Here is a 122,088-nt window from a genome sequence, read left to right as displayed (position 1 = left end):
CTGCGTTTCTTTTTCTTGTATTTTTGAACTAGTGGTGTTGGATGTCTCAGCCAAAAGGCCTGTAGCTGTGCCAAAGCAGGACCAGTCTTGTTAGGTGGAGACCGCTCCTGGAATTTGATCAGATGGACGGCTACTGGCTCTCAGTATCACTGCAGTCAGTTAGAAGACATGTCAGATTTATTATAGCTGTATTGGAGTCTTACAAAACGTGTTAAAGGACAATTCCGGCGCAAAATGAACCTAGGTACCGAGTCGACCGTTCTCTGGGATTTGTTTTCATGCTAATCGATTGTGACCAGTTTTAGCGCAAACTGCTAATTAGCTTGTAACGCTAGTCGTCGAGGCATGCGAAAGTAAAAACAAAAATCGCTATTTCTATACCACTCGTCGAGCGCCGTGTAACCAGTAACGTAGCTCAAGCATTTTAGTCTTTCTAATCTATGTTTTTAATAAACTGTCTGTACACTTACAAAGTTCTCAATGATTCGAAGTGTGGTGCTATTTTGAGCCTTGTTAGTGTATTGAAATGGCAATTTCGTTTTACTTTTGCATGCCCCGACGATTAGCGTTACAAGCTAATTAGCCGTTTGCGCTAAAACTGGTCACATTCAATTAGCATGAAAACAAATCCCAGAGAACGGTCGACTCGGTACCTAGGTTCATTTTGCGCCGGAATTGTCCTTTTTAAGTTTTTATTTATTGACAGTAACCTGGCAGTTTATCCTGCATGTGGCCTCCAATGCTTTTTGTGGTTGCCCTTCGAAAAAACAAAAGCACCAAAAAATAGATTTGAAAAACTCTACAGCAATGTCTCTTTCCAGAAACCTCGAAAGTTAAAGAAACACAGGACTTTCACCCAGGACATCAGGGTTTGTGTCCCGTTTAAAAATAATAATAATAAATATTATTATACAATATATGTATACAAATACAGCCAACCAAATGGGGATGAAACGGGGGTGAATTTTAATGAATGACTAATAAGTCAATAGTCATTCATTAAAATTCACAAGTTCCTGGAAAGGAAACCACCCGTCATTCATTTCCAGTAACTTACCAGCAGCCACAATAATTATTTGTTGGTTGGTTGACTTTCACCTGAGAGGTCTCCAAAGACGTTCACGGTATCCACCAGTTTCCCCCCCAGGTGTGTGTGTCCACTCACCACCTTTTATTTGGGTTGTATTCATATCAGTGTCCGTGTCATCATAAGGGCAGACATATCATCAAGTTCATGAATGATTCCTTTGTGTCCGTGCTCAGTACAGTCCTTCCAGAAAAATACGTTGAGTTTTTTTTTTTTTTAATAATAACTAACTGACTAACCTCTACGAAGTCCGAGTCATGAAGAAGGCCCAGTCAAATCGCATTGACCTTAGTCAGCATTTGTTCAGTGAGTTCAGGTTGCTTCCACCCGGTCGCAGATAATCTGCCAAGATGCAGCACCAATAGAGTTAAGGGTTCATTGGCTTTATCTGTCCCTGTTGCTATTGGTCTGTTGACTGACACTGTCATTTGTGAAAGAACTTACCTCACAACTACATCAGTGTGTTATAAATTGGTTGTTAATAATGCTAAATAAGAGGGTTTTCTTTTGTAACATTTTACAATATATAGTGTTTTGCGTATATATACATACATGTGTACATCTGTTTTTTTGTATTTGCATGGACAATTTGCAAAATGCAAGGTTGAAATCTGAACTGAACTTTGACTAGATCAGGCACGTGCTGATGCTTACACATCCAGTATCCAGCAGAGATGCTCACAAGTCTCTGAGCTAGAGTCCAAGTCACGTCTCAAGTCTCTGAACTAGAGTCCACATATTTTTGTGGACTCTTTGCATTCAGATCTACTTTTGTTCGGGCCCAATTGTCTGAAGTTTTAAAGCTAAAGCTTCTGATGACTGGCACAGCAGCTGCCGGTGCGGTCAACATGTTTGTTGTCCTCTCTCAGGTGTGGCCAAGTGCAGGAGATACGTTACGTAGGTAGGTTATAGGTTACGCAGAGAGGGGATTCGGCTCATCAGACTTTTCCTAAAAGTAAAGATTGTTCATGAGTCCCGCATCTCGAGTACGAAGTGTTTTGAGGACGAGTCTCAAGTCCAGTCTGAAGTCACTGTGTGCACGACTTAAGTGACTCAAGTCTGAGTCTCAAACTCGAGTCCCCATCTCTGGTATCCAGCGTACGTAACTCTACCCAGTGCCTGAAAGAGGAAGTTTTCTTTTCTTACACACATGAGTTTGTTTAATGCTTTGTGTGCACTGAGGAAGTGAATAGTACTTCGAAAATCTATTAAGGGGAATTATGTTTCCATCCTGAACTCTCTGAAATGCAATGGAATGCCTCTAAGGGAACTTTTGAACTGATTGAGCTTTAATTCAAGGAAATGCCGTAATGCGTAAACTCCGTTGGTGTAACCTTACAATTCTGCTTACGGTTTGAAGAAAGTATGTAGACAGGTTGGTTGTGGTCATTCACTTGTGGGCTGGTAGTGAGAAATGAGTACCGACATCCTGCCATCATCACTTTCATGTAATACTCTGCCCTCACTGTTACTTCCACCAAATCACTTATGACGAGAAAGAAAAGCCTCTGTGACGCTTCAGAGCAGTTATTCCCCCTCCTTTGATTTCAAACCATTGTTGGTTGGCATTTTGTGGTTGTGTTATTCTTGTCTCTCTCAGTCTCAGTTGTGGTCATTGTATCTGCTGGGGTGATAAGTGGTTCCTTGGTTCCATACTCGGGTTTAATTTGTATTCAGACAAAATGTGCATATTTTGTGGACGCGCCGACAGTGTTGTCATTACTTAGAATTCCTCATGGGGGCGACAGAAACTACGCGCTATAGCTTTAAGTACAGTACTTGAGTAAATGTACTTAGTTAAATTCCACCACTGCATATACAGTAGGTACACAGCACAAACACCACAAACAAATTGCTGGCTAATAGTTTTTTTTACAGCAGCGCTCCATCTCTCAGCACGCCTCCATATCTAATCTCTCACATGATCTTTCACCCCTCTCTGTGACCTGGCAGCTGTGGCTCCCTCAAGTCCCTCTGTTAGGGGGGTATTATTGTCTGCAGATGCCCCCCCCCCCCCCTCCCAACCAGTCACATGCTAGTCAAGTGACAGAGCTCAAATCACTTTATGCTGTTGATGTTGGATTCTCAGACACTGGTGTTAACCAACACACACACACACACACACACACAGTGCGTTTCACTATCTTTGTGGGGATCAGTCATTGACATAATGCATTCCCTAGCCCATTACCTTAACCATCACAACCAACCTTAACCCTTACCCTCACCCTAACCATAACCTAATTCTATCCCTAATCCTAAAACCAAGTCTTAACCCTCAAACAGCCCTTTAAACTTGTGGGGTCCAGCATTTTGGCCCCACAAAGCTGTCGCGACCCCACAAGTATACTGTATTCCTGGTTTTTGGACCCCACACACACACACACACACACACACACGGAGTTAATGGTTAATGTAATTATCAACAATTATAATTTATCCTGTAATTATCTATAACTGGTGAACAGTTAATGAATAGTTGCTAACACTGTATAACAATGTAATTATATTTAAAAAAAATACATGATTACAGAAATAAACAAACTTAGTGTTTTATAGAACTAAATGTGTTACAAATTCATCAAGGTATGTTAAGGTTCAAAAATGTGTCCTCATACTGACAAGACCTGTAAAACCTGTTAATCATTCATTATCTGTTTTACAGATTCATTATCACTTATGGATATTTATATACGGCTCATACAGTGCATGCTAAATAGGGGGGTTAAAATGAAGTGTATTTTTTTTTTTTTATATATATATAAAGCTGAGCGATGCAAATATGCAACCAGCATAATGTGTTTTTCACTCTTCTCCTCCAGTCCTCAGCAACAAAATATGAAGTATAAACCACATCAGACTAAGAATAGCAGAAACCTCACAACACAAAACTACTTCCTCCTCTTACATTTCTCACATAGGGCTATATAAATAGAAAGGCAAATTGGGTGAATAAATCGCCAAGCTTCCATAAACTACTACTTCGCTACAGTCAGGTAGATACACGTAGATACAAGGAAGTACTGCCAACACTGGACAATGACAGTAATCAAAGTATGGTAAGCCATAAGCAGAGAACTTTAAAAAGACATGTCTCAACAGCAGGCTAGGCTGACTGTTTTTTAGGCTATATTAGCCCTCCTACACAATCTGGACTCTTGTCATAACATATGCGTCTTATAACTTATTCCCTGTTATATATTGTTCTTAACATATATTATTTCTTTTCTGTCAAGCAATTCTAATTCGAATAAAGTATATATCTACCAACCAACCAACCAACCAACCAGAGTTCATTGCTTTGTACAATATTCTTCACGTGTAGGTTGAGGCAATAATTACATTTAACCAGTGTTGGGGTAGTTACTCGTAATGGATTACACAATGGATTACCCACTGCTGAAAGTAATTAGTTACACTACTAGTTACAGTGCTAGAATGTTACTAAATACATTTACTCAAGTACTGTACTTAAGTACTTTACTTCTTTTCATGTCACTTTCTACTTCTACTCCGCTACATTTCAGAGAGAAAAATTTTACTTTTTACTCCACTGCAATAAGAAACTACAATTGCTTCTGTCTATTGAAAGGATATGACAAAGAATGGAAGGAGTATTTGTAGCTTATATGTGTTGGTTTGCAGCAGCCACGTGTCCACAGTAACACAAAGAGAGTCTGCAGGCTATCCGTCAATAGAGAGATTTGGCTCATTGCTGACAGCAGCGTGCGGACACATCTTTACAGCAGTCTGTAAAGATGTGTCTGCACGTTGTTCATGAAAGGCCATGATGGATGAGGTATGGAAGAGCAAATACCTCCACCCACTGTTTGACATTTCAAACGTCTCACTTCCTCTCTAAATTTTAACCGTATTTTCATTTTTATTACAGTCAGATCAAGAGTGATTGATTGCTCGTTACTGTTTAACACCTAAAGGGGATTATGATACCATAATACCACCAATAAATAATACTAATTCAACTGGAGTGTAAAACTTCCCAAATGTGTGGTTGACGGCTAGCTATCTTACCTGAAAACACAAACACACACTGTGTGTCCAGTATTGCATACTGTGATATTTTACCAGAAATAGTATGCAATTCACATACTATTGGTTTCATAAGAAGGTTCCGGACATGTACTAAAAAATTGTACATACTGTTTTAGCCTACTAAATAGCATGTTAGTATGGAATTTGGGACACAGCCTTTTCATCTAGCTACCTAGCTAGCTTTAGCCAAGTTAGCTCATAAATTAGGCAAGTTAACATTAGCCTGCTGTTTAAAATGTTTCAGCTACAGTTGCAAGTGTTTTTGTTTTATTATGATAAACTCCAAAGTTAGGTGTAGCTAGCTTGTGCTCAGTGTGTGACATAGAAGAAGTGTGGAAAAAAGAGAGGCGGAAAACGGCAGAAAGAAAACGTAGCGGGGTGTGCACCGCAAGATGCACCTGCCTATTTGTGACAAGAAAGTGGGACACAGCAGCAACACAAGTAATGTTAACCTCTTCAAACATTTCAAAACAACAATTTGAAAGTCATAGGGAGGCTGAACAAAAACAGGAAGAATGTTAAAAGCTTACTTGCTTCAAGAGCAATCCAAATAAAGGAAATAAAAATGCAAAGATCTTTCTGTTTGAATTTCTGAAGAATGTCATATTGTTCTGTATTACTGATGTCATTTGTTTTTATGAACATTGCTGTCACTGCTATTTGTTTATTTTATTATTTAAAGGAGTGATAGAATGCAAAACCGACTTTACCATCATAGCTGAATAACAACAGTTTGGTGGGTAAATAGGACATACATAGAACCTCAAAATCCCAGTGACACCTCTTTCCTCTGCAAATCTCATAATTTGAAACTGCCTCTGAAAACGGGCAAATCTCAATGAACCACCGAGTTCCTCCTTATTTGGCTCTGGTCTCCACCGTCATGCCCCAACATTTACATAGGCTACACCACTGATCTGAGACCAGGTAGTCTTTTGAATAGGTCGTGCAGATCTCAGAAATTGTATACACTGTTCGTCTGCTATTTCATCACTAAATTCACTTCTGAGACTTTTTATGTGAGAAATCAACTATGTAGAGGTCAAATATGGGCCATTTTATGAAAATGTATGGCTAATTGCAAATTTTGTCCAACTATGTGTCGGAGTTCAGCGGCCGGTGCTGCCTGGGTTTCTGCTTCGCCGCCCGGCCTGTCCTCCTTCACAGACCCTAGCCCGCTGTGAGCTAGATGGAGCTCTGTCACGGCCGGAAGCCGCAGCAAAGTCACCGTTTCTGGGTTACTGGACTACCAAACGCTGCTGCCCTAACAGAGCTCTAGGGCCTGCAGCTCGCTGCTCTCCCTCCCCACTTCCTGCTAAATGGCCGGTGTGTGTGAGTGAGAGCGCAGTCAGCGAGCTTGTTAGGCCCGCAATCTCTTACCACAGGTTCCAGTTAATCTTATAATGGATATGTGCGTTGAGTTATTTAAACAAACAATCGGGGAAATAAACGCCTCTTGTCCGAGAGTCTCATTGATAGAGCCCGCGGTGAGCTGGATGGAGCTCTATCAATGAGCGCTAGCTAGCCTCCTCCTAGACCTCTGAAATTCACAAAAATGCATTAAATTTAAATCGGACAAAAGTGTTAGCTTTGTAAGACCTTAGGGTAGCTGTGGTATACGTGCCGTGACGAAATTCAAACTGTAAATATACTATAGCTATGCCGAAAGTGTACCCAGGGTCTGTGAAAGGACAGGCCGGGTGGCGAGGCAGCAACCCAGGCAGCACCGGCCGCTGTCACGGAGCTCATGAACTCCGACACACAGTCGGACAAAATTTGCAATTAGCCATCAATTTTCGTAAAACGGCCCATATTTGACCTTTACATAGTTGATTTCTCGCATAAAAAAGGCTCAGAAGTGAATTTAGTAATTTAGTAGTAACGAACAATGTATAACATTGCAGTGTCTGAAATATGAGACCTGCTGTCTCGTCTCCACTGTATGTGTATGTGGTTCGCTCAACCAATCAGCGTGCAGCTCATCTAAATATTCATGAGCATACCATATTTGCTTCTCCGGGAACCATCACCTTATCGTGGTAGAGAGGTTTGTGCGTCCCTATGAACCTGAGGGCTGTGTTGTCTGGAGCTTTGTGCTCCTGGTAGGGTCTCCCAAGGCAAAGTGGTCTCAGGTGAGGGGCCAGACAAAGAATGGTTCAAAAATCCTATGAAAAATCGAGGAAGGGATGAAGTGACCCTGCCCGGAGGAAGCCCGGGGCCCCCGTCTGGAGCCAGGCCCAGATGGAGGGCTCGTCAGCGAGCGTCTGGTGGCTGGGTTTGCCACGGAGCCCGGCCGGGCACAGCCCGAAAAAGCTACGTGGCGGACATCTCTCGCCCAGGGTGTGAGGCGCCGGGCAGGTGTGGGGATACTCACAAGCCCCCGGCTGAGCGCCGCTACTTTGGAGTTTAACCCCTGCGGGTTGTGGGGGGGGAAAACTCTGACTGTTGTTTGTGCATATGCACCAAACAAGAGTTTGGAGTATTCGGCCTTCTTGGAGACCTTGAGTGGAGTCCTGCATGGGGCTCCAGTCGGGGACTCCATAGTTCTGCTGGGGGACTTCAACGCGCACATGGGCAATGATGGAGACACATGGAGAGGCGTGATTGGGAGGAACGGCCTCCCTGATCTAAACCAGAGTGGTTGTTTGTTGTTGGACTTCTGTGCTAGTCATGGATTGTCTATAACGAACACCATGTTCGAACATAGGGATGCTCATAAGTGTACTTGGTACCAGAGCACCCTAGGCCAAAGGTCAATGATCGATTTTATAATCGTTTCATCTGATCTGAGGCCGTATGTTTTGGACACTCGGGTGAAGAGAGGGGCGGAGCTGTCAACCGATCACCATCTGGTGGTGAGTTGGTCAGGGGGTGGGGGAAGACTCTGGACAGACCTGGTAAGCCCAAACGGGTAGTGCGGGTAAATTGGGAACGTCTGGAGGAGGCCCCTGTCCGACAGACTTTCAACTCACACCTCCGGCGGAGCTTTTCGTGCATCCCTGTGGAGGCTGGGGGCATTGAACCCGAGTGGACAATGTTAAAAGTTTCCATTGCTGAAGCTGCGGTGAGGAGCTGTGGTCAAGGGGCAGTAACCCACGAACACCGTGGTGGACACCGGTGGTCAGGGAAGCCGTCCGACTAAAGAAGGAGTCTTTCCGGGATATGTTATCCCAGACGACTCCGGAGGCAGTTGCAAGGTACCGAAGGGCCCGAAGGGCTGCAGCCTCTGCCGTGAAAGAGGCAAAGCAGCGGGTGTGGGAGAAGTTCGGAGAAGACATGGAGAAGGACTTTCGGTCGGCACCAAGGTGCTTCTGGAAAACCGTATGAGGCGTATGACCGGGTGCCCCGGGAGATACTGTGGGAGGTGCTGCGGGAGTACGGGGTGAGGGGGTCCCTTCTCAGGGCCATCCAATCTCTGTACGACCAAAGCGAGAGCTGTGTCCGGGTTCTCGGCAGTAAGTCGGACTCGTTTCAGGTGAGAGTTGGCCTCCGCCAGGGCTGCGCTTTGTCACCAATCCTGTTTGTAGTATTTATGGACAGGATATCGAGGCATAGTCGGGGTGGATAGGGATTGCAATTCGGTGGGCTGGGGATCTCATCTGCTTTTTGCAGATGATGTGGTCCTGATGGCATCATCGGCCTGTGACCTTCAGCACTCACTGGATCAGTTTGCAGCCGAGTGTGAAGCGGCTGGGATGAGGATCAGCACCTCTAAATCGGAGGCCATGGTTCTCAGCAGGAAACCGATGGAGTGCCTTCTCCAAGTAGGGAATGAGTCCTTACCCCAAGTGAAGGAGTTCAAGTACCTTGGGGTGTTGTTCGCGAGTGAGGGGACAATGGGGCGGGAGATTGGTCGGAGAATCGGCACAGCAGGTGTGGTATTACATTAAATTTATCACACCGTTGTGACGAAAAGAGAGCTGAGCCAGAAGGCAAAGCTCTCAATCTACCAGTCAGTTTTTGTTCCTACCCTCACCTATGGTCATGAAGGCTGGGTCATGACCGAAAGAACAAGATCCAGGGTACAAGCGGCCGAAATGGGTTTCCTCAGGAGGGTAGCTGGCGTCTCCCTTAGAGATAGGGTGAGAAGCTCAGTTATCCATGAGGAGCTCGGAGTAGAGCCGCTGCTCCTTTGCGTCGAAAGGAGCCAGTTGAGGTGGTTCGCGCATCTGGTAAGGATGCCCCCTGGGCGCCTCCCTAGGGAGGTGTTCCAGGCACGTCCAGCTGGGAGGAGGCCTCGGGGGAGACCCAGGACTAGGTGGAGGGATTATATCTCTAACCTGGCCTGGGAACGCCTCGGGATCCCCCAGTCGGAGCTGGTTAATGTGGCCCGGGAAAGGGAAGTTTGTGGTCCCCTGCTGGAGCTGCTACCCCCGCGACCCGACCCCGGATAAGCGGATGAAGATGGATGGATGGATGGATACCGTATTTGGAAGAAAAGCTCTCATTCCAAATAGGGCCAAAACACAGGGATGCATTAGGACCCATAGAATAGCACCCGGGCCATTTTCAGCCCAACCAATGTTACATACCCTATTAGGAGACCTTAGGGAACAGTGTGAAATACCCTATATAATCATTCTATCACCCCTTTTAATCACAGTATTTCTCTAAAATACTGTAGCCTACTATTGTTTACACTTATAAGCACAACCATTTTTATTTAAAGGAAGACGCCACCGTTTTTTGAAATTCATCCTCTTCGTCTCTCACAAAATCCGCCATGTTCATCACCATTCACTATGACTATTGTAGGAAAAATAGCCAGCCTTTATTCACGCCAGTATGTTGACGGAAGTTGGGGGGATTTCAGATGCTGCGTGTGTCAGGGTTTTGGTATTTTGGTCTTATTGTGGTAGTCTTGTTTTTCTGTTATGTTCTGTTTCCTGTTTTATTTTGTAGTCTGTCTTGTCTCCCTTGTCTTGTCTAGCTTTCTTCCTGTCTTTGTTTGTTTCCCGCCTTTTTGATTGTTCTGCCCGACCCTGATTTGTTTCACCTGTTGTGTCACCTGTCCAGTGTTAGTCCTTGTTACCTGGTGTATTTAGTTCCTGTTCTGTCCTTGTCTCTTGTCGGATCATCGTATTTTGTTGCGTGCTGTTTCTGTATGTCGGATTCCGTGTTTCGTTTGTTTCCTGCCTGGCTACCTTCCGGAGGTCATTTTGTGTAAGACTGTTTTTGTTTTAATAAATTACTTCTAAACTACATTTGGGTCCAAGCCTCGCCACACACTTGACAGATCGTGACAGCGTGATATCTCTGCGCCCGAGTAGCAGTGCTTTAGCTGTGCTTCACCCCAATATAGTCCCAAGTCAATATCTGCCTAGGAAATCGTCTAGTCTTAATCTGCATTGCTATTTGTACTTACATTACACAATAAGTAATTAGGTTGTTTTTGTTGTTGTTGTTGGCTCACTTTTACTCATGACATGCTAACAATATAGAATTCCATTCACTACGCTAAGCTAGCGGCGGCGCTGACGGACTAAGACGATGCATGCACTGAGACAAAAATGCGTTTGCCCACCAATAAAATATAGAGGAGACGGTGAATAACCCTATTTCAACGGTGGCGTGTTCCTTTAATTGTACTCATATTTGCTTTTATAATTAATTAGTTTTTAATTGCCAGTATGTGTCATGTGATTTGCCGTTCAGTGTAATTATCTTTTTTTTCTAAAAGACCATTGTTTTTGAAAAATCACATACCCATTTAAGAAATTATAAGTATCGGTATCGAATTGAAAAAGTTTGGTATTGCCCAATCCTTAATTCCATCCTTACTGTAGGCCTACTTATTTAGCTGAGGTAGGCTATGGGAGAGGTGTGTGGACAGGAAGGTGTTGTCACATGTCTGGGGTTGTGGGTAATGGTTTCCTGTAATCAACAAACAAATGTCAAGCTATGTTGGTGAGATTAAACAACAACAACAACAACCAAAAAAGCAGCTTTTGTTTATATTTAAAGAACAATAGTTATTATTTTAAGACTTCCCATATTTCGGTTATAGTTTGGATCCACTGATTTTGATTGACAGCTAGGCAAATCGGCCACACCATAGTAATTGTGGGTGTGGTATAATTGATAAAGTGAAGTTGGAAACAAGGGTGGAGGGTTTTTTGGTCCTAGCTTTAGTTGAGACCAGTGTTTTAACCACATCTAGTCATCCTGTTTCATCTTATTTGATATCATTTAAGATTTCCCTGATTCACACACATGCAACGTTAGCCTACAACGTTTTGGTAGGATCATACAGATTTATTTCTATAGGTAGGATATTTGTGTTTAATTATTATTTTCAAACAAAGAAGGAAATCCTTCTAAATGACTGGGATGTTAACTCATTAGCTAGTACTGTAGTTGGAACTGCTAGGTGAAGATACTGTAATTGTACTAATCTTCCAGCCAACATAAATAGAGAGTTCTTTTTGCGCTGAGGCTAATGCACTGTCATGGGGTGTGTTGCTTGCAAAACCAGGAAGCATTATCCTTCCTCAGTGAAACTACTTTTAAGAAGAGCTGCATTTTAGCTGGTGTTAGACAACAATCACTGGCTGTATCTTCCACTTATAAAGCAATGACTTTGTATATCTTTAATATATATAAGGTATATAAACATATACCTATGCCATCACCTCCCGTTAGCATTCCATTCTGCTAATTCATTTTGGCGCCACTTTGACAGTGAATAACTTTACATCTGAAGCGTTTAAAGACTCTATTTGTCCATTGTTTAGTTCTAAAGAAACACGACAATGTATAAAAGGCTCCATTACCTTGTACCTCACGTTATGGCTCCGTTATAGACGTTTTTGTAAAAATAGGCTAACGATTGTGTCATAACCACGCGACTTACTGTCGCATAGTAGAGGAATTACCGTACAGTACAGGAGACGTTCGCAGGCAGTTTTGACTTACATTTGCTGTTTAAGTTTAATTACTAATGTTAACTAGCATTTTAGCAAGCAATAATTAGCCTGTGCCTATGTTATCTCCTTACATATACCTACGCTCTCCATCTCTGTAAGATTGGGAATGATTGAGATTTCATTTGGCACAGCTACCAGAAGACTTACAACTTTCAGACTGAGGCTGCGCAGTAACGGTCAGCCATCACCGGAAAAGTGCTTCTAATATCCTTCACTGGTCTCCGTCCAGAGCAACGGGATCTGTTGGTCAAGTTTATATACTGTCTATGATTTATACTCGCGCGTGGTGGTCGCAACACTAGATGCAGTCTTCTCCTGAACAGAGGTGGCGCTAATAAGGAAAGGCTACCGACTTTGCTATTTCTACGGACTTGAAGAAGAAGAAGGTAAACAACGGCAGAACTGGCAGCAGCATTGACGTCAATGCTTCGATTCGATGTCCTACGTTGTCGGATCCAGCCTTTCATTCACCATAAAAGAACTCATCTTAACCCAGTAAGTTTACAAGAGAGACTTGCAGTCACTCTGAGAGTCCTGGCATCCGGTTGACCTCAAACTCGTCCATGCTTCCTGTTTCTGCTTTGTCGTGTGCTGCTGAAAAAAATAGTGTCAAAGAGAGTCAAAATCATGGCGTGCCAGCGAGATCCACGTCATTTTGATGTCACATTGTCACGCGACAGGTCGGGAACAGCGACTGTAAAGAGGCCTTTACAAGGCGCAACATCAGGGCAGGATAGTCGATCCCAAAAAAAGGTGGGAAAAAGCACAAGGCAGAAAGTGAAGTATCTGAAACAAGACAAGAGGTGAGAATACAAAACATATCGGAAGTTATGGCTGCACTTGCACTCACATTAATCATTAGCACATCAGAGACGGGGGACTTTTCTCTCAAAAGCCCCTCATGAGGTGAACTGAGTGACTGGGGGTGAAAGTAGATACTCCACTCATCCATTAACAGGGCCAGAGTGTTTCACGCCTCGCCATTTGAGGTTGTTGACAGCTGAGCTTGATCCAAGGCTACAAAAACCACTGTTGTGGTTACATAACCCCACAGTCCGACAGCAGAACTCCAAGTCAACCTCAGTGAGTAACTCAATTTCTTCATTTCTCCCTGGGCTGATAGTGTTTGCTTTTAGTCTGGCTCAAATTGTATTACACCTGCATTAATCAAGAAAGCAAATAGTATTACAAGATTAGTGAACAGGAGTAGAGAACCTAAGTTCCCTAATGTATTTCAGTCTTTTTTTATTTATTGTATTTTATTTTTTTATTTAAAAAACAAAACAAAACAGGATCAAACAAAAGCTATAAAGCCTCTGTGTGACTGTAAGTGAATCGATTTGCCAAGCACAATACTGTATGCAGGATCTTCCACGACAGCTACAGTACAAGGTAGACAGAAATGAGAAATCTGGTAGAATGTATTAAAACAGATCATGTGCGATGCTGAATGGCTGGTGGCAGGGACCATAACCTGACGTTAGGCTAATCACTTGTCTTGTATCTGCAGTGTACGTGCAGTATTTGTGACAACCTGCCAGCTGCTTTCCGCGTCGTCCTGCTTGAAAGCCCCCTTGCACACATAAGCTTTGCTGTGTGTGTGTGTGTGTGTGTGTGTGTGTGTGTGCTGAGTGACAGAGCCAGAAAGTCTAGATGTGTGAAAGCATGAGTAGACTGGGTGACGACTAGTTTTGTGCCGTTTCCCATTTTGTCTCATGAGCCCTTTTTTGACTTTGCTGTTCATGGCATTGTATTTCATGTACTGTATATTCTGTTGTGTTACTTATTCTTCTGGCTTTATTATAGCACTTTTTTTTTATTTTATTTTATTTTTTTTATATCGTTCCTACATTTCTCACTGCTTATGATGCTGATCTCAAAGCTAATGAAGGAATGAACATATGTATCATGTTGGAAAAAACTTTATTTAATTCCATACAAACTATATGTATGTATGTATGTATGTATGTATGTACTGTGCTGCTATTGAGATCATGTTCGGCACTATTCCTGTTTCATCATGGGACTTCCTGTTGTTGCCAGCTGCATACGGCAGCAATCTAAGCCTATAGGTTTCTCCCCAGGCCCTACTTTATCACATGATGGATCGAGCCCATAATCGTCTGAGATATCTTGTGTCTGCAAGCATGCAATCTTTCCCTGCTAGAAATATCTCGTGTGATACTGTTGCTACCACAAATAAAATGCCAAAGTGGCCACATTTGTAAGGTGATGGGGCTTTGAGAAAGAGAGGCTGTTACAAGAGTTTTCATTCAGATAATAAACTGATGTTGAAACCTACTCTGGTTGACGTGTGTGCTGCATGTCCCAGATATTTGACCTGATGTTGCTGTTGTGCTTTGTGTGTTGTGGAGTTATGGCTGGGTGGTAAAATGGTTTCCATTTTGCAAATGTCATAATCAGGATTTTTGCTTGAACAAACACACTACTCTTATGCCTCACGCTCAATGTAGTGAAAGCATGAGTAATATGACTGGGTGTGTGTATTTTACATTTTCAACAGTTTGACTTTTGATACGGACTCTTTAAACATTTCTATATTCAGTAGCCAGTTAAATGCATGTTCACCTTTCCGTGCATCAAAAGTTCAATACACTGCATGCAAAATACTATAATTGGTCAAGTTTATATACTGTTTACTGAATAATACTAGTAAATACCATACAAAATAAAGTATGTATATGCATGTATTTACACACCCATTTAAAAGACTACTATGTGACGTTAAGCACACAATCTAGTTGTTGCCAGTAATTGTACAAAGGTTTAAAATCTCACAAAATATCTGTCACAATATAAGCTGATTTAAAGGTCCAATGTTGTGCTCATTTTCAGGTTCATACTTGTATTTTGGGTTTCTACGAGAACAGATTTACGTGCTTTAATGTTCAAAAAACTCTGTATTGATCCTCTGCAGGGGCGTAGCACAAAATTCTGGGCCCTGTAGAAAGGCATTTTCTATGGGCCCCTCCCCGCATCCACAGCTATTCATTCTAGCATCTTTTTGGGCCCTCCTCACATGAGGGCCCTGGGTACTCAGTCCCCTTTTTCCCCCCAGTCCAACACCCCTGACCCTCTGTCTGAAACACTCAGTTTTAGCGCCTGTCTCTTTAAGCCCCCCTCCTGAAAAAGAGAGAGAGAGAGAGAGAGAGAGAGAGAGAGAGAGACTGTGTGGAGAGAGCGTTTTGATACTTTTATATTGCACCTCGACCTGCTTTATAATCAAAAAAGACAAAGACCATGGAAACATCACTTTTTACAATATTGGACCTTTTTTAAACGAGCAGTATGCTTGCTGACCTCTGGTACAGAGGTGATAGCAAGTTTCTCTTTTATCTCTTGGTTTTCGGTTACATCCGATCCCCAGACATGTTATGGATAGTCAGACAGCAAGTATTTCTTCATGTGACATGTTTACCATACCTTTTTAAAGAGTAACAGACCAAATTGATTTTCCTAACTGTCTTGTCATCGATTAACAAATGTTTGCTATCGTCCTTGCTGCTTGTGTTTACATGGGGACATCTGTGATGGCATCATTTCTGTTATTTAAATCCTCCCTGTTAATGATTAGCTATTGTTTGCCAGAGATTGCTAAAAGGACAGTGGCCACATCAAATTGTGTCCTCTGCTTTCCTCTCTCTGAAGAGACTGCTCTGTGTGAGTGTTGATTATTTATTCATCCATTCAGACTAATACTCTCGATTAAGGACTTGACAGCCACAGAAAAGGTAATGTGTGTTTCTATCTTTGGGGATTTAAGGTCATAAACTACAGAGACATATTTCATTAATTCAAATTGTTTTGGAATGTATAAAAATAATTAAAGGTGTCACACAAATTCATATATAAAAGCAGGGCAATATCTGTGTTAAAGGAAGACATCTGAAAGGCACATTCTCACCCCAGAGGCACTGCTCAGCTGGTCATATGCCAATAGTCTTACACAGTCTTATCAGACATAAGAAGGGTGAAAACATTTTAAAGGCCCTTTCAAGTATTTGTCACATTATAGCATCCTAAAACATATTTCCAGCATATAGACAGAATGTTTGTGTTTTCTGTTTGCGTGGGAATGTTTGCTCCATGTAATCTTTCTCCTAAGATACAGTATCGGTACAAGATAAGTTTGAAACAAAAACAGGAATTATTCGCGGGCCAAGAATGAATCCATGACCTTGGCCAAATGGGACTTAAAATAAGCTCTGTGGTGACTCTGTAAACAGTACAGTCCATAAGAAAGCCATGGAAAGTCTATTTCATATGTCCAGCAACTTTTACAATTTGCAAATATTTCAGTTTGTTGATAACAGCCATAGACTTGTACTTAACACGACTTAACATACACACTTGTTTGCAGGAGTTTAAGCAAGCGGGTGAAATTGTGTTATTTATTGTGAGCTTCAGAGGAGCTGATAGTTCTCTCGGGTGTACCTTCATAATCAACATATGTACATGAGTGGTACTGATCGCCAATTGTCATCCAGCTTCTCGGCAAGAAAGCGAGAAAGTTGATTCCCAAAAATGTCAAACTGTTGCTTATAAATTTATAACTTTCCCATGAAGGATACATTATCTATAAACTAATCTATTAAATAAAAAAAAGTCTGGTACGGCTGGCTCTGACTTTATCTGTTGATTCATTACTGAATAACCAAGACCTTTGCTTCCTTGTGTTTACTTTAATTGGACACTTGAATAGACATTACTGGTGTTTAATGAAGTCATGCATGGGAGAGAGAGAGAGAGAGTGGGTGTAATTGTTTGAATGGAAAAGAACAGAAACCATGAGGAAGATAAACAGAGGGAGTAAAGAATGTGAATGAGAATATCTGCTAGGGTTGGCATTTGTAAGTGTCGGAACTTGAAAGGTGACTACTGCTTTGCACAGTACCTCACAAGCTCGTCACGTTGACTGCCATTTAAAGGTGCCTTTGGTTAATTTTGTTTTCTATCATTAGACACAATGGGCAACTTCTAATTGTGCTTTATTGTCATATTGCCCTTTCATTTCATTGGGTAATATTTATTACTCTCATGTCTGTGTGCCAAATATGAAGCTAGAGTTAGCTTATCATCAAGACTGGAAACAGTAGGAAAGGGCTAGGTCTGGTAACAAAATCTGCCCACCGGCACTAATGGTATGTTATTTAAGGTGACCAGATTTTTGAGACAAAATCCGGGGACATTTTCAGCTCAGAAGTGCAAATACCTCCAAAACAGGTAATGGTTTTTATCTTTGTAAAACTTAAAACGGGGACACCCCCAGGGGCATCACAAGACCTAGAGCTGCACTAGGGCACAAGCGCCCCTAGGGGGGGGTCCATCGGCATGCTCCCCTGTAAGAAACTTTTGTCTATTTCAACGTTTAAATGCATCAATCTGGTGCACTTTGAAAAGAAATTCAGAGGTAAGACTTGATTATTCTTATCTATGGATGGAAATACTGTATTTGTGCTGTAGCCTGAACTATTTTGCACTTCAGAATTTTAACCATGCACACACAGGTTGAATAGTTTTTTCTTCATATTTTTGCATTGAGAGCTCTGAGCAGCACTTGCTTAAACTGACCTTTGTCGATCTGAAATGAAGACAGATTCAGCAACTGCATGGCCTATTTCTCGCTTAAAATGTTTTCAGAAACATGTTTCGGAGAACTATTTTAGTATAATAAGAGATAGTATTCTGAATGAGTCGCCAGTTAATGGCCGTTCGAAAAATCCAAAATCCGGAAGCAGCAGCCAGATCCACGTGACGCGTTCGTCCAATCAGCTGCCGGTTTTCATTTTTTGGCCGACAGTACAGATTAGCGCCGCCTGCTGTTATGGAGACGTATTACGTCTCGTCGCTTTGCGTTCCTTTTTTGACGAACTCGAGGAGACTGATCAGTCCAACTGCCTTTTCTGCCAACGGTTGGCCGTCTGGTTGGTGTGCAACTGCCTTAATGTTATATCTGGTTTGTTTAAGCTTTACAAAACCAAAATGTATAAACGTCAAGTTGTGGGTATACTGCACTATACTACGCAACCAAAACTTGACATTTTTACATTTTACAGAACCAGGCTAGCTGTTTTCTCCTGCTTCCAGTGTTTATGCTAAGCAAAGCTAACCACCTCATAAGCTAGCTCGGCTCTAGCTTCATATTTAGCATACGGACATTAGAGTGATATAAATCTTTTCTTTTTTATTACTTTTGGCAAGAAAGCAAATATGCATATTTCCCAACAATATATGTCTCTTAATTACCTTCATTTTTGCAGCTACTTGATATATATAGTCAGTTCCATTACAGTTGTGTTAAAACAGTCCATATTTCTGGACATGTTGATCACTGAGTATGAAAATAATAAGTGACTGTGTTGATAGAAATAGCAGAAGTCCATTTAAAGAAAAGCAAACCAAATGTTTGTTAAATTACCTAATTTTTTTTGTTCCTTCTGATTGAAGAAGAGTGACAATTATCTTTACATGTCTAAGTGTGTCTTTTGCTAAATAAAAGGCTGTAGTCAAGATGGTGCCTAGAACATTAAATATATAGAATAAATGAGAAGTGCCCTTGTAGGCCGTATGTTCAGGATATATCAGTTTCCCATTAGCACTTGTTTATTTTCTGCTGCCTCCAGAGCAAAAGGCACGCTATTGAGATACTTCATTTATGATTCAGGCGACAACGATCAATTATTTACTTTGCCACTGTAACGTCTGGCTCTACTCATGTAGGACTTTCACTCAGACAGATTGAATGATCAAACATTAACTAGTCTGTTTAAAGATGTCAGTTATTCTGTTCAGCAGTGAGTACATTCTAGATGCTATTCTTGACGTACTGTACTGGTAATGAATACACTTGCTAATGGTATGGCTCAGTGGAATTTGTCTGCATGCTACGTAAGATAATGTGATGTAGCTTGCAACAGAGGTGAAAGAGGTCAAAATGCAGCTTAAGTTCCATTAAAGAGGGATTATTTACTCAGCCTTGTGGATTGTAGGGGTAACAGGTGACTGTAGGCGCAGATTTTATCAAGGGGATTACAATATCTGGTGAGCTTACTTTCTGCAATTGAGCTTTTGGACAACTGTTGTCTCCCAGTTTTATCACTTACAGGTAAACTACACAGTATTATTAGAGCTTGAAGGACAGAAATTGCCACCATTAATACAAGCACATGAAAGGCATTACATTTTCCTAAACATAGTTTCACTTGTTTCCCTCACCCACTGATATATTGTACATTTAAGCTCCTGGAGTGGGCTTAAGTGGAAGCTTTGGCACAGCAGAAACCGTCTGACTACTCGAAGATGAAATGCCAATTCCAGTGATGAACCTGATGCTATCGCTCCTGGTGGCCCTGATTCCACAAACCCACACTGGATGAAGTCTTTCATTTTTGTTGGCGCATGCATTTCCGTTATCATGACAGACTTGCATCTGAAGTCTACACTTGTTTGTGATTTGCCAGTTCGATAATAATTAGAGAATTAGAGGAATGGGGCATGACGAAAGGGAAAGCAGGAAAACCACCATCGTAAAATGAGTCACGTTTCAAACCCAGAGAGATCAAAAGAATTCGGATGTGGCTTCATCTTGGCAACTAGACTTAGGATGTACAGTAAAGCGAATGCATTACGATCTGTGAAAGTGTAAAAATAAAATCAGTGCTTTTCCCTTCAGGGATAGAGCTCTTTACTGGGAGACCAACAAATAACTGCGGGCTTCCCTGACACTGTTAGGGAATGGAAAATGTCAGCTTCTTGCATTGTTTTCTGTAAACATTCATCATTTCCTCTTCTAAGTGTGAGGTAAACAATTGATCTGTGTGCTAAAGGCCATGAAGTGCTGCCAACTTACCAGGAGTCCCACGCCAGCTTTGGAAAAAAAATGAAAAGCCTATGATCCTGGAAAAACTTCAATAGGTTTGTGTGTCTGTGCGTATATCTCGGAGTTTGTTTGTGTATGTATTTTATTCTCCAGGATCCTGCTAATCTCCTGACCCCAGATGGAGAACAGTGGGTGAGCAGATTGTATATCCTGCTTGATTTAATATTCATAGATCGGTATGCTATCCTGCCACACACTCTTTTCAAGGCAAAAATGGAAGACTGCACCCCCACCCCCCCACCCCCTCTCATACCTTGGCTATCAGCCTAACAACTGCTGACGTAGGATACAAGGCCTTGTGAGTGTCAGGGCACAAATAAAACCGTAAGATTCGAGAGGAAAACTGAATTAGCAGAGTAACCCGAGCAGGTGTGACGAACAGGACTATGGATCTGCTGCCATACAACAATCTGCTGTGAGCAGCCACATGATACTGTAGGTCCCACTTGCGCTTGAGGATGAAATACAGGGTGTGCCGCATCTTATCAGAGCAGATTATAAGTCTTTCACATATTAAAATCAGTACTTATATACTTAGATATTGTCTTCTATTTTGGATATCATAATATGGCTTAAGTTTGTTGTATTTTCCTGTTTTTAAAGGCTGCATTAGGGTAAAGTGATGTGACTGTTTTAGCTGTTCTATTATTTGCCTTTATTGATGATTTTTTTTAAATCTAGTTATGAAAATATTTCGTTCAAGCACCAGTTGTCAACCCTACAGCATCGTTGCAATATCAAAATCTATGTATTTGGTCAAGAATATCTGATTTTCTCCATATCGCCCAGCCCTACTTATATTCTTAGAAGCTTGGTAAACAGGCAGTATTCAGCAGTGATTGTGTTTGACTATACCTGAGTTTTTTTATTTTTTTAAACTTTTATTTATCCAGGTAAGTCAATTGACAACAAATTCTCATTTGCAACGACGACCTGTCACATTCACACAGTTACACATTCATACCTGGAAGCTGCCCAGTATGGGCACAGTCTGATCTGCTGGCCACTGAGCAGCTCCACTGGGCACCTCAGTGGTGGTAATGAGGGAGGGACAAGCGCTGCTCTTTCACTTTCCCAACCCTGATTTTATCCTGTCGGTCTGGGGATTGAACCGGCGACCTCCCGGTTGCTTCTTTAACCTTTAGGCCACCACTGCCCCAGTCTCTGACTTCATGATGACTGAAACCGTATAAACCACCTCCTTGGATACAAGCTCTTTAAATACACTCAACAAGAGTCCAAATAACAGGCTGTGACAAACAGCTTATGGCTTGTGGATAAAAACATTATCATCCTGGAAAGTATCAGAATGAATCATGTGGCAAACGGGCTTACACTGTAATGATTATTTGTAGTCCTCTAAGGTATAATTAGAGCTTGAAAAGCACTCCAAACTGGTGCAGAGCCACCAAAGACAGTCACTGGTTGTATGTGTTTTCTATAGTTAAGACTATATACACACTGACTGTCAATACTATTGAAGGTCTGTTGGATGTTGATGTCAGTGGTGGAAGAAGTATTCAGATCCTTTACTTAAGTAAAAGTACTGATACCACACTGTAAAAAAAATACTCTGTTACATTGAAAATGCATCCTGCATTGAAAATATTACTGACGTAAAAGTGTATCATCAGGAAAATGTAGGCTACTTTAAGTATTAAAAGTAAAACTACTCAATGCAGAAAAATTCTCACCTTTTCTAAACTGAAAACGATAAATACAGTTCTGTCAATCATCTCAGCTGGACTTGTAGGCCTTTATATATTGTTGGGTAGTTTCATTTATAATAAAACATCGTCTTGTATTAACTACATGTGTATTGTGTGCAACAATCTTATTTGTAAAGTAACTAGTAACTAAAACTGTCAGATTAATGTAGTGGAGTAAAAAGTACAAGATTTCCCTCTGAAATGTAGCGGAGTAGAAGTAGAAAGTGGCATGGAAAGAAAAGACTACAAGTAGCTCAAATTTGTACTCAGTAGGCATACAGTATTTGAGTAAATGTACTTAGTTACATTTCACCACTGGTTGATGTATAGGCCTTTGAGGATTTCAGAAAATTCAACTATCAAAGCATTATCGCAAATGACCATTTGTGCTTAGAAAATTGAACTGATAAGCGTTACACTGACCATTATCTGTACAGCTGTTAATCAAAAAAAACATACATATACAAAAAATATATAATTGCTGAGCCAAAAAACAAGCAAACTACATTGCGATGTTTATCAGCTGACGTGGGGTGAGAACACACCACGTGAAGAACAAGGTGAAAAGGTGTATTCATTGAAGCTCTGTTACATCAGGAGGGAGCATCATAATTCAGGGAGATACCTCATGTGACTGCTGCTGACAGAAACTGTGTCGCTGTAGCTACACTGCTGACCACTGATGATATTGTTGATGGAGCGTGTGTGCTTTTCCTTCTGTCAGTCTTGATTTGACTGAAGCTGGTGGAAACACGCAGTCAGACTGGTCGTCTTGTGCTTCAAGAGCCGGGGCACTTTCCCAGATTTCATCACGATGGCTTGGAGAGGAGGAAGAACACGGTTCTTTTATCGACCGATCCGTTATTTCAACTAAGGCTGGGATTGTTTCTGAACCGAGGACTCAAGAAGAAAAGGAATAAAGGTGATGTCTATAATTAGCCCAATCAATTGGAAATGACAATGAAACGTTGCTACGCCGTGTTTCAGTCGACAATGATGGTGGTGGTTAATTTTGGCAAACCGGGGGGGGGTCCATGGTTCTAACCTTCGCCGGATTACCATAGCATTGTTCTCTTGTCAGCCTTGGACACACTCTGCTGTTACATACTGTTATTTATCCCACATGTGTGTACTGTTTCGGCCACGGATTGCGCTTGGTGCTGTACCTAAGCTTGTCTGGCCAGAACATTTGTTGGTAACGGTGCGGGCCTGCCGACTGGATCAAGGCGAATTCTCCACTATGCCAACGTAGCGTTGTTAGCATAGCGACTTGCTAAGCTAACTAACGGTTGGTGGTAGCCGCTTGATATTCGCTGTCGTCTTTTCTACAGTTAACGTACCTGTTTGTAAATATCTGGTTATGTCTGTATTACAACTTCAGCGTAAACTAAACCTTACAAAGTAAAATAAACCCTCAGGTAACCTTTAAGTAACGTTATAGCTACGTTGTAAATGGAGACTGAGGTAACGTTAAAGTTGAATTATGGGACCTCAGAATTTCGTTATGTTTGTCTTGCTAGCTGCTGAACTTCGTTTGACATAAAATTAACGCGTATTAACTAGCTAGAATAGCTAACGTACACGATTAGTTACAATAAGTAGAGACCTTCGATATGGCCTGAGATAGATATATATATATGTATATGTGTGTGTGTGTGTGTGTGTATATATATATATATATATATGTGTGTGTGTGTGTATATATATATATGTGTGTGTGTGTGTATATATATATATATGTGTAATGCTTTTGCAACTGTGGATAGGAACTCGCGACTGAAACTCGTCACAACCACTAACATGGTGAGTTAAAACCAAAAGTAATACTAAAGTTATACTGTGGGACTATTGCCGACAGTCGTCGTTTAGCATTGTTTCTGCTGCTAATTACATTATTTGCTCTTTTTCTGTTCTTGGATAAATATATGTTTGTAATTTCCATTTCGTTTTGAAACGTTAATGTTGGACAATGTTCTGTCGCAACTTAAGTAACGTTAGTTGATCTAGAAATGCGATATCTGGAAATGAACCCTATGTTTTGACCTGACTCCCAGGAGTTGCAACTGGTCTTAGCTGCATGCTAGTGTACATCTGGGTACTGTAGTACACAGAAAATACTGTAGAATGTATTCCACAGGTGTCTATTTTTCATTTGATTTGTTTTCCAAGCCAAGTCAAAAAGAATGTCAGTTAACTTTTTTATTTTCTTATAACTTATATTTTTTCATTAACAATTTGCATTTTATTTAGTTAACCTTTTAGAATAATTGGTTGATAAATTGTAGGCTAGTGTATGTAAGATAAGTCATATAGTAATAACAGGTTGCATTTTATGTGAGTTGATAAATAAGAGCATTAACAAGTTGTATTTTTAACCTGGTGGGCAGCATGAACTGCTCATTTGAAATGCATGGTTTTGCAGAGGTATTATCTGAGCTCAACTCTGCTCACACTACTCCATGTGCTATTTGCACTTGCCTCTAGCAGTAAGGATGACAAGATGCCAAGCCCAAGATGACTACCTCAAATGTCTTGTTTTGTCCAAAAACAGAAACCAGGAAATATTGACATTTAAGAAGCTGGAGTCATTTAAACTTTTTTTTTTTCTTCTCTCCTACCAATTACTCAAACTGATTTATCGATTGCTCTTTGCAGCTCTAATTTAGTCGATCATCTTTTAACTGTCACCCAATTATCGCTAGCAAATTATTCTTGGATGACTTGGGTTGGGTGCAATGAGATTATTTTTTTTATTTTTTTTGCTTTTGTCTGCAGGAATTCTGTGCAGAAGAATATGCCTGCACCTTGTTGTCTTGCATGTCAGACTCCAGCCCCCAATGAGATACAATTCCTTGTTTGTGGTAAACGCTGAAATAAGCATTTTGTGTTCCAAACGGGCCTGTTTTTTTAATGAAAGCTGTTGACTGAAGATAAAAACATATCTGGGGTTGAAAGCAATTGCACGGTGCTAGGTTACAGTTCTTAAAACGGTAGAGGACTCAAGCTAATTTGCATAGTTTGTTCAAAACAGAAGCCAGGCCACACAGAAGACTAATGGGTTGTCTTGTCTGCTGTCAGGCGACATGTAGACTGAACACGATTACTGCGTGTAGCGCGGCACGTTTAGCTGGTTCAATAAATGCATAATCTGGATGGTCCAGATCTAGATCTTGTTGGCCTGAAGCAGGTTAACTGAGAGAGGTGAGATTAATTGAATGTGGCAGTAATTTTTGTGTCACCGTTAACTGAAACAACAATGATAGGGAAATTTTGACCCCCTTTTTTTTATGGTGTAACTGCCATGCTTTCTGCAGCAGTGAGGGTGTGGTTTCCTGTCGTCTACTGAGAACACTCAGAGTTGGCCATTTTTAATGGATGATAAAAAAAAATGAAACATGATCACAAAAACTTTGACTTTCTGCTTCCCCTACTGATCAAGTGTATCAAGATAAACAAAACAGCTACTGTTAAAATTATATTTTGTTTTTATTGCCTTCCTCAAAACACGATTGAATAGTCCTTAAGGAGAGAGGGTGGTGTATACATTACAGTATATACCCAAGGGAAGATAGTTCAGATTCAACCTGGTTAGAGTCAGACCAGAAACAACCTTCCATCCCATTTACCTACATTATATTTTCTCTTTTTTTTTTTTTTTTAACATACCTCTCTTGGTCTTCCATTTCGACGCCACCTCTACTTCTTTTGACAATCCCTCCCTGTGTGTGTGTCTTACTGCATGTTATTGCCTTGCTGGTTTTGTCAATTTTCTTTCCCTGCTTGCAGACAGATGAGTTTCTCTCGCGGGATGTATAACTGCTATGTCCCTGACTGTACCCTCTGGTCATTTCAGGTGATGACCTGGATGGTGTGCCATGTGAATGACTGAAGACCATGAAGCCCACACACAAGCTACTGTTCGTCCTGTGCCCCATGCTGGTCATGGGCTTTATTTACTACTCTTCCTGGAAGCTACGTCTACAAGTATGGGGCCTGAAGCCTCGTAAGTGACGTCTTCAGTCCGACTGTTTTTGTATCATTGAATAATCCACCTGATCGTCCATCTGTCGTAGTACTCTTGAAACCTACTCGTTATTGAGCAAATGTATTCAACACCTGTCTGTGTTTTGCTTCTGTGTGCTGACTGCCAGTTTAACCGTCTGTCTATTTCAGTCTGTTTCTTTGGGTCTTATTCTACAGTCTCTCTGCTGAGCCGTTAGTATGTCAAGCTGTGTGTCGGTGTCTCCAAACCTGTCTTATCTCTAATACTGAATTAGTTTTTCGCTCACTACACCAGGGCACCGGATGTGGAGGGGAAGCGCTTAATCAGATTTCCTTGTACAGGCAGTATTAGTTGCTTCATCTCTGCTATTTAAAAAAGCAGCCCTGTCCTCACAGATGGGAATCTACTGACAGCCCTCTACCTTGGCTTCAGTAAGAATACTTAGGTTAGGTTACTTTATTGATACCCGTAGGTAAACTAGTTTTACAGTCTAAGAGAGGCGGGACATCCTTAACATAACATGCAACACACAAAACATTAAAACGTATAAAAACAGGTAATAAAACATGGATAAAAAGGAATAGAAAACGGTACATAACCAAAGTGCTTGTGCGTTTTGTGCAAATCATTTTACTGTTTGTTTAACATAGTAATTGCCGCTGGTACAAAACTGTTTTTAAATCTTGTAGTTCTGTAACCAGGAACTCTTAGCCTCCGTCCAGAGGGGAGATCCTGGAATTCCTTATTCAGAGGGTGTAGGCTGTCTTCTTTGATAGCCATAGCTATCCACTGTAATTGTTTGGCATACAGGACATGGGGGTGCAGCTGAGACTCCCCAGTCAGCTTACTTGACCATTTTACAATTTGGTTTAGGTGATTTTTGTGCTTGACTGGAACACACCCAAACCATGCTACTAGGGAGAAAGATATGATGGTTTCGATAAAAGCATGATAGAATAATGTCATCATGGTCTTATGTACTTATGTGTTAACCAAAAAGATGAAAGCCTTTTCTGACTCTGTCTTAAACGGCATACTCATTTTCTCTCATCTAGATATGAGTAAATGGCATTTTAAGATTTCCACGCTTGGATGATGAAACCATTCTTCGAACAGAAAATTCAATTTTGCAATACTCTTATCTGCACACTGTGAAGGCACGTCTTCCACTTTCCACTTAAGCATATTATTGGTATGTCATACTGTGTGTGCACCCTGAAACGGATGTTAAAATCCAGCAGAGGGGGCTAGAAGATTTCTCAATTTTTTTTAAACTTTTTTTTTTTTTTGCCTGTGCCTCCTACAGAGTCTATTTTCTAAGAAAGCATTCTCAGGAAGTCACTTTTGACACAGTACAAATGTCAGTATTTGTCATTTCAAAGGTTCTTCTTGTGGCTTTTTATTCCTTCTTAATGAGAAAGTATGCAGCAAAAGGGAAAGTGAGAGGGGACGACATCATTTGGACATGTATCTCACGCCTTAAATGTTCTGAAACTCTGACATGGTGATGTCAAGTTACTCTGACAATTTGCCTACACAGGGCCCTGTAATATTTCTGTAAATTTCCTCCTTGGCTCAAATGTAATGTCTTAAGATCTGAATATACACTGTACATTATGAAATTGATGAGAACATGTATTATTGATGCTTCAACAACTGATGGGCTTCTGAAGCAGTCAAGCCAAGGAGGTGAACATTATACTGCACAAAAAACAGTATAAGTTCTCTGTGAGAGAACTTATTGTGTAAAAGTCAGAACAAAATGTCTAATCAGATCACAAGAATTACGCAATGTTACTGTGTGAAAGCGCTATTGAGTCAGCACTGAGTAAGCTTTAAATGTGATAAATTGCGGATGTTTGCTTGAATATAGAGAAGTCTTTCATTAGGAACCTGTCGAGTTTTGATGTAGGGAAATTATGTTCCACTGTGGGTGCCCTGAAACGGCTGTTGAGATCGAGTTCTCATACACCTTAACTTGGTTTCTGTCAACCTGTTGGATTTTGCTCTGCTCTTCTACCATGCAGTGTTTCATGTACTGTTGTTGTTGCTGCAGTATGACCACATTGTGGTTGCCGTGGCAAACTGCCCGACATAAATGAGTTCAAATATCACTGTAAGTTTCTGTATACTGTGATGATCTAGTTTATACAGATGACTTTCTTCACTTTCCCAGATAGCTGGTTTTGCGAAACTAATTATCTAATCTAAAAATGTCTTCAAAATTGCAAGTCCAGACAATGACCTGCTCTGTTCACACATTGGCTCAATAAAATAAGTAAATAAAGAGCATGTCTATAGAACAGGACATGCTGTACTGGTTGTATATACACTACAGTATAAAAAACAATGCAATGCACATCTGTTGGCTTAAAGCCAAAGTATTTCCAAGCTACCGAGGAGGAGGCATTACCCTACAGTCACATTAGCTACAAGAGACAGAGACAAAGCGACAGGCTACCATTCATTTTCAGTGGGAGTGGCCGTTTGGCCATGAGCGACTGCCCGTCAGAGTGAAGGCAGCGTGACGTGGCTCGAGTCGAAGAAAATAATTCAAGATGGCGGAAAACGCTTCAGGACATCGTGTTTATGTATATATATATCTGATATGTTTGGCATTTAATCTCATATATTGTGTTACTTTGATCGAGAAATAAATACTTTTAAATCCAAAAACATCGTTCTTGTGACTTAACAATACCTCTGAAGTAACTTTTAAGACATGGTTTAAGGTAGTACTGGAGAATTTTTGTTTACTGTTGCCAAGCAAGCAGTGGTAGGCTAGGCACGCCCAGGAGCGCCCACAAGCGAGTGCGTGTCGCTCTCTTTTGTAGCTAATGTGACTGTGGGGTTACTTTTGGCCTCTAAAGTTTCCTTTCAATCTCTGTTATTTCGTCGTCTCCCAGAGCAACACTTATTTTCTTACTTTTGCATTCTTTTTGCTCCACTCTTCGCTCTCTCTTTAGGTCCTTTTCTTTCGCTTCGTTTTATGGTTCTGGGGAGGCTCCACGCAGCTTGTGTGTGTGTGTGTGTGTGGAAGAGCGAGGAAGAAGTGAGAGAGTGACGGCAATTTTCTTCGGAGTGAGTTCTAGTGCAGAAACAACGCTACCAAGTGATGTGTATTTTTCGAGAGGTGCGTCAAAGAGTATAAACGTAACAAGAGGGGAAATTCAATGGAACTGCAGCTCCGCCATCTTGGACTGAATGTAACACAACGTTCGAGTTTCGCCTCTTGTTGCATCTATCTATAGTCTTTGGGTACATGTCGGGCGGGATGCAACGCTAACAAAATATCGTGTTAACGATATTGAGTCGATTATATCTTGCACCCCTAGGGTGTGTTCATGTGGCCATTGTCATTCTGCTGTCAGCTGGAGTGGATGTTTGACTCTTGTACGGCTAGAGTGATAAAAGGCCCCTGTCCACTTTACCTGTGTATTTTCAACAATAGTCCAACAATTTACTTTGCAGCTGTACATGTTGTTACTTATGATGTTAATGAAGCACACTTTCTGTCGCCTCCAGCTTGTTTCAAGTGGCAATATAGGCAATTATACAACAAGTTAACTGGGTAAACCCAGCCCGATCTGCCGGCGGTTTGATTTCGCCCTGCAGCTCAGGCTGGAAACCTGTACATTATTCTATCCTGCTTCTGTTACAAATCTGCGGGGATCAATCACAAACTGGCTTATCCACCTGGCGCGCTATTGGCGGGTTTAACACGATGCCGATAGAGAAGCGACGGCAAGCAGCTTTTTGTTTACATTCATCATGGCGGCCACCGAAGCGCAGCAACCGATCGTTGGTCTGATTGGTCGAAGGACTATCCAATTGCGTACAGAGTCATTTGAACTGTGCCCGTTGATCACGCCTCTTGTGCAGTAGAAAATACAGAGCAGACTCCCCAGACTAATGTTCAATCTTAAAAGATTGAGCTTGGTCTGGTGATAGCCAGACTAACAATAAGTAGTTCCGACCATGCAATCTGATTGGTCGACTAGACACTTAGAACGTCCTCAAATCAGCATGAAAGCACACCCAGAGCCGTTTGAGTACACCAATGCTGCTCATCTATAAACCTATTACTCATTCCAGAGTTGATTAAAAAACTATTTTTGAAACATGTATTCATGAAAGTAAATCACGAACCACACAGAAGCTCTCCAACATATTTATGATCAAGTGAAGAACACTCTTGAGTTAGTGGACACGTTTAGATCACATCAGCTGTGCCGGTGAGTCAGTGACACACCGCTATGTTAAAAATAGCTCCTACATGTGAAGTTTGCGGGCATAGTAGCTAACGATCTACCCATGTTTTGTTTTTCTCAGAAGATATCAAAATTACAACGCGATTGAGCTAGCAAAGCAGCTTTGTCTTTATATGTGCGGTAGGCTATTTATTTAATCTGGGAAATTCTACGATCTCTAAAAAAAACTAGTTAGCTTAAGTTGGCTAGCTGGGGCTAACTCAGCAGGGACTAGAAATCCTTTGTAAGCAAATTGGCCCCACAATACAAACAATACAGTTAGATTATATCTTTTTTGTTGGTAACCGTTGTATGTATAATCGCAATATTACAGGAGAGGGTAACTTCAGTGGTGCCAATAATGACGTTCTTGCACACCCTCTCATGTAATATCGCTTAATTGCAATACAACTGTTGTCATTGATCTGTAATCATGTTGTGAGACAACTTTGTGAGTATTAAAGTGATTTGATAGACCCTCCCAGTACAGTAGGGGAAAAACTGTTGTTGACCTTGTTTAACAAGTACAGTAGTGCAAAGTGCAATCAGATCACTAGTAAGTGTTTACATGTTTAGAAACCAAAACATGTTGTCTTGTATGATTCACTTGTTAGTGCGTGATCCAAGGATGGTGTTTTGGTCACTTGATAACAGGTTTTTGTATTTTGGTCACTTATAAATATATGGGGCGGTAGTGTATATGGTCAACGTACTGTGGTATACAGTATATCTATATATGGACCTTGTGTATGGACCTTGTGCTAATAAATTGTGTCAATAATGTAGGCCATTAATGAATCTACAGCAAACCAATTTTGTCGTTTGCCAACCAATCTTTTTGGTGATTTTCTTATTGTTTTTAGTGGTGTTTTTTTTCTTTTAAGACTGGTTTTACAGATTTGTTATGTAATGTGGACATGACTTATGTCTAACCTATTTCACACATCACTTTTAAAGAGTGTTTTTGAGTAACAAATTGTTCCAAATAGATTGGCCTACACTTGTGGTGGGTGACTTCTTCAACTTTTGTCAATGATGTGTACAACAGTTTTGCAACACACTTAACTCTTTGAATTCAGTTTCCCAACAGCGTCATCACTTTTAAGCTGCTTTTCTAATATAAAACGCTGAAATAGTTCATTTTGGTTGTTGTTGTGACATAAATCCAGCTGTGGGCTAATAGTGATAGTGATAATAGCTCTGTGTATGTCTTTGAAAAACAATAAAATGAAGAATGTTTTTACACTGCTCATGAATCTATAAAGATACATGTGCTTTCTAAGTGGCATTCCTATTCCCCCAGGTCATTTTCAGTGCCTGATTAGCAGTAGAGTCAGCAGTTGCTCAAGTAGCGTGCTCTAAATATTCCTGACCAAAGCTTGGTTTTTAACATTTAGGGATTGCCTTCTCTTGTGGTCATCAGTGATACGCCTATTACAGTTTCAGCTGGAATAGAGTTTGCCGCGTACTAATTTGGGAATTGGATCTGCCAGAAGCCCTCACATGGAGACACTGTGTTGTACTTGCAGCCCATTATAAAAGAACACAGTTCTGTGCAGAAATTGACATTTGCAGACAGGGTTCAAAATTAGCACCATCTACCAGCCAAATGCTGGTAAAAATGTAAAGTGGCTGGTATATATGCTACTCTCACCAGCCAAAAAAAACCCCAATGGTAATCTATTGAGTGGCTGTGATCTTTTTTTCAGTGTCTTAACCCCCTTTTTGTTTTCAGAGAGTGATGCAGCAGAGACAACTGTAGGCCTGAATAAAGGGGCTGAAGTGAAAAGAATTACAGGTAGAGGCACTCTGCCTATTTATCCTGGGTGTCCACTATTGTCAAGCGGGTGATTTTACACTGGGCTTTTGAGGTTTTTCTTCCTGGAATATAAATCTCTGCTAACAACAATTAAAGCTTTCCATTTCTTACCACTTACATCCACCTAACGCCATTGTTTTATCGCCAAAAATGTTTGTGCTCATTCCCCCATTCAGTTCTCATAGGCAACTTTCAATATACCACTGCCATAACCTCAAAAACACAATGGGGGGCGTGGCCGGGTTGGCTCAGTGGGTAGAGCAGGCGCACATATACTGAGAGGTTTATGCTTCGACGCAGAGGTCCAGGGTTTGAATCCGACCTGTGACGATTTGCTGCATGTCTTCCCCCCTCTCTCTCTCTCCCCTTTCTCACCCAGCTGTCCTGTCAAAATGAAAGGCGGAAAAGCCACAAAAAAAAATTCCCAAAAAACACACACAATGGGGGCTTTCTGCAGTTAATTGTCCACCTCATTGGGCTTTCCGCCTTTCATTTAAGATTGAGGGATGCACCGATCCGACTTTTTCAGTCCCGATGCCTGGGCTTTGTGCATCTGTCGATACCCGATACCGATCCAATACCATTGTTGAATTAATAATACACTGTATACCTTCCACCTTATACCTTCCTTCCATCATATGGAAGAGACTAAAGGCACCAGACTTTCCTAACTAAACATTACTTTCCTGACTAAGACAAAATAACATAGATGTAATGTATTAAATTCTTATTTATTTGTACACTCAACTCTTCCAGCATGCGACACACGTGCGACAGAGGGGAACAAAAACGAACAAAACTGGATCGGCCCGTGGATCTGTTAATTTTTCCGATCCCCGATCCAGCTATTTAGTCAATATCGGGACCGATATCCAATCTTAATATCGGATCGGTGCACCCCTAGTCTTTTTGTCACAAGGCACGTTTGTTGTTGTTCTGTTTTGAAGAGGGCTTTGTAGTTTTCGTCGTGGTAAATCGTCAGTGTTGGGATGAAACATGGCAGCTGTGCTCTTGATTGTTTTAATAGAACTGAGAGGGACGTGTTGATATCTTTCTCTCTGAAACCTGTGTGGGTTTTTGTTTGAAGCTAACCCTCTTCCTAATTAAAAGTCCTCAGTTTTTTTTTTTTGTTCGGTAAAAGAATTATAATGATTAATCTGAAAGGGGATGTGGAATAGAAATGTGCAGCAGTTGCTTAAATCTTAATCGAGCATAATGAACACGGCTTTAAGCACACTCAGAGTGAGTCAGTCACTCACTGTGGTTCAGCCACTGCTGAATAAGACAGCCTTGTGTAATATTGTTACTATACTATATGAATGGCACTGCTGTAATGGTAGACATTAGAGGATCAGCATTCAACCTTTGTGATCTTTTGTTTCTTTCTGTCTCTGTCTGCCTTTTGTGTGCATCTGTTATTGTGCGTAGCCACCAGCCACAGTCTGTGTTTTGCCAAAGCTGATGTTGAAAACGTATATATTTTTTCAAAGATTCTGAGTACTTTGTTCTTGGTTTATAGTTGCTTCCACAGCTCTACAGTGATCTTTTTTTCAGTGTCTTAACCCCCTTTTGTTTTCAGAGAGTGATGCAGCAGAGACAACTGTAGGCCTGAATAAAGGGGCTGAAGTGAAAAGAATTACAGGTAGAGGCACTCTGCCTATTTATCCTGGGTGTCCACTATTGTCAAGCGGGTGATTTTACACTGGGCTTTTGAGATTTTTCTTCCTGGAATATAAATCTCTGCTAACAACAATAAAAGCTTTCCATTTATTTTTTTTACCACTTCCATCTACCTAACGCCATTGTTTTATCACCAAAAATGTTTGTGCTCATTCCCCCATTCAGTTCTCATAGGCAACTTTCAATATACCACTGCCATAACTTCAAAAACACAATGGGGGCTTTCTGCAGTTATTTTTCCACCTCATTGGGCTTTCCGCCTTTCATTTAAGATTGAGATTTAGTAGGTTTTAATTCTAACTTCTCTTCCTTCTCCCTTCTCTTGCTCAGTAATTTCTGACATTTTCCAGTTGGCCAAATTCTGACATAACAGACTGAGTTCAAACAGGGCTAACTGACCATTTTGTGTTTCAGAGTTGGGAACGGACATCCCCGTGGGACGAATAGTAGGCTCAGGTACATCTGCAGCCCCACCTATCGAACCCCCCCCCCCCCACCCATCCTCGTTGTCCCTCTGCCATTTAAAATTACATTACATTTAAAACCTTTTTTAAAACCCAGCAATACTTCAGCAGCCACATTTGGGTTCAGAAGTGAGCCATATCCCCCCACCAAAAAAAAAGAGTCAGTAACACATCTGGTTGACAGAGTTGGCCAACAGACAGAGCAACGTGTTTTCAAAGTTAATTCAAGTTGCTGTAATCAGAGATGGCAAAAGTACTCACTTCCTGTACTCAAGTAGAAGTACAGATACTTGTGTTAAAAAAATACTCTGGTAAAAGTAGAAGTACTGATTTAACTTCTTTACTCAAGTAAAAGTAACAAAGTACAGGCTTGGAAATTTACTTGTATAAAAGTAAAAGTAGCCTTATGCAAAGCTACCTGGACCACACACGTTACTAGAGTGCAAGCTGAGAAACTTCAGTGGACATGGAAAAAAGGCTCTTTAGATGCCATTGCCTACATTATAAAATGGATGGCTGCCAATAGGCCTAAAACATCACATAGATGATTATTGTGACAGAGACTATTATATAATAATAGACTATATTAATAAGATTCTGACTGAGTAGCAAGATATGAATTCAGTTGTGATTCTGTGAGAATTCACACATCCAGTTTCTCTTTTTTAATCTCCTTAACATTTAAAGGAATCTGTGTGTGTGTGTGTGTGTGTGTGTGTGTGTGTGTGTGTGTGTGTGCTCAAATATGGATTCTGGAAAAAAAATAAAGGATAACATATGAATTACTAAACAGACTTAATTAAGGGGTTCCCCATACTTTTAGAGTTATGCAGCACATTTGCCAGGAGTCATTCTTGATGCCTACTATCTCAAACATCTCTCTCAGATAAGGCCGAAGATGATTGGGAATGTCTTGCTGCGTTGTCTGCCGAATCTCTGGGATCTCCGTTTTCTTCATTTCCCCCGTCCATACTACTATGTGCTAACGTTACCGCCATCAAGCCGCAATGATTTGCCGCGAATGAATGCTGCCGAATCTGTCGAGTCATCTTGCAGTCGTGCGTCAAGTGCAACGTGCTGTATATTCCCATCCAATTGGATTGAGTGCGGTATTGATGACGCGAAAAATAATAACGGTAACTCCACTGAAATTATTTGAAACTAAAGTAACGAGCCAATTCTGTAAAATGTAAGGGGCAGAAAGTACCGATATTTTTAAAAATGTATGGACTAAAGGTAAAAAGTCGGCGCAAAAATAAATAGTAAAGTAAAAATATCTGAAAAATCTACTTGAGTACAGTAACAAAGTATTTGTACTGCGTTACTTCCCATCTCTGGCTGTAGTAATGAAATACTGGCAACTTGTGAGGAATTGCACATCTGCTCAGTCATGAAGCTGCAGTGTGATACAACACTGCCCTCTGTTGTCATGGCTCGGTACCTAATTTGTTGGCAAGAGAAGCAGTCTGCAGGAGTTTTGGTGCATTACACAGTACAGTAAGGTTCCACGGCACGGACCAACATTTCTCTTACTGGTAGGAACCTGCCGCTTTGATTTCTCCCAAGCTGTTCCCTCAAATTGGCCTTTTTGGCTGCTTTATGCTTCTCAGCAGAAACATAATACACACACGCACACGCGCACGCGCACACACACACACACACACACACACACACACACACTCGCTCATCTTGACTGCCTTTGCAACGTCCCCATTCTCCCAAGCAGTGCTTGGATCCTTTCCTATTCAGCCACCACGCATTCCCATTGTCCGTTTCTTTATCTTTCTCCTCCAGCTTCTCTGTGAAGACAAGATCCGCAGCCACAGGAGTAATACCACGCTCTTCCTACTTTCAACTAACGCTCATGTTAAACGTAGTCCTCCGTCACTCTTAATTCCAGCATTTTACTGACCGAAATTGAAATATGTTAACTGTTTGTTAGTCTGAAAGTGATATTGTAGAATATAAGACATAGATACTTAAATGACATTATTGAGGAAAAAGATTCAAATTTCTCCACAAATATTTACCTCTGTGCTTCTCTGTCTTCTACCTTAACGCTTCACCAGGCACCTATCGGCTGCCCCTTTGGTTGTCCCATAGGTGATCTCTAACTTCTTTTCTAACTTAATTTTTTTTAAAACTGAACAGATTTGTTTTGGCTGGCTTCTCCCTAATCTCGCTTGTTTGTCACAAATGCTTAATTCTAATGCTTTTATTTTTCTTTCACATTCGTCCTTTTGTTTTCCCTGTGAACGACGCACAGGTTGTTTACAACTACAGCCAATGAGCTGCTAGTTGAAATCATGTACATTGGATGAACAGCACTAATGATCCAGCTGTATAAAAGTTCCCACATGCCGTACTTTCCGTACTCCATCTCTGTTCTTGTCTTTCTTTTCCAGTGTATGATAAGCAGGGCTTTCTGCTGCAGCTGGACACAAAACTGTGAGTACATCTCTTCAAGTAAACATTTCTGTCATTAAATGTAACATGTTTAGCAATTCTCTACCATTGTACTGCGTGGGGGTATTTTGTAACTTGTTATATTTAGAACGGCTGAATTCCCACTTTGACTTTGACCCCATTAGTTTAGATAATGTTTTACAGCTTGTTCCACTGAATACATATCCATGCAGGTTCTGGTTGATCAATTGGGGGAAACATGAAAACCTAAACCTTGGACCAATTAACCTCACTTGATTCTTTTTTTTTTTTTTTAAATAAACACATTGCATCTTGTTGGAGTCCTGAGAAAAACCTGGTGACAAATGCGCAGATTGAATTGGCGGTCTGAGTAATACATTAAGAGATTTATGTGAAATTATATGTAGTTGGTGCGTCCCCCCCCCACCAGAGCAGCTGTGGTTTGTCAGGGCGAGAACATGCTACATTGAGTCATTACGCAGCTGTCATTGTGTCAGCGTGTCCGTTGAGATGTGTATAATTCCCTGAATTGGTTTGACACTCTTGCTCTAAACTGCAGCGATAACGCCCCCTCCTCCGGCCCTCCCATTACCGTGCAGGCAATAATCATATGCTCCCATCACCACCCCCGGCTCTCACAGGGCACGTCTGTCCGCACTCTGCTCGCACACTGTAAGCACTGTGTCAGCACAAACTTTAAGGTGGTTTTCACATGGGCTCAGTTTATCTAATACAGCTCCTTTTTATTATATCTACGGTGTCATTAATTACTCCATGAGAGCACATGCGTACAATAGTGCAATTCATCTTAAAGCTAGTAATTAGTTGTAATTTATTCCCACTGGTAGTCTGATGGGGAAAGTGCCCCCTCTAGATTTGATTCCCACCAAATCACTTACATCTTGAGGCCAATTAAGGCCAAGCTGCAAGTGGACAGCATTCTAGCATACTGAAACATAATCAGGTTCAGGTTACTTTAGTTGTACCCGTAGGTAGATTTGTTCTGCAGCAAGAGTATGACATCCATCACGACGCGCTACTACAAAAACGCACCAAAAACTGACACAAGTACTCCAAATCTGATACAAATACTCAAGGTTCCACCAATCGGCACATAAGAGAGAGAGAGAATTAGAGAGAGAGAGATAAATAAGTGAAATAAAATAATTCCAATAAATAATAAAACCAAGATAATATATCAGCATAGGAGCTTCAATTTGTATACAAGCAGGCCCCAGTCAAGCCCCTTCTCCTGGTAACTCTGATTTCAGGCCTCACACAGTGAGTGTTTATTTGAGCTAGATTCATGGCATACATAAGGTTATTAATGACCATGCTAGTAATCGGGAGGTTCTAGTTTTAGCATTGCCAGTGTGATTATTTGAACAAGGCCCCTCTGCTTTGTCTCGCCACACATAGGTGATCTGCTGAGCTGTTGCTGAGCTCTCCCACTTCCTAAGCCAACCCGTTTCTTCTTCTTTTTTTCCCCCTCTCCATATCTCTCAAGCAGATTGTTTGACAAGCTCAGTTTTTTTGAGGCTTAGAAATGTGTCAGTGTAATTGATAATTGGTTGTCACAGTGTGTCTGATTAATCGCTCCCTCTGTTCTTTTCATGTACAGGCCACCAGAGTTGGCATACAAGTATGGCAACCTCAGCGAAGGACTGTGCAAGCCAGGATACGCAGCAGCCAAGATGACAGCCATCTATCCTAAGTGAGAAGGATTGCCCTTTCTTTGAATTTCACATAACATTGGATGCATATCCACAGTTCTTTTTTTTATTTTTATTTTTTATTTGAACTTGCTTCAAGAACTTCACATACGCAATCACAAGCTTCACAAACAAATCATTTTTAATTGGATGTCAGCGGGAGAAAAGCTAAAACTGTCACTCTTGCATACCAAGATGCATGATGTCACCCCTCAGGCCAACTTGGCCGGAAGGGTTTTTGAGTCAGAAACAGAGAAGCCCCCACATTCCTCTCCAATCTTCCCCAGTTTTCAATCATGTTTCTATCATCTTCTCCCCCACTACAAAACCCGGACTGTGTCCTTGCGATCCCCCTGTTACACAAAAGAACCTCTGTCACCCGAGTACAAGATCTCCCATCTTTCTCCTATCGCATCCAAGAGCCTCCCAGGCTTTCTCTGTGAATGACACCAACCCAGCTTCCTGTCCTGACTCATCACAAGCTCCGTGGTACCCAGCCCACACAGTGCACACAATCCTCCGCGGCCCTGTTCTGATGTCAGTGGCTCTTTTGATTTTCCTATTTGCCGCCCATCTCAGCTCAATCTATAGGGCATTGTCCCAGCAGCATTCTCGAGCTAAGCTAATAGAGGGGCAATTTACCACATTGCTGAACAATAGCCAGTGGCACTCCAATGCAGTACTTGAGCTAGTTATGGAACAAATTTGCCAACCCATTTCCACGAATAAGTATTGAACCCAATATATCTATTGCCTGAGGATGCACGGACGATCACGTTCAAAGCTTAGAAAAATACAGTATACTAGTTCTACAATAAATTCCAATACGTTATAAAAAAATCTTTTTTACTTTGTTTTATATATTCAAATATTTGACATTTTAACATTGACGTTTTTTTTTTTTTTGGTTGAACTCTTTTATACATAATTCTTTCTCTCCCTGCCTGTGTGATATTCTGCCCCAATATTCTGTTAAAATACGATGCTCTCAACGTTGAAGTAAAGCTAACCAAACCATATGGAATAATATATACAGTGTATATATTGAACGAATTGACAAACCAACTCTAAACGCCATCCGCTGCACTGTCCGCTGTAAATTGCAGCGCTGGTTAACAAGACAGACGAAGCAGTTGTGTGAAACTTCCCTCTGCCCATCGGAGAGGCTACGTGTTACTATGTCCTCCCTCTTAATGACTTCCGCTAATCAGCCGCACGTGTCGGATCAAAGTTCTGCACAACACGGAATACCCAGCGGGAGCCCACTGATTGCTACCACCTTCAACCCAGTCACACATCGGTCAATGAGCACAATTAATGCCGTGTGTGTACGTATGGGTTTGTATGCAGGAGTGTAAGTGTACGGTCGAACCTACGCAATCTTGCAGTCTGTGATTTATCACGTCCTGTGTGAAAAAGGAGTCAACCAATTGACATCGTGTTTGTTACCCCAGTCTGTGTTGAATGTTTACCAGGCAAAAAACAAACCAATTTAAAAGTCCTTGTTAGCATTTTGTTTAAATAGGTGTGGCCTACAGTTCAGCTGTTAGAGAAAACCTACTTAACCCCTAGCAGTGAGGTCCTCTCGTGGCCTCCCTCTAATCATCTCCTGCTTCCTCCATGTTTGTCTTCTGTGGAGCCCCCTGCCCTGCAGAATCCAATTTATTTTACTCCCCTCCGCTTTACCCAAAACTGTTTGTATTACAGTCCTAAATCAAGTGTTGGCAGTGAACTTGAAGCGGCACGGTTATGAAAATATTGCCCATGAGAGATGGACCTAGCAAAGGAAATGAGCACAATGCGTCCCTGCCTGTTGGCTGTTTTGGGAGCCCTCACTTTTTATTTAACAACAAGCAGCCCCCTGTCTCTTCGCTTTGTCAGGATGTCAGTGACGGACTGTCGGTCAGGGCTCAGTGACTTGCAATGGTCCTGTGTTATTTATAGCCCCTTCTGGCCTCAGAAGTCCTGGGTTTAATGAATCTCCATTTGTTTTGGCAGGACAGAAGTCTCTCTCTCTCTCTCTCTCTGTGTGTGTCAGGTGATGTGAGGACGAGAGAGTGTCATACATAACTGCCTCTCCTCTCAAGTCTTCTCTCTGCCTTCATGTTTTAAACCTGGAGGATAATGAGTATATCAAAGACTGATTAGGTTGCTCGGAAGAGGTTTAGGCTAACCGGAAGGCCTCCCAATAATGTCAGCCATGTTTGGTCATTGCGCCTCAGAGCTCCACATATCTCTTGTGAACCAATGGCAGTGTTATGGGAACAAGCTATCCAAGATTCCTGCTGAGAAACAAGGGAGTGTGGTGGAGTTTGTGTGTCCTCTCCTGGTTCCAGTTACTGTAGTCTGTCGGCTGTGGGAGCCATAATTTATGGTTGGTGAGAAAGAACCGTGTGTGTGTGTGTGTGTGTGTGTGTGTGTGTGTGTGTGTTTCAGCCAACCAACCATCAGCCCCTCAGCAAGATGCAATAGTTATGTTGCTGGTGGTCTGGTTTCCGCTAATCTCTGTAACTGTCTTCTATCATAAACAAAAATAATACACAGCAGCTCTGTAGATCTCTCCAAGGCGCCTAGCATTGTGTGTGTGTGTGTGTGCGTGCGTGTGTGTGTGTACACAGACATGCATGGAGTTCCATGCCTGTTGATGCCAAAAAAGACACAACCAGAGCGGCTGTCTCTCTCCTCTTATGCCCCCCCTTACTTGACAGCAGGTCATAAAAACACACATTCATCCTGGAGCCACACTTGCAGAAGTGGCACGTAGCCCAGCACTTTGGGTCACAGGTGTGACTAAGAGGAAATGGCTTCTTTTGATTTTAGAGCTGCAATTAATCAAAGAAAAAAAAGGACACACTCATACAGGCACACCAGATAAGGAAGAGTCAATGCTGGAAGTAGCAGTTCATGGGGCATTAAAAACACTGGTCACAGACAATCAAACTCCATTTGTTTTTAATGTTGTACGATGACTTGCTTCACACTGGAGCAGTTTAACATGTCCTCTGTTATGGGCGTAAAACAGAGTTCATATTTTTATTTTTATTTTTTTTTTTTTTTTTTTTTTTACTTCTAGCCCCAAATCATTTGAGGAAAAGCATTCTGGCCTGAGTGGATTGTCCCAGCACATGTATCAAAACTGTGTGTCAGCTGTGATTTAGTCCTGGGTGGAGAGGTTCTGTTGATGGGTTATGCTCTGCAGCCACCTTCTGTGTCACTCCCTGCCTCTTAGACTTTATTATCCGCTTAGTTTTTAGCTTCCTTTGCTTGTTTTGGGAGGCTTTAGCAGGGGAGGTAGGGATTCTTGTCCGATTTAACGACAGTGGAACAAGTGATTTTTGTTTATCACTTTGCGGCTTCAACTTTTGCCCAGGTCGTTAACCCCGCCGTCACAGGTGAAGCAGGGATTAGGGGAAGCCACAGGGTCTCTCTTTGGAGAGGAGAAAAGGTGTGGTGGGGGAATGCACAGCAAAATCAATAATTTCTCTTCCTCCTTTCTCTTTCTTTCCTCCGTCTTATTACAGGTTCATGAAACCGGCACCCATGTTTCTTGATCGGAACTTCAAACGTCTTGCAAAAGTCAGCAATTACTTGCCTCCATTTGGATTCAGAACGCAAGGTAAGAACGGTTCATTCTGTTACCTTCCACTAGTGATGTCTGCTTCACATTTCTTAAACGGTGTGTTCAAGGATGGTGTCCATAAAGACATAAATACTCCAATGCAATTAGTGATGTGGTGTGTAGACAGCGGCTGCAGGCTACAGTATTTTGTGACCGCGGTGCCTGGCATTTCAGAGTAATAAACCATCTGCCCAGATGATTTACAGTTTTGTTCCCGGTTGCCAACATTACACTTCTCCATGGGTCAAAAGTAGGGGTAGGGGGAGAAAGTCGTTTCTTAGATGAATCGCGATTCCCTCTTGAAAGGGAAACTTCTTCTCCACAAACCCCTTCCCCCCCGTCTCCACACACGCGCACACACACGCGCACACACACACACACACACACACACACACACAGTGGATAGTGACAGGTCAAGAAAAGTGGGGCTCCGGTGTGGGAACATTTTGGCTTTAAGCCAAATGAGCTTGGCCAAACTTGGACCAGCCGGTATGTCGACTTTGTTTAAAAACAGTGGCAGCGAAAAGAGGCAATGCAACTAACCTAAAATCTCACCTAAAACATAACCATCCCACCCAGTTTTTCAACCTGGGAACAACAACCGCAGCTGGAGGTGAAGAGGGGTCTTCCAGACAGTTATCTGTTACAGATGCTCTTTCCCGGCAGTGCAAATATAAACGTGACAGCACGGAATGGCGCACGCTCACAGATTGCGTATCTCGCTATATAGCCAAGAATGCCAATGTTCTGCCACTTTTCAGTCTTTTTTGTTATTGTTGCAAGGCTGATGTCTATGGCAGAATATATTCTGCCTCAGGTGTATTGCTCTGCCTTGTCCTGAGTTGAGAGAAAGTGAGATAGGTAATCCATCACAGTACACCTTTAGTCTTTGCCAAAATGATGCCATCATGATAAGCAATCACATGCTGCTTTCGATGTAACGCAAGCAGGGATTGAAAACGGCTGCTATCCCCTGCTGTCCCACATTGAAGATTTTAGAATCGATGGCTGAACGGCAGATTTTTTTGATGCAAGTCTGCATCATCCGTGCTTTGTTGACTTCTGGGTAGGGAGTCCATTGGGACAGGTTGGGATGGGTTCCATTTTGGATCTGGTTCCTGGTTTGCAAAATGCTCAGGTTCGTTAAGCTATTTGTTATAAGTTATCTCTCCTCACTCTTTTCTTAGCAAAGAGCAATGGAAAACATGTAGGCACATTAATTATGTAATGGTTTAAATGAGGTTTGGCTGTTCTCTGGTTAATGTGATTTTTGCAGCTGGTGTCTGTAAGGCAGTGCTTAATTTGTAAAGTGGGAGGGCCTGGAGCGCAGAGGGGGTGGTGGATCTGGTGACTCAAAACGGGGGTTGGAGGTAACGGAACAAAAAAAAAAAAACTGTTTTGTAGTGTTTGTACTGTCTTACGTAGCTTCTCTGACTAAAAAAACCTAAACAGCTGGACACAGGTGTGATTTTTGAAGTTCAATACTGTCTCTAGAGAAACACTAATCTGATCCCCACATCAAGTTCAGATTTCCCCAGTTAACGATTTGAATTGATACATCAAGGGATTCATCTGATCAACTAATGGGACCTTCAGTATTTGGAGTAAGTCGCAGGTGAAGAACAGTCACCTACAGCTGTTCATTGATTGATCAATTAATGGACATTTCAGGTATTAGGCTGCTCATCTACTAACCTGCTATATGGAATATTAAATACATTTTTACCCCTTGCCAGTTTTCAGCCTCGAACTCTGGCTCAGCCAGTGTTCTAACCTTCTGACCAGGCTGAAAACAAGGTTATTATTTTAAGTTTATAATACTCGTATTGTACCATGCCCATAGCTCAGAATATATGAATATTTTCTAGACATTTTTATTTTTAATTTACAATGTAGGCACTGTAGGCTTCTGTGTTGGTCATAGTAACAACCTTATCAGTGATGTTCATTTGTCCTGCGGGATGAATTCTAGCTTGGGACCAGGTAACGTGTCTCCCAACACTCCAACTTTATTGTTCCCACACACAGTGCTTGTACTTGTTCCCTGACCTTAACACACTCCAGCACTTCAGATATCAAACCAGTACACAATGCCACGGGAACTGAAGAGATAACATTACAGTTGGCTTCAGTGACGTGCTCTGTCACATATTTTCCAATACTTAGTAGCAGAAGGTACAGTCAATGTTGCCTTTTGTGCGCTGGCGAGCTCTCCGCTGTCATACGAACACACGCGCGCACACACACACACACACACACACACACACACACACACTGTCTCTGTCTCAGCCGCTTTCAAAAGGGCACTCCCTGTGCGAGTGTTACACCTGGTTTCTGTTTTCTCCACGGACTGCGATGGCAGTGGGGTTTCCCTTTTAGTGCTAGTCATGTGGAGAGATGATACGTGTGGAACTTGAATAGAACGCCACAAAGGATTCCAAATTGGGAACACGGAGTGGCGGTGATGGGCGGCAGGTTTATTTTTACTTTACTTTTTATTCTGCCAAGAGGTATCTTTGGCACACATCAACCACAGCAGAGAACAGTAAACCTGTGTTGATTCGGTCTCGGAGAAAGAAAACCATACTTGTCAGCACTGCAGGATGCCAGTCAGCCACTGAACGGTTGAGTAATGGCCTATATTTTGCATCAATTGTTAAATATTATTCTCACTTATGTTGTTCTCTCTAAATGATATCGTTCTGCAGTCCAAAGTGAATTCAGGTAAGCTGTTTACACGATGTTGTTCAGCAGCCAGAGGTTTATATACAGGTAAAAGAGGCTTTTTTTAATTGAATTTTTATTCACTCAGTTTGACAAATTAGGAGAAAATGTAAACATTTTCACAGTGCTTTGAAATTGTTGGCTAAAGGAATTTAGCTAACCGAAAGATACAATATTTCCCAGCAGTTTATGACAGATAATTGACATTAATTTAGCAGATTGCACTAATGTTTTATTTCTTTTGCTTATGTTGACGCAATTATATTCATAATCCGAGCATGAGGTTTACACAAGCGCTGCCTCAGTCACATGATCACACTGTTTACGTGAGTGGTCATTCACAGCTTTATCTTCTTTGTAACATGAGACAAGAGCAGGTGCACAAGTGTATGAGTACATTCATATAAACCATTTGTAAAATACATATAACCTCAGTCTCATAGAGCCTTGCCACAACACGGCAAAGCTTTTTTTGTGGAGACGATGTCGTATTGAAACTGTAACTTGTATCACTTTTTACAGCCACCTTGGTCCCTACATCTATAGTTCAGGATTGTCCAATTATCCATGTCCTTGATAAATTAGTCGGTAACACTTTACTTGAAGGTGTCTACATAAGAGTGACATGACACGGTCATGAACACATGACACTGTCACGACACTGTCATGACACAGTAACCCTAACCCTAACTCTAACCCTAACTTGTCATGACAAAAACCGAATGACACTTACTAAAAGAAGCGTTATGTCATAAACGTTTATGACTTGTTTATAATGTTTATGACACATTCATGACATTGTCATGTCACTCTTATATAGATCCAAGTAAAGTGTAACCAATTACAACAAACTGTGATCGAATATTTTTTTTCTTCCTTTTTCCCCGTGGCACTTAATGCTGATTCAAAATCCTACTAAAGTCCTACTGTACTCGGTACAGGCCTGACAAATACCACTCTCTCATCGCATTGATTCTTTTATATTGTTTAGGCTACACTTTTCCCAACAATGTGTCTGTGTTTATGTGTTGCCTGATGCTTCCGATCTTCCTCTATGCTAGCAGTGAAGACTTTTGTCAGTTCAAGAGTTCCGTGTTGGACCAATGTCTGAACCTCCAGCCGTTCGTCTTCGGCTCTACCACGAGATATACTTTTCTGAAATGTTTATACCGGGTACTTACAACAATTGGCTTCCATGTCGTCCTCTGGAAGAGAGTCGTGCCCATTGTGATTTTTCACCCGCTTGGATGCAGGTGTGGTCCTCGGCCTTGTGTTTATGCTGCTCGGGGTGATGCTTGACGCCAGACATCGACACCACATCCAAACAATGGGCTGTTACTCTGCTCGCCTCTCCTCAGCAGGTTAATCATTAGGATCGTTAGCCAGAGTGCACAGGGCTGCAATATGTCTTACAGACTGCTTTGAGGCCCCCAGTCTAAACTCTCTTGTTCTCACTCTCTCTTTACTCTCACTTTGGCTGTTTCTTTGGCCCCCCCTTTGCAGACTATGTGCTATATGGTGATTGTATTAAGTTAAGTAGAGAGGGCAATGAAAATGTCTATATATATATTAGGGCTGTCAGCATTAACGCGTTAATCGCAATGCAATTAAGGGCTGAGCATAATGTGTTAATTTTTTTTAATCGTATTAATCGCGTGCCGCCATTTATTAATTTATAAACAAGCCATTCTTTAATGTCGCCAACTGTTTAGTATCCTTCTTTTTTTAACTTTCTTAAAAGTATCGGTTCAGGCACTGTTAAGGCACCGGTACCGCTTTAGCACCGGTATCCAAACCAAACAATACCCAACCCTAATATTGACTCTAGATTCAAATGTGTGACTAGATTAAATAAATAGTAAACAATTACATTCATGTCATTTTCTTTGCATTCATTTGATTCCCAATCAAGATACACTGCTAAGAATTGCTTTTCATTTTTAATATGTACTTAAAAACAGTTCTGAAATGCAAAATAATAGAATTTTAATCATGTGATAAAACATGAGATTATATATATGAGAGACACACAGATATTCAGATATTAGGCACAGCACCCAAGACGTTTTGGGCCACACCACCAAAACTAAATGACCTTTCTAAGATCTAATGATCGTAGTCGGCCCCCATTGGACTTCTTTAGCAAGTTTTGTCTTTAAACTTTTTGAGTGTTATTTATTATCTGCCCTAGCTTTTCCAACTTTTTGTACACAGAAACAGTAATAATAATGGTCCGAAATCAGGTGAAATTGCATTTTTTTTTTTTTTTTTGAAAAACGTATCATTTTCTTGGGGTAGGACCTCCAAACCTCAAGCCAAATAAATGCACCCAAGTCTTCCACAAACCCAGGGAAAACACTGCATGTTGGATGTAAATAAAGAAAAGATGAACTGCCAACATTAACTCCAAGTAGTCCTTCTTTGGTGCTTCCGCATCACTACAAATGTAACATGGATCAAAGATAGTAACAACTACAATGGAATCTGCACAAGTTTTAGAGGCCTAAAATGGCTGGGTGAAGAGAGAAATATATGTAATATCTAATGCTGGAAGCATGACTGTAGCGGAATGCCCCTAAGAACATGGCAGGAATGTGTGCTATGGCTAAACATCCCCGTTTCTCACCCTGCGATCAGACGGGGGCTGGCCACGCAGGGAGACAAGCTCGACATCGCCCACTGAACCAGGAGAATGTGCTTGTTTGAAAACAGCATTCCTCTCTGAGTGCTAGTGTCTAAATACACATGCATACCATCCTGAACCCTGTATGTCTGTTTCTCCCAGACTCACTCCTCAAGAACACAACAGGGTTTTTTTTCTCTGCGTAATCCCAACACCAGTATTTCTGAAGGCTGATTGGTCACTCCTTATCTGTGACTGAATAAACTGAGAGAGGTGTTCTCTCCAACTGTCGTAGACCACCTAGATTGCTATATCTCTCGTGGTATGTTGAAGTCCTTGGCAGGCTTTTAAAGTGCTCATATTATGCTTTCCTTTATTGTGTCATATATCTTTTTGTGCACCTTTTTATAGGTTTACATAGTGAAAAAGTCCACTCCAAAGGGACGTACCATCTCCAACAGCAAACACTGTTCACAAACTGCTCCAAACAGCTCTATTGTAGTCCAGCCTTTACTTCCTTGACGAAAGTGCGTCACTTTGTAACCCACGTTATAATGCTCGCCTAGCTGCTAGCGTGGCACGCCCTCATACTCTGCTTCTGACTGGCTAGCAGTGCTGATCTAGGTACTGCACATGTGCGACTCCCAACAAAGATGGAACAGAAGTGAGATGTCTCACTCTGTAGCTAAAACAGAGAGCTCAACACACAGGGTGAAAAGAGGAGCTGCAGCAATGTGCATTACAACAAAATGATGGTGCTTTTTGAAAATTGAACCACATAAACCTATTCTGGTACAACCTCTAAATACAATTATGAACTGAAAATGAGCATAATATGAGCACTTTAAAGGAGCAATTCTCTCAGTTTTGGTTTTCTTAAATATTTCAATATGAGCGCACTCTAAGGGTGTCAGGATATACCGGCATTGACGATAAACTTGATGTTAAAAAAAAAAAAGAAGAGAAATATTAATATGGTAACACACGCATGATAGCCTGTAAATAATCCAGCGCCTCTTAAATCATTTCCGTTTTCTTTCCGTTCTCGCTTTGTCTACCTCCCTCAAAACCCCCACAACTTCTTTAATTGTTTATCAGTTCATCTGGTTGCCTTTTCACTATCGGCGATGTCATATACAATATCAAACTACTCCTATTTACTTTTTGTTTTGTTTTTTAATATCTCAAACTCTGCGTTTTAAGGACTTATTTTAATATACCTGTAGTAGTGCTGCCACTAATGACTCATTTTCTAATGATTAATTTAAAAAAAAAAAATCAAGTGAAAAAAAATCAAGTATTTGTTATTTCGTCCATTTTATTTTGAACTTAACTGAAGGGCCAAAACATAAAATGTCACTTGTGCCATAAACAATATAAATAACTTAAATGTTACCAAATAAAAAAATGACATAAATGCAGATATAAATGTAATTTAAAAAAATAATAAACAATTATCGATTTTCAAATATTGCACCTGTCAACACAGAACAAAATATTCTGTAGCCTATTTTGCTGTCAATACTGCCGACGTTGTCTTTGCTTGTAATCAGATCAGTATACAGTATATTTATGTTTAACATGAAGTATACTACTGCTTGAGTGCAGTAAATCAAGAAACATACATGTTTACAGACAAGGCTAGCAGCAGCAGCGCCGCGTCAGACACCTTTCTGGTGTGTAAAGACAAAAATCCACGCAGCTGACACACAACAGAAACACCACGCAGGCAGTGTGTAGCTGCTCGCGTTCACACTTGCGTGCATGGCGGGGTTTAAAACATTACTGCAAAAGTCTAAGTAGCTTGTTTAACATCCAAAGACAGTCATTGTACTTGTCAAGAGTTAATAAACAGTACAGACTTGCTCGCCGTTTCATTAATAATCATATGCTTACGTTCAGAGGCGGAGGCGGGACTTTTCCCGGTGGGCCGGTAGTGTTTCGAGGCCGCGAGGGCCGATCTGATAATAGTTATACATTGCAAGTTCTTAGCAACACCATCCGGCGGCCTGGTGTGCCGCGGCCACGCCGCTGCCCGCTGGTCAAACTGTGCAGCCTCTGCTCAACTCGTACGGCTAAGTTACACACCACTCTTTTACAAGCCGCCGCCATTTTTCAAATCAAAGCAGTGAAGGTGGGGTGGAGGGGGAAGAAAAAGGAGGGCAGGTTAACCAGTAGAATGTAGAATGTGTGGGTTGATTATCCTTTTGCTAAATAAAGTTTAAGATGAATTTGACTGATAGCATTATGTTTTATTTTATCAAATTTCAAATCGGATATCGTTTATTGTGAACATCACCCCATCTGTGATGCCGAACTGACGCACTGCTCCATAAGGAGTGCTTAAGGGGATCATCGTGCTACATTTTCCAGTGTCAAATTACGAGATAGGAGAGAATTTGTAATTCGTTGTATGTATCCAGTCTCCCATTTCTTGCCAAGAAGGCTCCACCAATAGTCTGGCTATCACCAGTCCAAGCTCAGTCTTTTAAGATTGAACATTAGTCTGGGGAGTCTGCTCTGTATTTTCTACTGCACAAGAGGCGTGATCAACGGGCACAGTTCAAATGAGTCTGTACGCAATTGGATAGTCCTTCAACCAATCAGACCAACGAGCCGGGTGACGTAGCAGCGACACTGCTACGTCACCATACTTGTGGCCGCTATGTTGAATGTAAACAACAAGCTGCTTGCCGTCACTTCTCTATTGTCATCGTGTTAAACCCGGCAATAGCGCGCCAGGTGGATAAGCCAGTTTGTGATTGGTCCCCGCAGATTTGTCTACTCCACCAATATATTTATACACAAACAAAAGAAAGTTACCGACAAGTATTTACATTTAGTACGCTCATGTAAGAAGTACATTGTCGGCCACATTTTTTATGTCATCATAATTGTCCTCTTTTTTTTTTTTCCTCTGCAGAGAGAATCATAGACGGCATTCTAACTGCCACGAAGAATTACGGGCTTGGAGAGGCGCTGGACAGGTAATTATTGCTGCTCGCACACATCAACAGGAAGTCCTGTTTCATCTATCCATCACTTCTTAGTGTTGCTAACTGTCCCTCCCGCCCTGCAGTCTCAACTGTAAAAGATGCATCATTGTGGGCAACGGGGGAATCCTGTTCAACAAGTCTCTGGGCCCCCGTATAGACGACTTTGATGTCGTAGTGAGGTAAGATGACGGCATAGTAAAATATATAAATATATGAATGTCTGAGCAATTTGTCCCTCCAAACAACAGTATAGTGTATAATGTACAAGGCAAACCGGTACTAACCGAGACCTGCTTGATGAGGTGGTCTCGGTACGCTTTCAACTAGTGCTGGGCGGTATACCGGTATTAATTTCCCAAATTATATGAATTTTTCATATGCCGTAATACCGGTGCATTGCCAGGAGAGCGCTCCGGCAGAGGTAAACTGCGAGCGATTTGAGAACGGGACCCCTGTTAACTGCTTACCCATCTCAGTCATGGTAGTACCTTTATAACCACAATTAATAACCCACAACTAACTCTCTTCAGCAGGATACAACACAATAGCACACAACAAACAGGTCTTTATTTTCCTACGTCCATGCAACGCTACCTCTAATGCTCTTTTCTTTTCTTTTTTTATTCTGTGGTGTTGTGTAGTCCTTTCTTTCCCTAGTCCAAATATAATTTCGTTGTCTTACTACAAATGAGACCAACATGCAACTTATATTGCAGCCAATCCGCTTTCGTGTGATTGGCGCAAGTCTCTTTCGGATTGTACAACAGACATAAAACCGATTCTATTCTTCAGCTATGGGGAAGTGCAAGTTTAGTGATACTTGGCTTGAAAAAAAACTAAATTTAGGGCTCAGTTGATTTTGTGTTACAGGTTCTTAAATATCATTCATAATGGTCTTAAAAAGGTCTTAAAAAGTCTTAAATTTGACTTGGTGAAACCTGCAGAAAGCCTGTAATAATTGTACATTTACAAATGTACACTGCCGACCGGCATGCTGGGTAACATTATAGCTGCTAGCTAGTCAGGTAGCATAACAATGGGTGTGAAAACGCCCTGAGCCATTTCTTTTGTGCTGGCAGGTTGAATCAAGCCCCAGTGAGCGGTTATCGCAAAGACGTGGGGACCAAAACCACCATTAGGATTACCTATCCAGAGGGAGCCATCCAGAAGATCGACAATTATGAAAAAGACTCCCTTTTTGTTTTTTCCGCTTTCAAACCCCTGGATTTCAAGTGGCTCAGACAGATGGTCTTCAAGGAGAAACTGGTAAGGATATTTTAAAAACGGATTTAAGGAATGAAAGTGAAAGTCTTGAACATATTAAACAAGACCTACCTTTTGAAAGAGCAAAGGTAGGGCTGGACGACGAATCGAAAATGTATCGACATCGAAATTCTGAAGCCGTTATCGACGCATTTTTCCCATGATAATTTGGATCATTTATTTCTGTTGATAGGCCTACTTTCTCCTTAAAAACATTGTACCGCGTGTGCAGGGTCCGAAATTAACACTCGCCACTCGCCAAATGCGGGGGCGGGCCCACACACACACACACACACACACACACACACACAAACAAACAAACACTGGTGCACACACCAGCCACTACCTTCTGTTTACTGATAGCTAGCGTTTAACTCAGGCTGATTAATTAGCTAGTAAGTGCAGATATTTTGGCAAAAGAAAGCACAATGAAATGAAATGTTAAGCGATCATTAACCGTTGACCGATAAGGAGGAAACGGAGTCTCAGTTCACCCGTCCGGGAGGCTCTGACACACTTTCCATACTCCGTGTCTGCGGACAGCTGTAGGCTTGTACCAGTGTTGATGTTCTGTGCATTGTGGGACACATGCAGCCCCGGGACACATGGTGGCCCAATGGTTAGCACTGTGGCCTAACAGCAAGAAGGAATCCAGGTCATTCCGGGCCTTTCTGTGTGAAGTTTGTATGTTCTCCCCATGTATGTGTGGGTTTCCCCACCATCAAAAAAGCCCTTGATCAAGGCACTGGCAGATCTGGAGCTGGTCCCCGGGTGCTGTAAATGGCTGCCTACTGCTCCCTTGAGGGATGGGTTAAATACAGAGAATGAATTTCGCTACATGTATGTGTATGTGACAATAAAGTACCTTTACCTTTCCTGAAACCGCTTGTGGGACTGACACAAGTCCACAGCGGCCCGCGGCGTGTATGTCCGAGCCTGTCTCCAGCGCCTCCACCTGCAGGTTGTCAGCTGTGTGTCTGCCTGGTATACTCTCAGACGGCCGGTTTAACTCGCCGGTCCTCATCGATATAGTTTCATGTGTCCACGTAGCTCTCCACGAGCAGAAAAAAAAGAGGAGCTTAAAACGTAACTTGCTGGTTCAAAGTTAAGACTAAGTTAATTAGCAGTTAAGAAATAGATTGTATAGCCTGTTTACATTTTTATCATGCAAAAGACGTTTTTTTAAACTTTATACAACAAAATTAATAAACGCATTGTCCGTCGTTTTACAAAAAAACATTAATTATCGTATTTACATCAGGTTCTTTATCATTAAGGATCCCTTCACATTATGCCTGTGTTTGACCTGCAGATCATTTCTACTTCTCTGGGTGTCTAAATGTGTCTGAATGTCTGATTTAGCTGTTGTGTTTTAGCAGAACATAGCGGTCTAACCTCTGATCACATTCTGTACATTCCTTCCTGTGTAAAAACGTAAGTCATTTTCATGAAGGGGTTAAGAGGACAACTTGAATCTCTGCTTTACAACGGGGACGTTTGAGATGGTTTGAATGCTTAATTTGGAAAGGACAGCTGAGAAAAAAACAAATGGCACTTAAGTTATTTTTCCCTCTTTCTCTGGCAACCAAGTTAACTTTCTTCATGATACTTGCCGTTTTCTCAAAATTATGGGTTACACTTTACTTGAAGGTATCTACATAAGAGTGACATGACACGGTCATGAACGTGTCATAAACATAAACAAGTCATAAACGTTTATGACATAACGCTTCTTTTAGTAAGTGTCATTCGGTTTTTGTCATGACGGGTTAGGGTTAGCATCATGTGTTCATGACAGTGTCATGTCACTCTTATGTCGAGACCTTCAAGTAAAGTCTTACCAAATGATGTTGTTCCCCTCTTAACCTGTTCTTTCTTAAAGTTACTATATGCAACCTTTTATTTTAACCAGTTTATGAAACTGTGTAATTTTTCATCTGATGATCATAAATTACCTGTAGCAGCAAACGAGACGAACAGTGAAAAGAAAGTTATGTTATATTGTTTTTATTAATGCCTCTGCCCGGGTTTCGATTTTTCTCGCAAAGTCAGTCAAGGGATTTTCGGCAGGTAGACGGCGCTACAGAGCACACATTCTGATGGGTCACAGATTTCTTTGGAACACCGGAAAAGCCTATGCAGCCGGGTAAAAAGGTAGCAGGAGATTTATTTATGTAGGCCTAATTGTACTTTATTTTAGAAGTTATCTGCTGTAGTTATGGCTACTGGGGCAGGGCCATCACACAATCGTTTGGGTGTCCATCGGAACCTTATGATTGCCACAGCTAAATGCCCGACTGTGGACTGGCCTTTTTAATCACAAGGGTCAGACTAAATGACAGTGCTGGCTTTTTTCATTTTCTTTTTAGAAGGTAAAGTCATATTTAATGTCTCCTGTGTCCTTTTTTTATATCCATTAGTCACTATAAAAAAAGCTCTCATGAGCACTTTCATTTTGTTCTTGTTGAACAGTCTCTAGCTTCTCTTTGAGATTATTTTGAGTCAATTCAACTATAGGACAGTGAGAGTACTTAATAAAAGCTCTTCATAGAGTCATTGAAATAAAAATAGTCCTATTGTAAAGGACCGTACCAGTACTTTTACTACAAATCTTTATTTCTTTGCGTCATTGCTGACCATTTTTCAAAGAATGGAGTAAAGGGGGAGAAAGAACTTTATTTCAAACAGATCTATGGCCAGGGGCGGATCTACACACACACACACACACACACACACACACACACACACACACACACACACACTCTAGAGCCTTGCCTTCCCAGCTGCCCCCCCTCATCCTAACTTTGGTGTTCTTAAAACTGTACTTGTAAAAACAGACCGCCTTTATGTCCACAAGCTTCTCAAAGCATTGAAAAAAACAATGAATTTACCAAAAGTAATTTCAACAATCATTTTAAATGTAATCTTAGGCCCCTGGCCCTCAAATGCTATGTCCTTGCATCAAACGTGCAGAGCAGCGTTCACACTCTGGCTCATACACAGCGAGTCTGCTGCGGTGGCCCTGCATCCCGGCAAAGACTGGAGCAACTGAGCTGCCCATTCTTCCCCCTTGATTAGTTAGACAGCTTAATACATAACATTAAAAACTGGCATGTTTGAATCCCTAACGCTTACAGAGGGTTGCCGTTTGGGCGGTGTTACGTTACAACACACTACACAGTGCTAGCACACAGTAACATTACTATAAAATCCACTTACTTTCACATATCATGGCACTAAGGCTGCACAAATTAAACCAGGTGACATCCTTTACTGTCAAACTGGCGAAATAACAAATACAATGGGATCAAGTTGTCTAAACATAGCTGTTGTGTGCTTGTGATCAATCTCTTCGGATTTTATATTTGTTACACTTATTGGCTACATGGCCCTACAGTGTAATGTAATACAAGGATAAGCAGAGCTTTTCACATCTTGACTCTCGCAGGCCAGAGTAGCTGGAGAGATTAGCTGAAGCCTAGAAATGAAAAGGAAAGCTAAAAGTGGGGATGTTGTCGGGTTTTTATTTATTTTTTTGCAAAGAAAATTGAAAGAAGTGCACAGGAAGAAGAGGAGGGAAGAGAAAAAGGAGAAGGAAGTAAACTGGAGAGACCAGGAGGGTCAGAGCAGAAGGCCACAGAAGGAGATGGAGAAATAAGTGAAGGAAAAGAGGGAAACATGTCATATCACTCAGTAAAATGACATGTTTTCAGATATTGTCCATTTTCTGTTGTATATTCTATAGGGTTAGATATGTAACGATTTACAAATGTGTCTTATTTTATCAGCGGTTATGACCAAACAAAATGTAAAACAAATGATATGAGAGAAAAAACTGTAAAGCTGCATTATAAAATTCCATTTGCCACTCATATGGGGATTCCCACGTTCCATCTTCCTATGCCACTACTATATCTAAATTATATTTTTCCTATGCACTTTAAAATATCATTGCAATTTATTGTAAAATAACATGTTTAAAGGTTTGAAATTGCAAATGTAGTTAACTATACTACGTACGTTGAAGCAAAAGGCCTGAACCCAACACCCTGGTTCAAATCCCGAAAGGTTGTATGCAGACAGAATTGCTAGACTGCTTTTCTTTCTTTCTTTCTTTGTTTGATAGGCATGCTCCTATCTAATATGGCAAACCAGATTTGGGGGTACCTGCTCTATTTTCCAGCACAGCTTTGTGACTTTGAGGGAGCGGCTGTCAGCTGGAGTTTTTTACAAGGTGACATTTGTCAAAATTCCTATGAGTAAGGGAAGGGGGACAAAATGAAGAGGAAATGATAATAGCGTTATAATAAGGGATGAAAAGGACATACAGTGTCAAGCTGAAGCTAAGTAGTGGTGTGAAGTTGGATTAACGTTGAGAGAATAAAGGAAAGCGAGATGGAAAGGATAATGTGAAATAGGGGAAAGGGATAATAGCTGGGGAAAAGAAAATGAGCAGTGGAAGGTAATAGTAAAGCAAAATGGAGGAAAATGGCTTGCTTGGCTGGCTGATGGCCCCTTTAGCCTTTGATAGGGCCCAGATTTTTCTGGTGTGTCAGAAGGAGAGGACAGTGGAAATGGCTGCTCGGGATAATTGATCTGGCCCCTGGCGTCCGACTCAGCCCTCTTTGATCTGCTGAGGAAGGAAGAATGTTTCTCATGGGTTAACAATCAGGGAACAAAAAAAAAAAAAATCTGTGTTGTGTGGTTGGAGCTTTGATGAGAATATGAAGGAAGAGAACTGACAGATGTGCAAAGATCTTGTGCGTTTTTTTGTTGTTTTTTTTTCCCCCCGCAATAGTTGATTATACAGGTGCTGGTCATATAATTAGAATATCATGAAAAAGTTGATTTATGTCAGTAATTCCATTCAAAAAGTGAAATTTGTATATTATTCATTCATCACACACAGAGTGATACATTTCAAATGTTCATTTCTTTTAATTGTGATGATTAGAACTAATGAAAATCCCAAATTCATTATTTAGAACAACAGAAAATTAGAATATTACTTAAGACCAATACAAAAAAAGGATTTTTAGAAATGTTGGCCAACTGAAAAGTATGAACATGAAAAGTATGAGCATGTACAGCACTCAGTACTTAGTTGGGGCTCCTTTTGCCTGAATTACTGCAGCAATGCGGCGTGGCATGGAGTTGATCAGTCTGTGGCCCTGCTCAGGTGTTAGGAGAGCCCAGGTTGCTCTGATAGTGGCCTTCAGCTCTTCTGCATTGTTGGGTCTGGCGCATCGCATCATTCTCTTCTCAATACCCCATAGATTTTTCTATAGGGTTAAGGTCAGGCGAGTTTGCTGGCCAATTAAGAACGGGGATACCATGGTCCTTAAACCAGGTACTGGTAGCTTTGGCACTGTGTGCAGGTGCTAAGTCCTGGAAGATGAAATCTGCATCTCCATAAAGTTGGTCAGCAGCAGGAAGCATGAAGTGCTCTAAAACTTCCTGGTAGACGGCTGCGTTGACCCTGGACCTCAGAAAACACAGTGGACCAACACCAGCAGATGACATGGCACCCCAAACCATCACTGACTGTGGAAACTTTACACTGGACTTCAAGCAACGTGGATTCTGGGCCTCTCCTCTCTTCCTCCAGACTCTGGGACCTTGATTTCCAAAGGAAATGCAAAATGTACTTTCATCAGAGAACATAACTTTGGACCACTCAGCAGCAGTCCAGTCCTTTTTGTCTTTAGCCCAGGCGAGATGCTTCTGACGCTGTGTCTTGTTCAGGAGTGGCTTGACACAAGGAATGCGACAGCTGAAACCCATGTCTTGCATACATCTGTGCGTGGTGGTTCTTGAAGCACTGACTCCAGCTGCAGTCCACTCTTTGTGAATCTCCCCCACATTTCTGAATGGATTTTGTTTCACAATCCTCTCCAGGGTGCGGTTATCCCTATTGCTTGTACACTTTTTTTCTACCACATCTTTTCCTTCCCTTCACCTCTCTATTAATGTGCTTGGACACAGAGCTCTGTGAACAGCCAGCCTCTTTAGCAATGACCTTTTGTGTCTTGCCCTCCTTGTGCAAGGTGCCAATGGTCGTCTTTTGGACAGCTCCAGTCAGCAGTCTTCCCCATGATTGTGTAGCCTACAGAACTAGACTGAGGGACCATTTAAAGGCCTTTGCAGGTGTTTTGAGTTAATCAGCTGATTAGAGTGTGACACCAGGTGTCTTCAATATTGAACCTTGTCACAATATTCTAATTTTCTGAGATACTGAATTTGGGGTTTTCATTAGTTGTCGGTTATAATCATCAAAAGTAAAAGAAATAAACACTTGAAATATATCAGTCTGTGTGGAATGAATGTATACATTATACAAGTTTCACTTTTTGAATGGAATTACTGAAATAAATTAACTTTTTCATGATATTCTAATTATATGACCAGCACCTGTATAAGACTAAATCAAGTTAAATCAACTATTGCGGGGAAAAAAAATAAAAAAAATAAAAGACTTGTAAATACACCTGTAAATATATCACACGATATACATTTTTTCTGTGCAATTTACTCCACATTGCATGACCTTAGGGATAATTTGGATTTCTTTATGGTACAGCATTGTACATCAACAGAAGTTCAGAACAATCAGACATAAATACATATGTACACATAGTTTGTACACATACAAACTAGTGCTGTCAAACGATTAACATATTTAATCGCGATTAATGGCATAGTTAACTCGCCATTAATCGCAATTAATCGTACATTTTTATCTATTTTAAATGTCCCTAGATTTCTTTTTGTCTGATTTTTTTTTTTTCTCATTTTAATGCTCTTATCAACATGGAAAAGTGGATCGGGCTGGCTTTGTGCTTTTGTCGCCTGGCTTTGACGAGGGGGCGGAGAATTGGCATCAGCTGTGTGCTTGGCCATCAAGTGGTCTTTCAGACTGGACGTGCTGCGATGAGAGCTCAGTTCACGACAAAACACCCAGATCACTTTGGTCTTGTCAATGGAACCATTTGGCAACTTTTTAAAATTGAACTTTCCATTCAGAATCTTATTGGCATCCATTTCGGCGTCTCGTGCTCGCCATCCACTCAAAACGTAACGTTAGCCTACTACTCTTTAGCCGGCTTGCAAGCCCAAACAAGTGTGTGCGGCGTGCCTGTTGTTTTGTTTCCGGTCTAGCTAGATCCGGTGTGGTGTTGTAGTTTTTCTAACGTTACTAGTTGTTGCAACAGCATGTGGAAAAAAACAAAGTTTGCTATGCCAAAAAGAACGTTAATTTCGAGATGAAAAAATGTACGCCGTTAAAATGGTTTTGCGTTAACGCCGTTAATAACGCGTTTAACTGGCAGCACTAATACAAACATCACACATGTCACACAAACCTTATTTTTAACCTTGTTAAACAATTGCTAGTAAGAGTCTAGGCTCCAAGAATGGCAGTGTTGGCCAGTTTGAACTGTTCTGGGCTTGTTGGATGTGGTGGGCTCTGTTGCTTTTTCTCATGCCTGTTATTGTGCCGTTAGATTCTTGTTAGAGTACGAGTTTAAGTTGGTGTGTTTGGACGGTTTGGGAGCTACTGTACAGTGGCACTCATACGTTTATGAACCCATGCTAAAGTTGACTAAAAAGAGGAATAAAAAAAACTCATTTTTTGGAAATTGATCTTGATGCCTTAATTAAAAAAATGAGGAAAAATCCAACCTTTAAGGACACCAGTTTTCTTTGTGAATGAATAATGTATCACAAATAAATAAATGTTCTTCCTTAAAATACAGGGGGCATAAGTCAGTACACCCCTATGTTAAATTCCCATAGAGGCAGTACCCCATGCCAATCTCTAGGTATGGTGAAGGGGATGTGATGATGTGGGGCTATTTGAATTCCAAAGGCCAAGGGAACTTTATCAGGATGCATAGTATCCTGATCAAGTTCCAAAAGATGAGTTTTTTTATTCCTCTTTTTAGTCAACTTTAGCATGGGTTCATACACTTATGAGTGCCACTGTATGTCTCCTTCCTTATTTTTGTTTATAGTTACAAATGCAATAGGTAGCAGGTGTCAGGTGAATTGAAATGGAAATTTTGATTAACTAATTTAAATTACCATAGCATTTATGTGCTGATTTATTGCTTGTTATTATACACATCCTGCCTGTTACTGTTGGGAATGACTTGCTGATTAAAAAGAATCACTTCAGAGACAAGAATACACAAAGATACAAGGACTGGCGTGTAGATTTTTGAACATAAGCATAAAAGCAGAGATGATTGCTAAAATGTCCTTTCTTTAAGAAAAAAAAATAAAAAATAAAAAATAAAAAAAAAGTTACCAGGGCAACAATATCTGTTTACTATGGAAAGTGGATTTTCAGTCTTAGCAACATTATGAAGGGCACTGAAGTTGTGTTAAAAGACTGTTATCCTAGCTCCATTGTATCAGACTCACAGCCAGCACAGGCTAATGCAGTGGGGGAAAAAAGTGTGTGTGTGTGTGTGCCTTCTGTGAACACTTCTGGGACACATTTCCAAAGACACTGACTTATTACTATTTTCTTTCCACATATTACCAGACAACATGTATATAAATCAATAAGGGTAACTTGGTTCATACTTTAGAATATGCAGCAGGACATCCTAACCAAGGAGCAGCAAGCATCCCTCCCTTTGCTTGATATCCATTTAGTCCATCCCAGAGGGAGATGTAATGCAACTTAGGGGAGCTGTCCTGAGCTTTTTACGTCTCTTGGTCCAGCAGGGGATGTCTTTTTGTGACCTGCATACTCACAGCCACAAGGGATGCAAAACCTTTTCACTCTCCTTCTGCGGTTATGAAAGAAACTGCATTTTCTTCTTTAAAAGGTTAGTGTGTGGTGCACAGTTTTTGTGCAGCCGCAAGTGACTCATCCTGAGTTGCGAGAGTGCTCGACTATCCTCCGCTATTGTGGCTTTTCAAATGCCTACAGCGCAGCTTTGGATGGCTGAACCGAATACAAATTAGCGAGGCAATTTCCCAATCTGTTATTTAGTGTTTTGTACACTCTCACAAACACGCACTCAAAAACACCCACACACACACACACACACACACACAAGTCCAGCTTTGCAAACTTGACCTTGGTCCTGGCTTGCAGACGAAGCTCTCTCTCTCTCTCTGAATGCGTCTCGTATTTTAGATCGGTGAAGCCCTCGACTACATATGCAATTACAGTACTGCAGCATCCCAAGGCTTCCAACCTCCCTAATCCCTCATTACCACATCTACGTGATTACGACTCAACTTTGTCACTCTGCTGTAAAGTCCGACCCCGCATACGCAGCCGTCTGGTTGATTGCCCAGTTAATTTCTGTTTACAACTGTGCTCAAACACAATTTCCACAATTGTCGATATTCTCTTTTTTTTTCTCTCTCTCTTCCTATTTGTCTAGTTTTCAATTTTGCTCTCGTGCACAGCGCGCACTCACGGTTCATGGACACACAGCCTTAGTTGTTTGTATATGCGGGGATATTTTCAAACAGAGCCAGTGAAGGATATACAGCCGGTGGTAAACACGGGGCTCCAAGGTGGAGTGCCGGTGTTCTATCTCTCCTGTTTGTTTACAGGAGCTCTCCTTGCTCTCTACAGGCCAGAGAGATGCATGATGGATGGAGACAATTTCAGAAAGAGTACTTCTCCTTTAATAGAAACACAATCACTGGGCCAATAAAATATGGCAGTGAAGCCAATATTTTAAAAACATTGCACATCTCTTAGGCAATGCCTGAAATTGAGGAATGAATTACAAAAATAGCCAGTTGCTTCACATCTGAAATACCCAAATGCTCTCCTTCCTGCTAGAATAACGCGGTGAAGCATTTCCTATTGTTAATCTCAGTGTAACAGCCAGGGCTTTCAGTTTATAGACATGTCATTTTAGCCCAAAAAGTTTATGTAACTCTATCACTGAGGGTGCACCATGGGACAGAAATAACTGCTATATGGATTGTTTTTAAGCCCAAACATCTGTGCAGAAGCCCAAAGTAGCATGCATACATGCATTCATAAACATTTACATACTTGTCAACATGGATTTTGAACATGATCCAAGTGACTAACATAGGGTCCGGATGTCACTGATTACCATGAGTGTAATGTTTCAAAAATGAGTCACCTACCTACCCTGCAATGATTAACACTCAGACTTTTTATTTGCGTGTTCTGATTCTATGGATGTTGGGTAATTAATTCGGCTGTAAAATGAACGTGATAATAACGAGTTAACGAAGAATTCCATTTAACGGCACTCGTTTTTTTGACGTGTGATTAGCGCCGATGCGAATGGAGTTACCACCGGAGTACGTCCAGTCTCAAACACCACTTGCTGACCAAGCATACGGTTGATGTATGAATGGATAAAAAAAGTGATGTTGAGTTCACCATTCCAAGTGTAAAGTGGGACACTGCATTGTGTTAGTCAGGTGTTATCAGTCCCTCCAGGATTTCACTGCCTTTTTTTTTTTTTTTTTTTGAGATCATTGCGGCCCAAAATGCCAGATTTTGTGGGAGCTTGTGTAAAATATTGCGATAGAAGTTGCGATGTCTTCTGTATTTTTGTTGCAATGAAGTTGCGAGAGACAGTGAAAATTACAAATAACGCTTTTTTTTTTTTTTTAATATACTTCTTTAAAATAAAAGGAAACTTGTTTCGGGCAGAATAAAATTACTCTGGGCTGAGTTTTCCTGGTAATCTTCCAAAAACGGCTTAGGATGCTGCAAATGTTGGTATAATATGAAAATGGCTGGTGGATTTAAGACAAAAAATAATAATTTATTGAATGAATCAAATTTGAACATATCTGTCAGATATTGTTGATCTTTACATTGTTAGTTCATTTCATATCCTGGCCTGGCCTGGGACACACCTTTTATACCGTTTGTTAAAGTAACGTTAGCTATTGGATAGGGATGGGCGATATGGCCTAAAATCCATATTGCGATATACATTGCAGCTTCTTGCGATAACGATATATATCACAATATATAAATTATAATAGAACCATTTCAGACCAGCTTACATAGACCCTAAGGAAAACCAAACTAAATCTTGCTAAATGTATTTTTTTTTTTTTTTTTTTAAAAGAAACGTAGTATGTAGTTTTGAGAACATTTATTGTTCAAAACTGTGATTATACAACATAATGTTGCAGATAAATAAAATTCAAGTACACAAGTTGCAGAGACTTTGACAAAGAAAAAGCTTAAAGTATTGGGTGTCTTCTCTTTAGTGCAAACCATTCTAAAAGGCACTACACTTAGTTTAAGTCCTTGGTTCTTAAATGCCACCCAAGATGCAGAGAACAGGAAAAACTGGTGTCTGTTTAGTTAAGGAACAGACACGGTACTGAAAATACTTTAAGTATTAGGCAAAGATGCACAGATACTTTAAATAAAAACATATTTCAAACAAAGTTTCTTACCTGCAGCCTAATGTAACGCATTTGAGCGCACACACACACACACACACACACACACACACACACACACACACACACAGGACAGTCAGGACCTGATAATAGGTCTGATAATAGTTATACGTTGCAATTTGTTAGCAACACCATCCGGTGGCCTGGCGCCGCTGCCTGCTGGTCAAACTGTGCAGCCTCTGCTCAACCTGTACGGCAGGGGCCGTAAACTTCCCGGTACATTTTTTTTGGTCCCACTCCGCCGCTGCACACACACACATGCGCACGCACACACACACACACGGCCGTATGTTCAGCGGGAAAGTATGACGTCTGCAACCACCGGCTGCCAAGATTCCAATCATCCGTTATATAGTGAATTGTCAGGCTGGTGAAAGGCTCCATGGTACGGCTCGACCACAGTTCCGTTGTAGCTGCTTAAATCCAAACCAAGTCCAAATAACGGATGTTGCACCGGTCTTTTTCACCAGCTCCTTGTTTCGCTTTCAGCCATGTTTACTCAAGATGACGATGACGCGTTGCAGCCGGTTGCAGCTCGTGGCTCTAAACTTCGCGGGTAGATTGCGTCATCAACATGAATTATCGCGATAGTGCAATATAATTAAAATCTCTATCGTAGCCCAATTTTGTATCGTTTATATTGCATATCGTCTCTATCGCCCACCCCTACTATTGGACTTTAACTTATCATTGCACTTACAGTAACGAGCGTAGCTGTCCTCAATTTAGGTCATGGTGTACGTCTCATCTCCGGTTTTTCCTGCATCTACTGTGTGTGTGTGTGTGTGTGTGTGTGAGAGAGGGTGACAAGGAAATCAATTGTCGCTCCCATCCCGAGCCCACGGAAGTACTCCCGTCATATCCCGATCACGTAACTGGATGGATTGAGTGGTCCTTCGATGACACTTTCAATTGCAACAGCTTCTTTCCAGAATCCATTTTGCTGACTCGCTGCTTTGTCTTGCTCTGATAGGCTACTCTGCGGCTAGCAGTAGCCAATCAACAAACGTATTGTGAGTTGTAAGTCTCTTTTCTAAAACTAAATGCCTCGCAATCTTTGGGCGCACTCACCGCATTGCGGTGTAATTTTATTTAATCCCCGGCTCCGTCCTGCTCCCGCCCGCTTACGTCCCTATCACGTTACCAACAGTGAAATTGACTCCCGTACCGCGGGACCCCCGGTGGGAATACCGGGAGTCCCGAAAAATTGTCACCCTCGTGTGTGTGTGTGTGTGTGTGTGTGTGTGTGTGTGTGTGTGTGTGTGTGTGTGTGTGTGTGTGTGTGTGTGTGTGTGTGTGTGTGTGTGTACACGCGCGTCAGTCGCGGGGGGAACTGAGCAGCAGCCCCACCCGCTGCAGAGAGCCGACAGGATTGAAACAGCAGCAGCTTCAGCAACTTCAGAGTGAAAAAAAACGTTACAGCGTACATTGATGTTAAAATGTATACAGGTTGGGAGGACGGTCTGAAATCTTTCGCTGTACGTTTTGTTGTAAGTTTGTAAATGTGAGATGTTCGAGTCGCACACGTCTCGTCTTCATATCGGAAACAAGGAAATGAATTTGGCGACGTACGTGTGTTACGTCAACCCGTTCTCACTCCCGCTTGGTCAGTGGCTCTCAGAGTCACATACTGACGCAAAGTCCAATTTGCGGTAAAGTTGCGGTGATTGGCCAAAATTGTGAGTCGCACCTAATTCACTGTTTGCATTCGTGTGAATTGATGCGATTGCGACATCGCGAAATCCTGGAGGGACTGGTTAGTATAACAGAGTAATGTTCCATTCAGGTCAATGTGCCCATCTGTTGGTGCTTGATGGGATTGAGTTTGCCAGCTTATGTTTTTTTTTTAACCTACAGTACCTTTTTAAGGTTATTCTGGAAAATATTCTAGACAGTATTTGTCATTGTTTTGGGTTGTTGCAATAATAATAAACATTTGCATAAAGCAAGCAAATTTGTCCACTCCCATGTTGATATGAGCATTAAAAACTTGAAAAATATCCCTTTTAAAGTACATGTAGAACAGATAAAAAAAATGTGTGATTGATATTAGATTAATCGTAATCGTAACTATGGTCAATCATGCGATTAATCGCGAGACCGCATCAGTGTATTAATGCAAGTTTAAGGAGATCTTTGACTGGTCAGAATAGGTCACTAGAGAGAGTCAGTTTTTTAGTAGGATACCAGCCGGCCCTACCACTGAGACCATGTTGCACATACAAGTCTTTAGGGTCACAACGCTGTCAAGTGTTGGCACTGTTTTCACATTTGCCGTCATGGGAGTGTGGAGACAAGGCTTTCACACACTGGATAACCTTAAGAGAGGCCAGGAAAAGAGAAACCACCATGACCTCAATGAGGGCAGAGGTCTTGGTATGTGTCAAGAGAAGCAAATTGGTGAATGTGTCAGATTCCTGGCTAACAAAAAGGCAATAAAATAACCAAAGCTGTGCAGATTTTGAACTCTAGGATTTTAGAAACGGTAATCCTCCTGCTGTGCATCTCCGCATTTACCAGCGGCTTTGGAAAACCTCTCTCCTCTCCAACATTCTTCTGAAATGGTTCCTCTTCCATGAAGCACTTATGTGGTGAGACACTGCAACTTGTAAACTCACAGGTCTAAACATGTACACAGTGCTAATGACCTCCAGAACAACCTTAATTGTGATCGTTAGCAGTTCGGGGCTGCCGTTTCTCTTTCTAAATTTCTCTAAGTCTACCTTCCGGAATCCACTCAACTTGGCTTGAGTCATCGACTCATCCTCTCCTTAAACATCAAACGCAACAACATCCTCAGACAGTCACATGGAGCCAAATCGTACGATGGCTGCCTGTCAAGGAAGGACGGACATCTGTGTCAGTCCAGCCGTATTATGAGATCATTCTGGGGAACACACAAGAATAGGTCAAAACTTCAGACACACACTGTATCTGGTGACACGATTGTCTGGCTCTACTAGTCGTGGCCGACAGAAAGCTGAGGTTTGTTTGCATTTGTTTACACTGAAGGGCTTTAAAGCCACCTGTAGTAACCCAGCAGATGTGAAAGTTTTGTGTTCTCTCCTCTCATATTACAGTTTTGTTCAGTGCTCCACATTTCTACACTTTTCACTCAGTCCCTTCGGGAACTATAAACTAAGCTATCTGCTTCATATAAGGCATAGAAAGATTTTAGTTTGAAGGTGAGTTAAGTTTCATTGGCCACGCTGAAACCAAACCACACAGAAAACCATAATCGCAAGGTCGGGTAAGTCCAGGCTTTTAAACAAAGCTGTTTCTTATTTAGGCATTTTACATTTGTGTCGTTAAGTGCAACTGTTTATTTTTTTTCGCAGTTTTCTGCAACTGGAAAAGGATGCATGTCATCATGTTTATGCCCTGCCTAATTTAAGCCTCCATCACCTCTAGCCCATCAATCTGTACGTTATGTTAATTGCGCCTAGATGTTTTGAGCAAAGCTACATGAAGGAAATCTAATCTATTGCATTTTCAGAATGCTGTACACTTTCCATTTTAGCACTCGTTTAATCATTACTCTTTACTTTTGTTTCGCTCAGTCCACATCACTTTTTCCATCAGTTTGATCCTTAACTTGTCTTGGCTTACAGTCGGTTTTCTCCTCACTCTCTGACATTGTCTCGCTCTAATCCTGCCCTTTAAGCTCCTTAGGTGATGGTTTGTATATATGTGATTTTCCTACAGCTGGGAAATTACAAGACAAATACACAAAGCCTTTGCAAAGCTTCTCTTGTAAGTTCTTGTAACTGACAACAATGACATAGAGAAACAAAATGCTTTTATGGTATTAGTCTACTCTCATTGATGCAAAAGGAGGCACCGTTAATGCATCACTAACAATTGGGAAGCAAAGCAATGTAAGGGGCATTTTTCTATGTTGTCATAATAACAGATCATGCCATTACTCCAAGAAATCTCCAAGATGTCTATAACGTATAACAACATATGAGACAAAACGTGCATTAATTCACATTTTCTCTAGCGCTACATTTGGATGGAAACCAATGTCAACACAAGTGAAGTGTAACATCTCAGTTTACTTTCTTTTGACTGAACGATGTAGGTCTCGCTACAGTATATCTCCTTCCATTGCCAACCATTGACTCTCCCAGTTCAAGGTTGTTTTAACAGGTGCTTTGTTGGAGCACACAACCTTGTGCACACACTGAAATCTAATAATCCGGACCAATTTTAACCATAAAGCTGTCGCAGGAGAAGGGAAACAGCCTTTTCCTCTCTGAAACACTGTGGGTATGGGTCTGTGGGTGTGGGTGTGTGTGTGGGTCTGTGGGTCTGTGGGCCTGTGGGCCTGTGGGCGAGTAAGTTGTGTAGGAGCACTCTGCAGCTTCCTGTTCTGTAGCGGTCAAATGCCACTGGTGTAGAGGTTAGCAGTCAGTCAGCAGTGGAAGCCACATCCTGTTCACTGGAGGCTGTTTGCTTCGAGGTCTACTTCTGCACTGCAGTCTTTGATGACAATTTCCACTGTTGCTCATAATTTACAAGTTTGTTTTAACCTTTTATTTAACTAGATAAGGCTTCTTGTTAAATCTCACCTTGTATTATTATTGCACAATTTAGTGTTCATACCCACAAACAAAGTCTTCATCGCAGTCACTCTGCAGCTCCTCTGGAGTAGTAATGAGGGTGGAGAACTTTCCCTGTCCTGTCCATCCTAACTGCTGGAGGTTTTGAGTTGGTGACCTTTTTAATGTAAGCAACTTCCCACATTCCTAAACTCATAACAGTACCCACAACCCCCCTCCCTCCTGACAGGCCTGAATCCTTACATATGAATTGCTCTTACATCTCTCAAAGCCACCTGTACTTTGCCAGTTGTCTGAATGTCTTCAAAGAGATCCCCACCCTGTGACATTTGTGTCTCTGTACATGTCGGGTCATTGCCGCATAAAGCGAGGGGCGTGTGTTGTGTGTCCTTAGCTTCTCTCTTTCCTAGAATAAAGAGAAAAAATGTACACTCTTTTATTCAACACACACACACACACACACACACACAGAGCGCTGCTAAATAGATTCCTGGCAAACACAAGCTGTGTTGACAGGAGAGATGAGCTGCTGTTCCTGTCACAGCTTGCCGTAGGCACAGAGTCGGGCCCACGTTCAAAAAGAGCCGCCACTGTTGAAGCCACACAAAGCCAGCAGCCTTGTTGCTACTGCCTCTGCCAACAAACACACACACACACACACACACACACACACACACACACACACAGTCGTGCATTGCTGTATCAAAGGCAGTCAGGAGGGTGCTTGACTATTGGAACAGGTGATTCCCATTTACATCTGCTGACCCAGGCGCGTAGTCAGTAATGGGCCCACTTTACTCACTGGCCCGTTCAGCCAAGTTTGATCAAAATACATTTTGTTATGAAAAATATTCAAATGTCCAGTATGAAAAAAACAAAAAACTAGTGTGTGTTTAATGTGTCTTCTCTTCTGATTAAAACGAAACTGTTTAAACCATAGAATAAGGATCAAACAATTAGGAAGCCTTCGAACGTAGTTGGTTGCTATGGTAACAACAGGCAGGCTCTCCGGGCTGCCTTCAGCAGCTAACGTCAGCTAGCTGGCTTTTTAGACAATGTACCATGGACGTGTTAAGCAATGTACTGTTACAAGTTACCCTGACAACAATGGCTTCTCTTTAAAGTAGTTTGGACGGTTTTCTTGGATGGAGTACAGTGTAAATAAGGACGAGCTTTTCTGCAGCATGTGCAGACATTTCCCCAACAGAGCTGACGGCCCATCAGCGAAAGAGGAGTGTGTTTGAGTGATGGCCCTCACAGAGGTAACATTAAGTAAAACGTGTTTCATGCTTCTTGCGTTGTTATTTAAGTAACCTAGTAACCTTCCTATTTAGCAAGAAATCGTCAACACTGATGATGGCTTCTAGCTGTGTTTTGCCCACATTAAATAAGAAGATAACTTATCAGTGAGTGACGTAGTTTTTAGTTTTCTTTGATCCTGTCACTGCCGTGGACTCAATACACTGTCTAAGATTTGGCGCTTTGCTGGCCACTTCATTATGTCTTTCATAATTTAAACAATGCTTGGCTGGAAGTGTTCATTCTTTGATATATTTATTTTTCTTTTTTTTTACTACTGATAGCGCATTTGCTGCTCATGATCTGACCGTAGTCCTGAAGCAACAATGCTGTTAAAAAGGATATGTTCCATGTGTGATTTCTGTCTGTAAACGCCTTCTCTGCTGTTCATTCTCTGGGTTCATGTTTAGTTGCCACTTTGTGCAATACCGAAGACCGAAGCATATAAGTGCGTGTACAAGCAGGCGCCATCTTGGGAAAATAGTCATGACCACGAACGCCGTGCAACCAGTAAGCAGTAACATAGCTCAAGCACGGCGTTTTGTCGTTCGACTGGTCGTGACTGTTTTCCCAAGATGGCGCCTGCTTGTATACGTGAACGCTAATGTCTTTCTAATCTATGTTTTTAATAAACTGTCTGTACACTTACAAAGTTCTCAATGCTTCGGTTTACATGTAGGGACCCTCATTATGCTACCGTGGAAGTGTGGTGAAAAAAAAACGTCGAAACGTCAAGGTTGAAGGGAAGACAACACAAGGGTTAAATAAGAACCTTCATATGAATGGGCCCCTAACCTTTTTTCACTACAACGATAAACCCTTTAAGAGAGGGACCGTAAAGCACCCGGCACTCCCGGGCAGTTGCACCCCCTCACCCACTGCTGGATTCTCCTTCTACCAGGAGTCGTAATTACTGATGTCCTATGAGCCCCTCACCCCGACTTCATCCATTAAAGGCCCAGAAGCCATTTCCCTAATCAGAGCTAGTCGGGCTCTGGCTTCTGGTTGGCCTCTTGTGTTTTATGTCAGTGTTACAGAGGATAATCTCACTTTGATGTTGGTTTGGTAAATTGCAGTTGGCTGTCCACCGTGGAAGTGGCATCATGTTGATGTCAGTTTTGTGTTCAGTGCACATGTCTCTGGCCTTGCAAAGAAAAGAAACTGCCCAGTATTTGTGTTGAAAACTACTAATGCATAATTTTCTGTTTTTCCTCCCCTCTATTTCCTTGCCAATACCTCAGAGGGGTACAGAGGGATTTTGGAAGTCGGTGGCTCACTATGTGCCTCGGGAGCCGACCGAGATAAGAATCCTCAATCCCTACTTCATCCAGGAGGCCGCCTTCCAGTTCATAGGCCTGCCCTTCAACAATGGCCTCATGGGCAAAGGGGTAAGACAGACATTGTGCTGAAATGATCATTATTAATAGTAGGGCTGGGACGATATGCTTTTGTCCCGATTCCATTCTTTCACGATACACAGGTTCCGATTCGATTTGTATTGCGATTTTCATTTTTTGCGATTCTGGAAGTGTTTTCTTTTCCTTCTTTAACAAAAGCAGAAGTTGAATAATACACTTCTAGAGACAATATATCATGAGACATTTCTAAAAAGTAATTGTTTTCTAAGAAGAATGCACATCACAGGTCAGTCAGTCAGTCAGTCAGTCTGACATTTATTTCATTTGTAAAGAACAGCATAAGATGGATTTTCTGCTTTCGGTCTATTTTGCTGGAAACGGATATGATGTAGTCGCCGTCAGCGGTACCGTATAAACATATTAAGGTGAATAATTACCACCTTTCTTAAGATGTATATGATCTGCTCTTCTGTTGTATTTTACGTTAGTATGTTTGTACTTTAATCGTTGTTTCTGGAGGTTCTTTACCTCCCTCAAAAGAGGGAGAATGAAAGCAGATTTTAGAGGAAATGCCAAACAATTTCTGATTGTTGACATTGCCTAAATGTCGAAGAACCTGCTGCAACTCTGGCCCAGTCTGATTTCTACAGTACTCCATTGTTTTGTATTCGATGTTAGAAATTGATGCATGTTCTTTGCTTTGTCTGGACTTGAGACTGCTGAATCAGGTCTTGACAAGAGAACATTTTATTGGAGAAAAAACACATTTTAGTTGGTGACCAACGACAACCAGACAGGAAAAAGTGCGTGCGTGCGTGCGTGCGTGCGTGTGTGTGGTAGAATATTGTTAGAGAATTGAAGAGACATGAGGAGGAGTGGATCACCGTAACTCTGCCCTCTGGGGCCACCAGAACACCCCTGCCTGAACTCCACTCTGCAACATGTGTTCAACATGTGGGCATCGTGTGTGTGTAGTGCTGTCTCATACGTACAATACAGGCTGCAGGGTTGTATGATTTGGCACATTCTTTCCCTGGAACACTTTCTGACCATCATAGTTTATGTTTATATATGTGGAAATTAATGAGGAGGCCTATTTGTTATCCTAGTGTTTATGTTGAGTGTGTGTAAATTAATGTGTATTAGAACACGCAGTAGGGGGTTGGCCAGCTGCTGGTTCAGCTTCACCTACCCTGAGGGCTGCAAATCAGGGTAATGATTTAAATGGGGCCTCCCTCCGTTCTTTCTTCTGCACCCACTTTTTTTCCAACATACACACAGCCCCTCTACCCCCCAAATCTCTGGCTGCCCAAGGCGGTTAGGAAGCACAGTTCAACCCTGTAGATCGGTGTGTCATAGCAGAGGTCGCGTCTTAAAGGTAATAGTTAATCACCAAGTGCTCAGAATAGCAGAACAAAGACAAATGTACAAAGGAGGGAGGAAAGCAGATGCATAAAAGGCATTGAACATCCGTCTCCAAACCAGTGTCAGAAACCATGATCAGTTTCAAAATTGAAATATCAATATTAATCCCTGTGTTGATGGTCCTGGTGTGAGTGTGATGTTCTAACAGTTTTCCCCTCTGTTTTTTTATTCCAGAACATTCCAACTTTGGGAACAGTTGCTATAACGATGGCACTGCATAACTGTGATGAGGTGGCAGTGGCTGGTTTTGGGTACGACATAAACACGCCTTACGCACCTCTGCACTATTGGGAGAGTGTCAAGATGTCCGCCATCAAAGAGGTGAGCTTTCGGAGCACAGCACTCATTTCTGGTGTGTTTTGGTCAAAAAGTAAAAAAATCTGTCAAAGTTGGCGCATTTGTAATTATAAAAAAAAAAAAAAAAAATCTGGTGTGCCATTCTCTCTATGCTAATGAGAACAATATTTTTTGGCTTCTCCCTGGCCACTGAAGAATAACTGAAGAAACAAATGACTGTAATCTTTGATGAAGAGGGACCACCACTCCTGTGGAGGAGAGGGAGGGGAGCTGGCCTACAGCCAAAATACATTCACTACAAAGCCTTCACTGTTTAGCCTCATGGTAATATTAGCATATGGATTGTGCATGACTTGGACTTCTCTCAGCTTTTGTGTTTGCATCCAAAGATGTTTTGAGCTTCATAGACATGGTGGCAAAATGTGCGGCGTTGCACTAAGTGGATCTGTCTCTCTAGCTGATCAGATCGTGGCTGTCGAACGGATGCGGTTATTGAGATATGTGAGTTTAAAGGCCAAATCAAATAAAAATGTTAGGCCCAAAAAAGTCTTAAATTCACTCAAGTATTGTGTTCTAGGTCTTAAATAGTTTTTAAACGGGTCTCAATTTCCCTACGTCCATGTAACGCTACCTCTAAAGCTCTTTTTTAAATTATTCCGTGGTGTTGTAGTTCTTTCTTTCGCTAGTTCAATTTGCTGTATTACGACTACAAATGAGACCAACATGCAACTTACATTGCAGCCAATCAGCTTTCGTGTTATTGGTGCGAGTCTCTTTCGGATTGTACCACAGACAGAAAACGGATTTTATCCTTCAGCTTTGGGGAAGTGCAAGTTTAGCGATACTTGGTTTGAAAAAAATGTATTTAATTTTTATCTTTACATTTTTTTTTTATTTAAACAAAATGTACCTGGTACATTGTGTCATTTTTTTTTATCATGGCCATGTAATAATATCCTCATATCAGAAGCCTTTTTGGAAATGAATGAAACATCTATTATTGTAAACATTTAAGCAAAAACCTAAGTGACTGGTTAATAACGTTGTTCTTTTCTAATACCAGAATACAAATGATACAAACTAAACTGAACTCAAATGTTAACTAAATTGAAATAACACAATGGCTAAAATGTAGTCAAATATACCTAGGGTAATAATTTTATGGTGCAAAAATGTAGGTGGCTAAGGTATAAAATACGTAAGTAAAATAAACTCCTGCTGTATTTATTTCTATCTGTGGTGGTTAGTGTGTTCTAATGAAGCACAGTGCTGTGCATATGTTACACATAATGCACATTTTGAACTTCTCCTCCTTAGTATCCTCTTACCTTAGGAGTACTGAGGGCATGACACTATGAACAACACCACAACTAAAACGAGTAACTCTGAAACCAAATGAAAAGTAGAACGGAAACATCAAAAGGTTAAATGTGTATTTTCCACAGATTGAAAGTGGCACTGGTCTTTCATCAGTCACTGTATCAACATGCTAACTGTTAGTGCGTCGTTTTGAACAATCATTTTGTAAACGCCCTCGTGGCCGATCCTCTCTCCTCTCCATCCGTCAAGTCTTCCTCTCGGTGTTTACACTGAAAGCCAGTGGAATCAAAGATGTCACCCGTGTGCTGACGTGTGTAAACCATGAGCTCAGTATGATGATAACCTTTGTCTAAACTCCTGGTGAACCTTTGGCATTAATTATCATCATCTTCATCAACATTGTCATCATCAGCCACACATGGCTAATTAATGGGAATACTTTTGGCTTTTTTTTTGTTTGGAACACTTTTAACCACGGCCACTCCCTGGGGCTGTTTGATTTTCTGGAACCACGTTGATTTATCCACGTATTATTCCACTGCTTTGGAGTAAGAGCCTGTTTCCTATCTGGGTGGATGCTTTAAAGCTCCACGGAAATTGGTTAATTACACGAGAAACTTGTTGATGATAAAATGTCACATACGTGAACTAATACCGTGTGATGCTACAGAGGTCATCTGCTGTGGTGTAGGAGATGGTATCTCAGAGCTGATCAAACTTACTGATGAATTGATTCAGTTAAAGCCGCTATGATCAATAATCAATGGACACGGTTCTATCGGTGGCTAACTTTGACTCATCGCCAGTCGGGGTGCAACGGATCACAAAACTCAGAAGCTAACGGTAAGCTAAAGTTACCTGCTGCCAAGTATAACGTTAGTGTTATCTAGCGTAACAAGCAGCTACCGCTAACGACATGTTTCGGAACATTAGAGAGCAACGTAGGCATTTATGAGGCACCAAAATCTGCGTTGCTATTCCGTCCGGTAGATACCGGTCATTTAGGCACTGGTGTCATATTAGCACCGGGGTTCGGTACCCAAACCCCGGCTTTAGTTCCCTATTTCTCGAGTAACTCAATTACTAGCAAAGAGTATAGAAGTACCAAGAGGCGAAACTCAATAGACCGTTGTGTTCCGTTCAGTCCAAGATGGCGGAGCTGCACTCTTTAGAACTTAACGCACCCATGACCGAGCCGCAGCTTGCAATGGAACGTTTTAAAGAGTGCAGCTCCGCCATCTTGGACTGAACGCAACACAACGTTCTATTGAGTTTCGCCTCTTGGTACTTCTATACTCTTTGCTACTAGTCTGTATCCACGTACGTTCCACTGCCAGAATTGCTCCGGTGGCGAAGCCATTCGGTCCGTTGCCGAGTATCAGAAGTTAAAGTCCGAGCAAGAACAATCTTTGCTGAGTTGTGTTGGTGGCCATGATGTTGTGGCCCTCCTCCCCCACGGGGTTCAGGAAAAGTTATATTTTCCAGCTCGCTCCATTAGTGGTGAAGGAGTTGGCTAAGGCGAACGCTAACGATGCTAAGCCGACGCCACGACCAAACGTTAGCGATTGGTTATAGCAGATTCAGAGTGGCTCTGGGCAGATCCAATAGTTTTAAACTTCAACAGAGCACCCGCCTTCAAGGAAGTTAACACTTGTCAATGGAGAGTGGCCAGACTCTCTGTACAAATGAAATGTACCAGTCTGGTAGGACCAGGCTAAACATCAGGTTAGATGCTAAATGGTGCTGGTCCTTATCCTTCCACGGTACTGCTAACCGCGTCCCTGCTCCGACCAGCTCAGCGCTCTATGGATGTCAGTTGGACTTTACATTACAACCTTGTTTCTTATGTTAATTTCGAATACAATTATAGCTCATTGTTCCTTTTGGTCCTGCTGTGACCCATCAGGCAGAGGTAGGAGGATAGACCAGAGGCAGCTGCAGGGCCCAACCTCCTGTAGCGCTCCACTTTTTTTTTTCTCCTTTCTATTATTCCCTCCTGTATGTTCCTTTCTCCACCCTTTGCCTCCTTCATTTGCTCTCTGGCTGTTCCTTAGTCTCTGCATCCCAAAGCACCACACAGGAACCACCGGCTCTGGTTACATGTCGGCCCACTGGACTGAATCCTCACAGCACAGCAGGGAGGAAAGCTGACCCAGTGTGGCTTTACTAATATAAATGCACACATAACCACCCACACGTATAGACACTGGGAATAGCAAAATCCTAAACTAACCTACAGGTTTAGTGCATATAGCAATGCTTTTGGAATATGTGCTCTTGAATGCTAATCTAGAAGTATTCTCACAATGATCATGGGTTATTATTTTTTTTTAATCACTCTGGATTTGTTTTTTCTTCCGATTCTCCCACAGTCATGGACACACAACATAGCCAAGGAGAAGGAGTTCCTCCGCAAGCTGGTGAAGGCCAACATCATCACAGACCTGACCAACGGTATCTGAGTTTACACCCGCCCACAGTCTCCTTTTGCCTTTCCCAAAGGACTACAGAACAGGAAACTGAGAAATGGATCGTCTCTGGGAGAAAGAACTCTTAGAATCCGGGTGGCCTGCACACTGTCTGGGTTTTTCATATCAAAGGAGATTATTTAAAAAAACAAAAAAAAACAATACAGATACAGGAGGGTTTCTGTGGAGAGATGCACACATGTGCCTTCTGAACCAAAGAGTCCTGCTGATTGAAGCAGGAAGCGGAAGGGGTCAACGTTTACCACTTCAACCCCCGGAGAATCACCTGAATGAATTGTAAGGAGCCGAAATGACATGTTGGCATACGTGTCAGGATTGAGCTTGACACAATGGCTGACTTGATGAAGGGACACAATTGACCGGAATGAAAAGGGGGACTGTAATGGGAGAGCGTTGCGGGGACGGGTTGAGTATTAGCAGTGCCAAACGTACCTCGTACAGGGGAGAGGTCGCTTCCTCCTCCTTTTGCTGCCTGAATGTATTCACTTCCCTCAGTGTAAATATCAAAGATTTTTACTGTGCTTTTAACAAGCTGCAGCAGCCCCCCCACCCCTCCGCCCGCCATTTGTCCATTCATTCATTCATTCATTCGTTTTTGTACTGCCTGTCCAGAGTACGAAATTAACACTTGCCAAGCCAGTTGACGGCACATAAATCAGCGAGGGTCACCTGCCACACAGACTGGTTTCACTTTGACACACTCACAGTTGAGTGTTTAAGTAACATACAGACTTCAGTTGTTGCAGTTTTCTCTGTAAAGTCTTTGTAAGGGAGTTATATTGGAGATTCTTTAAAGCAGGTTGTGCGTGTGCGTGCGTTATTTATTTTTAGATAATCTCTGGCAGGTGAGCCCAAAAGTAAAATCCGGACACTGCATCTCTCTCTTTTGTAAATCCCTCCTCCTCTGGACTCTGGTGTCGTGGTATTGGCTTCATCACTTCATCAGCTGAAAAGCCTCCAGGCGTAAACGTAGACATACAGTAACGTGTCCAGCATCTTTTGTTTGCTGTGGATTGTCTTGTTCTTCAGTAGTAGTGAAATCTTGGATTGCAGAATATATATATATATATATATATATATATATATATATATATATATATATATAAATATTGTTTCTTGAATAATCTTAATTATTTATTTTGTATTGTTACTAAGTCCCATTGTTTTGGTCACTCACAGGCAGGCCTGCTTTCTGTTCTTGTTCAGAGAAAACGCAAAAGTTAGAATTTGTGTTTTTGTTTTTTTTCTTCTTCTTTTTCTTTCATTCTTCGATTTCACCATCGGGTGTTTCCTCAGACTGCATCATCCTTAAGTCTTGGGCAGAAGCAGTGTTATGATTAAGCCAAATACAAACCAATTAATCAATGGATTCAGTAATTAATGTCAGACAGACAGCCCAGTATGTCTGTGCTTTGTGCAGCTTGTGTCAGCAATGGACACAATAGCAAATGTCTTTGATTTGAGAGAATCGATGAGGTGACAGTTGCCACACTCGTGCTGATCAGGCCTTTGGACTCAGCAGATGTAGGTTCTGCTGCCACTCACTTCAGTATTTCAACAATGCATGAACATAACGTGTTCAGTATTATACAATCAAACTTTTAGCTTCTCCTTCTGCTCCCCCCTTCCCCTCCAAAAGACAATATGAGAATGTCAAAATTGCATCTGTTTTCCTTTTTGTCATTTTATCAAATGAATGCGAAAATCTCTTTGTATAGTGATGGTGCATTTAAATACTGCTTTACAAAGCAGGGTTGTGTTTTACAGAGGATTGTTTGTTTCTACTTCTTTGGAAGTGGATATTTACTGTACATTGTACACACGGATAAACTTCCATTACTCTCAATCAATAAGCTGCATCTGTTCTATTATGATTAGTTTTCACAAACGCTGCTTGGATCGTGCAAGTGTCCTATCTGGTCTCTCCAGAAAGGCTCCGCTGAGTTTGAAGAAATGGATCACTTATAGGCCCCGTTTGGGACTTTTTAATGAGCAAAGGTACAGGGAACAGCGACCATTGCACTATCATGAGGCGCTCTCAGTGCCTTACACCTCATCACCAGAAAACTGTAGCGAAGGGGTTTGACGCAGGCAGCTGATCCAGTATGTAAGATCACCTCCAGGTCAGGACGGGTCGCCTCTCATTTCTGTGATTTTGGGACCAGTCCATTTCATATCTGTGCTGTATATACATTATATACAGTCTAGGAAATCCTGAAAGCCCATACTGGTTGTTTGGTATGTTTTAGCCCATACATTATCAAGTGTATATCAAATGTTGCCTACTCAACGGCAGCTGTTATAATGCAAGGAATAACCAAATTAACTTTTTGCTCTGTCAATGGTTGCTCATTGTCTGCCGTAATGCTAAACAATACTAAATTTTTTCGCAGCTTACTATTAAAGGGGCACTCTACAGATTTTTTTACACATGAAGTTCAGTTTACTAGTCACGAGGACTATTACTCAGCCTGTAAGAAGTTGGATAATGTCTTCTGTGGCTCTGGAGGGAGCTTTCTAAAGTCTTAGAAGATGTAGGATCCGGTGTATTAAAAGCTGGACTCGTTCTTGGGACTAAAAGTCAGTATTATCTTGCTCTCTGCTGTTATGATTTTAATTTCTTTCTTCTTTTTTTTTTTATAATCCATCTCTTGTGAGACCCCATTTTTATGGAAGTGCAATGCCAAATCACTGGAGTCCCTCTTTAATGCTTGAATGTTACAACATTTCTGAATGCAAAGAGAGTTTGAAGTGGTCCCTTCTGACCGCCACAGGGCCATGGCACTATAATGTGACTAGACAAAAATATAACTGTGAGACTGTCACTGACAAGTTAGATTTACAACGTACTTAAATCATTTGAAGGCAGCGGCTGCTTGAAAAGCAGAAAAAAATCAATCTAAAATCTCATTGTATGTTTTGGAAAATGCTTCTTAATAATGTAAAATGTGTAGTTAGCAGGATGAAACGCACCAAATCACCAGTACGGTCGTTAAAGCGTTGAGACTAAGCAGACCCTTAGTTTGAATCAGAATTTTTTTACACATGCTGGAGGAGTCCAAATGGATTGGACCCAAATCACTTCTTCATAACCTGTTCATGTTAAAGCCGAATGTATTTGCTTTTTATCATTTAATTCATTTACCATCATCAGAAGAAAGTCAAAGTGATCAGTGTGAGTTTGTTTTTTGATATACAGTTATAAGTGGCTTTCTGCAACTCAATAAATAAGTTTATAATGGAAATTTGCCTGTGCATGTTTGCATCTTAGTCCGTTTCTGTGAAGCACCAGGATGTATTTGTCCCCCAACAGCTCAACTGTTGTATTTTGTATTTGCCTTTTCGTATATACATATTCCTGTACACTGTTCATTTTCAGTGTGTGTGTGTATATATATACTGTGTATAGTAAATATTTTGTAGGTATCTAGTCTCTGTTTTATCTCAACAGACATGCAGTACTTTTCATCCTTGCTTTTGTCAAAATGTGACAGCGGGTGGCCTGAACGTCTTCGCAGATGGCTTTTCAAAGCACAGTGTGGCCTTCGGTGCCACTTACAGTTAAAGGTGGCCTCATGTTATGCAGCATACATCAGGTATTATACTGTCTGTACTGTCTGTGTCCAGAGGTTACAAACTGCAGAAAGCTCCCAGTAAAGATGATGGAGGGGATGGAACGGAGGAGCGTGGAGAAGGGGATTTCCTTTCCTACTCTGTACTCTGTATCTCCTACCTGCAGAGCCAGGGGAAATCATTTTTCAATCCTCCATCCACCAGACTTCCTCCCTAATGTACTCTCCTTTTTTTTTTTTTTTTTTTTTCTCTTGTGTGTTTATGTCTGTCCCACTCCGTGTCCTTCTCCGACTCTCACTTTTCTCCCAAACTCCCCTCGCCCACCCCCTCATTCTTTCCGTTTTGCTGTGTCTTACTATCCCTGTGCCGTGTATTTCTTTCTCTTCACCTGCTCAACTCTGAGGCAGATCTTGTTTCATTGCTGTTGCCATGAGGGACCCATTCAAGACCTGTTATATATACACACACACACACACACACACACACAATAAACACACACAATAAACACACAGGCTATTCAGCTGCAGCCGTGAATCTCTCACTCAATTTTCACACACCACAACATCGCCATAAACCAGAGGAGCGTTGCTGAGAAGCAGCGAGAGCAGGCCGTCCAGCTGTGGCTGCTGTAAGTCAGTATTGGTGTGAGGTGAAAGAGGACGAGGCGCTGAGGGGCCCTTAAAGCGCCGCTGGACCGTCCCATCCTGCTGTTAATGGGGTGACAGAAACTTTTGGCCTCCACAAGTCACCAAAACCACCTCGCTCTGACTCGACAGATTTCCTGACCTCCACTGGGTGGGATTGAATGCTCACTCCCTCGCAGCGGGAGGATATTTGCCACCTGGGATCTCCCCGAGGCAGCTGGCCCGGCCGTAGGCGGTCGTTGATGTTTGTCCGGCAGACCAGAGTATGAGCACGCCTGCACCTCTTCAGCCAACGGGCCTTTTATTCTCGGCGACAGGTTCCCCGCCCCACCTCCTCTCAGTAGGATTGGAACGGAGGGGCCATGACCTCCGGGGTCTGAAATTTAAACTCCTCGTAAAATGAGTTGGAATGGGGAGAGAAAACACCCATTCAGAGTGTTTCCCCCCCCCCTCTGTTTACTTAATGTCAGGTCAGCTGAGATGAGGGAAAACAACATTCCCTTCTTTACACTGTGTCCCACATTGTGTCAGTTCACCTTTGTCTGTGGATGTGACACACCTACAGGACGGTTCTTCTCGTCCTGTCAGCCTCTAAACATGTAGCGCGCAATGAGCGTTTCTAGTGAATATCATAAATGTAGTTTCAGAGTGACACAAAGCATTTTTAAAGATGACATTGTATTGTTAAGAGATAATGTTTTCTTTGTTTCTGTGTGTCCGTCCTGCTGCGATGGAAGTTAGTAAGTTAGAAAATACTTCTCAGTCAGCCATGTGACCTTTAGGATGAAGTATGAGGAGGAAGTACAAATACATTTTTTTTTTTTTTTTACAACTTTGGCAGAGTGCATTTTGCTACACCTTTCTCTGAAGACAGCAATCAAATTAAAATAAATAACTGTCATCATAGTTGCAGTCATGAATGGCTCTGGCAATATTGTGTTTAAGAATATAATAATAATACCAGCTTTATTTTTAGCCAGCTGACAGCAATTTTATTGTCTGCAACTAACTTATTAGAATCATATATAATATTTGTTTAATGAATTGTAACAGTCAATTGCTAAGTCAAATATCTATAAAGTAGTCCAATACTCCTTGGGTCTAGGTTGACAAAATAATATCACCACAAGGTCCATTTAGTAGCTTTCAGTCATATAAAGTGATCTTCATCAGCTGTAGTTTGCCCAGTTGTCATGACATTGCAGATGTTCACATTTTCATTTTTTGTCATCACATTTGACGGACTTGTATTTAATATGATTTAAAGTGCCCATATTATGCTCATTTTCAGGTTCATAATTGTATTTATAGGTTGTACCAGAATAGGTTTACATGGTTTAATTTTCAAAAAACACCATATTTTTGTTGTACTTCACATTGCTGCAGCTCCTCTTTTCACCCTGTGTGTTAAGCTCTCTGTTTTAGCTACAGAGTGAGGCATCACACTTCTATGCCATCTTTGAGGGGAGTTGGACATGCGCAGTAGCTAGGTAAGGACTACTAGCTAGAAGCTAGCGTTGCTAGCGGTTAGCCACCTCGTTCTCAATGGCAAAACACTGCTACAACACACACGAGTTCACCTTAATCTACAAACTAAATTGTATAGAACTACTTGCATGTCGCTCGTCTGCAGGTATTTTACGCAAAGTTGGAAGTGCGCCCTCGTTTAGAAGAAGTCTCCCGGCTAATCCTGCCTCGTACTGACCGAAGTTGGAGAAACAGCTAGCTGATGTGGTATTAGCTAAAGTGGTTAGCACGCACCAAATGTTTTGGCCGATGACGTATACGGCCCTGCCGATTTGGGCCAGCTCACCCGGAGACTGAAGGCAGGATACATTCAGAAACCCATATCTCACTCAAAACAGCATGGATGTTTTTTTTTCCAAGTTTGTATGCATGGAAGCACCAGAGACACATAAAATAAAACCCTAAATCCCAGAAAAAAAGTGATTTTTTTTTTTTTCATAATATGGGCACTTTAAAGCTTCAGTGTGTAACGTTTTTATATTAATGAACGTCCGTTACATTCAAGCCATTGCCAAATGAATTGCTACAAAGCTAATTAAGACTATCAACTCCACACAACTTTCTCAGTATGGCTATGTTCAGAAGATTGTGTCGTCCGGTGACTTTCGCACGCAGAAACTCAAGTGAAGATAATTACCTCCTCTGAAGAGTCCATCATGTTTTCATAAGCTGTGTCTGAGCACACATCGCTGCTAGTCTGTGTGACATCATCTCTGTTCGCCTTCTAAAATATTAGAAACGCTAAATCAGAACCAGAGAACCCCAGAGGCATCGGCGAGTTTCAGATATTCCGTCCAATTAACAAGGGACCGTTTCGATCACCTGACGTGTGTTTGGTGTGTTTGACAGTGCAGTATGAAAGCAAACCGAACCAAATGAAAAATGCAACAGTGTTGTAACTTCACCCCCGAATTGCACCGAGTCCACCGAACTATAGGTGTGAAAGCGCCATTAGTTTTGTTGCTTAAAGGAATAATACGCAGAGCAGTATAGACTAATCCAAAAGTAATCCCTCTCAACCATCACTTACAGTGTGACCCACTAGAAGTGTGTGGTGATGTCTGTGTCTGCAGAGACCCTGCCCTCTGGCTGTATTTACTTTTTAGTGCGGGACGTTTGTGGGCATCAAACAAAGGCCCTACGTGGGTGTGTAACCCCCAGCCAATAACAAAGTGCAGGGTGTGCAGCCCGTTCTGTTTTCCAACAGCCGCTTTGCCTTGCAGCGTCTAATAGGATCGCACACGTTTAGCTGACACAGACGCACAGAAACGGACAGGACGAAGCTCTGCATTCACTCATAATCCGACAAAAGCGTCACCTTCCCGCGGAGTTGTGGGTGTGCTTATTTGTGCTTGAGAACATAACCGCCATGCAACAAGATCAATTTATTCCTCTGATTTATTGCTTTGTACGACGTTCCCTCTCTTCATTCATTCTCTAGCTAGCTCGACCACCGCTGCCTTCTCTCTCTGGCTCTGAGCCGGAGAGGAAGTCCAACACGGTTTACACAAACAGTAAAGCGATGCAATACTACATATTCTACCTTTTAATATACAGTCAGGTCCATAAATATTGGGACATCGACACAATTCTAATCTTTTTGGCTCTATACACCACCACAATGGAGTTGAAATGAAACGAACAAGATGTGCTTTAACTGCAGACTTTCAGCTTTAATTTGAGGGTATTTACATCCAAATCAGGTGAACGGTGTAGGAATTACAACAGTTTGTATATGTGCCTCCCACTTTTTAAGGGACCAAAAGTAATGGGACAATTGGCTGCTCAGCTGTTCCATGGCCAGGTGTGTGTTATTCCGTCATTATCCCATTTACAAGGAGCAGATAAAAGGTCCAGAGTTCATTTCAAGTGTGCTATTTACATTTGGAATCTGTTGCTGTCAACTCTCAATATGAGATCCAAAGAGCTGTCACTATCAGTAAAGCAAGCCATCATTAGGCTGAAAAATCTAAACAAACCCATCAGAGAGATGGCAAAAACATTAGGTGTGGCCAAATCAACTGTTTGGAACATTCTTAAAAAAGAAAGAACGCACCGGTGAGCTCAGCAACACCAAAAGACCCGGAAGACCACGGAAACAACTGTGGTGGATGACCGAAGAATACTTTCCCTGGTGAAGAAAACACCCTTCACAACAGTTGGCCAGATCAAGAACACTCTCCAGGAGGTAGGTGTATGTGTGTCAAAGTCAACAATCAAGAGAAGACTTCACCAGAGTGAATACAGAGGGTTCACTACAAGATGTAAACCATTGGTGAGCCTCAAAAACAGGAAGGCCAGATTAGAGTTTGCCAAACAACATCTAAAAAAGCCTTCACATTTCTGGAACAACATCCTATGGACAGATGAGACAAAGATCAACTTGTACCAGAGTGATGGGAAGAGAAGAGTATGGAGAAGGAAAGGAACTGCTCATGATCCAAAGCATACCACCTCATCAGTGAAGTATGGTGGTGGTAGTGTCATGGCCTGGGCATGTATGGCTGCCAATGGAACTGCTTCTCTTGTATTTATTGATGATGTGACTGCTGACAAAAGCAGCAGGATGAATTCTGAAGTGTTTCGGGCAATATTATCTGCTCATATTCAGCCAAATGCTTCAGAACTCATTGGACGGCGCTCACAGTGCAGATGGACAATGACCTGAAGCATACTGCGAAAGCAACCAAAGAGTCTTTTAAGGGAAAGAAGTGGAATGTTATGCAATGGCCAAGTCAATCACCTGACCTGAATCCGATTGAGCATGCATTTCACTTGCTGAAGACAAAACTGAAGGGAAAATGCCCCAAGAACAAGCAGGAACTGAAGACAGTTGCAGTAGAGGCCTGGCAGAGCATCACCAGGGATGAAACCCAGCGTCTGGTGATGTCTATGCGTTCCAGACTTCAGGCTGGAATTGATTGCAAAGGATTTGCAACCAAGTATTAAAAAGTGAAAGTTTGATTTATGATTGTTAATCTGTCCCATTACTTTTGGTCCCTTAAAAAGTGGGAGGCACATATACAAACTGTTGTAATTCCTACACCGTTCACCTGATTTGGATGTAAATACCCTCAAATTAAAGCTGAAAGTCTGCAGTTAAAGCACATCTTGTTCGTTTCATTTCAACTCCATTGTGGTGGTGTATAGAGCCAAAAAGATTAGAATTGTGTCGATGTCCCAATATTTATGGACCTGACTGTATACTTAAATGATTTATTTTAGCTGTACTTCCTTAAGATAAGACTGAAGCCAGAGAGACATACTGAAGTTTCACCAGTGCACACTGTAGCTCCCGTGTTGTGTACACTGCTCCCCCTCCATCCATCCACATAATAACGCCTCTAATCAAGCCATATGCCAACACTTTGCTTTATGATTTGTTTGGATGATCAGTGATACAACAAATCTGGAGGACGCCTGCAGGAACGCAGCTTTGAAATGCTATGATGAAATGTAAATTACCGCAGATTTATTTGCGCTTCATGCGCTCGTTTGAGCTAATGTGGAAACGTTGTTATGGAGTTCACTGTTTTGCAGACAGTGTGACTGTTTTAACAGATTTGGCCTGAGGGCTTTGGACAGTGTGCTGGATGAGGGGAGTTCCCACTTGAAAAGTGCAAACAAACGTTTAAAGCTGGAACAGGCCCAAGAAAAAAAAGGCACCTTTTAAGATGGAGAATGCACAGAAGAGATGGAGAGGAAGGACCTGTGACCTGTGCCTCCAGAAGAAACCGGAGAAACCTCGGAGGGAATTCAAAATACACGTTAACTGTACATCACATCTGGAACAGTCACTCTCCTTTCTGTCTCTCCATTCAGCATCACCATCCAAAATCCAAACCACCCATCCTCTCCCCCATCCAGTACTGCTGAACTTGGATGGACTCAGCAGCTCCAATGGCCCAAACCAGCACCCTGTATCCATGGAAACAAGGTTCATCCCTAAGAGCATGAGTACTTTCAGGAGAATAGTCAACTTTCTACAGACACAAAAAAACGGCGTATCTTGTTGAAAACAAATGTTCTCATAAATTCAGTTTTACATTCTTACAAGGAAATAAAGATTCGGCTCGCCAAAGACTAAACGTGTGTGTGTGTGTGTGTGTGTGTGTGTGTGTGTGTGTGTGTGTGTGTGTGTGTGTGTGTGTGCGCGCGCGCGCGCGTGCGTGTGCGCTGATGATTTATGTGTGTTGTGCTTGCACAGGGTTTAACTGTGGATGTACAAACAGTGTCATGCTGCAAATCCCTCTCACAATGCCGAACAAGTTCATCATCATTGCTCACAGGATGATGGATGATGTAGACACACTTCTTAAATGTGCGGCCCTGGTTGCAGTGCAGTGCCATCTGCTGAATCATTGATTCATTTTTATTGAGGACAGTTTTCCCTCTGGAGGGTATTGCCTGATCATTTAAAGAGGGGGACTGGTATTGTTTGGCAGCCAAGTCAGTTTGATGCGTGCGGTAATGTCACAAATATTACATTGTTTAATCCTAGCAGGTCTCTCTCTCCCCCCTCGATGTTATTGCGCCCATCCTTATTATCTGACGTGGAGCTGCAAAGATGAATCGGTTAGTTGTCAACTATTTAATTAATCGCCCACTATTAATCGGTTTGAGTCATTTCTTAAGAAAGAAAAGGGAACAGTTAACTGAATTTGAGTTGTGGACAAAACAAGACATTTTCTGCAAAACAACTAATTGATTAATCCAGAAAATAATCGACAGATTAATCGACAATGAAGATGATTGTTAGTTGCTGCCCTAATCTGACAGTACATTCCTGCATGTCATGCACCTCAGCTGTGCATTGTCGCCTTGTTGGTCGCTCCTATAAATAGCACTGTGGCAGAGACCAAGGGATCCTCCCTGCATTTGTCTCTGCCTCGGTGCGGAGAGTGGGCCCGGAGAGGAAAGCTGAGGAGCTATTTACCCAGCCTTTGTGCTCGGCGGGCCTCAGTGTTTGCCCTGTAGGGAGTGCCTCAGCTGGAGGGCCTTTCGGTAGGTAGGTGGGTGGAGCGGGGTGGCAGGTCGGAACGGGACAAACCTTAAATGGTGGAGGGGTGGAGAGTGGCGGGGAGCTCCGCCGGTAGAAGGTGCGTGGTTTGTGTTGCAGTGAGCAGGGATCGGGGATCGGGGCGAGTACTCACTTTGTCCATCCTTCAGGCCTGACAGCAGGTGACACAGTCTGGGACAGAGGTCAGAGCAGGACTGACTGGGCAAATATATATGAAGCAGGGTGGCAAACACGTGCGTGTGTGTGTGTGTGTGTGTGTGTGTGTGTGTGTGTGTGTGTGTGTGTGTGTGTATAGGCCTACAGGTGCGTGCAATCAATCATGCATGTGCACATGGAAGGATTTCTTAACCAGCCTACCGGGCACAGGCCCAGGGGTCAGTAGGCCTCTGGGCCTCTGTTTGAAGTGACTGTTCATTTTTCTTGTTGGAAAGTCAATCAATAAAGAGACACAAAACAACCACAAAGACATAAAAACAAATACAAAGAGGCACAAAACAACCACAAAGAGATACAAATTGAATACAAAGCGATGAGTCTTTTGTAGTCTTTTTATGCCTCTTTCAGTCTGGGTGTTTTGCTCCTTTGGAGGAAGGGTGGGGGTCCTTTTACATGTCTGTGCCTAGGGGCCCATTGTCTCTTATTGCGTCCATGCATGTGTGTGTATCCATGCTTGCTTGCACAGTCTGTGTGTGCGCCTACAAGTGGAATATAGTGAAACCCTCCACACATTTTATGAGCCACGAGTGTAAACACTAGAGGACAGATGTCACTCGCTGGATTCTTCCACTGGAACTCTTTTCCAGAAACACTCCATGACTGTCCTGTGTGACAATCACTTCCCTCCCTCCCTCCCTCCCTACCTCCCTACCTCCCTCCCAGCGCAGGAACAAAAAGACATCCGAGCTATGTGGATGGGGAAGAGAAATCACAGCACTTGTACAGCGGTCACCGCGCTCCGGTTTCACAAAGTTTCTGACAGGCGGAGCGGCGCGCTGTCTTTACGCATAGCCTCCAGTCCTGCGAGGCATTGTATACATTGTTTAGTAGCTGTGTAGTAGACTCCTGAGAAGACACCGGAGCGCCACTGTCTCTGACAACTGGATACCTGAGTCCAAAGTAAGAGAGTTTAAGAAAAACAGCAGCGCTTGCTTGGAGACGCGGACTGTAGCTGCGTAAAGGCGTGACGCATGGACTGTTTAGGACCTGTTATGCTAAAGAAATATATATATTTGACCAGCAGAGCTGCGTTTCCTTCAGGTTAAACTTCACAATTCCAATCCGCGCGTGAAAGAAGGACAGAAGACTTTCGTCCTAAATTAGGACACCACGCAGTCTCTCGTCGGACGTTTTGATACTCCTATCGACGTTGACTTTACTTTAAAGTGACGCAGAAAATGTTGTAAGGAAAATTTCCCTTCGCTGTTATTTACCCATTAACTATACAAGCTGTTTGAAGGCAAGACTGAACAGGTTACTGGAGGTAAGGAGAGGGGAGTCATGCCTGAAAAACTGGCTTCATTTTATTAAACGATGGTTGGACGTGAGTCACTAGGGAGACGGCACGAGTAGCAAAAAGAGGACAGACATTTTTTACACTTGTGACTGTTTGACTGTCTATCCTGCTCTCTCTGTAAGCGCGCAGCAGTGTTTATGTCACCGCAAGCAAACTTCTCCCTAATTAGATTTTATATAGGCTTCACTGTGCATTCCCCAGTCAGTTGTAAAGTTTACTTTCCCTGACCTTCCGTCTGCAAAATGTCAATCATAACAAGTCATTTGGTCTCGTATTCTTTCTTTAAATACACATTTCTTTAAAAACTGACCATACCTTCTGAGACGACTTTACCCTATTTCCAATACAGCTGGACATGTTTCAGGATATTTCTTAAAACAAGAGAAGGGGACGGATGAAGAAAATGAGCCGTGATTAATTTCACACAGAGGTATTTTGATTTCATAAAACACTTGCTTCGGGACGTTTTTGTTGAGATTGTGTTATAAAAAGTGAAAAACGATCTCATCCAGTGGTGATATTTCACTCAAACTTTTAAGAGCCATTATACAACTTGAGGTAATATGGATAATATGACTTGAGCTCGCAGTTTAAGAAGTCTGTATTCACCATCCACCCTCTCTGTTCTTGTCCAGGGTGCTGAGACTCTGCCAGTAGCCGTGACAGGACACCGGCCGGAGAGAAAGGGATTTTGGCCCGCGTAAATAACTAAGAGGAGGAGGCGCCTCTCGCGTTGAAGCAGAACCGCTTTAGATGGATTCTTCATGTTTGCTTCAGCCTCAGTGGAGACAGCCTGCTCTGAGCACTTACAAGCCGTGACAATAAGGTGTAAAACATGACACATCACGGTGTATGGATAGCCAAAAACATGAGCTGCGCCCTGCGTGGAAGAAGCGGCTCCGCTGTCCTCTCCGGTGCGCGCTTGGAGCAGAATGCGCACAGGACAGCTGGTAAGGCTCCATTCACATTCTGTAGAGTTGTCTATATAGGGATTTAAGACAATGCCATTTAGAAGAATATTGTTGGCTATCTTTTAGAAGAATATTGTTGACTATCTTTTAGAAGAATATTGTAGGCTATCTTTGTGCGTAATGTTGCTGTGAAAGCAGACTCTTGTCTTTGTTTGCTGTGACAACACTGAAGCTGCGGTTTGATGTTTGATTTCTTTTCACATCTGTGGCTTTTTGCTGAGCTCTAAATCTCCCTGCACGCACCTGCCAGCTGTTTTAGGCTCCTCCGACTCTGGGGCTCATTGTGAGCTGGATTCAGTGTTGGACATTTAATTTAGTGTTTTTTTTGGGAGCGTTTGTGAACTGCAGTCTGAGAGGAGGAGGGTTTGTTCTCTGTTTAATTAATGTGAAGTTTTATGATTTATGGACTGACGTGTTTACAAGGTGCCAAGAGTTGACTGAATTTTGAAAAAATATCAATCAAAATGACTGTGTGTGTGTGTGTGTGTGTGTGTGTGTGTGTGTGTGTGTTCTTATGGATGAGGAGGAAACAGTGGCAGTCAGGAAGTCTTGTAGTGTGACCCTCTGTGGTGGGCTGCAAATCTAAATATCAAAGTGCTGGACGCACGGACGCGCGCGCGCGCGCACACACACACACACACACACACACACACACACACACACACACACACGCGCACAGCTGCATCCATTTCCCTCCTCTCCAGTACCTCTGAGGGGATCAGTCTTGTAAGCTTCAGGTGTTTTGACGTGCTGGAAGTCAAGCACATTTCTTTTCATTTTCGGATGAAACTGTGTTGATTGTTTCAGCTCCGTGACCATGAACACACTCTGAACTCTGGATGCTTATCTTCAGCGCACTCACAGCTCCAGAAATTAGTACTTTCCATCCCAAATTGTGCAATTTGTCAGGATTTGTCATCTCAAAGATGTAAAAGAAAGTGCATGATGCATCAGTGAACTTTCATACTTACTCTCTGACTCAATGTCCCACAGACTCACTGAGTCATGTACATACAATGGCACTTATGCACGCAGACGAGGCTCAGTCTCAGGCTCTGATGTTTTTTATCATTTTTTTTCTTGTCTGTTCTTCACATCTCAAAGCTGGTGTACTCGGTGTGTGTGTGTGTGTGTGTGTGTGTGTGGGCTTGGGCATCACCTGAGACATGTCACACATCTCCAGCAGACGTCCCCCACTACATGCCTGTAAAATGGGTGAAAGCTTGTCGTGAAACAACCTTGTTTTTCTTTACTCGTGTCGTTCAAAATCACCAATTGTTCCCAGGCTGAACATGAGAGCATCGCCTCTACTTCAGGCATCTCGCACTCCCCCGTCACCCGGCCACAGCTTTCACTTCCTCCAGTCAAAGGTCGCGGGGTCAGCGGCCCTGCCGAGGGTCAGGTACAGCAGGCCGGCGTGTTCTCTTTACCAGCAGCGTCCTGATGTGTGGTCTGGTTTGTTTTAACTGGCATGTGGCTTTACGAGAGCTAGCGTGCCGTTTTTGTTGCCGTTATGGCTTTAACTCTCTCCGGCTATCATGCTGCTCTGTGTTGCTTTACTCAGACTCACAGAGAGCCAGTAGAAACACTCGTAAAGTAAACGACAAAATAAGTTATCGTTATTGCCACTCATTGAAATGGAAGTATCCTTTTAGATATGTTTAGAGCCATTGAGGGTGGAAACGGGCTGTTTGTCTTCCTCGCCCACCGGTCTTCATTACTCGCGGAGCTTTCAGTTGCAGAGCCTAATACTTCAAATATTACTTTCATGTATTTCATTATAGACTCTGAGACAAATGGAGCATAAAAGCCCACATATATTTAGAAGATGCAAGTCGGCAAGATAGCATCTTTCTTATTCAATTTGCCAAGTAAAACATAATGTCTAGCTCATCCTACAACCAAGGAGAATGAATCGGGAACAAAAGCAGAAAGGAACAAATTCAGTTACTTTTGGAGCTCAATAAAATAATCATTAAATGATGAAGAACGATGCTTAGAACCAAGTAGTGTTGTCTCTTTCTGCTGACCTTGTCTCCTTTTAAACTCTTTGATTTCTTGATTTCAGAAGGCAGTGTGCCTCAGTATAGCTTTAATATAGCTACAAACGCAGCAACTTCACGCACAAATAGCCTTTCTGTATCATGGACACTTTATTACCAAAATAAAAGGAAAAACATGTTTAAGTGTAGAAAAAAAAACCCAAATATTCAGTATTTGCACGAAACCTACACTTTCCAACCCACCCCAAAAACATGCATACATACATAGAGTTAGAAACACAGTAATACATGATTGTAAATTAGTTAAATAATTACAATTAATAGGTTAGACGAAATGATTGAATGAATGAATGTTTTGATAATAACTACTGCGTTACTGAAACTGCACAGCCTAATAATGCGAAGTGTTTGTTCACCGGCCAAGACCGAAGGCGCCGTACTTGTACTTGTTGTAATCAATTCTCCTGTTCGTTCTACTGTTTGTCACTCTTTATAAAAGGAAGCACGAGCACAAAATGTGCGTGCACAGTGTACGTAAACTGTGGCTCAGTAGTAATGTGCTGTCAACTAATGAAACTATAATCTGCAAATACTTCACCATCATTTCAATGTTTATCAAGTTGCCTTTTTACGTCTCGTTTGTTTTTTCCTTCTGACTGCTGATGAATTCCTTTGACCACGTTCCCTATAATGCTTGCCTTCTAGATGTGATCATGCGCTGTGTTGTACATTTCCAGGATCAGTCAGACTCGTAGCACTTTATAGATTGTTACATAATAAACATCTGATTAGGTCTTGTAATATAACTTTAATTGTCCTGTAAAAAAAAAAAAAAGTACCCACTAGAGAACAATAAAGACGGAAACTTCCAACATAGAAAGTTGGAAGGGACCTTAATGCAAGAGGTGAAAGGTACGGATTGCTGAGTAGGCACACGATCATAACTCTGGGCAACCAGCAAACAGAGTGACAGGCTTCAGTTGCGCAGGTCAACCTATTCAAATGTTTTTGCTCCTTCCCTGTATCAACCTTTAATGCGGTGAAGTATTCTCAAGTTTAATGCGAGTGCGATCCTTTCAGATGAGTGGAAACCTGTCATTACAAGATGGACGTGTGTGTGTGTTGCACAGGGACCCTGGTCCTCAGCTGTGTTTCAGCCTCGCTGTGTAATGTTACTCTAGTTGTTTTGTCCCAGCACTAATGGAGAGAGTGCAGCCAGAGAGATTGATTATGCAACCTGGAGTGCCACAGGGCAGCTTCAATCTGGAAGTGCTTAGAGTACGCAGCCAACCACAGTGATTCCTTCGGGGCAAATTGAAGGAGGCATGATCTGACAAAAAGGAATTTCAAATTGTTAGATGTATTCCTTCAGACAAATGCTTCCCAAGCTACTTATGTTTTCTAGACCCTTGCTTTTGTAGTGCTGGACAATCTGGTGTAAGTACGCCGAGGGAAATTATTTCTGTCTCTGATCTTGAATTGTTTTGTTGTTGTTGTTGAGCACTTTGGCTTCTTCAAGTTCAAAAAGCTTAAATTATTTTCGAACAAAGCGGCAGTTAATACTTTCGGAGCCGCTGATGAAACGCAAAGCGGACTCCTGTCCTTATCGTGAAATCTCCCTCCTTAGAACAACTTTTTTCTCAAAACGCAGAAGAATGTTAACTAGCCCAGCGCAGTGTTTGTGTCTGTGAGAGCGTTTTTTTTTGTTGTTTTTTTTATACAATAAGCTGTATTCTTCTGAAATTAGCAGGTCAGATTCATTAATCATAGCGTCTGAGGGCTGCTTTGAACTATCAGGCCAGGTCATTAAACCAAGTCTGTCTGGGGCACGAGCGGGCGACACGGAAACACTTTGGAGAGCACTGGTTCACCCACAAAACACACTAATAATGACCTGTGTGTGTGTGTGTGTGTGTGTGTGTGTGTGTGTCACAGATGGACACGTTTCTGAGTGCTACTCTCGAACTCAGTGTGGGCTTAATTTGGAGAAATAACAACATGAGAAGGGAGCAGGAAAAGGTCGAGAGGGTGGGAGAGGGGATTTCAGTGGGTGATTGTGTATATGTGGTTTTGTATGAAAGGTGAGTGGTTCTGTGTGTGTGTGGGTGTGTGCAAAGCCACTCTGTAGTGACAATATCAGTTGTACAAAGTGTGTTTGAGAGAAAACAGGCATAAAGAGAATCCGAAAGTGTTTTTGATCTATTCGCCTTCATCTCTCTTTCCGTTCTTTCCCTCTGTCCTATTTGCGGCCTTTTAAGCGCCGCCGTCCTCACAAACACCGGAAAGTGAAATCCTACCCTCTGATCACCGCTCCAACACAGCTAAAATGTGTTCCCATTTAAGGTGAGGCTCACCCAAGCGCTCTCTGTGTGGCTCCCTTTTAAAACCAACTTAATCAGGCAGGAATTTGGGTTATTAGGGTCAGGGACTGTTGGGAACTGCCTTAGCGAGAAACAAAGTGAGGAAGAGAAGAGAAGGTGAGGACACAGATGTCGCATCAGGAGGCTGTCTGTATCTCAGTATTTGAGGGGGCAGGTGGGGGGGGGGACACAGGGCGGCTGGTGATGCTGTCCCATCTGATTTACATGATTGGGTCACAAGACGCTTATAAGTCTGTTGCATTGTGGGTTTCTATGTGGCTAATTAGTCCTAACTGCACATTAGCCAAACTTTTCCAGTGACCCTGCACGCTTAATCTTGTAGAGGCCGGTGTACATCGTGGAAGTTACAGCTGATGTGGAAACTCTACAGCAGGTTCATTACACTTCCTTACTGTTCTGGAAACGTCGCTCTCGCCTTGCTTTGCAGTTTTGAAAGCTGATGCAGGTTTTTGGATTGTTGTTTAAGGATAATTGTGTTTTTTTATGTTATTTTTAGATTTTTTTTGGGGGGCTTTTCCGCCTTTAATCGATAGGACAGCTAGGGGAGAAAGGGGAGAGAGGGGGGGAAGACGTGCAGGAAATTGTCACACGTCGGACTCTGGACCTCTGCGTCGAGGCCTAAGCCTCTCAGTATATGTGCGCCTGCTCTACCCACTGACCCAACCTGGCCACACAGGATAATTGTGGTTTAATAAAACCTTGCCTTATATTTGTGGTTTGGGCCATTATTCCTGTTGATAATAATTGTATTAACCAATTTAATAGCTAAGAACTGGGAACATTCCTTTAAAGTGCTCATATTATGCTCATTTTCTGGTTCATAATTGTATTTAGAGGTTGTACCAGAAAAGGTTTATGTGGTTTCATTTTCAAAAAACACCATATTTTTGTTGTACTGCACATTGCTGCAGCTCCTCTTTTCACCCTGTGTGTTGAGCTCTCTGTTTTAGCTACAGAGTGAGGCATCTCACTTCTGTTCCATCTTTGTTGGGAGTCGCACATGCTCAGTAGCTAGGTAAGGACTACTAGCCAGTCAGAAGCAGCGTATGAAGCCGTGCCACGCTAGCAGCGAGGCGAGCATTATAACGTGTGTTACAAAGATAAGATAAGATAAGATAGACTTTATTAATCCCACACTAGGGAAATTCCTGTGTTACGGTGACGCATGTCCGTCACGGAAGTAAAGGCTGGACTACAATAGATTGGAGCAATGTTTGGAGCAGTTCGTGAACAGTGTTTTCTGTTGGAGATGGTAAGTCCTTTTGGGGTGGACTTTTTCACTTTGTAAACCTATAACGTGAACAAAATATATATAACACAATAAAGGAAAGAGAAAAAATCAAAAAGCATAATATGAGCACTTTAAAGAAGTACAGGAACAGGACAACAACCAGGAGCAGTCAGACAGTGATACAGGTTTTAAAGCTGCATTCATTTACATTTTTTTGAATGCATGGAATACATTGTGAACAACAGTGACACAGTTGTTGCGGCAACGGTGTTAGGAAACAATTGCCTCCACATCCAGCAGAGGCGGAGCAACATTGGTATTTCATTTAGAGTCGTGATTGTGTCTCTCTCTTTTACTCTCCTTTTAGCCCTTGTTTTTTGTCTCCTCAAACTCTTAAGGGGAAATAGCTGACTCTTTGTATGCCAAATACTCCACTATGTTCACCAGCTAGTTGCTACATGTGTCTGTCTAAAAACGAGGCTGATGGGAGCATTGAGAGTCAAACAGAACAGTGACGTTTGGGTCTTAAAACCAAGACAAAAAGCTTAAAGATGCTAAAATGCTCCATGACGCTGAGGGAAACCACAGAGAATATTGATTAGAGCAGCTTAAAAACCAAATCCTAAAGCGAACTACATGTACCATATTTGAAAGAGGAAATAAAGGTGAACAGTAAAATAACGTACAACACAAACTATCCATTAAACATCCGTCATAGTTTACAGACTTACTATGGTTTTCTGCTCACATACTGAAGTTTTCCTGTGCAATCATGGATTATTAGGGACATTTCAGGCATGCACACTTTTGGTTTTACCTCCAGACAAAGTGGTTTAAAAAATCTGGTTAAACTGTTGCTTTGCTAAAAACCCTCCTGATTATCTGACTCCTCGTGTTTCTTGCCCCATGGGACTAATTTTTTTAGGCAACTGGACCTGCAATTCCTCTGGTGAGCATCTTATAACAACCATTAAAAACTAGAAGGGCACGTGGAGAGCGCAAACCCCCGCCAAGGCCAAATGCTGTATCTATTGTTGTTAACAAAAGTGAAAATGAATTTGTGTATTTGCCCTGTGATTCGAATCTGCTCCATTATGTATTAGATTCTTCCTGGGCCCATGCCATTCCAATAAGTTTCATGAAAATCGGGCCAGGAGTTTTTCTGTAATCCTGCTGAATGACAGACAAACCAACAAATCGATGGTGTCACAAAACAAGCCAATGACATCATCTAAGTCTCTTGTAAATGGTTTCAGGTAACTCAGTGGCTGTAAGCCAGTTAGAGTCATGCACTGTTAGAATAATGATTATCAGGTTTATGAAATGGTGTTGACGGATTGATAACAGTGATGATGATTAGAGGGAAGCCAGAGCTCAACAACAACAGCTATTATTTGACAACTTTACCAGAGATGTAGTGAATAGTAAGGCATAGAAGAACAGCATGTACAAACACAAAGGGAAGAGTTTGAGTTGCGTATGTGATACCAGCTAACTGAGAAACATCAGTGGAGTGTCTGAGATAAATCAAGATACTATCATTGCAGGACTCACAGCTCCATTTAATTGCCAAATACCTGAAAATCCCTGTTATATATCAGTCAATTTGCTCTGCTGCGAGCCTCATTACAGCTCTCTGGGGTTTGTCTCTAGCAGCTTCACAGTGAGAACATGTTTCCAGGTGGCTTTGGCGGCTCAGACGATGACAGCAGTTCTTTTGCTGTCTCCGTCTGTCGTAATAATGCCATCAGAGTTGCAGCTCGAGGTTAACGCGCTGGTCACAGACGGCACTTTAATGCCCCGCGGAAACCTGCATTTTATCGAGTTTGTCGTGACCCGCTGATCCCGGGGCTTTGATGACCAGCAGTAACTCTCCATAGGCACCTTTTGGCAACTTGAACCTGCATGTGTGAGGGAGTTAATCCAGAACTGTTACACTTCAAACACACTATTCTCCACTAAAAGTGCTTTGTTTATCCCACTGAAGAACCATTAGACACGTTCCTCTGGAACTCCTCTCTTTGGTGTAAAGAGAAGACTGCAGGGTCAGTGGAGTAAATCACTGATCACTCAGGTTTATCATTAGGAAACCAATAAGTTTACCTCCAATAGCTAATTTTAATGAAGTCCAGTTTGGACTGTTTAACCCTGCAGGCAATGCTTGAAAGAGGTATTGTTCTCCATAATTGGTGGCTAGTTATCCCTGCACAGGCAAGATAATCTAATATTAAAGATGTATTTATAAAGATGTATCTTAAAGCACATCATTGACATATGATCATGTTATAAAGTTGATATGGTAAAAAAATATCATAATTAGTTAGAGTCGTATGTCGGCCCACCTAATGAATGGAAGTTCAATATTTACTCTCCTTTTTGCACTGTTTTGGTCTTCATCGTCTCATGAGGGAAATATCTCGGTCTTTAGATTTATGACCTATACTGCAGCCAGTCACCAGCCACCAGGGGCCGATCGAGATGTTTTTGGCCTCACTTACAGAGTCTATGCATCAACCATGGACAGATTGTACTTAAGACCTGGATACAATGTTCATGGCGGAGCCCCGTTCATTCCATCCATGAGAGTTGCTCAGTGACGCATACGGCAAAAATGTTGCAATACCACAAATGGCCACTGGACAAAATCAGCGGAACGGCTGAGCACTGTTCCTGGAGGGCTAGTCTATATCCACGACGTTTAGGCCGGATATCCGTTACCTTGGGCTTCCTTTGTGTTGTCATTTTAAACTCCGGTGGATTTCTGAAGACTATGGTTAACTGCTCCTCAGATCTCTGCAGGGTAAATCCAGACAACTAGCTAGACTATCTGTCCAATCTGAGTTTTCTGTCGCACGACTAAAACAACTTTTGAACGTACACATGTTCCACCAAAACAAGTTCCTTCCAGAGGCTATTTTGCAGAGGCACCGTGGCTCCCTCCTGCGCATAGCACCACCCAAGACGATTGTGATTGGTTTAAAGAAATGCCAATAAACCAGAGCATGTTTTTCTCCCATCTTGGAATGCTGAGTGGACTAGCCAGACCCTCCTCTGCAGCGCTGTGGAGGAAGGTCTGGCAATGCGAGACTACTGGAGGGCTGGATTCAACCCCTGGGCTGTACATATAGGCACAGTGGTGCTTTGTGGTAAATGCTAACTTTAGCAGGTGTCCTATGTACCATGTTCACCATCCTAGTTTAGCATGTTAGCATGCTGACGTTTGCTAACTAAACACAAAGTACAACTGAGGCTGATGGGAATGTAATTTTGCAGCCATGTGTGTGTGTGATTATAAACCAAAAATATTGGACAGATTGAAACATTGACCTGATGGTGGTGGTAGACAAAAAGTCATCAGGATTCATCATCTGGGGACCATGGACATCTGTACGAAATGTTTCATATTTGGTGGATCAACCGACAGGTCGTCATTGATAATTGGAGGAGTCCTACCCATATTATCTGTTATTTACAGTCAGCCTGCTCCTGACAGATTATTCCTCTCAGCCTACCAGAGTTTCTCTCCCTGCATGTTTCTCTCTCATGCTTTACTGTCTCTTGCTGGCCTGAAAGGATCTCCGACACCTACAGGCTCTGATGTTGTCAGTCGGTTAATGAAACCTCCCGGTGGAAGAAACACAGAGAGGTGTAAGGTCACACAGATTCCCTCCTCTCTTCACCCCCTCCTCCTCCAGGCTGTGTAGTGTCCACACCTCTGATTACCCCGGCCCTGTGTGTGTGTGTGTGTGTGTGTGTGTGTGTGTGTGAAACTGTGTGAGAAACTGACAAGGATGGGGTGTATGTATTTTGTGTGTTTTTGTGAGAAAAGATTACGAGAAAAAGGAAAAAGGAGCAGCAGACCGCTGCTCCTTTTTCACCACGTGTGCACATATGTGTGTGTTCTGCTGGGGGCCTCCCCACCTATCTGAACCTAGGCATGGGACCTGCTATCTGTTTCTCATTTCGCCGACACTCTGTGGTTTTCCAGCAGTGACAGGCCTCAGAGTGGAAACTGGCACTAACGAGCAATTACATCCTGCCTGCCTGCCAGGGATTATGGGATTACAGACTGACCGGGCTTCAGTATGCACTCTCTTTCTGCACTCTCATTTTGTCATTCCCTGGGTTCCCTTTGTTCACCTTATCTCTGCTTTAAGACCTTTCCCATTCAGCGGTTCAATTATGTTTTTCTCATTTTTCTTTCCCGTGGACAATAACCCATTCTCTATTTTTTAATTCTCCTTGCTCTTATCATGTGATTTTTTTATTTATTTTTTTATCTCATTCTTTCTATCGCTCCTCCTCTGGTATTCTCTCCTCTGACTTTGTGGCTGCCTCGCATAGTTAAAGCATGCCGTCGTTAACCGCTGAAGAGTGAAATTGTTTTGGTGGGAAAGGGGACGAGAGCACATTTAATAAGAGAAAAAGACATTTAATGTGTACGAAGCTATAAATGAAGCTTGATGGAAATGAGAAACAGGAGGAAGCAATGAGAGTAAAGAGAAAGTGCAAGAAAACATGACTCCTTTACATCATATTAACGTCTAAAAAAGGTTGTCCCAGAGGACTTTTCATACGATCTTCCCTCAGAAAAGGATAAAAAAAAAAAATCATTCAACAAGATTTTGAGGACTTGCCGTTACACCCTGAGGCCTGTTGTGTGACATATTTCTGAAAGATTTTAAATTTCGATAAAGTTAAAGAGCTGTAGAGTGCTACAAGCAAGATTAAAGTTACAAAACAAGTTTTTCCACACTGCTCTGGATGCATATATGCAGAGCTTTGGGGCACATGTAAGTACAGCAGGCATCATCACGTTTTGTGTCTGCAGGTTTCTCTGTGTCTGGTAGTGATCAGTCGGCTCTCCTGGTGTTCTGCCTCTCTCTCCTGCATCTCCTCTTACACTGCAGGTGTCTTTTATTGAGCCAGCGGTGATTTACTGTACTCTGGTTTTTTCCCTCGCTCCTGCAATCAGGCACCGCCGTAGTGACAGGTTAAAGCTGGAGGTCAGATCATTTCACGTATACGTGCACGCGCGCACAGCAGAGAACAGTGTGTGTCTCTAATAGGAGGTCATTATCGGAGAAGTTTGGCCTTTTAGAGGGAGGCGAAACACCGGAGAGCTCGGAGCTTTCTTTCTTTTTTTTTTTTTTTTTTTACAAGGTGAGAGGTTTTTGGAAGCTCTGTGGGTAAAGCTCAGGTCTGACGATGTAATAGTATACAGTAGGCACCAAGATCACTAATCACAAACACATTTTGGCATGTCGCCCTGCTTCTTTTCTCAGCAACGATGTGTGTCTGTTGAGAAAAAAACAGTATTAATAAAAGTCTGAATTACATCTTTGAAAGCAATATACATGGAATTGTTGCATTGCAAAGAGCAGTCACAGTGAAGTTGAGCTAGACTAGTTTATTTAGTGTTACTTCTTTCCTCCGTTAGGGTTAGATTATAAAAGGTGGTGTAAAAACTGAATGAAGATGTTGGCGCCTCAAAGCATATGGAGCTACATACTGTGGGTAAATAAGCTTTAGCTAAGGCTAACTCACCAGCTAGCCTTAGCAGTCACTGCAGTTTTTTTTTTTTTACCTCTGTTTTTTATTTTTTGCTAATTTTATATACTTTCCTCCAGAAATAATCACACATTTCTATGACATATACTGTAAACTCTGTGTGGTAAAAAAAAATGTAAAAGAATTTAGATTATGTTAACTCAATTCAATGTACTTTTTTTAAACGTTATTCTACTGTGCTAACTGTGTATTTTAACACCATTGTGGACCGTCATGGTAGAGGAAACACTGACTTATGTAACTATAAAAACACCAACAATTCGGAGAAAACTTACTTTAATGTGGAGCCACAGGGCCATTACTACAAAGGTGAGGCGGTATTACAAATAAAATGGAATTATGCAAATAATGAATAAATGGAAGAAAAAGTCACAGCATCACATTAAAAGATAAGATTGTGGAGTCCACTACAATGAATGAAGGAAAGACAGAGACTACCATGGCATTATAACCATGTGGTTACCTGTCCACTGTCTCTCTCTCTCTGTTCCAACGCCGTCATGCTCTCTCTCCTTCCCTCCCTCTCTATCCTCCTCTCTCCCTGTCTGTGCTGTCAACCAAAAGACAAATATAACAAACAAACAAACAATGAGTCTTTATTATCTAATAAGAGGTATACATTGATCCATTTATGACATTACTCTAATTAAATATCGGGTTACTGTAGGCAATGAAGTCACATCATTTTGCCCCTATTCTCTCACCGAACAAACTCAGATATCCATCAATGGAAAAGCAGATTTATATTTATATTTCCAATATGCAGTATCAAAAACTTTAGAAAATTACAGATGTGTGCGATTTTGACTAATGGCTGACAAGCACTATTTTCTGAAAATGGCTCAGAATTTTTTTCTGAATGATCCAGGCGTCCAGATTATGGGTTCAGTTTCCTGATGCTGTGAGAACTCCTTAGCTCACAATAGATTATTTTACATAGTATTGTCAAGTTCAAATATTAAAATGTCTGCTGTGGACACATTGGAAACGGTTACACATGAATGTAATTGAGCTCAGTATTTTGTCACATCCAATTTCTACAATGCCAAGACTTATAGATAGGCTACCACAATATGCAGAAAGAGGGAAGGGAAATAAAGTGATAATAATATTAGCATATTTTCACTTTTTCAATCATTATTATTTTCACTTCATGCAGAACTCTGAACCTACTTTACCTAGGCTATGGCTAGCTGACATGTGTCAGACCTATACAGCTCATTCAGATATCTTGATGTAAAAGTTTAATGGACCCGTTTGAAAATAACCATGCCAATTTAGGTTTTATTAAACAGCGTTGCTGACTTTGAAGGCATGTTACGACCACTTCACAACATGCTGGCTTAATGTGGTTGACACCTACTTTTTCGAATGGATGTGCAGTTTTAGCTGATACAAACACAGACTTTTTTTTTTTAACAATAATATTTAAGGGTGCCAGGATTAACCTAAAAAAGGGCTCAATAGACTCAATAAAGTTGAATCTAATCTAATCTAAAATTTACAAAATATGTTTTTACTGCATAACGTTGATATCAGGTGATGGATGTTAGATGAAGGAACAAATGCTGGCAAGGATGAATAAAAACTCTCTTAATATGCCTGCTTTATTGCATACTGCTGCTGCCCAGTGTTCATGATATTCAGTGAACTATCCCTAACCCTGTTCGTTTACCTCGTAAATGTCCCCCAAACCAAGTCCAAGTCCGTCCTCTCCAAGCACTTAAACAGTATTATGTACTATGTAAAATCAATTCAGAGAAGCAGAATAAGCTCTAGTTAAACTAGCTGGCTCTAGCTTTATGGGTTGGATTTGCGTCAGGTGGGCTTTCCCATTTAACTAACCGGAATAACAACTGGAGCGCAGAGGACCAACAATGCAAATAGAAGGTGACAAGAACTCCGCTCTGCCCGCTGCAGACATCCACCCCGATGGACAAACCAAAGGCTTTAATCAGCCAAACAAGGAAGAAACACATGCTCGGCTTTCTAAACACGCGCTGTTGGATCTGAAACTGTGCACACACCATCAGTAGGCTTGTGTCAGTCTGGAGCTCTTCAGAACCAGTGTCCTGCTCCCTCTCTCCACCCCTCGACTCCCCCGCCCGCCTCATCCCCGAAAAAGGCTGCAGGCGTCAGTCTGGAAACAGCTCTAGAGTGCCGGAATGAAATGAACCAGCAGACAGGCCCGCGTTGACTCCCAGCTTGCTGATCTGAAAGGGGCTAAACACTCCCAGCTGTGGCGTTAGGGACTCCGAATGGCACCTCTCTTGAGACCCGGCCAGGATCTGTATTCCTCCGTCCCGCCTCGCCCTGCTGAAAGATTTTAAATCAGCTCAGAGACGGAGGGAGATGGAGGGCTGAGGAGTCAGCACAGTTTGGTTTTAGGTTGCAGCGGTGGCGTGCACTCTGTCTGTGTGGCTGATTTATGCTCACTTTGTCTCCCCTCAGCGTCTGTAACTTTGCTTTCCCTTCCACTGGATGGCTTCAGCTGGAACAAGCAGGATTGCATAAATGCATCAACAGGTCTTATCCTGACCTGTGATCTGTAACCTTTTGTCAGTCTTCCATCTCATTGCACAGACAGAACTGCTTAGATTGTTTTGGACTGTTATATAAACATGGTACACACACATATCGCAAGATCTACAAATACATGCTTGAATACGTTATTGCGGGCGCGCAGTGTTGTTGTAGTTCAGCGCCGAGGTTATACAAAGCATCTTAGAGATGACAGATGTGGTTTCAAAGATGCTGGAGATATCTGTGGGCCAGAGCTTTGTTTCAAAAAATTCGACATTAGGTCCGACATTAGTGCTGAACTGATGAGTTAATTAGCAAGCAAGCACACTAACTTTATTTGTACAGCATTTGAACAAAAACAGAAGTACTTTACAGGTGAAAGAAAAGTGAAACTGAGTAAAAGAGGCAGACAGAACAGAGCGTACAAACAACAAAATAGGGTAATGGGAAATTTCAAAAGAGGCCAAGGGAAAGTGGGATTTACAATGCTTTTTAAAGACGTGCACTAATTTGGCTTCTTTGAGACTCTGTGGGAGGCTTGGAACCGCGAGAAGTCCTGCAAGTGGTCAGAAGGCCCCCCCACAACTCTTTAAATGAACTGAATCAATCAATCAATCAGTTCAAATTAAATGCATCAACATGTTCTGAACTAATGGTTGGATTCTATTGAGCTCTGGGGAAATTGTGATGGCCATTTCTCACAGTTTTCTGACATTTTATAGACAAGCTGGGGGTCCCGATCCCCACACAAGAAGGGGGCACAAGATAAACAAAGACCTATATCTGCTACACACATGTTTTTTCAAACTTGTCTTTAAGGTTAGCTTTTTCCTTGTAAGTTGTAAAAAAATAGGAGAAAAACACTGATTGGTTGAAGTGGTCACAACCAGTAAACATACTGTATGCAATTGGTGATGAGGAGAAGTAAACATCCCTTCATTTTAAGGGGTCACCAGCCAAAAAGGTTGGGAATTAGGGCTGGGTATCGCCAATGATTTCCTGAATCACTTCTATTCCGAATCACAAGGTCCTGAGTTGATTACAAGAGATGGCAGTGTCTATTGGTTGGTCCACCACTTTGGTGCAGACTCTCAACAACCATTGGATGGATTGCCATGTAATTGTTACAGATGTTTATTGTGTCCTAATGACTTTGGTGATCCCTTGACTTTTCCTGTAAAAATACTTTTCTGTAGAACTGATGCAAGATAGATAAGAAACGAATGAGTAAAGTTACTTCGGTTACACTTTACTTGAAGGTATCTACATAAGTCATGAACGTGTCATAAACGTTTAGGAACAAGTCATAAACGTTTATGACATAACGCTTCTTTTAGTGTCAGTTTTTGTCATGACAAGTTATGGTTAAGGTTAGGGTTAGGGTTCATGTGTCATAACTGTGTCATGTCACTCTTATGTAGAGACCTTCAAGTAAAGTGTTACCGTTACGTCTTCCGTTTTCGAAGTACGTGATGCTCTGACCTCCGCTGATCTTTTACTTTGTTTCGGAGGCCACAAAAGAACCTAATGACCTCATGTTACGGGATGTGTGGCGCTCCGCAGCCAGCACAGTCCTCCACACTGCACGTACTATATATATATAAACATCTGCATCCGTGACACTTCTTATCACCTGTCCTGCATCTCTGTGGTTTTTTTGTCTGGGACCTCCGCGAAGTGCTCTGGCTATGCCTGGTTCCCCCTGCTTGTACCTCTGCCACAGGAATAACCCTGAAGAATGCCTTTGACAAGTGTATCGCAGATGCTGCCTTTTGTTGGCGGACTAGGGTTGTTTGCATGGATGTATGAACCGACAAGCCGACACTGGCCACGCTAGCTGGCAGCAAACACTGGTCTTTTACTGAAGCAGCAACAAACACGCCGTTCTCGTGCATTGAGGACGTGATTTATGCGACATGTCGGCTTGCTCAGGGGCCCACAGGACTGTTGCTGTTTTGTATTTACAATATCTGGACAATTGTGAATGTATAGACATCATATTGCCCGCATGTTGTGTCTTTAGTTTATGTTAACCTTTCCAAAGGGAGTTCTGGGAGGAGGAAAGTTGACAAAGTCAAGCCTTGTTCTTGTTCTTACATTCCTCTCTTTCTCTTTCTCTCTCTCTCTCTCTCTCTCTCTCTCTCTCTCTCTCTCTCTCTCTCTCTTTCTCTCTCTCCAGGTGGGACCAGATGGAGGGTTCGGAGGAAGGATAGACAGGGGATTACCTCTGTAATGTCAGCAAAGGCCAAGGTTTGTCACAAACAGTACGTTGTTGTCAAAAGAGCACCCTGAAAATATCCATTCCTTCTTCTGCTTTTTCTTCCTCTTATCTTCTGTCACTTCTTCTACTCTCCATCTCTTCCTCTATCTTCGTCTTTGCTGTTCTTGCCTTATATTGAAATGACCATATCTGCAAAAAGCCTAGCCTTATCATCTTTCATTTCCACTGATACAGGCCACTACAAACCAGAGGATGAGTTATGAGTCTATGTATAAATTCTTAATGAAAGGCTCAGAACAGATCTTTTTCCGTAAAGCCATGTCAGGGCAGAAGCTTTCATTGCTACATTCTAAGCCAGTGGACGAAGTTTGATCCAGAGCGGAAAGAAGAATGCAGAGTTATTATGATCTAATGAGTTTAATAGACTTCGATGAAATAGGCTTAACACAAAGCGCCGTAGCTCATCTCAAGAGCTTTTGAAGAGCTGTGTGTTTTATGTGCTCTTATAAGTATCATCTCAATTTCTTTATCTGTTTTCATATCTGTAAAGCACTCTGTCAACTTAGTTTTGTTATTAAGTGCATGGTCGCCATGGACGCAAAAGAACAAACATCAAGTTCCTCTGGTGGTGAACCTTTTTCTTTGTAAGAAAAACAAGAGAGCTCAAATCCAACAAAAGAACTGTACGCACAACTCTTTCTAGAAATAGCTGAGAACAATGTGTCATTAAATATCTACTTAAAGGAATAATTTAGATATTTTGGCAAATACGCTTATTCGCTTTCTCGCTGAGCTAAGAGAGATTATCACTGTCATGTCAGCGGGCAGGTGCTTAGCTTAGCATAAAGACTGAAAACAGAGGGAATCAGCTAGCCTGGCCCTGTCCACAGTTCCATAAAAATACAACTGCCAGCAGCCCAGCACCTCTAAAGCTCACTAGTTATATCTTGTTTGATAAATATGACGATTTAAGCAGCCGAATTGTACGCCACTCTGTAATTATTACCTTTTTTCAGAAGTATGATTTAGTACAATGCATTATTACAAATCCACTTAAAGCAGCACACATCAATATATCTGTATTAACAATGGATCAAATGAGTGTGTGTAACATGAAAGGGCTGTACTTAGCCTCAGCGTTACATAGCTTTTTAGCATCTATACAGCTAATCGTTTTTGGGGGGTTTTTTACGGCCTGAAAATGTACTGTTTTGGTTCAAAACCCACTGTACACTACCTGCTTAGCACCAAACAACAGACAGAGACAGTTAGCGGCTAGCTGGTGAGCAAGGTGGAACATTTATCAGCTAAAGAGTCAGATAGTTCCCTCAGCAGCTGGTGGAGACCAAAATAGAACTAAAAGGAAAAAGTGAATATTGAACCTAAATTTCAGGTGAACAGAAACGTGTCTAATGCTAATGTAGCTCTGTGTCTGCTGGACGGGTAAACAGTCAGTTGTTTGCCAACAGTTCCACCATGTTAACTTTATAAGGTGATACATGATACATCAATGTTGTGTTTACAGCGTGTTGCCCTGCCAATTAATGTAGGTAAAATAATTATTAATTTGATAAAATGCAACAACAAAAAAAGTACCAAGGAGTGAAAAAGCTACTCAATTACAGAAGTGAGAGTACTTGTAATTGGTTACTTTCAATGGCCTGGTAGCAATCCTTGGCTTTATTTATTCATTATGCTAACTTTTAGCATGCAAGAAAGTCAGTTAAACAGATCCCTCAGAAATCCCTTTATCAGCTAACATGTGACTTATGTCTGCTGTAGGTGCTGCTGTGGGTGCTCCTCTCTATGCTGCCTCTCGTGGAAGGAGCCCACATGAAAGCTGGGGCTGCTGGTGTGGGCTCAGACTCGGGCCATGCCGCCGGCCTGCTGGCAGGCCAGGAGGAACGAGAGCTTCCTGTGACGCTGCCAGAGGTGTTGGAGGACGAGGAGCAGGAAGACGACAGTGACCCTTACTCTACTTGGCACGCTCTATATGGTACTGAACCTCTCATGAAAGTGTAATTTACAGCACATCTGCTTCACCAGACAGTATTAGAGTGGAAAGAGGGCATGAGCTGTTGGATCTGTTTTGTATCTGAGCCAGCAAAATATATTTACATAAGATTTAAAGCGTGAAGTAATTTTAAGTTAAAAGGTAGAAGTAAAATTGTAGATTTTGCAGGATAGTTTGCATGCTATTACTCATAATTTCCTGAATAAGTATGTATTTTCATTGTAACTCTACCACTCCTCTTTCATCTCCATTTTAGACCCCTTTGTAACAGATGAGGTGGATGACCATCCCAGTAGTCGCTGGGTGGGGCGCTCTCCACGCTCCTCTGACCCCTCAGAACCTCTACCCACCGGATCACCAAAGAAAAAGAAGAAGAGGAAGAAGAAAGAAAAGGAGGAAGGGGAAGAGACGGGAAAAGCAGATAGAAAGGGTAAAGGTAAGAGCAGGCAGCCCAAGCAGAGCAGCAGGGACTGCCGTGTGGAGAAGAGAGAGATGAGGGTTCGGGACCTGGGTCTGGGCTTTGACTCGGATGAGATTGTCCTCTTCAAGTTTTGCGTGGGCTCCTGCCAGTCTTCAAGAACAAACTACGACCTGGCACTGAAGGCTCTGCTGGACAACGGCTCGCTGCCCCGGCGCACCGCACGCAAGGTTAGCAACCACCCCTGCTGCCGGCCCGACCGGTACGAGCCGGTTTCCTTCATGGACGCCCAGACCACGTGGAGGACCATCCAGTCATTATCAGCTGCCAGCTGCATGTGTATGGGCTGAAGACACCAACCAGGGAGAAGGTGGTGAGGATGGGTGTCACCCATCCTGAACAGAGAGGAGTCAAGGGACTCAGGGTGAGGAAGGCCTGGGTACAGGGAAGAGCCAGAGGGGGGCGCTGTAACACACAGGGCAAAGAAGTGACAGAGGCCACTTGTTGGTTTCCTGTGGTGGATTTCCTGTCGAGGAGGAAGAGTGCAGCTGGATGATTCAGGTGAAAAGGTCAAAATCAGAGACTGAGGGGAAACGCAGATGCTAGAGCGGACCTGCTGGACGCGTCGACGTCACCACACGAGCATACTGTGCAGGTGTCAACACCTGGGCTTCCCGTCTGTCATTGCAGCCGGACACTGACTGTAACGGAGTATAGCAGCACTTTCTACCAGTATAAATCACCAATAAAGGCTTCTAAACCAAAAACTACACAGCTGGACATGTTCTAGAAGCAATGTGATTCCAAATTGAGGAGAAATTAACGACATATGCACCAAGATTACAGGTTTCTCTGACGTTAGCCTATTGCTGTAGCCTGGAAATCCAGACCCAAATCCGAAAGATTAAGGGTCTGGCAATGAGTAATGAAAATGGCCCAACTTGAGGGGCGGCCCCAAGCATGCATTTGAAAATCTCACTGTATGCAATTGGATAACACTACAACCAATCACAACAATACACGGGTTGACGTATCCCCATACGCTTAGCTACCAGCGGAGCTAACTGGTAGATTAAACTCTTGCCTTATCCTCTTGGCAAAACAGCAAAAACGTCCTTCTTGCAAAGAAACGATTTGAGCGCCGTCTTCTGTTCCTCTTTTAGATGAAAAGCCAAGTCTAAGTCGTTCATTTTAGCGGCCAAAGCCGTTTCAAACAACTGGTGTTCATCCGTAGCCATCTTGCAATGTTTACTAATGACTTCGACGTCGCAGCGCTGTCATCATCTGTTTAGCTCGCCTCTGGCCCGCCTATTTCAGATACACCGATGTGATTGGTGCAGCCCGGCTACAAGGGCATAGTTAACGAGCATCATTACTGAATGCCAGAGTGACTCGCTGAGCAAATTCAATTTGTGCTCTCGCAAGAACTCTGGATTTCCAGGGTACTGTTGCTGCATGTAGCAGTTACGGAGTATAGCAGCAAAATCACAAATAAAGGTTTCTAAACTAAAAACTACCGCTCGAACAACGCATTCTAATGAACAGGTTTGTACAATACAGAACGAAAATGTAGACACACCAATTCGTATGATAACCTACGAAATTAGGGACCACCGGCGACAGAGCTCCGTGGTATCATCGGCAGTTAGTAGTTGAGTTTAGCCGCCAATACGTAACTGGTAGCTGGGTACAGGCTCCGCCAGATGACAGTCCTCTCAGGGGTCATGACAGTTGAGTTTAGCCGATAAAAAGTGAGCGTCATGTGGTGACGACAGTTAAGTTTAGGCAACAAAACGACTAGTTAAGTTTAGGAAAAAGATCATGGCTTGTATTAAAACACTTCCGAGGAACAAAAACACGTTTCCTGGGTGAAATTATTTTGTTTTGTCTTGAAAGCACAGTTTTTTATGACCCAGCCGTCCACAGCGTTCTTATACAGCGTCACTATGGTGCATTCACCAATAAATACGTACGAATTACAATGCATTGCTTTTCTTAGCTAAATGTACATGTTCCAACCGGAATGTGATCCAAAATTGGGGAGAAATTATTAACAACATCGGCAAACAAGAGTGTTGAAGCCTAAGGGCCCTATCTTGCACCCGGCGCAGCACGGCGCGAAGCCCAACGTAAGTGTCTTTGCTAGTTTAAGACCGACGCAGTTGTCAGTTTCCCGTCCAGCGCCTGCGTCGTTTAAATAGCAAATGCACCTGCGCCTATCTATGCGCCCATGGGCGTGCTGGTCTTACAGGGAGATGTGTTCAGGTGCATTCTTGGCGTATTGCTATCTTGAGGCAGCGGGAGGTGATCACACCATTGACCAACAAAAACCTGGTCTAAAGTCAATATTCATTGTTATTTTAACAGCGAATTAGTAAAATGCGCCTAGGGTTATGCACAGCGCACGCACACTGTGCTTGTTACACACACTATGCAGCAGCACACAAACATGCAAAAGATTACAAATAAAAATATTACGGTGCAAATCCGCCATCATACTAGCAATGCGCCAAGGTACAAACGCACCTGGCTTTTAAAGGGAATGGGAGATGACACTCTGACTGGTTTATTGCATGTTACGCCCAAAACACACCTATGAATTAATGAAGACACTAAGTACAACCCTTTTGAACCATGCGCCTGGCGCACGGACCCTTTTTTCCACCTTCAAACTAGCAAAAGTGGATTTGGACACGCCCTAAACGCACCTGCGCCATGTGCTTCACGCCGTGCGCTTAGATCATTAAAATAGGGCCCTGTATGTTTCCTGTGTTGACGTCAATACGTGTAGTGGGTCCGATCTAGCATCCACCAAGGGGAAAGTCACCAGTGAATCACAGCCTGGATTTCTTGTTCACTTCAAAGAGTGAATTGTTTTCAACTGCATAACTGGTAACTACTGCAGGATACTCCAGACCAGTTATTATTTCACATAAAAGAGACTCCATATGTGAACATGTTTTGATTTTATATGGGCGAGCCCTGAAGACTGAAGCTCAAGAGACAGAAAGAAAAGACACAGTGAAAGGACTGACACTGTGTTTATATTCGGACTAAAGACTGATATGATGCTCACCATCACTCCCAGTGAAGCTAGCTCCTCACAAAAGCTATATCACTTTTTTTTCACATAAAAACAGGGACATTACATTGTGTCATTTCTATGTTCAGGTGAACTCAGCCAAATGGATGCCATGCATCTTCATGTTTTACTGTATAAAAGTAACGTATATTTATTTCTGATAAATTATTTATTTATTATAGCTTCATATGAGAGCTGTTTTTATTAACTCTGTGTTGTAGATAAATATCTATTTATTGCCAGATTTCACGTTGACAGTTACTTCGGCTCGCATACAGTACATACATTTGTTTTGTTTTATTTTTACTATACGTACATGTTGTGCTCATTTTTACATTAATCATTAACCTGGTGTGGACAGCTCATTCTGGGAAGAATTGGATTGGATGCAAAAGACATTTCTCAAACTAATTGAGTGATTTAATAAAAACAGAAACACAATCCAAAAGCTCAGATTCGCTCTTTAAAAAGAAATCCAGAAACAAATTGACCTACATTGAAATGATGTGGTATACTTAAAATATATATATATATATATATATATATATTCTGAAGTTCACTTCACATACTTGAGTCTGACAGCTGGGTAATGATATCAGCTTGTCCACAGTCAGTCTCAATGTCCAGAATGTATGCAGCAAACAAGTGAAGCCTTTATACTACAGAACCTCAACATTTCTCACGTTAATTCAAGTCAGTTTATTTAAGAAGGGCACAGTACAAATAACTAAAACGCATGATTATACATGGGTTAAAAATGACAGAATTAGCCAAAAGTCTATTTTTCATCTGTAGTCCCCTGGCCTCCATCTTAAAGTGGTGATTTCCGCTCAGTTACACACTCCCAGTAGTATGTCACATTATTATTATTATTATTATTATTATTATTATTATTATTATTATAAAGTTTTCTTTATTTTTGTATGACATTATCCTTTAAGGGAATAAAGTTTTTTAATATACATCTTGATATCACTGTTTACTTCACTGATTGCGCAGCCTGAAAATGACTTGGGGGGGAGGGGGGGGGGGGGGGGGGGGTTTCTCTCCATAATGATTTTTGCTGTGAGCAGGATCAACACCACTACCTTTTTTTCTAGTTCAATATAAGCAGGACTTTTTATGTTGTAGAGCCACCTGCTGGTCTAAAATAAATGGCAAAATGTGAACCTGTTGTCTGCGGTTTGAACTGAAAGAAGCGTCACTCTCCTGCCACCTGTCTGCTCAACTAAAAAATGTTTCCTTTAAAGCTCCTTTCTTGTTCTTTAAACCAGCAGAGCAGGGAGAACGCAGCAGTGTGCCGTCTCTTCGGTGTTTATTTTTTCTTCTCTGCAAAGACCCACCAACACATCCAGCAGACACCACCGGTCGTACAGCTTAAAACAGTAGCCTATTTTCTTTTTTTAAAGGTGATATGTTCACGTTGGCAGTTATCAAAACATGATATGCAAATGTGCAATATAAAACAAGACTTACGAGGTTCAAAATGTCTACATTCAGTTTCCCCTGTATCATGCAACACAGACGGAGTGAATTAGCAGCATGTAGATTTAAAAATAAAAAGTAAGAAATCAAGTTTAACAACACATAATCAATAAACATGTATTGCAAATGGCACATATGGATTTATACAGTGTATCAAACTCTTAGAGTGTCACACCTTTTATTTGTACCCATAGGGTATGATTATGTTTTCTTTAAATTTCCATGTTTGGAAATGGTCACAATTGTCTTTGCGCATTCAGTAGAAGTCAGCAAATCAGATTCCTCCCAATTGGAGCTATTGGTCAAATGTAACTTGCTAGGGGACACTGGAACAAAACATGGTCGCAGTTTTTCTACCAGCACCCATAGTGACACCAAAAGTATATACATACTACGTACAGCTTAAAGCTAGCCTGTAGTAGGTTGGGGGTGTTTATCAGGACTCCACCTGAATGGAGACATATTGTGGTTGATATAAAGAAGATGTTGATATCAAATGATGTACTTGTCTTAGATCCTCAAAGTGGATCACTTAACCTAAAAACAAAAAGCCTAAAATAAATGTAAATTTAGAGACCTTTGTGCAGCAGGTGAACATATACGGTATGTAAGGCAGATGTTTGACCCAGTGCTGATGTTGAGATGATTACAGTCATAGCTGCTAAGTGCTGTTTTAAGTGTTTCATTCATTTCAGCTGACATGTAGGGAAGCAAATAAGAGACACAAGTATTTGAGTTTTAACAGCCGCTAAATACTTAATATTGAAACATTTAACTTTAAAAAACCATGTATTTGAATGTATTTCTTCTGAATTCAGAATTCCCAAAAAATGAATAAAATAGATTCAGGTTACTCAAATCTGATTGGTCAATGTCGGATCCAAAATTCAAGTTGAAATAATTCCAACCCTGTGTTTGTTTGTTCATAAACAACAACATTGATGAATCACGAGCTACCAGTCATCTTTGAGTTTTCATTTTTGAGCATCTTTCTTGCATCACATGACATGACACACCATGCTCTGATAGGCCGGAATTCAGGCTCGCTTGCCTATCCTGTTTTGGGTAGCCCAGATGTTGCTATGTGAATTATTTCAACTTCAATTTTTGGATCTGAATTTGACCAATCAAATTTGAGTAACCTGAATATATTTTCTTTCTTTTTTGGAAATTCTGAAACTTGATTTTTTTGTTTTTCTTATTTGCTTCCATAGTTAATGGCTCTTTGGTGCTTCAGAGCTTTTTCTCAGTGGAATTCGGCTACCAGTGTTGCTGTGCAGATGAAGCAGTTGCCCGACTTTGAAACATTTCTAAACTGATGCTGGCATTTGACAGAAGTTCATCAAAGGCATTTCGCTGACTGACATGAACTTGGTGTGCTGAAGGTGCAGGTGACAATGTCCACTTTTCTAAAGTGCGCAGTGAGGAGCTGCGTCGCGCGGCGTCCTGGAGCCGCCCCCTCCTGTCTGCAGCCGGCTGCTAGTTCTTCTTCACAGCCGTGAGTTGCGGGCGACTCGACGCTGAACGGGTGGAAGTTGACCTGGGCGGTGTCGTACTCCCACCCCTGCCTCATTGCGAAGTCTGTAAACGATGTATTATTGTTGGACACCTGGTGTTCCACGTCGTTCCTGTAGCTGGCTGTGCGTAATGACGCGTAACTGGTGGCGTTGCTGTTTAGAGACGGAGGCGAGTGTTGACCTCCTACCCAGCCGATGTTATCACTGTGATTATCCTTAACTCGGAACACGGTCTTCTTCAGCTTCTCGCAGCCCTTCAGCAGCAGGTTCTTCCGGCACAGAATATACACCCAGGGGTCTAAGATGGGGTTGAATGAGGCGAAGCGGATCGCCAACATGTCGCTCCGGTAGTCAGGCCTCCCCCCAGCAGAGACATACGCAGGGTCGTATATCTGGTTCACGAATATTCGCACCTTTCAGATAGAAACACGGTCAGAGAATGTCTAAGATAAGTGTTTTAATAAAAAATTCAATAGAGAGCAATAACTAGAATAGAATAGAATACACTTTCCCCGAGGGGACATTTGTCTTGGGCATAGTGCAACAATCTGTTGCTTCACAACACAAACACGTAACAGAAAAAAACAACCTAAGATCAACATAAAATCAACATAAGAACTAAATGTACTTGGCACGCACCATGCGCAAATGTTGCTAAACAATACTGTAGATCAGGGGTCTTCATATTTTTTAGGCCAAGGTCCTCCCAGCTGAAAAACAGATGGAGCAGGGACCACTTATATATATATATATATATATATATATATATATATATATATATATATATATATATATATATATATATAGTATAAAAGGTAGGGCCTACAATAACGTGGCCTTTTTACTTTTTTTATAGTGCATACAATACTAAGATATTCAAATAATAATTGTTGACCTATTCGTATATTTATACATCATGTTAAAATGTGTCACAGTGAATCCTTAAGCTTAACTGTATCTGTGGATGGCTACCTTACCTATGTAAGTGTTCAGACATATTTTTTGTTTATTTTCCTTCTATTTTTTAAACTTTCGAACAATCATTTGGCATTTGGTCCCGTGCCCCTTGTTGAAGATCTCTGGAATATACAGCATGAATGGAAAAATGAAATAAAGCTGTCTTCCTTACCACTAAAGGGATGGAGCAGACCAGGAAAACGATGGTCATGAAGATCAGAAGCCAAAACATTTGCATCTCCGCCGCGGAGGTGACCAGCGGCAGCCGGGGGAAGCGGCGACGCGATCCTCCCTGCTCACACAACTCCGTCCTGACTATCCCGGTCCTCTGGTTCATCCCTACCAGCGACCTGCACACCGCCAAATTACACAGAACGGTCACTGCGATCAGCAGCAGCATTACGCCGCCGTACAGGAAGGAGTAGCAGGCTCCCAGTGGATCCATCGCCCTCCAGTCCAGAAAGCACCAAGTCCCGGGAAAGTGTCTGACGTGCTGCCCGAAGCCAAAACTGGGCATAATGCACAGTACAATGTTAGCCAGGTAGGTGACCAGGAGCGCAAAGCGCGCCATTGTCCGGTCTATGTGCTGGGAGTAGAAATAAGCGTGGTTTATGGCCAAGTATCGTTCCACAGCCATGGCGCACAGGATGGACATGCCAGCCGAGCCGAAGAAGAGCATGGAGAAGGAGAAGAAGTGGCAGAGCAGCACGCCTCCTGGCCAGCGGTTAGCCACATATGTGGCGATCACCACCGGGCTGGTGAAGCATGTTCCCAACAGATCCGTGATGGCCATCCCGCACACCAGGGTGTAGAAAGTGGTTTCCTTCTGCTCCTTTTTGGAGATGCACAGCACAACTATGGCGATGAGGTTCCCTAGGACTCCCACGGCGAACATGGTGGCTGAAATGACCAGAGACTTGGACTCCAGCCGGAGCGCAGGGAACGCACTTTGGTTGTGGCTGAGAGAGAGAGGCGGCAGCGGCTCAGAAACATTCGTGTCCAGTTCTCCAAACGCAAGAGTGCCGTTGATCATTATTATAACCAACGATGCAAAAGAGTTGAAGTACAAGAACTTTCTGCGTTGTTCAGAAAACTTGCTCTGGAAATATAGAGTGCTCCTAGGCATTCATAAACTGTAAAATTACATCCTGTAAGAAGCTGTTTCGGACAGAGCATCACATTGAAGTGCTTCTTGGGTTTAGTTTCCAGCAGTGTGTCTGTTTCCTGATGCGCCCATATGAAGGTGTGCCTGCCCGGTCGTGTTTACACAGCTCGGTGCTACGGGTATTTAAGCTGTGTGCTGATGTCAGGGGAGTGACGTGCGGGCTGTGAGCGAAGCGAGCCAGGTTTCCCAGGAACACGTTTCTACAGCCGAAGAATCAATATTCAGTACTTGTAATGCTTATCATTTATCAGCCTCAGAGGTAAAATGCAAGCAGCTCAGTAAACCCAGGAGCCAACATCTGATATCATGTAGCACGAAAAATTAAAAACCTGCTTTTGTAAAAATATATATGGAAATATATTTTCTTCAAAGATTTGCTTTATTTTCCCTCCACATTTAACTTCCATAATACAAACTACAAGATCTTTTCTGGATTGCTAGGCTAAATATGCAATATGCTCATTATTGTGAGACTGCAGGATTATAACTAGGCCTACCTGTGGCTCAATAGGCTTTTAAATAGTTTTTTTTTAGATAACTAAAACTAGTCTGTGCAATATGGTCCAGAAATACAAGTTAAGGGATCACGATGTCATAATTCCCAGAATTCAGCACCAAGGTCAGCGCCCTTAACACAACACCGGGAACAGAGACGGGTCTCACGCTGCTGTTTGAAGCCACACACTCGACACGTAACCCTTTATTGATCGCAGTATGTCTGATTAAGTTGCAATCGATGGCACAACACAGACTACTGTTTCAAAGACGCATGACGTTGTCCATTTAATTCACCAAGTACTTCACCCAAACCAGTAAGAATCCATAAATGGATCCATAAAAAGAATCAAAATGTTTCCAATGCACCAACAAATACATAATCCCGTTTGTATCTGATGTCAAAACAAAACAGAGCACACAGGATAAAACTACGAGCCCACACAATGCAGTGATCTCTTTTTTTCTGCTGCTAAATTCTATATATTCTACCTTCACTTCACTGTGAACCTAACTTATAACAATCAGCGCTCTGTTACAAGTCTACTTATGCCCTGTCTTTTGTTGTCTGTCCTGTCCCTTGTCTGTCTTATGCTCTACTTTAAGTATAATGTGTGTGCACTAAATGTAGCCTGTCTCAAATGTTGTTTCGTCTCACTATATACAGTGTATATGGTTGAAATAACAACAAAACCCACTTGACTTGACTTGACTTGAAAAGGTTTCACTGAGGAGGGAAGGATTGTTCAAGAGGATGATTTTTATTGTAAGATCCTCTCCCATTTGTCTCTCCTAATCGCCGATTCCGAGTAGCCTACATTTCATTCATGTTTGATGGAAACACTGACATTTCCATAAACCGTTCCATACTGTTTTATTGCTTTAGTGTAGTAGGGTCCGGGGTCATGCCACCCTGGAGACATATTTGGCCGTAATAGCCCAAATTTAGTGGCCTCTGGCACATTCTAATGCCACTATTCCATCATATACACTGCTCTTAATTATTGCATATTTAAATGACTTTTCCTCCTTATAATTTTCTCTATATATATTTTTTATCATACATTATTTTACTATTGCCTATATCTATATCGTCGAGTCGATCAATCAACTGACACAACCTGAGTAACGTGCACGTCGCCTACTTATGGTGCGTTCACATCAATGACAGCGGGCACCGACATGGAAAGTGCAGCGACATAGCCAGGGCTTTAAATGAACTTAGCCAGCATGGCTAGTAGATTTTAAAAATGACCAGCCAATCAGATTTTCCACTAGCCACGTTTGTTGTTTTTGTCCTAACTAACTTTACTTTGAGTTCACCTCCTCTGGTTTGTTTGGCTCCGTTCCGTTCCGTTCGTCTTCTCCGTTTCAGTGTAGCTCGTAATCGATACCATGCACCACTTGGTGTTCATGGGAAATGTAGGATTAGTGCTAAAGATAAAGATTACGTTTCCAAGCCAAAGACACACAAAACTGCCCAAATTTTTGGTGTGCAGAAAACACACCAAATCTGGAAACACTGACTGCCTGCCGATTCAAACAGATACTTTGCTTCATACATCACCGCTCAAATTCGCTAGTAACTTTAAAGGGGAACTATGCAGCTTTTTTTAGCTTAATTTTCCTTAACTGAACAGCTTCGGAGTCATTGGAATGGTTATATGACTTTTTTCGGGTTGAATGGTGGTCATCTAGCTTCCCCCTAGCGCCTGTGAGCGGAAAAACCACCCTTGCAACTTTCGGCCGGCGAGCCGCCGGCCTCAGCATCAGGAAGTATCGCGTGATATCAGGTCTCGCGATGTAACAAATTGCTTCACGGCACTGCACACATACGCCCATTCAGGAACCGGCTAACAAGGTAGCGATGGAGTTTTTCACACTATCGTCATGATTCTGAGCCGGCAAAAGAAGAAGCAGAAAGCAAGGAAAGCATTGTCGGAGGAACAGAGAAAGAGGAAACGGCAGACTGACCGAGCGAGGACTCAGACACGAGTAAACATAGGAACTGCCAAATATCTATTCCGAAGCTGTAAGGGGGAGCTCTATAGAGAAACCTGGGAGCGAAAAGAGAGAAAACAGCGAAGAAATGGCCAAAACTACATAGCGCCTCTTTAAATTGTCAAATTAAAGCCCTGGACACGTCCCCCCCAGATACCCCATGCACGCTACGCCCTTGCACTGGACAAACCTCATCAAAAGCTCCACATGCCTCTTTTGCAGAAGAGTATGTGTATGGCTGTCGCCCCTCACCTTCATCTGTAGACTGGTTTCGACCGGGAGGTATTGACACACATTGACACCGTCGTTTTAATGTGGAAAAGTCCTTAACAGGTGTGAAAAGGGAAGCTTGTGTTGGGGAAGAGAGGTCTTAAATTAATTTGAATTTATAATTAACTTTTATGGGTCTAATGATGCTATCTCTTTTTTCATTTCCTTTGGCGTTCATTTAATAAATCATACATTATAAATAACCGTACAGCTCATACACTATATTATAATTTCTTGAGTAATCATAAATAATAATTGAGTAATTCTCAGCTGAAATGGCACTGCACAATAGGGCTCCTACGGTGCATTTTCTTTTTAAAACGGGTCCTCTCTGACAACCTCAGACCGGCTAGGTTTCTGCAGCTGTAAGTGGTGAACAGTGGTAACGGCTTACTTAAGTGTAAGTATATCAGTATTACTAGCATGGTGTTTTTAAATGATCAAAAGTACTCAGTGTAGACAATTGGCGTTTGCGATAGGCCTATGTACATTTTTCAGGCTGAGATATGAAAGTGAGTTGAATCCATACTCACTTTAAATATCTCAGCCTGGTAAAATGCCCTCGCCATCCATCCAAGCCACTACAGTCACACAGGATCCCACCACCCCCCTCAACCAATCATTTTCCGTTACTGCCATCAGGTCGACCCAGAGACCCATTGGCACGAAAAAAAAACATACAAAAATCCAAATTCACCAATTCAATTCAAGTAATTTATAGTGTAACTGTGTGAATGTGATCAGGGTGTTCCTGCAAAAGAGAGGCTTCCTCTCAGGGAAGCTTAAATAAATAGGAAGGCAGTATTATTATTTTTTGTTTTAGTAACACATTTATACCTGGAAGCTGCCCAGTACAACCACAGTCTGATCTGCTGGCCACTGAGCAGCTCCAATGGAGTGGTTTAGGGCCTTGCTCAAGGGCACCTCAGTGGTGATAATGAGGGAGGGACAAGCACTGCTCTTTTCACTTTCCCCACCCAGATTTATCCTGTCTGGGGAGTGGACTGACAACCTCTCGGTCACAAGCTCACTTAAAGGCCCTAAAACACATGGTATTAAAGATTTAGTGCGTAACTTTTTGATATTAATAAACGTCCGTTTCATTCAAGCCATTGCCAAATGAGTTGATACAAAGCTAAGTTAGACTATCAGCTCCACAAAACTCCGTCTGTATTTCTCAGAGAAAGAGAGAGAGAGAGAGACCAAGAGCAACTGCATAGACTGTAAATATTAAGTCTATGTTTGAGATATGTTTTCTCTCGTTTGGTGAGTGTGTCTCGGCTCAGGTCACAGGTGATACTCAATCAGCAGAGACATCTGTAAACTCGTGGTGATAAAACATTTAAAACTGCATCAGCGTTTAACGTTGACGTTTGTTTAAGTCATATTACATGAGAGGGTTTAATTTCGAGGTCCGAAAGGCGCATTACTGAAGTATAGGCCTCCTCAAGTGTAATATTGTGATTATACAACAACGGTTACCAACAAAATAGGTGATCAATCTGTAATTCGCTCTTGAAATACAAAAAACTGACAGGATTTCTAGTCCCTCCCTGTTTAGTAAACCAGCCAATTTACCGTGGGATTTATCAAACTGAAATAAATCCCGCCTGCACATATAAACGCAAAACTGCTCTGCTAACTCCATCGTGTTGTAAGTAAGACATCTGCTGAAAAAGTGATTGTATTCATTAGCATGACTGCCGTACTGTTTAGTTCACAAACATCCAACACACCAAAGTACAAACACATAGCGGACCAGACGCAAGCTTTTGTTTTGAAAAGCCGAAGCTCGGGGACGGCACCAGCCGGGATGGCATGAGACGGGAGCATAGACTTTATATTATTAATATATTATGTTATTAATAATAATATGAATTTAATATACAGTCTATGGAGTTCTCCAGGCTGCAGCCATACCCGACTCTAATAAAAAGGCAGAGCGCTCTCTCCCCGTGGGGTCGAAAATCATTTTCATATTTGCAGCGTGTCTATGTATTTGGTTGTGTTGTGTGTATTTGCAGCGTGTCTATGTATTTGGTTGTGTTGTGTGTATTTGCAACGCGTTTGCTGAATGCTGCACGTGTTGTCAAATTAATGAAGTTGTTTTCTTAATTTACTTGTGTTTTGTCTATTTGCGTGTGTTTTCTTAAGTTGCAGGGCGTTTGCCCCTGTCGGCCACCGTACTTTCCCGCACAGAAACTCAAGTGAAGATAATGACCTCTTCCGAAGAGTCCATCATGTTTTTATGATCCGCCGTGTCCTCCTTGGCTACTAGCAACTGCGTGGAGGAGGGGTGGGGGCGGTGCACGATCACGGAAGGCTTGTATCATGTGGACGCGCCGACAGTGTTGACAACAACAACATGGCCCCTCATGGCATCTGATGTGAGCAGCCACATGGGGATCACACACACACACACACACACACACACACACACACACACACACACACACACACACACACACACACACACACACACACACACACACACAGGAGCAGCAGCAGCAGATAATCTTATTGTGGAAATGAAAGAATTCATCATATCCAATGAGAAAAAGGTCTATCTGATGGTAAACGGTTGTGGATGTTGTGGCTCTCTGTCTCTGTCTGTATAAGTGGATTCTTCTCCTCCTCTCATAGACTGATGCCTCCTGGGTGTATATGTGTGTGTGTGCTGTAATAACCTAAAGCCCACACATACAAATACAAACCTTCACTCTCATATGCAACCTGAGGGACTCATGGCCACCCCCACACTGAGCAAACACGGAGGGGGTTATAAGGTTTTCTTTAGTGTGTGTGTGTGTGTGTGTGTGTGTGTGCGTGTCATTGGTAGATATGATCCTGTATATGATTCCCCCATTCAAACAACAGAACTTTTCAGAGCCCTTAATCAAGTATCCTTGGAGGCTTTGTGCAGTCTGGGAGGATGTTGAGACGTTGCTGCACACATTCATTAGTCTGGCTGTAAAGAGAGCAGGCTGATATATGTGGAAACCACAAAGGCTGGTTTAATTATTATTATTGGTTTGAGTGGGCATCTCAGTTCTCACTGAGCAATAACACTCAGGTGCTTTGGAAGATGTTCATCATGCTTATTACGTACAAAACACTATAAATTGATCATGGGTCTTGAGGGAAATCTATGTGAATGTTAGGTATTGATCGTCATGTGACGAATTTGCAGTCAAAAAGTCACAGAACGTTATCATGGGCTGCTGACATGTAATCAAAACTATTTATTTTTTTCAAGCTAATTTTATATCATGTGATCTGTTGTTTGTGTTAGAGCCGTGACCTTTTCAGATAAAAATGGAAAAGAACAAATTAACAAGCGCTGTGTCTGTGTGGCTTTCCACACATAGTTAGCTTCTTCTTTTAGCTTAACCCTTCTTAAGGCTGGTTTAAAGGAATAGTTTGACATTTTGGGAAATACGCTTATTTGCTTGCTGAGAGTTAGATGATGAGATCGACACCACTCTCATATCCAGGAGACGGTTAGCTTAGCTTGGCGTAAAGACTGGAAACGGGGCGAAACAGCTAGCCTGGCTCTGTCTAAAAGTTAACAAAATCTGCCTCATATTTCGTTTGTTCAATCCCTCCAAAAACCAAAGTGAAAAACGACAGGATGGCACTAGAGCTCATTACCTAACACATTATGTAAGAGCCAATTAGCGCTCAGGGCATAAATAGGAACCGATCTTTGGTTAGTCAGGTGTTCAACCCGGAAGCACATACAGTTTTTAACCACATCACAACACCACACCACTACAGACAACTTACACACCACAGTCACCCTTTGTTTGGAGAATCTACTGGTTTTAACAGCAAATATGACTTAGACTTTAATTGATCAAACAAGGTAAAAAGTGAGTCAACTATGGTCAACCCGTGGTACATGGACTCAAAGCTTGCGCTTAGCCTCTACATGTTATATCTTGCTCATGTGAGTAGGCAATTTTGTTGGACCGAGCCAGTAACCTGGTTGACACCAGACCCTTCTCAGTTGTAACTGAGAGTGGGTCTGGGCAAGGTTCATTCGCAACTCATTTCCAA

General features: G+C 42.0%; 3 protein-coding genes across 9 annotated transcripts; 2 read left to right on the top strand and 1 right to left on the bottom strand.

Moving 5' to 3' along the window:
* Positions 1-13,062: 13,062 nt before the first annotated feature.
* On the top strand, positions 13,063-78,090 carry st3gal3b (ST3 beta-galactoside alpha-2,3-sialyltransferase 3b). Of its 7 annotated transcripts, none has more exons than XM_078263465.1 (14): positions 13,063-13,149; positions 25,529-25,678; positions 31,664-31,726; positions 33,327-33,389; positions 33,842-33,883; positions 36,297-36,339; positions 37,940-38,032; positions 41,552-41,646; positions 49,920-49,983; positions 50,076-50,171; positions 51,072-51,258; positions 69,800-69,946; positions 71,516-71,662; positions 75,331-78,090. In XM_078263465.1, exons 2-14 carry the CDS (start codon positions 25,570-25,572, stop codon positions 75,418-75,420), a joined length of 1,239 nt encoding a protein of 412 aa, XP_078119591.1. In that variant the 5' UTR covers positions 13,063-13,149; positions 25,529-25,569; the 3' UTR covers positions 75,421-78,090. The 7 variants fall into 7 exon arrangements, with proteins under 7 accessions (XP_078119591.1, XP_078119588.1, XP_078119593.1 ...); XM_078263462.1 differs by lacking the exon at positions 13,063-13,149 and adding an exon at positions 22,258-22,597; XM_078263466.1 differs by lacking the exon at positions 13,063-13,149 and adding an exon at positions 22,725-22,963.
* Positions 78,091-87,182: 9,092 nt separating this feature from the next.
* LOC144526961 (uncharacterized) lies at positions 87,183-110,661 on the top strand. Its single transcript, XM_078264729.1, has 5 exons — positions 87,183-87,327; positions 88,360-88,674; positions 104,584-104,654; positions 106,408-106,621; positions 106,896-110,661. The coding sequence occupies exons 2-5, from the start codon at positions 88,560-88,562 to the stop codon at positions 107,405-107,407; spliced, it is 912 nt and encodes a 303-aa protein (XP_078120855.1). The 5' UTR covers positions 87,183-87,327; positions 88,360-88,559; the 3' UTR covers positions 107,408-110,661.
* Positions 110,662-110,695: 34 nt separating this feature from the next.
* ptger4c (prostaglandin E receptor 4 (subtype EP4) c) lies at positions 110,696-115,311 on the bottom strand. Its single transcript, XM_078264728.1, has 2 exons — positions 114,271-115,311; positions 110,696-113,554 (listed from the first exon to the last, which is right to left on the bottom strand). Exons 1-2 carry the CDS (start codon positions 115,222-115,224, stop codon positions 112,967-112,969), a joined length of 1,542 nt encoding a protein of 513 aa, XP_078120854.1. The 5' UTR covers positions 115,225-115,311; the 3' UTR covers positions 110,696-112,966.
* Between the last annotated feature and the right edge of the window lie 6,777 nt (positions 115,312-122,088).

The sequence above is a fragment of the Sander vitreus genome, chromosome 12, assembly GCF_031162955.1.
Source record: "Sander vitreus isolate 19-12246 chromosome 12, sanVit1, whole genome shotgun sequence".
Lineage (NCBI taxonomy): Eukaryota > Metazoa > Chordata > Actinopteri > Perciformes > Percidae > Sander > Sander vitreus.
This window is presented reverse-complemented; position numbering and strand designations above follow the sequence as displayed.

Bases quoted from the DNA above. Each gene is read 5' to 3' on its own strand.
- LOC144526961 (XM_078264729.1), top strand. From the start codon at position 88,560: ATGACACATCACGGTGTATGGATAGCCAAAAACATGAGCTGCGCCCTG. The intron at 88,675-104,583 runs GTAAGGCTCCAT...CTCTCTCTCCAG, and splicing joins GAATGCGCACAGGACAGCTG to GTGGGACCAGATGGAGGGTT. The intron at 106,622-106,895 runs GTACTGAACCTC...TCTCCATTTTAG, and splicing joins TACTTGGCACGCTCTATATG to ACCCCTTTGTAACAGATGAG.
- st3gal3b (XM_078263465.1), top strand. From the start codon at position 25,570: ATGAAGCCCACACACAAGCTACTGTTCGTCCTGTGCCCCATGCTGGTC. The intron at 33,390-33,841 runs GTAGAGGCACTC...TTTGTGTTTCAG, and splicing joins TGAAGTGAAAAGAATTACAG to AGTTGGGAACGGACATCCCC. The intron at 41,647-49,919 runs GTAAGAACGGTT...TTTCCTCTGCAG, and splicing joins ATTTGGATTCAGAACGCAAG to AGAGAATCATAGACGGCATT.
- ptger4c (XM_078264728.1), bottom strand. From the start codon at position 115,224: ATGCCTAGGAGCACTCTATATTTCCAGAGCAAGTTTTCTGAACAACGC. The intron at 113,555-114,270 runs GTAAGGAAGACA...TCTATCTGAAAG, and splicing joins TCTGCTCCATCCCTTTAGTG to GTGCGAATATTCGTGAACCA.